General features: G+C 39.0%; 1 protein-coding gene across 5 annotated transcripts; it reads left to right on the forward strand.

The window, feature by feature from the left end:
• The first annotated feature begins 5,873 nt into the window (after positions 1-5,873).
• On the forward strand, positions 5,874-107,787 carry LOC148846338 (Haloacid dehalogenase-like hydrolase (HAD) superfamily protein). Of its 5 annotated transcripts, XR_016102131.1 has the most exons (13): positions 5,874-6,247; positions 6,331-7,217; positions 12,257-12,306; positions 12,489-12,552; positions 12,861-12,909; positions 13,623-13,691; positions 38,435-38,496; positions 57,188-57,268; positions 66,714-66,868; positions 67,013-67,097; positions 71,101-71,244; positions 86,598-86,680; positions 107,394-107,787. XR_016102131.1 is itself a non-coding variant. In XM_088954255.1 (12 exons), exons 2-12 carry the CDS (start codon positions 6,988-6,990, stop codon positions 107,482-107,484), a joined length of 1,092 nt encoding a protein of 363 aa, XP_088810381.1. In that variant the 5' UTR covers positions 5,874-6,247; positions 6,331-6,987; the 3' UTR covers positions 107,485-107,787. The 5 variants fall into 5 exon arrangements, 3 of the variants coding, with proteins under 3 accessions (XP_088810381.1, XP_088810380.1, XP_088810382.1); XM_088954255.1 differs by lacking the exon at positions 86,598-86,680 and having other exon boundaries at positions 107,382-107,787; XR_016102130.1 differs by having other exon boundaries at positions 5,969-7,217; positions 107,382-107,787.
• Positions 107,788-144,179: the final 36,392 nt, after the last annotated feature.

Genomic DNA, 144,179 nt, shown 5'->3' on the forward strand with positions numbered 1-144,179 from the left:
GAAGCTCCTCTTCTTCTATTGTATTCATTGTTTTAAAAGGCTCATGATTCTTGAGGCAAGGGTAGGACAAAAGGCATGGCCTCAATAGTCTTAGACCCCACCAACAAGGCGTAGGCCTTGAGTTGTTTGAGGCTTACAACCTTTGGGCCTTTGGCCTCAAAATGTCCAATGCTTAGGCCTCAACTATTCAGCATGCTAATGTGAAATATGAAGGTTTACATAGGGGAAAACATAAATTTAAGAAAATAAAAACCTTGTTTTGTATATATTGTTGTAATGAGAAAATAAATAAAAATACAAATAACAAAAAAATATATATGAAATGTGAAAGAAAATAGCTTGATTTAATGTTCATGCTTTATTCTTACCCATTTGTCCATTTGTCTCATACTTGATAATCTATTTCTTCTATAGCACATGCATCATATAGATGGTCACTCTTCATTAATGCATACTAGTGCAAGAAACGAAATAGGAATGCCTTGTTCTTAAACAATGCTAGCTCATATTTCTAAATTGAAAAGTTTGACTTCTAAGGTTTTGTTCTTCTAGGAAAATATAAAAATTAGGGAAAAAAGTAAAAAAAAAAAACTACATTGGTATGATTCTAACCCTAATTGTATTATATCTCTGGGGTATTGATACCCCTTTTTTATGGTATTTAAAAAAAAACTCTTTTTAATAATTAAAAAAATATAAAACTAACCTTGTACAATTAAAAAAACTGAAAAAAAAATATGCATGGTTAAAAGTGCCGCTACTCAATACAACCCTTTCAATATATTGGGGTCAATGGGGGTGTATGGATACTTTGAAACATGAATCCATGCCTAATATATCATACAAGCCATATAAGATCCTAATTTTATATTTTGATGTCTTTATTGTTTATGGATTATTTGTTTTTCTTTTTTCTTTTATTTTTGCTCAAGGCTTACACCTCTAAATGCCTTAAGGCTTATGCTTCACTCCTAATGAGAGACAACCACTTCGGCTTTGCCTTTATCCTTTTAAAACCTTGGTTGTACCGGTCGCGGATCGGTAGTGGGGGATAATGCCAAGCCAATGAGTTATGACCTAGGGGTCAATCCCCCGCATGTCTACTATGGACCAAGCAACAATGTTAACATTAGCTTTCAGAAACTAGATGATGTTATCTTAGAGATCGTCCTCAAGTAAGGAGCCCACCGAGACGGTTTTCTCCGAGTTATCATTGAAGAGAGGTAACTGAGTTAAACCCTCAATGGGTTGACTGTGTTGTATGCGAAGCTCATCTTGGAGGTCTAGGATGTAGGTGGAAAGAGCTTCTTTGGAAATGGCTTTTTCCTTTGCAAGCTTCTACGTAGCAGTGTTGTGTAATGCGCTGATCTTCTTGAGCCATGCTAGTGCGGTAGTGCCGCAGTGGGCGGGGAACTTCACTACCAGATGGTAAGAGGAAACTAAGGTGCGGAGTGCATTCAACATGATCAACCAAGGATGGTGTTGTATGCTGACCAAAATTTTACCCCTAGGAAATCTACCATGAGCGTGCTCCTCTAGGGAACGTCTCCTAGTGTCACCGAAAGGGTAATCTTCCCCTCTAGTATTAGTGAGTCACCAGAGAATTTGACTAGGGGTGTTCATCGATTGTAGCCAGTCACATCCAATCTTTATTTTCAAGAAGGCATCTTCAAAGATGATGTCGGTTGAGCTTTCTATGTCCATGAGTACTCGACACACTTCAAAGTTGGCAATGTTCACCATTATCACTAGGGCGTCTGAGTTCTTTTGAGATCATCCTTGGTGAACATGATAAGTGTGTCGACCTTGGGCTTCTTCTCTATCCAATCTTCTACTTGATTGATGTGAGCATAGGCCTTCTAGGCCGAGGAGCTTTATCCCCTTGAAGCTTTTCTACTATAGATGACAGAAAAGTCTTTGGATTAAGGAGGGTCCCAATTGTTAGGCACATCAATGCAGCTTGGGTTATCTCTACAGGGCACCCGAGGGTCGACTATGAACCCACCGAGGTATCCTCATCGGATGAGGTCTTCTATGTGATTGCATAGGTTTTTGTAGTTCTTTGTGTCATGGACATGGTCTCTATGGAATTCGCAATATTTGTTTCGGCTTCTGTTGTTGCCTTAGGACTTCATCTTCTCTAGCCATTGAACAAAGCGACGGTCACGGATTTGCATCAATACCTTGGTCCATATACTTTTGAGGGGTGTGAAGTTTCTGAAATTTGGAGGAGAGTCCTCAGCCTATTGTCTCTATAGCAGTTTGACCTCTTCTTGTCATGGTAGGCTCGGCTACCATCTCTGTCTGTGTTTTGGGTTGTGCCAGTCTTCCTCATCCTATCAGCGCTTTGTTTGCGCTTCTTCATTGTTGATGTACTTTTGTGCCTACACCAAGAGTTCGGTCATGTCAGCAGGGACCTTCTTCTACAGTGAGAAGTTGAAGCATGAGTGTAAACCATTCATTAGGGAAGCTATTACTACAGACTGATTTAGGTTTTGGACCTGAATCAACTCGGTGTTGAACTTCGCCAATTACTTCCTTAAATATTTATATTGATAGTTATTCTTAAAATGCCCTATATTTTATAGGAGAGTGATTGGTTTTTTCTTTTCTTTGATAATTAAGGAGAATGACTGGGTTCAAATTTCTAATAAAAAAGAAAGCAAAATGTGTTGTTGGTGAATGGTCTTAAGTTTAATACGCCCAATGATTTTTTATTTGTAAATAAAAACACAAAATTCTATGGGGTTTTGGGAAGCAATATGAGGAGGGAAAATAATTTAATGTGGGCAACTGCATTTGAAGTATGATATCCAAAGAACTTTGGCCAATTAACTCCCTTGTGAATTTTGATGAATACCATCTAATTGTTTACCACTTTTATATGATTTCAATTGATTGGTTATAAGTTTTTCTAGTGTCATAGTGGAACCCGTATGATAGCTCTTTTTTGGTACATGTGCAAGAGCATGGATATTCAATCCACCATAGACCTGGTTTAGCATGTCTTAAATCAAAATTGAGCTAACTTAGTCCAATAACAAACCCATGCCACAAAAGTAGTAATTAAGAGTAATTTATAGTGGTTGGCAGTTAGCCACCTTGGTTGATGTGGTATGGATGGTTTCGGAAAGCCTCTTTACTTAATAAATAGAAAAAATAAATAGTAAATATTCAAAAAAATAAGAAAGGGAGCTTCATCCCAATGACAATTTTCCACCCAAGTCTTCCCTCCATCCACATTTTCTCTGTAAGTCCCTCCCTTTCCTCTCAAATTTTCTCTCTCATGTCACAAGCTTCTCCCTCTTCTTTTCATATCATCTACTTACAAGGATGACTTGATCCCTCTCTTGAGGGTACATAATGCAACACCTTCAGAGGTCCAACAACTTTTCCAACTTTACTCCCAACATAATGCAGCACCTTCGGAGGTAATGTCCATATCATGCCCTAGATCTAGATTAGCCACAAGGTTAGCAAACTAGCCTATTGGCTTTTCTAAGGATGCATTTGGCATTCTTTATTTCAAGTATTTATCTCCTTTTTGTAGTTAAAATGCCCCTATGAACATTGAGTTTTAACTACAATGCAAAGAGATTATTATATCGATGCAATCAATATAAGAATTTGGGATCTACCAAAGGATAATATTGACATCAGAGTTTCAAAAGCCACCCAAACTTCAACAGTGTTAATTGAGAACCTTTCTACATTAGAGAAACTTTCCAAGGGAATCACGAACAAAGTCTGGATCTAGCCTTCCTATATTATTCATACTAAAGAATAGAAGCTTTCCAAGGGAATCACAACCGAGTCCTGATCTATTAGGCACACACAATGAGCATTCAATAAATATTTTGACAGCCATCTTAAAATCTTGCTTTTAATCATTTGAAGGAAAGGTTGGGAATATTTAGGATGTGTGATCTCCTGCCCACAAGAACTTTGTCCACATCTATTCACAACACACTATCCCCGTGAATTGGGAACATCTCCCCCTGCATAATACTATGTAGGAAGATGAGATATTCTCCATGTGTGACTGCGATGTTATGTGGGCAAATGTGGACAGGAGATTTGGACTTGATATTTAAGTGCTTATTTAGCTTGTGTGTCTAGTTGATCTGCATTGATCACGAACCACTCATAATATAGGTTTCATGGAGGGGGTTTCCAATGAACAAGATGAATCGGTGAAGTAGAAGAATGAGAGCTCTAAATATAAACTTGTAAAGAGAACCAGATGAATGCAGCTCAATAATCCCAACATTCCATAAATATAAGCTTAATCAATTCCTTCGCTATTGAACAAGTCATGCCATCTTTATCATAAATTTCATGGTTTAATGAGCTTTAACTTATTGTGTATGTTACGTTTTCTTTCATAAACAATGATGAAATGGATATTGATAGAACCAAATTCCAAAATAAGATTGGAATCGTGCTAGAGTAAGTGTGGGGTCATTTGGGAGGATTGAAGCTTTGATTGAATTGCTTTCACTGAACTACTTTGCAGAATCCAGTAGAAGAAGCTTCAGAGGAAACTCGGAAAAGCCATTATGGCTATGAAATAGTTTGTACCCATTTGGTAGGGCTTCTAGAACATTGCTTTTAGCATTTCTAGTTGGGGCTCACACAAAAACAATAGAAGTTGTAATAAAAAGCTACTCCGGGCAGCTTATTATCCAGAATATGAGTACCACCTACCACGACTCAATTAATGCAACACACCCTAAATCTATCTCGAATGTGAGATCAGATTAGCTGAAGGCAATAGATGTTCAATAGGTTGTGGAACCAATAATAACAATCCACACCAGTTAGAAAATACATAAATGCCACAACCATTCAATCTCTCACTATAGGCCCCCTGTATTTTATCATGGGCGTGGAGCATTATCATTAATTCAACAGCTTGCTATACAACTAAAGCGTTTAACTAATCTGATTTACCTAAATGGAAGATCAGATTAGCTGAAGGTAGGATGTAGAACCAATAATAACACTCCACGCTAGTTAGAAAGTACATAAACCCCATAACCATTCAATCTCTCACTATAGGCTCCTATATTTTATCATGGGCGTGGAGCATTATCATTAATTCAACAACTTGCTATACAACTAAAGTGTTTAAATAATCTGATTTTTACCCAAATGGGGCCTTTTACCTTGGGCATTTCGGAGTTTTCATCAAAAGAGTTGGGATTTATTGCCAATAAAACACATTCTAACATCCTATCAACATGTTCTAGTACATCTCACTCTGAAACTAGGACCATCATAAAAGTAGGACCTGTCTTGTATGTGATGTACGGTGTTAGATGATTTGGATGTAACTGAAAAACATGCTTGGTTTTACGGGTGGAGATCACATTAGAAAGGTAAAAACCACTAAATGAATGTCCTCACAAAGGGCATGACATGTCTCACAGCCACTCACAGTTTCCACACCCGGGGATGATACGTTTTTGCTTTAGGTAAATATAAATAAAAATAGGGGCATAAAAGTCATTAAACAAAGTTTACACGTATTTGTAGTTGAGGCTGAGCTTGGATGGAGTACAAATGCAAATATGTAGAGTGCAAAGTCTTATATTTTGTATTATTTTGTATGTATTTACGCTGTACATATTTGCATTTGTACTCTTTCCAAATTGAGCAAATTTCTTAAGGTACCTCTAAGGTTTAGGAAATTGACTATGCTCATACTATTTACATATTGTCTTAAAGTACCAAAGTGCTTCAAGTTTTTTGACAATTGACATTCTCATTAAGAACTAATGGAAAAAAATGAAATGTTGAATTTGCTCTCTACTATTCCTTAAATTTTCGAAATAAAATCCAATTGATGAAAATTTTCAAGAACTATTAGTTAGTTTGGATCCATTGGAAGGATGTAAAGTAACTACTTTCCTTTTCAATCACCATTGCCGCAAGGCAGATAAAGAGAGTAGAGAGGCTGCAAGTTGAAATACTAGAATCCCGGAACCCTGCAACCCCTCCTCTTCCCAGCAAAGGAAGATGTCGGTTTTGTTAGCGTACATCTGAAACCTATAAGGAGAATTATCGATCCTTTCTCCCATGAGGAGCTCAACTAGGTTCTCGACGCTGTCCTTAACACCCTTGAGAGGCTTTATAGAAGACTGTAATAACTAAGTGGCATCTCATTATCGATGGAAGTGCGAGAATTCACCTTCACTGACTACTGTCGCGCGACCTGGTGTTTGTGAGGGTAACTACTTAGAAGGTAAAACTCATCTCTAGATTGAAGAACCAAGAGCAAAAGCAAGACCCAAATTGCAAATTGATTGAAAATGTTAATTTTAACAGTTTTTGGCGAGTAACTCTTCTGCAAGGAACCCAGATCAGAAAATGGGTTATGGAAGCCAAAGCTTTGGGATCTTTCAAGTGGGCATTGGAAGGCAAATATATAAGTGAAATCTTAGAAGTTGCCTACAGATCTAATAGTTTCAATGACTAATGAGAGGCAAGTCTCCTGGGCTGGCAATAATAATAATAAAAATGCAAGAGATAAAGGGAGAAGAATCTCTCTGTGAGAGGTTTCTACAACAATGAAGGCTTTTGGGGTTTGGAATGGAGGGTAGAACCCTAGAAGCTGGATTTATTTCTTCGTCTAGCTTCGCGAGTAAACCATTGTACACACCCTGACTTGTTACAAAATGACCACAAATGTGCGATGAAGCTCGTTGTTATAGCTCTTGGTCTCTCAAATCGAAAGGTATTTTTGAGCGTTAAAGGATATTTTTGGAATTTTTGAAAAATATATCAATTCCGTGATATCATATGTAAATGGTGTGGGATGAAAAATTAACGGCAGGAGATGTTTTAGACAATTGTCAGAAAAGTTACAATATATAAATAAAGAGTATAGTTGCTCAATTTCCTAAATCTTAGTGGTACATTAATAAATTTGCGAGTTTCATAACACGTAAGCTAAAGCTGTGGTGAGGAGATTCGTCGTCAGTCATGGAAACGGCTTCCTGCTCCCTTCTCTACACTCTTCGCGTCTCCACCAATGAAATTTCCAGGAGAGCCTTTCTTCATTCGATTCCCTCTGTTTCTCACGCTTCTGTCAGGAATTCTCGATTCCACGGTAGAAATCTGCAGTTCAGTCGGTGTATTGCTTCCAACTCAGTGTCCAGTCCCCGCGACGATACGCCATCTAAAGAACTTGCTGTTCTTCTTGAAGTGGAAGGGTCAGTTTGATTCAGTGTATTAGTAATAGATACTCATTTGGTTTTTTGGTTTACTTTTCCTTATTTTTTATTGTTTATCAATGTTTTTCTTTTCATTTTCTTGGTTATATCCGTTGGTATTCTAATGTTTATCTTCTAAGCAGAAACTCTTCTACAGCTATGCTTTTTTTTTTGTTTCTATCTCTTAATAAAATTATTTTGATCTGTTAATGATATTTAAAACTGGATATCAATTGCTATTGTCACTTCTGTCGAAATTTCCCATATTGTGCTTTTAAAAAAAAAAAAAATTCTATCTCTATTTGTTTGTTTTCTGTACGAATTAAGTTTTTGAAGTAAATGGGTTCTTTTCTTTTTGACTTTATTAGGATTGAGAAATATATTTGTTTGCTATAACAGAAATGTACATGATGAAATGGTACAGAATTATCTTATTCTATGCTACATTTGGTCCTTTAACCTGTTGTTCCGGAAAATTGAATTTGTGGGTGGCTAGTTATCAACTAGCTATCTAGACCAGAAAATTATGGCAATTCGGCAGTCCTTAATGCCAAATCTATGTCTGAAGCTTGGACATGAACAAGAGAAAGAGGAACTACACTGACAATTGGGACACTGATTGTTACATTGGTCATTGCAATTCACTTTTAGTATATTTTTGGAGTATCTTAGTTATATAGACATACTGTGTGATCCATATTTTTTAGTTTTCGCAGCATTTCTTATCATGAATGTACGTTGCCCTTTGTTTATTCAGTTGGCTATGTTGTAAATTTACTCTTTCATAACAGAATTTTTACCCTTTTTACTCATCAAAAAAAGAAAGAATTCTTACCTTTTTTATTTAATTAATATGTAGCAATAAATTAGTATGTGAAAAATGTGAACCCATGGGTTTGACTTAGTAAATAAAGTGTGTAGCTTTATCACCACAACAGTTACTTCACCAATTCAAATCTAAAGTAGGCAATAAGTTTGATCAGTAAATTAAATGAGAAAAGGTAAAAAGGAAAAAAAATTGTCTATGAACATGTCAACATGTAGATTTTAGATTTAAAGGTGAATGGCTCTAGAATGTTCTAGTATTCTGCTTTAAGATGTGGAGTGGGTTAATGAGTTTAAAGGGGTGGCACTTGTGTTGTTCAGTTGCTAGAATTACCGATAGTGCTAAAAACAGTGTGATTTGGCAGGAGCAAGGTTTAAAATGTTGATGTCGGTGGAAACGTCGGTCATCCAAATATAAAAAACATGTTGGAAATGTCGGAAATATTGTAAAAGTTATAGACATGAGGGAAACATTGTAAAATATGCACAATATAGAATGATATATTATGAAATGATAAAAAAAGCATAGGCACACCTTTTTAAATTATTATCTTGTTCCAAATTATTAAACAAAGCTAAGAAACTAAGGTAATAGACAAAAGAATACGTTCTGAAGTAGCCCTATAAACCTTAAGACTCAGAGCTTCATGATAGAATTAACTACAAAAACAAAAACTATTATTTAACTTCATGTTTGAAATGATTGAGCTAGCTCAGGTGGACAATAACTTGTTACTTCACATATCAATAATATTGTCACCAACTTATGTGATAATACTATTTCTTGTACTCCACATAGTAATGGTAGTGTTCACTAGGGAATATGTTGATTCTAATAAAGTTTCATGTTGCTACCCATGGAAGAGGAAATGGAAATATGTTGTGGAAACTATCTCTTGTATTCCATGTAGGTTTGGTAGTGTTCATTGGGGAAATGTCGATTGCGGTAAAATTTCGTGTTGCTACCCATGGAAATGGAAATATGTCATGGAAGTGGGGACCAAAACATACTATCCAGGAATTTTGTAGAGTAGTGTTTTTATGTTTTTTATTGAAGATGTGAAACTATCCTTCAAATCTGATAATTAAATCTGATTACAACAGTAAAAGAAAAGAAGCAAGGTGATTACTCATTGGATAAGACTGTCTATAATGTTTCGCAAGTTCACATGACTCACAATGAAGATTTGAAAGAGATATTCCCTTAAACATTTTGGGAAACAAAAGAGGTCAAAAGAGATATGTCATGCAAGGGTATCTTCTCTCTACCAAAAAGGAGCTGATATGAACAAAAGAGGTCAAGTATATTGGTCATATGGTTTGATGCACCAAAATCAATAACCCAAGGGATTTTATGATTACCTGAAACAGTAGCATGATTTGCAAAAGCACGAATACCTAAGTGAGAAAATGCGGATGACGAGGTGATGCCTGAAGGGTTGGATGCTACAACAGTGGTCTCCAAGTGATTAAGTAACCTCCCATACCTTTCAAACTCTGCCTTTACTGATGCCAACTTCTCCATAGCCAATTTTTCTTCACTTTATCTATTTCCGCCTTCAGGTACTGTAGCAACATTTGCATTTTTAGGCTTCCCTATCTGACCACTCTTCTTGAAATTGCTGTTACTATTGTTCTGAAACTTGTCCGGGAGATGTTTTGGATGGAGTTTCCAACAAGTGTCCTTAGTATGCTTCAGTTTCTTGCAATATTCACATATCACTTCCTTCTTCCCAGTCGTCCCTTTCAGCTTTATCACAACATTTGCAAAGTGTGTTGAAGGTGGTCCCTATAACTATACTTGCCGCCTACTCTCTTCACTGCTCACCATAGTGTATGCTTGAGCAAGGGTGACTTCACCCTTGGCCAGAATATTCTACCTAGTAATGTTGAACTCAAGGTTAAGTCCTGTAAGAAACTCAAACACCCTGTTTCATTCTACAAATTTTCTAAATGTCTCTGCATCCATGGTTCTCTCTTATACAATTGTCTCCATAACATCAATCTCCTGCCACAATGATTTCAACATGGAGAAGTAAATTGCTACACTCTTCTCCCTTGTCTTAGATTGTTCACATCAGTCTTCAACTTATAGGCTCTCGCAACATTTAACTTCTGTGAATATGTTTTGGTGACACTGTCCCAAATCTCCTTGGCAGAAGTCATTCAAAGGTAATATTGCTTATGTGTGGCTGCAAAGAGTTGACTAACTATCCAATCACTGTGTAGTTCTCATGCATCCATTTTTCATATGTAGGGTCTGTCTCTGCAAGTTTCTCCTTACTGCCTGTGAGATACCCTCGTTTACCTCTACTACAAACATAAATCCGTATAGACTATGCCTAGGCTAGATAATTGGTTCCATCTAGTTTAATTGTAGTCACTCCACTCAAAAAGGAATCTATTGGACCCAACCCCGAACACTGGAATCCGCTTCATTTATCTTCCAGATTCCTCCATTAATCAAACAAAAATAAAAAAACTAGTTTTTCACTCTTTATGGACCTAACTGAGGTCCGCCCAGTACCAAAAAGTTCAAAAGCTAGGGTTTCATTGCACCCGACTCAATGGGAGAAAGAGAGAAGACGTAGCCGCTCCTATCAAAGCTGCCCAACCTTCTTTAAACCTTAACTGCCCCCTTCCGGGGATCAAAAGAAACCTCCCAAGCCCTAAGCGCCACACCCAATCCTTCTCCTTGTCCTGTAACATGAAATCTCTCTAGTTGGCTGGGGTTTTGAACAGAAAAATAACAGCTCCACTTCTTGGAACTCTTTGGCCAGACTCTAATTCTCCAAACCTTCTACCAACTAGGCAAACAGTCCTTTGAATGATCAGAAGCTTATCTCTCCATACACTCTTCTAATCGAAGGGTGTATGGGAAAAGAAAAGGAAAAAAGGAAGAGGGAAAAAACTGCTTTGATACCAAGATGTGAAACTGTTCTTCAAATCTGATAATTAAACCTGATTACCGCAGTAAAAGAAAAGAAAAAAAGTGATTACAGCAAAAGGAAGAAGAAGTAGAGAAAGGAGAAGAGAGATCAATAGTTTCCTCCTCTCTCTCTTAATCTTTTATTAAACTCACTTAACTTGGACTAATTACATCTCTGCCCTTAAGTGGGCAGCCAGCACATAAATAATTTAAAAAAAAAAACAAAACAAGTTAACAGGCCCATTAACACATAAAATGTAAACATGATGCTACTTAAAACATAAACAAGTACTAGGGCTCATTTGGCCCAATCTCTCTACAATTGAGTTTATTTTTTATTTTATTTTATTTTTGTATCAGCCACCCTATAAGGGCATAACAGTCATTGTACACATTTTTTTTATTTAAAATACTAATGGGATAGGGCGGCCAGATCAGTTTTGCCTTCTCTTCCTTTCTTCACTCTTTCTCTTCTTCTACTCTTCTCTCACAAAACCACTTCTAGACAGTTGAACTGTTGATTCACCGCAGGACAAGATGATTGAATTGCTAACATGGACCCAATCCTTTATTATATGCAATATGATTTTTTTTTTCTTGTACTAAAAAAGGGAGGGGAAAAAAATGGTTGTGAGAAAGCAACTCTACTTATTCCAGATGTTACAGGAAAGGGGGGAAGATGAGAGACAACACATACATAGTGCAACCATGTATATATTTTAAAAGTTATCAGTGCTTATAGATAGCCATTCTATTTGTCCAGAACAAATATAATGGATGATCCTTTACCGTTGTCTGATTTGTTCTGTTTTTGTACTTTGTTAGGACTTATAGAGTGGCATGTAGGATTAAGATGGAGCTTGGATGCCAGACTTTTAAGTATCTGGACCTACATGCTTCTAATCTGAAATAGATAGGCAATATTAGCAGTGATTCTTTCATCCTTGGGAAGTTTGGGGCTCAAATTTGTGTTTTGGATAATTTATATTGCTTTGCCTATGGGCAAATTGTAATGCGTTAGTTTGTTTGGAGGTGTTGCCTTAACACCTGGCTGGGTTGTATCTCTTTTTTTCCTTTTAATGAAAATTTCTTTTACAATAGAAAAAGTCTTTCATAACTTGTCTTTTTTTTTTTTTTTTAATAACTTGTTATTCTTGCACCTGTATTTCTTGGTTTTCTAGAGGTCGAATAGCATAGCATGTATATTTTGAGTTTGATATGACTTTAAATGTTACCTGCATTCTTCTGCTAGCAATTTTGCCTAAATGCCTTTTCTTTCTTTCAGAGTCCTAATGGATGTATATCGATCATGCAATCGCCAAGCCTTCAATGCAGGTGCACCGTGCAGTAATTTGATTTTTGTTACTTTATCATGCAGAAGGATCAATGGTTTCATACCCATCAAAATTAAAAGGGACCAAAGTTTTCATGTTCGTATAGGAATTACCACAAAAGTTACCAGTGATCTGTTTAATTTGCCACTTATACTGTCTCTTTTTCTGTTTTTCTGTTTCCAGCATTTAGAAAACTTGGCTTGGACTGTGCAAATTGGACACAACCAATTTATTTAGATCTTCTAAGGTGTGAACTTAAAACTAACTCAAGTTTATACTTCAATATTGGTAGGAGGTTTTATCCTTGTTTGGAGTGTAACTTTATGTACAACCATACCAAGTTTGCTTCTCATTCTAATGTGAATCATTCCAATTGCTTTCTATATCCAGAATTCCATCTCAGTGAATAGCATCATATATTCAAGTTTCACTTGGATCATCTTGGTTTGTTTAGCTCCATGATGTTCTAGTGTGGCTTTTTGACTTACCTAAGGATATTTTCAATTAGTTAGGATGTTAAAGGCATTTGTAGATTAATTTCCAATTACATTTCAGGAAGGCTGGTGGCGATGAGGAAAGAATGCTAGTCTTGTTTTTTAACAGGGCAAGTGGTCATCTCTCTCTCTCTGTCTCTCTCTCTCCCTCCCTCCCTCCCTGCCTCCCTCTTCCCCCAATGTTCTGAAGACTGTTATCACATTGTAACTCTGTAAATAGAGAAGGTTGAATAGAACCAAATCATGAATCATAAGTTTATTTCTGTTTTCAGTTTGTCAGAAAAATAACCATATTGGTACTAAAAACTAAAAAGCCTAGATATATAGTTTCAGTCCACATCCACTTCATAAACAATTGATACAAGATATTATAATTAATAATTAATAAGTACAAGATAATGCAATGAAGCTTGACTATGAAGTCAGATAGCAAAAATAATGGTTCTTTAACCTAAATATGATGGGAAATAGACTAAAAAGGCTCTTTCAAAAAGTTTTAAATAATCAAAGGGTTTTAGAACAGAATAATTCGAAACACATAATAGATAAATAAATGACAAAATACAAAATTAGATCTTTCTCAAATTAATCTTAATCATATAAATCAGATAAAATATAAGGTTCAAACAATAATTGTAAAAGTTTTCTAGAAAAGGATTCATTCATTATACTTGAGTCAAAAGTAATTGGGTTTCACGTGCACAATTTGTGATACAAATTGTAAGAGTTGAACAACCACCTTTCAACACATGAACAGAAGAAAAACTTATTCAGTGCTTCTTTAATAATACATTTTCTCTGTTTTTCTCAATTGTTTGTGCAGATTGGTTGGCCTACTTCATTGCCTACTAATGAGAAAGAAACATTTATGAAAAGTGTAATCCGTGAGAAGGTAATATTTTTCATCATGTATTATGCTCAACAACTTTCAAGAAATTCCTTGGGCATAGTTTTAGCATGTTTGGTGGCTTAATCATCTTTGATTTTTATACTCAAATAAAATAACAAGTGTGGAATGCAAAGGTTGAGTTCCAAATGGGTTTACAGTATGCCTGAGTTGTTCCCTGATTTTCCTGAATGTTCTCTTTCTTGTAGTCATTTATCTATTGTGATCATATGAAGAAACACTCCATCAAAAGATGCAAGAGGAATATAGAATATCCCAGAAAAACTGGGGATTCCAGAAAAGAAAGAGGAACTTGTGGGGCCTCTAGGAGCAAAAGTAACTCAGACAATACAAGAGAAGATCATCTATGATTGGAGAGATGATCTTTGGTACAACTCAATCCTTTGAATCCCATCCCTGGCTAGACAATTGACAACTGAGTTGGTGGATTAAGGAATCCATATGAATTAGATGTTTACTTTGGAAGCCAAGTCTCTTCTCTCCCTGGTAGAATGGTTCACACTCAACCTTGATAGACCAAATGATTCTGTTTGTGTGTCCAACAAATAATCACCTTAGTCACCCTCCAGTTCCACATTCCTGTATTTATTGAATATTGCGTGGTAACGCCTTTCTTTTTGTTGTGAGACCTAGCGTTGTGGGCTTGGGCTGTTATGTTGTACTTCTTCTATGTTTCTTTCTTAGCCTGAACGGGCCTGGGCCTCTAGTGTACTGATATGTTCTTTTCTTCCTGGTAATCAACGACAGCTTTGTCATTTTACTCCTTATCCTACTATAAATAATAAAGTTTTGGGGCTAGTTAGGGCAGTTGATGCCCCATTTTTCTCAACCTTATTCTTCTCTATTTTTTTGATCAATAGCTGAATGAATTTCATTAAAAATAATTGAAGAAACTAGAGAGTAGAGGGGAGATAAACTCTCTTACTTAGACAAAGCATCGGCCAGACAATTAGCATCTCTCATAATCCAATGCAGCTGAATTTTCATTCCTTGAGTCAGATGCCCAAACCTCCTTTTTTCATTTATGTAATCCCACCATCCCATCTGCTCCTTTTGAAGCCAGCCAATAACAAGCTTTGAGTTCTCTTCTATTACCAGTTTAGAGATATTTAATTCCTTGGCATTCTGAATTCCTCCCGTCACAACAAAGATTTCAGCTTTCAAAGAGTCAACCACACCAATAGGGCTAGAGAAAATAGCCCCAATTATGCCATCCTCATCTCTGAAAGTGCCTCCTTTGCCTGATGGTCTAGGATTACCCTCACTACTACCATCAAAATTCAGCTTGATAAATCCGTTGGTTGGAAGGGTCCAGGAAGGTCTAGTGACAGCTTTCAATGGAGCAAAGTCAGCCACTTCCATCCACTTTTTCATCAGATCAGCAGTAGATAATCCTTCAAAGATTTTCAGAGTTTTCACCCAATGGATCACCTTGGTTGTAATTGCTTCAATTAGGGCTTCCTTACCTTTCCTTTTCTGCAAACCGTCTTTGATTTTCCTTTTGCCCCTTCTTTTCTGCCAACTAACAAAGGTAGGATTGAACAAGGATTGTACACTTGGCAAGAGATTCCACCTTCAGCCAAATAAGGAAAGAAACCATTTCCAAATTGGAAAAACTGAAGGACAGGAGATTAATAACTGATGGGAAGACTCGCCATTAGCTACAGAGAAGACACCAATAAGGAGATGAGCACTAGTTAGGTTTTCAAATTACTAGTTTAAAATTTGATGAATACAAATTTAAGAAGTGGTCTATTTTTGCAAAACTCCATATTATAAACCGTGGTTTGCTGGGATACTATAGAGAAGATGGGATGAATGGGCCTTAGTTTCTTTCCTTTCTTTAGTTATGTTTATTTTTTAACATTTATGAGTAGTGGACCTGTTTTTCTTTTTTATCATTGTCTTTAGTGCTGGCCACCCTACCAAGGGTACACTTGTAATTTTGCTCATATTACAATTAAGAGAATAAAAGATAAGATTGGGAGACTTAAGAGGGGATCAGACTCTCTCTTCTTTCTTCTCTTTTCTTCCACTTTCTTCCTCCATTACTTCTTTCTTTTCCGTCTTCTTCTTTAATCTTCTTCTTCTCTTTTATTTTCTTCTTTTTATTTCATATTATTGCAGGTGGGATTTACAACTTGGTATTCGAGCGATGGTCCTACTTTTATTTTCTTCTCCTTAATCCCATGCATAGGTTGTATGGAGAGTTGATTTGTTGATTGGTTAGCAAGTATTCAGCCCTGTTAGAGGAGGTTTTTGGAGAAGTTTGAAGTGTTTGTTTGGAGCCCAAGGCAGGTTCTTGCCTTTTTGGAGAGTTTCACGAAAACCTTAGTTAATTGGAGAGTTTTTCGATTAAGGGATATAGGAGTGTGGATGTGGCGCTTGGGTCTAGAATAAAAATCTATTGACATTCTTTGAGATCGAAGTTGGATGGAACCAATTTTTTGGCATGGTCTCAGTTTATAAGGATTCATGTATGTAGTAGAGGGAAATGGGGGTACACCACTTGGACCAAGGAGAAACCTGTGGAGGATGACCCTACCTATGGGAGGTGGATGTAGGAGAACTATATTGTAGTAGGAGGTTGGTTAGTGAATTCCATGCAACCTCATATTAATCAGCATGACTTGTGGATGAAGATTACAAAAGAGGTGTAAGACAGTGTTACATAGACCTATTTTTTTTTTTTTATGAATGTGTTATTGAGATCTATTCCCAGAAGTTGAATGTTACTAGGGCCTACAAGTTGAAGAATGATGTCAATAATTTAAGATAGGGGGAGAAACTTTTTGTTGTATGATATTGTCAGGTAGAATATTTTAGCAAAAGATGAAGTGACGTTATCCCAAGCCTATGCCATGGTTAGCAGTGAGGAGAGTTAGAGACAGGTGTAGGTTACAGAAATCTCAATGGATCACTTTGCCAATGCTAGGGGTGAAGACAAGGGCTGGTACTGAGAAGAAAGATGTGGTATGTGAGTTTTGCAAGAAACCTAAGCACACAAAGGATACTTGTTGGAAGCTACATCCAAAGCTCATACCTCCTAGATTCAAGAACAACAATAATGGTAAGAAGAGTGGGACTAGTATGAGTGGGAATGCGAATGTAGCCACCTCTTTTGAAGTTGAAAAAGGTTTTAGTAATGAGAAATTAGTGGGGATAGCTTGTAGCTGCCAGAGTAGAGTATGAAGTATGGATGACTCATTAGCCACTTAAAGTTTACTATTGCAGCTAGTACCCCTTTAAGAAATGGTTCCTCTTCTGGATATGCCCATTCAGGTATTTGTGCGACTACAAACTGTGCTTCTATCTTAGGTAATCGTAGGATTCCTTAGATAATTGATTATGGTGCCTTGACCATATGACTAATGTGTCCCATTTATTTTCTACTTACTAGCTATTATCTGGCCGAGACAAAATCTCCCTAGATGATGGCTCCCTTCCTCCTATCTTTGGGAAGGGAAACATTAGATCTTTAGATACCCTCACCTTATCTTCAGTTCTTCATGTTCCTAAACCAAATACTAACTTGCTTTTAGTTAGTAATTTGACAAAATCTTTGAACTGCAGTCTAATCTTTATTCGTTCTTACTGTGTTTTTTAGGACATGAAATCTCAGAAGGTGATTGGGAGTGGTCATGAGGTGAATGGGGTATACTTGTTGGACATGCCTAGATTAGTCAAGTATCACTATAGAGGTCTCTAATAAATTGGAAAAGCTGATGGGGGATTTTTTGTGGGAGCTGGAAGAGGAAAAGTGGGACCATAGGGTGGGTTCGAAGGTGGTAACTAGAAGTAAGAAGCAAGGAGGTCTTGGGATTGGGAAGTGGCTATGGAGGTTTCCTCTAGAAAAGTACAAGTTGTGGGCTAAGATAGTGGCTAACACTCATGTGGAGGACAATGGATGTGATCCTGGAATTTTGGAAGGACTACAAGTGCTTCTCCATGGAAAGCAATCCATGACCTTCTACCAGCTTTCTCCCCTTGGATCATGTATGATTTGAATTCAGGTAACCTCATAAAATTTTGGGAATAAACTTGGGTTTGGGATTCTTCATTGATGAACAAGTTCCCTTCCTTGCATGCTCTCTTTGACCTGAAAAGTAAGCCTATTTCTTCTTTCTTAGTTCCTTCAGATTCAACCTCTAGCTTTGGGTGGAATTTGAGCGCGAGAATGGCTGTTAGGGATACAGAATTAGGTAGCACCCTGACCCTCTTGGCCACCCTCGAATGTGATTTTTTGGACCCTTCAAAGGATGGCAAACAGATTTTGGACCCCCTCTCCCTCGGGTTCCTTCTCTTGTACATTGTTTTTTTAAAACCTTAACTCAACAACCTTCTACTCCCATTCCTCCTTGGGTTGGGAGTTTTTGTTGGGAAGCTTTCCTGGAAAGAATCAACACAAGTGATCTGCTCCAAAGAAAGAGACCCAAGACTTGTTTATCCCTGCATATGTGCACTCTCTACAAAGCTGATGGGGAAACTGGGTACCACCTTTTGGTGTCTTGCCTTTTTGCTAAAACTATTTGGGAATGAGTTTTCTCACTTTTTGAGTGTAGTTGGAACTCCCAAATGAATGTACAAAGCCTGTTTTCTCGCTCCTTCAGTTGGCCAATTAAAAGAGGTAGGATAATGTGGAGGTGAATTAGGGATGCTCTATGCTGGACCTTGTGTGAGGAAATTAATTCAAGAATTTTCTCAGAAAAGGAAAGAAACTTTGAGAACTTAACAGAGTTGATATATAAGGGTGGCATAACGGCTGAAATCCTTGGACTTGTTCACGGATTTTTCACTGGATGACTTGTTGACAAACTATAAAGAGATAGCTAGTTCTTCCCAGATTAAGAGGATTCCAAGTCCCTCATGGATATCACCTCCCTTTGGCTTCATAAAACTGAATTTTGATGGCCCTAGCATAGAGAATCCAGGGCTGTCAGGTATTGGGTGAGTTTTCAGGAATGAGGAAAGGAATGTTCTAGCTATTTTCTTAGGTCCAATTAGAGAGGGCGACTCTCTTAGGGCTGAGATCTCTGTGGCATTGGAAGGAACCCAAAGAGCAAAAGGATAGAACATTAGGAGGCTGGTAATAGAAGGTGATTCGGAGGTGGTTATAAGATGGTTAAAGGAATACAAGACTGGCATGTGGAACTTTAGTAATGAAAGGAAAAAATTCAAATGGCTAGCTAAGGACATTGAGATAAAGTACAACTAGGTGAAGAGAGCTACTAACTCATTTGGTAATGGGCTAGCTAAACAAGGGGTGAATAGGATTTGTTGTTTTGGGATCATTTCCAATCTTGTATCTTGTTTTGTTTTGTGTTTGTAGGGAGTTAGGACAGCTTACCTCACTCTGCTTGTATTTTCCCTTATTTTCCCATAATTTTAATGAAGTTGCATGTTATTGATAAAAAAGTCAAGTATCACTTCAGAAACTGATTTTGGTTCTAAAGTGTCAGAGTTGGTCAGTTATATTCTGTTATGTCATTATCGTTTGGGTCTATTTCTTTTTCTTCGTTAAGTCTTTCGTTTTCAGCTTTAAGAAACTAAATTGTCAAGTCTACATTGTGAGTCATACGTGTTCGTTGAGTTGCCAAAGCATTGTAGAAACTCTTATTTTGCAAGTAATGAAAGATCTACAATTCCTTTTCATATTATTCACTCTGATGTGTGAGGGCCATACATTTACCTTGCATAGGTAGTTATAAATACTTTGTTCTGTTTATTGATGACTTTTTTCATTATACCTAGCTTTATGTTATGCGTTCTCGTGCTAAAGTACCCAAACTTCTGATGCAATTTCACGAATTTGTGCTTACCCAATTTGATACCTACACTAAGATATTCCGATCAAATGATGCTGAATATTTTGAGAAGGATCTTGTTTCATATTTTGAGAGGTTTGGGGTTATATATTAGAGTTCTTTTCATCGGTACTCCAAAATAGAATGGAGTGGCAAAGGGAAAGAATTGACATGTTGTTTATGTAGCCAGGAGCATTCTTTTTTCCTCCCTTGTTCTAGTGAGATTTTGGAGTGATGCAATTATGATAGCTACCTATTTTATTAATTGCATGCCTTCTCGATGTTGGGGTTCAAATTTCCTTATGCTGTCTTGTTTCCTAAGGGTGAAGTGTTTCCTATTCCTTTGTGTCATTGGTTGCACATGTTATGTTCATATTCCTAGCTCTTAGGGACATAAACTTGAACCCAAGGCTCGGAAGTGCATTTTTTTTGTGTATGCCTCCACACAAAAGGGTTATTGCTATTTTGATCCCACTAGTGGCACTCGTTTAATCTCCATGGATGTCACCTTTGTAGAGTTACTTAATTTTTATGGTAATTCTTCTAAGGGAAGCATTCCATCGAGTTGTTTGCTTCACCATTTCCTTTTCCTTCTCTTATTGACTTTGGGGTTGAATCCCCTATGGTTCCTCCTATCCTAGTGGTAGAGTCTTCGTCTCCTAGTTCTTCCATTCTTGCTCCTTCTCCACTTGCTAGTCCTCTAGTTTTCATTACTCATCCTATTGTTTGAAGGTAGTACCAAAGACAAAGGCTATGGCATGAACAGGTTGTTCCCCCATCAATAGTTGAGCCTCAGACACTCCCAACTCTTGAAGGAGAGGACAAGTCATTCACCACTTGCTCAAGAACCTCCCTTCCTAGACTTGGACCTACATATAGCTGTGAGAAAAGGTAAGAGGAAATGTACAACACACTATATTTCCAAATACCTATCTTATAGCCTATTGTCCCCATCTTAATATTCTTTCTCAGCCTCTAGTTCTTCTCACCCTATACCCAAGTTAGTTATAGAGGCCTTGTCTAAGCCAGAATGGAGGGAGGCTATGAAAGCTAAAACAGAAGCATTACGCAAAAATAATACCTGGGATATTGTGGATTTGCCTCATGGGAAGGAACTGGTGGGGATGTAAGTGGGTATTCACCATCAAGGATCATGCTGATGGCACCGAAGAGAGTTATAAAGCTTGGCTAGTAGCTAAGGGGTATACTCAAATATATGGAGTTGATTATATGGAGACCTTCTCACCAGTTGCAAAAATGCCCACAGTGAGAGTTCTATTGTCCTTGGCAATGAATTATGACTGGCCATTACATTGGTTTGATGTTAAGAATGCTTTCCTAAATGGAGATTTGATGGAAGATGTTTACATGTCTCTTCTCCCAGGTATGTATGGTAAGGAAGTTGTTTTGATCTTAATTCACAAAAAAAGAACTCGAGTAGAAATAGGGTTTCCCTATTTAGGGTGTATAAGTATGCACTATATCTGCTAAAACCCCTTAATTATATTTCTTATAGGAAATACCCTTTGATTTTGTTTTTATGTGAAAGAGTTACTTTGTAAGGATTAAACCCAATAATAGGTATAAGCAAGCCCAACGACTTGGACTCATAGTGGGACCCACATGCTATTGGATACTTATGTATTTTAAACTTAAACATCATAACAATGGGTCCCATTAATTAGTAAAAAGTGGGACCCACTATGCTGATTTAGTGGTGGGCATGGCCTACTTAAATATTTAACAGTGAGCCCTACTGACAATGAGACCCACTATACTAATTTGGTTGTGGGCATGGCCCACTTTAATGTTTTAACAGTGGGCCTTGCTAATAAATGGGACCCACTATACTAAAATGACTCAATTTGATATTTAATTATTAAATAGTGGGCCTTGCTAATGGGTGGGACCCACTATGATGATTTGATAGTGGGTGTGGCCTCCTTAATGTTTTAAACTTGAATATTTTAATAGTGGGTCCTGTTGGCAAGTGGGACCCACTATGTTGATTTGAAAGTGGGCATGGCCCACTTTGATATTTTAAATTTAATTATTTTAACAGTGGGCTCCATTGATGGGTGGGACCCACTATGATGACTTGATAGTTGAATGCTTTAAACTTGAATATTTTAACAGTGGGCATCGCTGGCATGTGGGACCCACTATGTTGATTTGAAAGTGGGCATGACCTACTTTGACATTTTAAACTTGAATATTTTAACAGTGGGCCCTGTTGATAAGTGGGACCCACTATGCTGATTTGATAGTGGACATGGCCCACTTTGATATCTTAAACTTGAATATTTTAATAGTGGGCCCTGTTGACAAGTGGGACCCACTATGTTGATTTTATAGGGGGCATGGCCCACTTTAATATTTTAAACTTAAAAATTTTAACTGTGGGCCCTACTGATAAGTAGGACCTGCTATGTTGGTTTGATAGTGGGCGTGGCCCATTGTAGCATTTTGATAATTTAAATTTAATTATTTTAACTGTGGGACCCACTGATAAGTGGAACCCATTATGATGATTTGGCAGTGGGCATGGCCCACTTTGGTCTCTTAAATTTAATTATGTTAACAGTGGGTCCATTGATAAGTGGGATCCACTATGTTGATTTCCTAGTGGGCATGGTCCATTTAATTAATTGGTGAAACTCCACCAAATCATTACTACTCACAGCTGTCACAACAGTTGATGATGACCCACCAATCAATTTATATTTGGCTTTGAATGTGGTGGACAGGATCCACGATTGCAACACTATGATCTGCTGTTGCAAGGTGATGGGGACCCACCAGCTCATGATAGTTCACAGTTGTCAATGGTGGGGTCAGATTATATATATATATATATATATGTATATGTATGTATATATATTATAACTGAGGTGGATAGGATCTACCGAGTGAGTCTTAACTTGTATATTTTAGTTTTTGTTTATAGGTGGTGGTATAATTTTATCCTTTCAAGGTGGATAAGATCCACATCATATGATAGCGGGTCCCTCTATAACACTTTGCAACAAATTGAAAACAGTGGGTCCCAAGAGTTTGTCAGTAACAGGTGATGATATGTACTGTTACAGGTAACAGGTGATGATATGTACTGTTACAGGTGGCAAACCAGCACATCTGTCCCCCTTCTTAGGTGGGTAACATTTCTGTAACAGGTGGCAAATGTGCTGTTAGAGGTGGTAAACCAGCACAGTGTAACAATGGATAAGACCAGCAACAGTGCTGTGACAGGTGGCAAATGTGCATGATGAACCAACACATCTTAACAGTGCTGTAACAGGTGGCAAATGTGCTGTTACAGGTGGTAAACCAGCACATTTGTCTCATTTTCAGGTGTACTAGCAGTAGGTCCCAAAGGTTCACCAGCTGTTTGTTTGTTTGTTTTTTTTTTTTTTATAATTTATTGTAACACTGGGTTAGCCTATTGAAAGTTCTTTGGGGTAGGTAGAATCCACCGATCATAACAGAGGCTCCCCAGTATTAATCCTTTTTTTATCTATTTTATATATTCTTTTTGTGGTGGATAGAATCCGCCAGATATATAAGAAACAATTGAGATGAGTTGGAGTTCAACAGAACTCTAGAGAGAGAGTAAGAGAGATAAGGATTGAGATTAGATAACGTTTAAAGGGATAGAAGATAAGAGATAAAAAAATAAAATAAAATCTGTACCTGTGTATTTATCCTCTTCAATCAGCAGAACTACAACTTCCCTCTTCTTTTTTCTCTCTTCTTTTCTCTTCTCTTTTCTCTTTTCTGTATCTACCCCCTCTTTTTTTCTCTCTCTCCCTTACATAGAGGATGCAGTTACGGGCACGGAAATTAGAGAAACCTCCCTACTCTTCATACGTGGGGTGGTTGCTTAACTCCCTCCATAACCAGAATAATTTAAAAATTAAATTTATGTCAAGTGGGCCAGATGTCAAATCTGGCCCCTCAAGCCTCATGGGGATTGAGTTTGGTTTTACAGATTCTGAGCAACACTTGTTGAGTTTGGCCATAACAGACACAATTTGACCATACCTTGTTTGTTAAGAGGAGGAGTAGTACTCGGGTTACCTTTCTTATTGTTTATGTTGATAATATTGTGGTTATAGGGAGTGATACAGAGGAAGTTCAGGCACTCAAAACTTTTCTTAACTCATAATTTGAAATTTAGGATTTAGGGGAGTTGAGATATTTCTGGGAGGCAAAGTTTCCAGGTCTAAAGATGGTATCTTCATCTCCCAACAGAAGTATGTGTTACATCTTCTCACATAGATTGGGAAGCTTGGTGCCAAACCTACTTCTACACCTATGAATGCCAACCATAATCTTTTAGCTAATGATGGTGAGCTCTTGGTAGACAGGGAAGTGTTCTAGAGACTTTTAGGGAAGTTACTATACCTTTGCATGACGTGGCCAGAGACACAAATATGGCTGCTGCAGAACAGGTTCTATGTCAATGTGATTAGTCAATTTTGCCCCTTTTTTGTCAACTAATAAAGGTTCGACCAGACAAGCTTTGTACGCTTGGCGAGAGATTTCACATGCACTAAATAAGGAAAGAAACCATTCCCAAATTGGAAAAACTGGACCAAAGATTAATAAGTGATGGGGTGAGACACCATTAGCCATTCAGAGAAGATACCAATTAGGTCTTTTCCTTTAGTGAAGATCACATGTATTAACCTTACCAAGAATCAATTCCCAGCAAAAGCCACTGATCCTAGGTGTAATAGGTTTACTCCAAACCTCATTAATTGAAAATATTGGTCCCAACTATCATTAGACTGGGTTAGGGATACAAAGGAGGCACGGGTGAAGGTACTTGATGGGGAGAGAGTCTAGATTCTACAATCACTTCTTAAGGGGTCCAAATACACTCTCAAGATGTCATCCTCAAATTCAAGTGAAGTAATCTCAAAATAAAATAGGTTAAGTGAGGGTTTCATGAACATGGAAAACTCTTGTTTCTTTAGTCTTCAAATTAACAATTTAAAATTTGATGAATACAAATTTAAGGAGTGGTCTGTTTTTCTAGGATACTGTAGAGAAGTAGGAATGGCAATGGGGTGGGCCGGGCTTAGGTTTTGCCTGCCCCGTACCCGACCACTTAATGAAATTCCCCACCCCGTCCCCTCCCCAAACCCCAATGGGGCTAAAAATCTTAACCCCACCCCCATCCCTGTTGGGAACGGGGATCCTCATCTTTGCCCAGCCCCGCCCCGATCATTCTTACATGTATACTTATAAATTTATTTTTTTATTTTTTTGAAATCTACCTAGAACTACTTTATATTATGTAATATAATATAGTATAATATAATATATAATAATGTAATATGATATAGTATACATTAGCATATATTAACAATTTTATATGTATTATGTTATATAATATAGTCGGGGTGGGGTCGGGGAGGGGTGGACAAATACCACCCCCGCCCCCCAGAGTTTCAAGTTTTCCCTGAACCCACCCCGAACCCTGACCAGTGGTAAAAAAACTCTCCCTGACCGGGGCGGGGCAGGGCCCCACGGGGATGGGTCAAGTTGCCATCTCTATAGAGAAGATGGGCCGAATGGGCCTTAGTTTCTTTCCTTTCTTTAGTTATGTTTATTTTTGCTAGGATACTGTAGAGAAGATGGGCTGAATGGGCCTTAGTTTCTTTCCATTCTTTAGTTATGCTTATTTTTTAATGTTTATGAGTAGTGGGCCTGTTTTTCTTTTTATTATTGTCTTTAGTGCTGGCCACCCTACTAAGGGTACACTTGTAGGGTACACTTCTTTCTATTCCATCTTCTTCTTCTCTTTTATTTTCTTCTTTTTATTTCAGATTATTGTAGGTGGGATTTACAATTGATACATCAATTGATAGGTCAAGGAGCCAAAGATGGAGGGCCCTACCATATTGGACTTGGACAGAGAAAAATGCCTTGGTTATGTCATGGCTATTGTCTTCCATGACACTGGAGATTTCTAGGAGAATTTAGCACTATCATACAACCCATAAAATTTGGGAGAAGTTATCTAGCACTAATGGACAATAGATAAGAAATGCAAGGGTTTATAGGTTGACACAAGATATTACAGTTTTGAATCAAGGAAACATGTTAATTGCAACTTACTTTGCTACCCTTGAAGGGCTCTGGGAAGAACTTGATCATCACCTCATTATTCATTGGAAAAATTCTAATAGCAAGGAAATGTTTCAAAAACAAATTGAAGGAAGAGTGTTCAAATTTCTTATTGGACTAGACTCTTCATTTGATACCATTTGGTCTCAAATTTTGGAAGAGATGAGCTGCCTAGTCTGCAACATGTATTCTACATAATAAAAAATGAGGAAATTAGGAGGAAAGAGATGAGTGTGGAGGTTCGGGTTCCCACACAACAGGTTGAGTACTTGTCTCTTGCTTCAGCTACTCAAAAGTGTTCTGTTTGTGGTGGGGAGAAACACACCAGTGAAACATGCTGGATTCTGCACCCTCATCTAAAATCAACAACTTTAAGAAAGGATAAGAAGCCAAGTAAAGGTCTGGGAACCGGGACCCCATGGGCACGTAGCAAGTTCAAATATGGTTGATGGAATGCATAAAATTGAAACCACTAGCGCTTCTTCTGGTATGGGACAGACCACTACTCCGTCAAATATCTTCCCCAAGTTCGTAGGTAAAGGGGTAGGCATCCTCAATTAAACTATGGGTTGATTGAAACAATCCTCTACTACTCTTTTGCTAAGACAGATATTGCTTCTGCACTTAGTGCTATTTAGTCTTGTCCACCTAGCTCCTGGGTCATTGGGTCAAGAGCTTTTGAGCACACGACCGACAATTCTTCTTTATTTTCATCTTATCATCTAGTTTTCAAACAAGACTAAGTGAGGGATTCTAATGGTTCTCTCTCTATTATTCATGGGAAAGGAGATATCTAAATTAGTAAAGCTCTTTCCCCTAACTCTACCTTTCATGTTCCTAATTTTACTGCTAACTTACTTTCAGTTTCTAAAATAACAAAAATTTTGGATTGCATTGTACCTTTTCCCCACTCATTGTGTTTTCCTGGACTGGTTGACGAAGCAAATGATTGGGAGTAGTAATGAGTCTAGAGGTCTCTATTATCTCAATGAAGACATTGGTTCAGATCTTGTGGCATCATCTAGTCATAACAATGAATGCAAGGATTCTAGTACTTTGGTTTATCTTTGGCATGCTAGATTGGGTTATTTGTCTTTTTTGTTGTTAAGAATCTTATTTCCAAAGTTTGAAAAAGTGTCTTTTGAAAGTCTCTTTTGTGATGTGTGTCAAATGTCTAAGCAATGTAAAACAAACTATCCAAGTTCTAGTAATGAAGTCAATGCTATCGGTACTTCACTAGTTTTATTGATCATTTTATGAGATGTACATGGATTTACCTAATGAAAGAATGGATGGATGGAAGTACCTAGAATCACAATTATTTTTGGATTCTAGTACTTTGGTCTATCTTTGGCATGCTAGATTGGGTTATTTGTCTTTTTCGTTGGTAAGAATCTTATTTTCAAAGTTGTTTGGAAAAGTGTATTTTGAAAGTCTCTTTTGTGATGTGTGTCAAATTTCTAAGCATTGTAAAGCAAACTATCCAAGTTCTAGTAATGAAGTCAATGCTATTGGTACTTTATTAGTTTTATTGATCATTTTATGAGATGTACTTGGACTTACCTAATGAAAGAATGGAAGGAATTACCTAGAATCGCTATGATTTTCTGCAAGATGATTGAGACACAGTTTGGAAAGAAGATTAAATAGTTTTGGTCATATAATGTAGCTGAATATTTCAAGAGTTCTCCAAATGTGTTCTTTGAAGATGAAGGGACCTTATATTAGTTATCTTGTACTTACACACCACAATGCAATGGAGTTGTTGAAAGGAAGAAAAAAACATTTACTTGAAACCACACGTGAGCAAGGTTCCAAAGAGGTTTTGGTCTCATGTAATACTCACAATTCTTATCTCGTTAAGCGAATGCCATCTAGAATTTTGGGGGATGAAAACTCCTTTCTCTATTCCCTATTCATTGCAACCTATGTTCTCTTTGCCTTCAAACGTCTTTGGTTGTGTGTGTTTCGTCCGTGTTAAGGATCCTAAAAGGACAAAGTTGGATCCCTAAGGCAATCTGTGGGGTGTTCTTGGGTTACTCTCCTACATAAAAGGGATACAAGTGTCTTGATTCAGCTACTAGAATGAAGTTCATCACAAAAGATGTGACCTTTTACGAGTCACAATCTTTCTTTGAGCCTTCCTGAATCCTCTTTAGGGGGAGACTAAAAGGGTGGAAGAGGCTTCCTCTGAGGCTAATCCTTTTGTCTCAGTTCCTGCTTCTTCTCTCCCAACTTCTCCCTCTGTTTCTCCCTCCCTAGATTCTCCTATGTTGAGTCTACTTGTCTGGTTGAGACTACTAGTGATGAAAATCCACTTAGTACTACTCCTTGCACTTAGGCAATTGCTCTTGACCTTGATGATGAAAGGCAACTAATGACTGAAACCAATTTGGAGCTTCAGATTTCGGTGAAGCTATTGTTCCTCTTATTGCCTTCACTAGACTTGACTTAAATCATCTTATTGTCTGGAAAAACTTGCTTATTCATGCACTGTTCATCCTATAAGTAAATTTCATATTGTCATTTGTTTCCTACCTAGAATTCTTTTCTTTTTACCTTGTCCTTTGTTTCTTCTCCTTCTAGGTACTCAAGGTATATTTTTGATCCTAAATGGGGGGAAGCTATGGATGAGGAAATTGTTGTGAAGCTTATTTTGGTTTGCTGTTAGTATGCTGTCAGCCTAGTCAATCTAGGTGCTGTCAGCTAGTTCCTTTTTTATTTTTTTGTTATTTGTTCGTTATTATGAATTGCCACCAAGGGCATTCTTGTAATTACTGGTCTTATTATGTTAAGAGAATATAAATAAGAAGCTGGTAGCCGGCCAGCCCTTAAGTCTTTGGTTCTCAATCGAACCTCTCTTCTCTCTTTCTCTCTCTCCCTCTCTCTTCTCTCTCTCTTTTATTCTCTTCTCAATTGAATACATGGTATCAGAGCAATAATTCTGGGGCTCGAAATTTTTTTTTCTCATCTGAATCTCAGTCCCCTTTTTCCTCTCTTTCTCTTGATCTCTTGGACGTGGAAGACCAAGAACTCTAATCGCATTGATCAAAGTTCTTGCGGCTGCTTTTCTTTGGGTTCCTCCTTGGTCGTAACAGCAAGGAAACCTTAATAGAAGAGGGGCGATGCTGGAATGACCCTCCTCTCTTAGTTCTCTGCTGTGGAAAGCATTTTCTGGGTTCGATGCTGTGGAAAGTTTTTCTGGGTTCTTTTCTTGCTCTCTTGCACCTTTGTACAAGTGTTGGACAGGGGTATGCGCCCCCTTTATTCTCTGTGGTCTATGCTGTGAAGAGCTGTGAATGTTGTGGTTTTGAGGTTTACATCTCCATGCTGGACAGGGGTATGTGTTTCATTTTTTTATCATGTGCTGTTGTTGAACTGTTGGTAGGCCTTGTTAATGACTCCTTGTCGTCGAACCATTGTTGCTAATGTTCTGTTTTCACTAGCCTGTTAGTAGACTAGTTGTTGGACTGATTACTGGGCTACTCTAAGGGCCGACCTATTGCTGGACTGTTTCAGCAGTATTTTTTTCTCTTTCCGGAAGTGGAAATTCTTGGGAGTTTAGCATTTTGTTTGCGTGGGATCTGGTCTGGTATATTTGCGTCCCTTTTTTTCTCAATGGCAAATTATGATTCAGCATCTTCTGGAGTTACACCAATTCGTAGTACAGCTGGTATGGGGGGTGAAAACGTGATGTTTCCCATGTCAATTACCCCTTTAAATGGCCTGAATTACCTGGAGTGGGCTAAAAGTGTGAAACTTTATGTAACAAGGGGAAAAGCTGGTTACATAAATGGCAGAGTGAACATGATAGGTGGGACCAAGAAAACAATATGGTGATGTCTTGTCTCCTTGCAGCCATGGAACCCGAGGTGAAGAAGAATTTTATGTGGGCAGACACCGCTAGTGAGATTTGGGAACAGGCCAAAACCACCTATTCTGAGCAAAGGCATTATGCCAAAATTTACCAGTTGCAAGCTGAATCCTCAACCTGTAAGTAGGTAAATCGTTTGGTTTCATTCGGGTTTTGAATTAGAGACATTAAAAATGATGAATCAACGTCGACTATAACCCCTAGCCTTCCAAGCTAACGATGCGGGTTCGATTCCTGCTATCCGCTCCCTATTATATTAATTTAATTATGATACATGCATCTTTGATTTGAATACGCATCTTTATTCCCTAAATTCTATCCCATTACATCCAATCTGATTTTTTTTTTTGACCAGGAGATAAGATAGTAAAGGAAAAATGCGACAGAACAAAATCGGAATGAAAAGCGTCCATTGTCTAATGGATAGGCTCCCATTTCGAGTCAAGAGATAATTGATTGCAGCCTTATCCAGACCTCCGGGAAAAGCATGAAAAAAGGCTCGAATGGTACGATCCCTCCGTCACCCCAGAATGAAAGGGGTGATCTCGTAGTTCTTGGTCTGTGAAGATGCGTTGTTAGGTGCTCCATTTTCCCATTGTGGCCGAGCCAATTCCAATAAACTTATTGAACGTTCCCATTGGCGTGCATCTAGCAGGAATTGAACCTACGAATTTGCCAATTATGAGTTGGGCGCTTTAACCATTCAGCCATGGATGCTTAACAGGGATCATCGTACATCGTGAATAACCAAATAAATCTATGGAATTCCCAAAGTAATTGATTTATCTTATTATTATTATTAATCAACGATTTCTTATATAGCTAGAACGACCCTCACAAATTGCAGAGATTAATTTTGTCTGCCTATTATTCAGCCCTTACTTTCATATGGAAAGAATTGGATCACTATCAGGCTATAGAGTGGAAACATGATGATGATGCTAAGGCCTATAAGAAGCTAGTTTCTTAGTAGCGGGTGTTTGCTTTCTTGTTGGGATTGAACCCTGCTTATGAACCCTTGAGAGTTCAGATCTTAGGAAGCAAAGAGTTGCCTTTGGTTCAAGAGGTATATGCCCTTGTTCAATTTGAAGAAAGTAGGCGGAGTGTGATGGTTACAACTGAGGGGCAGAAAAGTGATTCCAAGAAGGCAGATGATAAAGACAAATTGTTGTGTACCCACTGTCGGTGCTCATGACATACACATGATGCATGTTAGGAGATTCACGGGAAGCCCAAGTGGGTAGTGAAGAACTAGGAACAGGGTAAAGTGCAAGGTCAGAAGAAGCCGAATACAATACATAATGTAGCACATGTGGCAACCCATGATACTCAAGTTGTTGGTACTACTCGGGACCACTTTACTAGTTTTGACCCCAAGGAAGATATCATGAATTCCTTCAGAGATCACTTGGAGTCTTATGGTAGGACTTTGCGACAGATGGATAGTTCAGTTACTGGTACTCCTACTTCATTTGCATCTACATCAAGTAATGCGGCTTCTGCATTCCATGTCACCACTACTACTGATCATTGACTCAGGGGCCTCTAACTACATGACCGGTAAGCCAAATTTATTTCAGACTTATAGCCTTTTGTCAGGAAGGGATAAAATGAGGCTTGTAGATGGATCATTCTCCTCCATTGCGGGCCAAGGATCAATATCCCTTCCCCATGGCCTTAACCTAAATAGTGTGTTGCATGTTCCCCAACTTCCTATAAATTTGCTTTCAATCAATATCATCACAAACTCTTTAAACTGTAGTGTAACCTTTTTTCTTGGTTCATGTGTTTTTCAGGATCTAACTTCTAGGAGGATGATTGGTAGAGGAAGCCTAGTGGATGGTCTCTATATTCTCGGCAACAAAGCTGGTCTCTCGATGTCGTCCTAGGAGTCATATAGTCAGTCAAATAAGAGTCAATTTTTTTATTTTTTTTGTGGCATAATTGGTTAGGTCATGTTTCTTTTGAAATAGTGAAGTCTTTGTTTCCATTTTCATTTAAGTCATGTTCAGTGTCTGATTTCCAGTGTCAAACATGTCAGTTGAGCAAACAATGTAGAACAACCTTACATTCAATTAATAAAAGATTCAATTTTACTTTTCATTGTGTATTCTGATGTACGAGGGCCTACTACTACAATCTCTGAGGGCGGGTATAAGTACTTTATCACCTTGATCGATGATTTCTCTTGCTATACATGGGTATTCCCGATGCATAGGAGAGATGAAGTTCCAAAGATCGTGCAAGACTTCCAACGTGTGGTGCTTGTTGACATACAAATCTTTCAATCAGATAATGCCAATGAATACTTCCATGGTGAGCTTAATGAGTTATTTGCCTCCCATGGATCTATTCATAGGAGCTCATGCGCAAGAACTCCGCAACAAAATGGTGTTGCCAAAAGAAGAAACAAACACCTTCTTGAGGTAGCTCAAGGGATGATGTTACACATGAATGTTCCAAAAAGGTTTTGAATGGATGCTATACTTGCAACCACTTTGGTTGTTGTGCTTTTGTCCATGATTTGTCTCTGTCTCGGGGAAAGTTAGAGCCTCGGTCCATTCCTTGTATCTTTCTGGGGTATCCCTCCTCTCAAAAGGGGTATCGGTGCTTTGATCCCGTTAGTCATAAATTTTTTTGTCTTTATGGATGTGTCCTTCTTTGAGTCTGAACCGTTCTTCCTTACTTCTCCTCAGGGGGAGAGTACTGTGGAAGAGGAGAAGTAGGTTCAAGTCTGCCAAGTATCTCTTCCTTCTATTCCGGACCTGGCCCCCTTTCATGTCTTCCAACATACATGCCGTAGAGATCAGCAATGTGATAGAGATGTGGAACTACCAAACATTGAGCATCTGACACCGTCAAACTCCCAGGAGGTAACTCCAAACCCTGCTATACCTATTGACACCCTTGCTCCTACTGTGGATGACCTTGACATTCCTATTGCTTAAAGAAAGGGAGTCAGGTCATGCACTACCAAACACCTCATCACCTAGTATGTCTCCTATGATCACATTTCCCCCTCATACCGAGCCTTCCTATCTGTAGTTGATTGCATCCCTGTACCCAAAAATGTTGCAGAAGCCTTAAAATACCTTGAATGGACAGATGTTATGAAGGAGGAGATTAATGCCCTCCATAAAAAATTAAACTTGGGAATTAGTGGATCTTCTAAGTGGGAAAGACCCAGTGGGGTGTAAGTGGGTGTTTACAGTTAAGCATAAGGCGGATGGGACAGTTGAAAGGTATAAAGCAAGATTAGTAGCCAAAGGGTACACTCAAATGTACGGAGTTGACTACGATGAGACGTTTGCTCCAATAGCTAAGATGAACTCAATTCGTGTTCTTCTATCATTAGCTGCTAATCTTGATTGGGAATTGCATCAACTAGACATTAAGAATGCCTTTTTAAATGGTGACCTAGAAGAGGAGGTGTACATGGTTCAACCCCTGGGATTCTGTGCCAAGGGAAGTGAGAGTAAGGTGTGTAAGCTAAGAAAGTCTCTCTATGGTTTGAAACAATCTACCAGGGCTTGGTTCAATAAGTTTCATATGGTAGTTCAGCAAGTAGGGTTCAAGCAATGTCAGTTCGATCACACTCTTTGTGAAGAGATGTCAGGAACAGGTTGTTGCTTAGATAGTGTATGTGGATGATATCATCATCACAAGAAATTGGAGTTCAGAAATACAACAGTTGAAACAATTCCTTGCATCTAAATTTGAAGCGAAAGATCTAGGTCCTTTGCAGTATTTTCTTGGAATTGAAGTTGCTCGCTCTAAAAGTGGTATCTTCATTTCTCAAAGGAAGTACACTCTTGATCTGTTACAAGACATAGACAAGTTAGGTGAAAGACCACCAGATATTCCTATGGATGTTGATCATAAATTGGGTAACTGTGATGGTGAACCTCTGAAAGATGTAAAACAGTTCCAAAGGTTAGTGGGAAAGTTAATTTATTTGTCCATGACTCGTCCAGATATTGCTTATTCAGTTGGTGTCCTGAGCCAATTCATGCACTCTCCTAGGAAACCTTATTTGGAGGCAGCAGAGAGAGTTCTTAGATACTTAAAAAAGTATCTAGGAATAGGTCTACTATTTAGTAAGCATAATCATCTAAAGGTGGAAGTCTTTACAGATGCTGATTGGGCAGGTGTTGTGGATGATAGATAAGTCCACAAGGGGGTATTGCACATTTGTGGGAGGAAACCTAGTGACTTGGAAATGCAAGAAACAAAGTGTGGTAGCAAGGTCAAGTGTTGAAGCGGAGTATAGAGCTATGACACATGGGGTGGCTGAAGTTCTTTGGCTAAAAAATCATCTAGGGGAGCTTGGAGTTTCTATTCATAATCCTATGTCTCTTTACTGTGACAACAAGGCAGCCATTAACATCGCCAACAATCCTGTCCTACATGAGAGGACCAAGCACATTGAAGTGGACAAACACTTCATAAGGGAAAAATTAGACAAAAGGGAAATTTGCATCCTTTATGTCAACTCCAAGGAACAACTTGCTGATGGCCTCACAAAAGGACTTCCATACTCGCGACACAATGAGTTGTGTGACATGTTGGGCATGATAGACATATACAACCCAACTTGAGGGGGAGTGTTGTGAAACTTATTTTGGTTTGCTATGCTGTTAGTATGCTGTCATCCTAGGTGCTGTCAGCTAGTTCCTTTTTTCTTTTTTGTTATTTGTTCATTATTTTGAATTGCCACCAAGGGCATTCTTGTAATTACTGGTCTTATTATGTTAAAGAGAATATAAATAAGAAGTGGTAGCCGACTAGCCCTTAAGTCTTTGGTTCTCTCTCTCTCTCTTTCTCTTCTCTCTCTATCTCTTTCTCTTCTCTCTTTCTTTTCTTCTCTTCTCAATCGAACACAGAAATGAAAGCCTTCTCAAAGGAAAACACTTGGAAAGTAGTGGATCTATCAGTTGTGAAGGGCATTCTGGGGTGCAAGTGGGTGTATACAATTAAACACAAGGTTGATGGTTCTATCGAGAGGTACAAAGCTAGATAAGTTGTAATGGGATTCGACTAAAAGAAGGTATTGATTACAAGAAGACCTTTGCTCTAGTTGCCAAATTGAATACTATACTGGTGTTACCCTCTCTAGTAGCTAGCTTTTCTTGGAAACTACATTAAATGGGTATCAAGAATGCCTTCTTAAATGATAATCTACTAGAAGAAGTCTACATGGATCCTCCTCTAGGGTATGGCATGAGAGGAAAGGTGTGCAAGCTAAGGAGAACCTTATACAACCTTTAACAATCCCTAAGGGTTTGGTTCAAGAGATTATGCAAAGAAATGAAGGTTGTTGGGTATAAGCAAAGTAGTGTTGATCAACTTGTTCTATAAAAGAATGGAGGAAAACTAACAAACATTGATTATTTGCATTGATGATATGGTGGCTACTAGAATTGATTTAGATGAGATTCAGGAGTTGAAAGACTTCTTAGCTTTAGAGTTTGAAATTAAGGATTTAGGACCTCTATGATATTTCTTGGGAATAGAGGTAGCTTGATCTAGTGAGGGGATCTATATCTGCCAAAGTATACCTTTTGAAGGAGACTGGAAAATTAGGAATTAGACCAGCAGATACTCCTATAGAGTAGGATCATGGGTTATAGGAAGATGATGGGGAATTGTAACTTGACAAAAAGAGATATCAGGGATTAGTTGATAAGTTGCTTTATTTATCCTTCTCTAGACTAGACATTGTATATGCAGTGCATGTGGTCTGTCAATTTATGCATGCTCCATAAGTCCCACATATGAAGGCAGTGGAAAGGATCTTGAGATACTTGAAGACATGTCTTGGAAAGGGATTACTGTTTACGAATCCTAACAAAAATAGAAGTGGAATCTTATATTGATGCCGATTGGGTAGGTTCTCTTGGAAATAGGTCTAATATGGACATTGTACTTTTGTAGGTGGTAACCTTGTCACTTGGAGGAGCAAAAAACTAACTGTTGTGGCAGGATCAAGTATGGCTCATGGAGTTGCTGAGTTGCTTTGGATCAGCATTTTTCTAAGGGAGTTGGGATTGATGTGACCAAGCCTCTAATGCTGTATTGTGATAATCAAGTTGCAATTAACATTGCTAACAACCTAGTCCTGTTATACAAGCTGGGCATGAAAGATATCTATGTTTAACGTGAGTGTTGTGAGACCTAGCATTGTGGGATTGGGTTTTGTTTTGTTTATGTTCTTCTATGTTTATTTCTTAGGCTGAATGGGCCTAGGCCTCTACTGTACTAATTTGTTCTTTTCGGTCTGCTAATCAGGGGCAGATTTATCGTTGCACTCCTTTTCTTAAACCCTGCTATAAATAATAAGTTTTGGGGATAGTTAGTGAAAGAATGGAAGGATCCATCTAATGGACGCCAAGAAAGGTGCGGAATGGGGGGCGAATTTCAAAAAAAATTTCCTACCTTCTTCCAACTGGGAATCATATTCCCTAAATTTAGAATACATTATTCAAGGATCCTACTTGAACCATAAACAAACTGGATCTGAACCAGAAGGAAACAGGAAGGATTATACCTGATCCAGAGAAATAATATCTCCCAAAGTTGGTGTTCACCCCCAAAGAAGTAACCAAGATCCGCTCCTGCTGAAGATGACATAGCTGTGGATGGAACGGAACCAGCAGGGTGCGTCCTACACACTGGATTCTTCACAAGAACCCTCTGGAAACCTTGAACACCAAATCCTAGTGTCTTTCTTGCAAGACTATTGTCAAGAACTGCTTTCTTGACTTCCTGTTGCTGCAAAGATCCAATCTTCCAACAGGTAGTGGCGGCGGCTGAAGGAGGAGAAGTCCAGGGACGAAGAGGGCAGAATTGTCTCTTCTCTCTGGAGTCTGTGAGAGATCAAATCTCAGATTGCAGGATGTGTTTCTTGCTTACTCCAACCCCTTAGTTCAAAATCTGATATTTCTACTAGGGTTTCTCCTCTTTCTTCTTGATTAAGAAACCTCCCAATATTTGGGGAGTTATCCCAATCCAAATCAGTATTTGGATAGAGGTTAATCTTAATCCTATCTGCAGATTAAGTTAGTTAACTCCTGATCTTATCAGGAGGTTACCAGATTCAAATCTAATTTGAATTTGGTCTCTTAGAGTGAATAAGGTCAAAGACCCAATCCTTTTACTAACACTAATCTCAGATTCGCCCTATGAACTGGTGATCATATCAGCCCAGTTCAAAATGGGCTTTTGGCCCATTAAGTGTTCAGTGTTTAACTAGTTTCCAACCTGCTGCCCAGTTGGGCTTCTTTGTATGGCATGGGACCCAAGCATTGATCTACACACCAGCCACATGGGTTCGGCCCAACCTTTATTACAAGGCCCAGCCGAATTCACTGAAAGACTCAGTGACCCCTTGAGCCCATCACATGGATCCTATGGGCCCAACACTTACATTAAGTGGTCCTTGGGCCAAGCCATCTTATAAAAACCCAGGGACTGTAGGCAGGTGCAAGATTAGCCCATCAGGTATTATCCTAAATGGTCTTACACTTAACCTCTCAGCCCTTAATGATCAAGCACTGCCCGACAAGAGAAGACCTCTCTCTCGGCTGCAAGGAACAGTGCCGCACTCTCTACTCACATGGATCCCGGGAATTAAAACCTTTTGCAAATCTTTTTGAATCCGTACATATACATACATATATATATATATATATATATATATATCTTATTTTGCAAAACAAAATTCCAACGATTGAAATCAACTGCCGGCAGTTTGGTTTCCATCAGAGAGTGCATTCCCGATCATTACCATTATCCGACAAAGGGGCTGATCCTGTCACTGTGACCACTCACTCAGATGAATTCTCAGACTGCTCCAACATGTCCAGGTTTTGACCCCCACTAAGGATCTCACTGATTGACACATCAAAGACAACCCGATCCGACACCTAGTGATGTGTCATAATCGAGTCTAGGGGTCAGGTGTAACTTTCCAGTTTTGCCCATCTGTCTCTAAGGTCTAGGGCAATACTGGAAATCTGGTCCGGTTCAAGGGTTCAAGCAATCCCATACTGCATGTGCCTTGGGTCTTACCCTGATGGCCGAAACAAGCCATCCCAACACTTGGTGGCACACCAGTATCAGCCTTGGCAGGATAAATCTCCCCAGACTTATCCAATGGCTGTGAACATTTAAAACTAACACAAGTTTCTATAAGTGTCCTGTTTTAGGGTCTTACACAGAATTATACCAAACAACATGAATCAAACATGCACTTTAATTTATTTCCACTAAATAACAAAAGTACATCAAATCCGATTGAAGCTAAGGGCATACAAGACTGTCTAACAGTTAGGGCTGCTGTCACATCATTTCTCTCAACCTAAATACAACATTTTTCTTCACCCTTTCTTTTCCAATGTTGAGTTGGTGGAGAATAATGAAATATCTGGTAGAACCCTACAGCCATCTAGTATAAAATGGAACTTTTATGATCTTTGGTGCTGCCTGCAACAGTTTTTACTAATCCTATTTCAATTCTCAAATTCTCAATAGCGTAAAAACTCTAGCTGGCCTCGACAAATTTTCATCACAAATGAGCCATATAAATCAAAGATCATGTTGTAAGAAGGGGAAATAGAAGAGTTATCTTTACAATGCTTCTTGCATATTTGGTCAATTACTTGAGGGAAGAAAGAGATCTTTACTTTGATGAATTGATTTCTGTGGTCTAAGTTATTTTTATTCTTCATCGAATATTTTCTTTCTCAAATTTGAGATCAATTATTACTGTGCTAATTCTAGATTTGTTGGATTGCTTATTTTGCTTCTTTCAGTTTTATCTTTTTCCTACTTGGGTAGTCACAGAGCATAGGGATGCAAACAATAAAATGATTTCATAGGACAAACTATTGAATTATTGGTTAGTTCGTTGGCAGAGAAATGCATTGGGAGAGGTGGTGATGGAAAAAACTTCACCTTTACGACCTGGAGTTGAAAAGTAAGCCTGTTGTTTTGTTATTTAAAATATGTACTCTCTTTAGACATATACCATGGGACATGCTTCTTGCTTATTCTTAGATCAATAGTGTGTGTAACTTGTACCTACTTGGATAATTTTATGAAACTTATTAAACTTTATTTATAAGTTTAGTTTTTAACAATAAAAACATTGGCTGTCAGTTATTTAAATAAAATTTTAAATAAAAACTTTATTTAAAAGTTTCTTGTGTGTAAATATTTTATAATTTGAATATCCCTATATGTATGCTTCTTTACTCTTTCAGCTATTATTTACATCTGAATTATGTAATTGCCATTTGACTTGGTTTTGAGATTTTACATGGCATACCATCACTAAAGTTACTGAACTTACATGGTTTACCCTGTCTCTCCTTTCCTCTTCAAGCTCATTGCAGATGTCTTTAGTAGACCATGTTCTATAATGGACAGGCTTAACCTTGCAAGGGTTTGGGGATTGGGAGAGACGATGCCATCATGTCTCATTTACAATTTGCAGATGACATTGTTGTCTTCTGTGAAGACTTAGGTGAGGAAAGAGCTCAGAACTTGTAATACTTAGCCAAATTCTTTAAAGAATTATTATTTGGAAGGTAAAGTTAAGAAAGAGCTGCATTGCAGGCATTAATTTGAGTGACTCTTATCCAAGGTGCTATGAAGACTTAATTTGTTTTGTGAGTGAGTGGCCTCTAAACCACTTGGGTCTGCCTTTAGGAGGAAACCCTAGAGTTGCAGTTATTCATCATTTCTCAAACAACTTGGTTACTTGAAGAACTATATCTCACTCAATGGGAGGATGATTAATTCCACCTTTGCCAATTTACCTGTCTACTACCTCCCTCCACCCAAATAATAATAATAAACAAAAAAAAAAAAAGATTGGTCAATGTGGGAGGAGAGGAATGCTAGAATTATTAAGGAATAGAGTAGGACTAAGGAGGCTATAATTGAAAGTTTGAGTGTGAAAGTTGCTTATTGGGTCAAGAATGGATATCTTAAAAGAATATATAGTGAAAGACATAAACAATTTGGGGGTGTAGCAGCTTCTTCTTCCTCTAGAAATTTGGTCCATGAAGAGTGGAAAACTCCTATTAATAACAGGGTAAAGCTGAATTTTGATGGGAGCTCTCAAGGTCATATAGGACCTTCAGGTATTGAGGGTGCAATTAGAGATGGCAATGGCTTGGTTTAGGCTATGTTCTAAGGTCTGATAGGTCTTGGAGATTCATTAGATTCAGAACTTTTGGTGCTGCTACATGGTCTCAGACTAGTTAAGCAATTGGGTTTCAGAAGGTAGAAGTGGAAGGGGACTTGAAATTGGTACTATTCTGGCTGAATATTGAAAATTAAGGACTCACAACCAAACTCATAAGAGAGATTGGGAATATTTTCAAAGAAATAGAGGCAATATTTCTGGCTTTCTGCTAATGGGTTGGTAGGTAGTTTGACTGAACAAGGTCTATCCAGGGATCAAATGTTTTGGACTGTGATGTAATTTTCTTTTTTAGGTTAGGATTACTAGCCTGGTTTTATAGTTTGAAACCTTATGGTGAAGAAAGAATAGGCGTGGTTGGGCTTCTGCTTAGAAATCTTTTCTTTTTAGGTAAATGGTTGTGGCATCTCCCCTCAGAGCCTTTTAGTTGTGGCATGCTATGATCAAGAGTATTCATGGTCTCTCAACTAATAGTTAGGATACAAATAAGAGTGCAACTTGGGCGGATTGAGGGCCAACCCAGGCTCAACCTGAGTTCAAGTCAGAGTTTACCAACCTAGCCCTAACCCGAGCTTAACCCAACACAACTTGAGTAGGGCACGGGCTTGGGTGGGTTTGAAAGGACTTTTGAATATGTTTTGCACATCCACCTATTATTGCACGCTTTGTAACCCAATTTAAGAGTGAGGCCTAATTACTTTACCTTTTTCAAAAAAAAAAAAAGAAAAAAAGAGAAAATGAAAAAAAAGAAAAAAAAAGAAAGCACCAATTCCATTACTAAATGCATCTATAAATACTTAGAAAAAGATGGTTTTATATAAGTTTGTTTTGAAAGGTAAAGTATGACTTATATTAACTGGAAATATGTCAAATAGATGCATGTTAACTTCTGTACACCAAGGCACTTTACAAAGGAATGGGAAATCAAAAAGCATAGTTGCTACAAAAAATCGTACTGATAGTCATTGATGTAAATGTAGAATCAAGGAAAGAATTCATGAGGAAGCAAACCAATTTTCCAATTCCTATGCTAGAACTTTTGGGTTAATAGGATATTGGTACTGTTTCAGTTTTTCTATTTATTCTTCATTTATAGGTTTCTTAAGATTAGGTTCTGTTTCTTAGTTTTTTATTACTATTCAAAATTACTATTTTTGGTAATTCTTGGAATTTAATAGTATTTGCAATTACTATTTTTAGAAAAATCATGGATTACTGTTTTTAGTATTTTCTGGTATCTTGAAATTAAATTAGTCTTAGTAGGATTGAGTAAGTGTTTTTAGAGTTGTTTTAGTAATTAAAGTCCTCATTGGAGTGTCTTCATGGGCCATCAATTGATTTTTCTTAGTTCTAAAACAATTAGAATTTTTGGGTCAGTTTCCTAGTCTGAATTGGAGTTTGTAAAGGGCCATCTGAGCTAATGTATCGAGTCTATAAAAAAGTCATTGTAATTGAAAAATAAATAAATAAACAAATAAAAGAGTTATTTGATGAAATAAAGATTGGTTTAGTGAACTCAATTTTGGTTGTTAAAATTTTCTCTTTTCTCCCCTCTCTGTCCTTATTTCTGTTAGACAGTTTTGTATGCCCTTAGCTCTAATAAGTTCTGATGTACTTTTGATATTTAATGTAAATAAATAAAGTACATGTTTGATTCATGTTATGAGGTATGCTTCTGTGTAAGACCCTAAAACTGGACACTTAATGAGGCTCGTGTTAGTTTTAAATGTTCACAGGCGTTGGATAAGTCTAGGGAGATTTATCTTGCCAAGGCTGACACTGGTGTGCTGCCAAATGTTGGGGTGGCTTGTCTCAGCCGCTAGGGTGAAACCCAAGGCACACGCAGTGTAGGATTACTTGAACCCTTGAGCTGGACCAGATTTCCAGTATTGCCCTGGACCTTGGAGACTGATGGGCAAAACTAGAAAGTTACACCTGACCCCTAGACCCGATTATGGTACTGCACTAGGTGTCGGATTGGGCTGTCTTTGATATGCCAATCAGTGAGATCCTTAGCGAGGGTCAAAACCTGGGTATGTTGGGACAATCTGAGAATTCATCTTAGTGGGTGATCATAGTGACGGGATCAGCCCCTTTGTCGGACAAAGGTAATGATCGGGACGCACTCTCTTTGATGGAAACCAAACTGCCGGCAGTTGATTTCAATCATTGGAATTTTGTTTTGCAAAATTTATATGTATGATATATACTTATATATGGTTTCAAATTGTTTGCAAATGGTTTTAATTCCTGGGATCCATGTGAGAAGAGAGTGCAACACTGTTCCTTGCAGTCGAGGGAGATATCCTCTCTTGTCGGGCAGTGCTTGATCATTATGGGCTGAGAGGTTAAGTGTAAGGCCATTTACGGTAATACCTGATGGGCTAATCTTGCATCTGCCCACAGTCCCTGGGTTTTTATAAGATGCTTTGGCACAGGGACCACTTATTGTAAGTGTTGGGCTTTTAGGGTCCATGTGATAGGCTCAAGGGGTTCACTGGGCTTTCTAGTGAATTCGGCTAGGCCTTGTAACAATGGCTGGGCCGAATCCATGTGGTTTATGTGGAGATCAATGCTTGGGTCCCATGCCATACAAAGAAGCCCAACTGGGCAGTAGTTTGGAACTTATTGAGCACTAATTACTTATTGGGCCTGAAAGCCCATTTCGAACTGGGCTGATATGATCACCCACTTAAGGAGGCGAATCTGCAGATAGGATTAACCTCCAAATGAGATCAGGAATGGGTTGATCTAATATGCAGATAGGATTAAGATTATCCCCTATCCAAATACAGATTTGGATTGGGATAACTCCTAATAGGATTTGGAGGTTTCTTAATCACTAAGAAAGGAAGAAACCCTATTCAAGAATTACAAGAATTCGACCTAGGGTTTTAGCAGATACATTCTCTACAAACTGAGATAGGATCTCATCATCCCTAAGCTGAAAACTGCATTCACACCACCTTCAGCCTTAGGGATCTCCTCCAGCCGCCGCCAGCTTGTTGCATAGTTCAAACTCCATTGAAGGGAAGATCAAGAAATCAGTAATTGATATCAGTCTTTGTTGAAAGGCTGATCTGTTTCGGTGCTCTAAGCCTCCAACGAGTTCTTGTGATAAGTTCGGTGTGTAGGATGCACACTACTGGTTCTGCTCCACCATTGCTGTGTCATCTTCCGCAGGAGCGGATCCTGGACCTCTCTTTGGGCATGAACACTGACATTGGGAGATTTTCATTCTCTGTATCAGGTATAACCCTTCCTTTGTTTTTTGGTTCAGATCTGGTCTGGTTTGGTTCTAGTAGGATCCTTGAATTTTGATTATAAAATTAGGGAATACGATTCCTAGTTGGAAGAAAGGTAGGAAATTTTTGAAATTCGCCCACCAATTCCTTAACCTTTTTGGTGTCCATACGATGGATCCTACCATTCTTTCAGTGGTATCAGAGCCATAGGTTCGAATATTGAACCAAGAGGTCAGATCTGAACCTGCGCAATTCAGTAGAAGTTGTTCTATCCGGGTATTGCACAGATTGCAGTTTTGTTTCAAGAAATTGTTTCTTGTATGGGTGATTGATCTGAAATTAATTTTTGTTAAATCTGAAATTTAATTTAGAATAGTTCTTATTTTATTTCTGATTTAATGGATTGTTCGTACATGGGGTTCGAAGATCAGTTTTGGCGCAGAAGGTCTGCGCACCTGTTATTTGCAGTTCCTATTCATTTTGGTCTGTAAAATATTTATTTTTTTTTTATTTTTCTAGACTGAATTTATAGGATTCAATCAAGAATGTAATTATTTAATAGAAATAGGATTTCTGTTTTTTTATTTTCTTGATTGAGAAGGCGGCAGTGCTGGAGATTCGCAGATGAAGAGTTCGCTATCTGCGTTTTTGTAGTTTGGGAAACTGCAACCCTAATTACTAACCTCTGTTTTGCAGGTTGTACGAACAGTCAGATCTGTTTTTGATTGTCAAAATTCAGAATTTTAATTTTAGATCTTTCAGTGAATTGTTTCTTGAATTAAAAGTTGTTTGTGGACCCATTTGGACTAGATTGGACCAAAACTGTTTGGACCGAATTTAGGGTTCGAAAGGGGCTGTATTCAGTCCTGTTATTTCCCACTCTCAAGTTTGAAATCAATTTTTAATTGGAAGAACCAATTCTGCCCAACTTGTAATGTCCAGTTTTAAGAGGTTAAAACTGCAGAAGCCCATGTTGTGTTTTTTTTTTTGTTTTCTTATGGCCTGTTTAATGGGCTTTACAGTGAGTAATTGATTGGATCAATTCTTCCATATCATGCGATATGTGGATGTTTGATGTGCTGCGACCATGGGCCTTAAGCACTTGGCCCACGATGATTTGGTAGTGGCTCTTGCGCACACCATGGCTGAATGCACATCATTGCCATGGTGTCCCTTAAGGTCATTGGATGACCCCTTCCTTTCATGGTGGGCCCCACAACTCTGAAAAAGGGTCGCGTGCAGAAACCCTAGTCGTTATGGGCCACCATAAATCTGACTTTATGAAAGTCAGTAGGAGCCACTCTAGTTTGACCTAGATTAACTAGGGCGTAATTTTGTTCCCTCTGGCTAATATGAGTGCATGTGATATGGAGATCCATATGATGGACTCTCTAAAGGCCTTCTATCATTAGCACGATGATGAGTCCTTCAGTAATGAGGAAACACACCATAAAATTGGGCTATCCATTTGCTGTTGGGTCTGTCAGAGTATTTCATATGATGATAGGGGCGTCATAGACCGATGTGGGTGGGGCTTCACCAGAAAATGGGAAATCTCTCACGGTACCTTGGCATAACCTGGATATGATGAGTGAGCACTCATTGGACAAAAATGTTTACTTGAAAACGGCTCTGAACCTTGTTTGACAGAGACCAAAGGGAAACTCATGTGATGAGTGAATGTGATCTATCACAGAAAGGTGGTGTGGTTATGTAGCTGAAACAATTGGCTCCACGCCCCCTATGTGATTTCCCACATTTCCAGAGACATTTTGCCGTCTCCATCACTGAGATAGGAGGGAAATCTCAGAGATGAACAAATGGAAATGGAGCATAGATTAAAAGCCTTATCTATATAGGTAACTTGAATCAAACTAAGGTTGTGGACTAACGTTTTGCTGTTTTATCAGAAAATGGCAAACGGACAATTTGCTAAGTTGCTTGACGATTACAAGCTTAAGGGCCCAAACTATGCCGATTGGTACAAAAACCTCATGCTGGTCCTGACTTCAGAAAAACTAGATAAGGTGTCTAAGAATCCTGCACCGGACGGTCCGGGAGACATGGCTTCAGAAGCCCGTAGGAGGGAATACCAAGAATGGGAGGAGAAAAACTCCTTAGCCTGCTGCTATATCATAGCCTCTTTGGATAATCCGATATAGAGGCAGTTCGATCATATTGAACTAGCCAAGGACATATTGGATAGTCTGAAGACTGTATGAAGAGAAGAGTCGTTCTACTCGACAAAAGGTCCTGAAATAGTTCATGACCGCGCAGATGACCAAGGGGCAGCGAGTTCATGACCATTGTCTCTGGATGATGGGTTACATTAACGAGTTGGAGGCCCTTGGGTCCGGGCTAGATCTGGTCACACAGATAGATGTCATTCTTAACTCCTTGCCTCCGACCTTCAATCCGTTCATAATGAATTACAATATGAACAAGCTGAATGTCAGCGTTCAAGAGCTCAGCAACATGTTGCAACGGGCCAAGGAACTGATTAGAAAGGATGAGCCGATAGCCATGCTTGTTGAAGCTGGCAAATCTGGCAAGAAGAGGAGGGCAAAGAGGAAACCCCAGAAAAAGGCCACTAAGTCTAAGAAACCAAAGAAAGACAAGGCATCCGATGCATGTCACTTCTGCAAGCAGGCCGGCCACTGGAAAATGAACTATCCTGCCTACCTGGAGTCTAAGAAAGGTACTTTCGAAACTTGTGTCATTGAGACTAATTTGTTAGTCACTTCTGTGTCCTGGTGTGTTGACTCCGGGGCTTTAACTCATGCGTGTTGTGTGACAACAATGGGGCAATCGCCCAGGCTAAAGGGCCTCGGGTCCACTCGAAGTCTAAGCACATCGAGAGGAAGTACCATGTACTGCGGGAGATAGTTGGTAGAGGGGACGTCCTGATTCAGAAGGTAGCATCAGTGGATAATGTGGCAGACCCATTAACTAAGCCACTCACACAGAAGGTGTTTGAGAAACACATGGAAAGTATGGGACTCCGGCTTGTACCAGATTGGACCTAAGTGCAAGTGGGAGCTGTTAGACAGTTTTGTATACCCTTAGCTCCAATCAGTTTTGATGTACTTTTGATATTTAATGTAAATAAATAAAGTACATGTTTGATTCATGTTATGAGGTATGCTTCTGTGTAAGACCCTAAAACTGGACACTTAATGAGGCTTGTGTTAGTTTTAAATGTTCACAGCCGTTGGATAAGTTTGGGGAGATTTATCTTGCCAAGGCTGACACTGGTTTGCTGCCAAATGTTGGGGTGGCTTGTCTCAGCCGCCAGGGTGAGACCCAAGGCACATGCAGTGTAGGATTACTTGAACCCTTGAACCGGACCAGATTTTCAGTATTGCCCTAGACCTTGGAGATTGATGGGCAAAACTGGAAAGTTAAACCTGACCCTTAGACTCGATTATGGTATTGCACTAGGTGTCGGATTGGGCTGTCTTTGATATGCCAATCAGTGAGATCCTTAGCGAGGGTCAAAACCTGGGTATGTTGGGATAGTTTGAGAATTCATCTGAGTGGGTGATCATAGTGACGAGATCAGCCCCTTTGTCGGACAAAGGTAATGATCGAGATGCACTCTCTCTGATGGAAACCAAACTGCCGGCAATTGATTTCAATCGTTGGAATTTTGTTTTGCAATATTTATATGTATGATATATACTTATATATGGTTTCAAATTGTTTGCAAATGATTTTAATTCCCGGGATCCACGTGAGAAGAGAGTGCAACACTGTTCCTTGTAGTCGAGGGAGAGGTCCTCTCTTGTCGGGCAGTGCTTGATCATTATGGGTTGAGAGGTTAAGTGTAAGGCCATTTAGGGTAATACCCGATGGGCTAATCTTGCATCTACCCATAGTCCCTGGGTTTTTATAAGATGGCTTGGCCTAGGGACCACTTAGTGTAAGTGTTGGGCCCATAGGGTCCATGTGATGAGCTCAAGGGGTTCATTAGGATTTCCAGTGAATTCGGCTAGGCCTTGTAACAAAGGCTGGGCCGAACCCATGTGGCTGATGTGGAGATCAATGCTTGGGTCCCACGCCATACAAAGAAGCCCAACTGGGCAGCACTAATTACTTATTGGGCCTAAAAGCCCATTTCGAACTGGGCTGATATGATCACCCACTTAAGGGGGCGAATCTGCAGATAGGATTAACCTCCTAATGAGATCAAGAATGGGTTGATCTAATCTGCAGATAGGATTAAGATTATCCCTTATCCAAATACAAATATGGATTGGGATAACTCCTAATAGGATTAAGAGGTTTCTTAATCACTAAGAAAGAAGGAAACCCTATTCAAGAATTACAAGAATTCGACCTAGGGTTTTAGCAGATATGTTCTCTGCAAACTGAGATAGGATCTCATCATCCCTAAGCTGAAAACTGCATTCACTCCACCTTCAGCCTTAGGGATCTCCTCCATTTGCCGCCACCTTGCTGCATAGTTCGAACTCCATTGAAGGGAAGATCAAGAAATCAGTTCTTGATATCAGTCTTTGCTGAAAGGCTGATTTGTTTCGATGCTCTAAGCCTCCAACGAGTTCTTGTGAAGAGTTCGGTGCGTAGGACGCACACTGCTGTTTCTGCTCCACCATTGCTGTGTCATCTTCAGCAGGAGCGGATCTTGGACCTCTCTTTGGTCGTGAACACCGACATTGGGAGATTTTCATTCTCCGTATCAGGTATAACCCTTCCTTTGTTTCTTGGCTCAGATCTGGTCTGGTTTGGTTCAAGTAGGATCCTTGAATTTTGATTATAAAATTAGGGAATACGATTCCTAGTTGGAAGAAAGTAGGAAATTTTTGAAATTCGCCCACCAATTCCGTAACCTTTTTGGCGTCTATACGATGGATCCTACCATTCTTTCAATTTCTTCTAGGGGATCTATAACTTTTCCGTTTATGCCAACAACAAATATTCTACATGCTTTTCCATCCATATTCTTCTACTTTGATCATCCACAGGCCACAACCATCATTCACCCCACAAAATTCACCACTAGATCCTAATTTTGTAGAATCTCTACCCATCCTACACCAGTCATCCATTTACATCATCAACAAAAAGAATTCTTTCCCACTTTTTTGTAATCTTCTGCTGGTTCATTCTTTAAACTCTTCTAGCCCTTTGGCCCATTCAATCAAGCTTCTCTCCACTCTCCCAATCAATCCTTATATCTTTCTGATCGATTGGGAAAAGTTTCTGCTGTTCTACTCCAACCAAATAACCCATCACAAAGCACTAAGAGATAAGTAACTAAATATGTATGTATATACATGTTTGTGCATGGGTGTGATTTTAGTGTAGTCATACATATTGTAAATATCTAAATATACTCTAGGCTGTATGTGAAACTATAATTGTATAAATATGTAACTAACATTCATATGAACATATTATAGTACAAATATACACATCTTCATATGTGTGTGTGTCATACATACAATGTTTGGCAGGCTTTGATTGGGCCAGGCTACCTGAAGCCTCAACCCAAGCCCAACACAAGTTTAGGTCAGGCCTATGCCCATCTTGGATCCCATAAACTCAAGCCCAACCTGTCAAAGCTTGGCCCTGCATGTGGGTGTGCTTGCTAGAGCTACCCATGCTTCACTTTGAAGAGCTATAATTCCCATTTCTCAATCTTTTATAGAGTACATATGTTATGAAGTATTTTTTGGTGATAAGTTGAAATTCTTATTGGATTCTCAGTGGGGTAATGAGCCATTAAAGGATTGTTTCCATGGTCTATTTCTTTGTCAAGCAATAAAATGTTTTTTGTTTCTCACTGCTTATTTGCATTTGATCATGGTCTTGTATGGAATTTTAATTTCGGAAGGGGGTTAAGAGAAAATGAAAATATTTCTGCATAGTTTTCAAGGTGCCAAGGTGAAACTACTTGACTAGGCAATTAGTCTTTTAAATAAAAATTAGAAATCCTATGGTAGTTCCCTAGGTTTCATAGTAATAAGCAGTAATCTTTTAGGACTTTAAACTAATAATTACTATAATCCTCATGAAATAAGTATAAATCCCAAACCAATTGTCAAAAATAAAAGTATAAACCCCATAACAATACATAGAAAATCAACATATTTATGAGAAGAAAAAGAAGATAAGAAAACATAAAAAAAATAGGGGCTGAGCCCTTGTTTTGGTCCTAGGGTAAGGAGTCTAGTTGGATGATCTTGTGTTTCAATTGGATAAATTCTTCAAATTCTTTCTTATCAGTTCACACTTTAAAGTCTTAAAGTGTTCAAAATATGTCGCTGACTTGTGTGTTGATTGAACCCAAACAAATAAGAAAATAATAAAAAGAAACTAGTAGAAGAATAATACTGATACCATAAACCCACAAAATGAATAATATAGTGTATTAATATCTATTGTAATACTACTAATAACATAAAACTCAACATAATGTGCTGTCTTATATATTAATATGTAGGTGTTTGGACATGGTGGCCCTCCAAGGGTGCCATGTCATCTAGGTGTCACCTTGACAACTATGTATTGCTTCCATTGAGCCCACTGTAGCTTTCCTTTGGATCATGCACCCAGTGACAAGAATTTGGACCCTATGCAAATTAGGTCATTTCTCTAGTGCTCTTTTGTATTATTCTCTTACCCTAATTCCCCTCCATCTTTTCCAATTGAGGCTGTATGGAGTGAACCAGTCCCACGCAAGATTGGAGATTTTTGTTCCACTTTTAGAATACTGGTCAAGATTGCAAAGAATTTGGAAAAAATAATGAGAGATTTTTTGTGGGAACCAGGGGATGAAAGAAGAGTTCATCTTATAAAATGGGAAGAAGTATGCAAACCTAAAGAACTGGGAGGACTTGGAATTGGGAATCTAACAAAGAGAAATACAGATCTACTAGGAAAATGGCGCTGGAGATTTCCTTTAGAAAGAGATAGATTGTGGCACAAGGTCATTGGAAACATTCATGGTATGGCAGAAAATGGACATAGTTTTCAAGGTACCAAGGCGAGGCTAGGTGACAGGGGGGTGCCTTGTCGCCTAGTTGCCTAGGAATCGCCTAGGCGATGGACTTTTTTAAGTAAAAAATGTATCCTAGGGTAGTTCCCTAGGTTCCATAATCATATTTCCTTAATAAATAATTAAATATCCATAATTTTCATAAGAAAAGAATTAACTTCATATTAAAGTATATAAAATCAACATATTCCAGCATATTCGTGAAGAGAAAAAGAAGAAAGAAAAGAAAATTCAAAAGCTATAGGGGCTGAACCCCTATTTCTGTTATAGGAAAAGAAGAAAAGAAAAGGTGGAAGAAAAAGAATTTAGTATATAAATACACAAATAGTAAAGAAAAAGAAGAAAATGTGTTGATTGGACAACATTTTATATTCTTCCTTACTTATTGGTTCAGGTTTTGAAGTCTTTGAGGGTTCAATACAGCATTTAGCAATGCTTGTGTTGATTAAACCCTAACAAATAAGAAAATAATAAAAATAAATTAGTATATAAACACAAAATTAATATTTTAGTTTAAAAATGTCTATTTTATAGTTATAACCTCAAAAAATTAAGAATATAAAAGTTTTTTATAACACGCTATTGAAAACTGCTTGGCGATTAGGCGAGGCGAGCCTCCAAGGGCGCTTTGTCACCTATGCGCCACCTAGGCATCGCCTTGACAACTATGAAAATGGATGGGATGCAACTTTGGCAACTCATACTTCTTCAAGATCCCACTGAAAAGCAATAATAGAGGTGTTGCCAACTTTTCTCAGTTTAACTCGGTTCAACGTGGGCAATGGGGAGAGGGTCCTTTTTTGGGAAGATCTTTGGGTTGGGGAGTACCACTGAAACAACATTTTCCCTTACTCTTTTTTATCCAATCACAAGGCTGAACCCATCTCAAAATTTAGTTCACCATCGGAACTTGGTATAAATTGGGATTTTGGGTTTAGGAGAGGTCTGAGAGGTTTTGAGCTTAATTCCCTTGTCCTCTTATTATCAAAGTTGGAAAATGTTTTCTTGGACCCTAACTCCCCAGATAGAAGAATTTGGTTCCCTTCACCTGATGGCCTTTTTTCTTGTGCTTCCTTCTTTAACTTTCTTGTATTGTCAGAACCTTTGGGGGAAATTTTCCCGATTAAAGAAATATGGTGTAAACCTATCCCTCCTAAAGTATAAGCTTTGTGTTGGGAAGTGCTCCTTGGAAAGGTCAACACCTGTGACCTGCTACAAAAATGATGTCCAAATAAATGCCTTTCTCTTCATGTGTGTATCCTTTGCAATGAAAGTGGTGAGATCCTTCTGAAGGGTTGAGAGATCCATCACATGGATGCCCAAAGATTGCGGAATGAGGGGCGAATTTCAAAAATTTTTCTCTCCCTTCAACTGGGAATCACATTCCCTATTTAGAAAATCACATTTTCAAGGATAAATCTTGAACCTTAAACTGAACCAGATCTGAACCAAAAGGAATGGGAGAGAATGATACCTGATACGGAGAAGCAATATCTCCCAACGAAGGTGTTCACACCCAAGGAAGGATCCAAAGACTGCTCCCACTGAAAATGGCGCAGTGCAGGATGGAGCAGAATCAGCAGTGTTCTTCCCCAAGAACTCTATCATTCGCAAGAAACAGCAGGATGGAACGTGAGCACAGCTTCCTTTTCAATCCTTTCTCAAAGAATTGATGTCAAGATCCAATCTTGACTTCTCCCACAGTTGGAGATCGAACTGGCAAACAGGGCGGCAAGAGTAGGGAGGCGGCAAGAGAGTATTCGCAGGGTGCAGAATTCTCTCTTCTCGATTTCAGCACTAAAGAGGATCTGATGTGTTTCTTGGTCTCTCTCTCTAGGCTGCCGCCCCCTCCTTCCTTTTGTTAACTTGAAAAGATTAGCTCCTAATCCCATTAGGAGGTGCTTATCCAAATCATATTTGGATCAGCCTTCTCTTCTAATGATAAGGATAAACCCTTATCTTATCTGCAGATTAGATTAGCTTTATCCTAATCTTATTAGGAGGTTTCTAGATTTGAATCACATTCAGATCTGGACTCTCTGAGTGGATAGGATTAAGACCCTATCCTAACTGCTAATCCATCTCAGAATTCGCCCCTTTAGTTAACTAAATTAATAGCCCAGTTCGAAATGGGCTTTAGGCCCATTAAGCTTATGTGCTCACTTAACCTTCCTAACTGCTGCCAAGTTGGGCTTCTTTGTATGGCGTGGGACCCTAGCATTGATCTACACATCAGCCACATGGGTTCAGCCCAGCCTTTGTTACAAGGCCTGGTCGAATACACTGTTAAAGACAGTGCACCCCCTGAAACCCATCAAATGGGCTCTATGGGCCCAACACTTACCCTAAGTGGTCCCTGGGCCAAGCCACCTTGTAACACCCAGGGACTGTGGGCAGATGCAAGATTAGCCCATCAGGTATTATCCTCAATGGTCTTACACTTAACCTCTCAGCCCATAATGATCATACACTGCCCGACAAGAGAGGACCTCTCCCTTGGCTGCAAGGAACAGTGTTGCACTCTCCACTTATATGGATCCCGGGAATTAAAACCTTTTGCAAACATTTTAGAAACCATAATATATATACTTTTATATCTCATATAAAATATATTTTGCAAAACAAATTTCAACGGTTGAAATCGGCTGCCGGTAGTCTTGGTTTCCAATAGTAAGAGTGCATCCCCGATCATTACCTTTGTCCGACAAAGGGGCTGATCCTGTCACTATGATCACCCACTCAGATGAATTCTCAGATTGTCCCAACATACCCAGGTTTTGACCCCCGCTAAGGATCTCACTGATTGGTACATCAAAGATAGCCCGATCCGACACCTAGTGCAGTATCATAATCGAGTCTAGGGGTCGGGTGTAACTTTCTAGTTTTGCCCATCAATCTCCAAGGTCCAGGGCAATACTGGAAATCTGGTCCAGTTCAAAGATTCAATTAATCCCACACTGTATGTGCCTAGGGTCTCACCCTGGTAGCTGAGACAAGCCACCCCAACTGACTTGGTGGCACCACAGTGTCAGCCTTGTCAGGATAAGTCTCCCCAGACCGACCCACTGGCTGTGAACATTCAAAACTAACACGAGTCTCAATAAGTGTCCAGTTTAAGGGTAATACACAGAAACATACCAAGGGAACATGAATCAAATATGTACTTTTATTCATTTACAATAAACTCATAAAGTACATCAATTTTGATTGAAGCTAAGGGCATACAAAACTGTTTAACACCTTCCTCATTTACTTGTTACCTGCCCTTTTGTGTCTTGTATATGGAAATACGTTTGTTCTCTCTTTGGTTCAGATGGGATCCTCCACAGGATGCGGTAGGCCTATTCAATTCTAGTTTCTTAAGTCAATAGAAGAAGAGAAGAAGAGTTATGTGGAGGACAACAAGAGCAGCGCTGATCTGGACCTTATTAATGAGAAGAGCAAATGAAAGGAGGAACTGTTTGAAGCCGTAACAGTAAGAACAACACATTGGGTAAAAACTTTGGATCTCTTTTGAGAATTCTCAACAAATGACATAATAAGATCCTGGACAGAAGTGGCACAAACAGTTAGGCCTACAGAAAGTGTAATAATGGCTTGGAAACCTCCATCTTCTGACAAGCTGAAGCTTAACTTTGATGGTAGTTCATTGGGTAATCCAGAAATGTTTTTAGAAACCATGAAGGAGCAGTGGTGGCATCATTTTCAGGACCAATTGGCTTTGGAGATTCAGTACAAGCTGAAGTGATGGCTCTCTTACATGGATTAAGGCTGGCTATACAACTTGGAGTAAGGGATTTGGAAGTGGAAGGAGATTCAGTTAGTCACATCTTGGTCCAAGAATATCAGATCAGCTCCATGGAAATACAAACATGCTTTTAGGGAGATTGACACCTTGGCAAAGAGATTCAATTCCACTCTTGGGTGGGTAAGAGGTCTGCAAATGGAATGGCAGATGTATTGGCAAAGAAAGGAACTAATAGAGTTGGCTTGTTTTGGGCTAAATTGTAATATGGTGTATTTTGCGATGCTGGGAACCTATTAACTTTTTTGGGGTTTCCTTTGTAATTTGATAAGCTCTTTGGGATGGCATCCTTTCATCATATTGTACTGCTACTGCTTTCTTTTTATCTAATAAAATAACTTCTGCTGATCAAACAAAAAAAAAAGATTGGAGCTTTTTGTTGGGAGAAGTTTTATGTGAAACAGTGAAAATTAATACATGTGAGCATTTTTAGACAAGAAGGCATAATTGGTGTCTCTCCCAACTAGTTTCTAGCATTTGCAAATTTTTATTCTCACTTTTTGGATGTAGGTGGAGTCTTCCAGTAGACTTGAGTAGTTTATTGATTTATTCATGCAATCTTTCTTCTCACTGCCAAAAACAGGGGCAAGATTTTATGGAGATGAGCAACGGTAGGAATACTTTTGGTCAGTTCGGGAAAGAATGAAATGCAAGAATTTTTATGCATTAATTTTTAAGGTGTTCACGCCCAAGAATCCGATCTCCTTTCTCTAGCAATTCAATCCAGTTGAAGATGGTGCAACCCTTGATATTGAATCACATGATCCCTTGAGAATACAGCTGCTTCGTCCCAAGAATCCGATCTCCTCTCTCAAGCACATCAACACTCCTCTTCTGCTTCGTTCCAGGCCTCTTCTCCTTCCCCCACGAAGACTTTATTCAAGCTTTTCTCCCTCCTTTTCCTCTTGAACTCTCCTATGGGTCTTCTATCAAATGCCTCTCCTCTCCTAAAGAATAAACCAAGTTTTTTTCCAAGTTCAATATTTTTGTCAGCAATTTTTTTTGATATCTAATCCTCCTTCATTCTTCAATTTTTCTACAGAATTTGTACCTGTTGTCTCCAAACCTACTTCTATCCCTTCCCTAAAATTCTTGATTTTCTGTTGAGCAACCATCTGCGAATCCAAGGTCGGAGGACAACTCAGAATTCCACCACTAGGATCAACTATGTCCAATGATTTCATCTTCACACCCATTCTTTAATGGTTATTTGAAGACTTCTATTAGATCACTAATTTAGTCTTAGTTTGACTAGTCAAGACTAGTCATGTTTCTAGTCAAACTAGAAGTTTTGCAACATTGGTTGAACCATCTCCATTATGTCTCTAACTTCTCAAAGGATATGAGAGAAGACATTCTTGTATGGTATGGGATCCACATGCCAATTAGATCGAACTATTATTGGGTCCTCTCACTCACTTGAAGTGAATTGGGACCACTAGGCCCAGTTCATATTAATTAAAGAGTGAATCACTTAATAGGTTATGGGCTTGATTAGTGTCTAATATTTGCTTCTTGGGCCTCAGCCATCCTATGAGTCCATGTCTTAATGGTCCATATGTATCGAAATTTTGAACCTTGTCCATGGTTACTAGCACAAAATGTTTTTCAACTTGACACATTCTCTGGGGAAAACCGTCAACACTATGTGGAGTACACAAGATGGTATTATAAATTAAGTTGGCAAAAATGTGGACATATGGAGTAATAATATTATTGTCCACCTAATGGACATTATTATCACTTTGAGTCAGATTGAAACTTTTTTAGGCTTGAAGTTAAATCTTAGCGTTTGTTTGAGTAATAGATATTCTGGTTGACTAATTAGAACCACTTGCACTTTTTATGAGTTTAAATTTTGCTCAAATTTACTCTATTATGTAGTTTTGATTCTTAAAGTTCATAGGACAATTTAATAGTATATTATTTGGTATGGAAGGATTAATGTTGCATGCTTACAACAAACTAAACATAAGGGGGAGGGGGGGGGGACTAAAGATTTGTTTTCTTTTGATCAGCAACAGTCAAATTTTATTAGAATATAAACATTATATGCAAGTTTACAATAGGAACCTTGAAGATTGGCATTTTCTGTCTACTGAAATATTTACATCGGATCCCCCCTGGAACCTCACCCTGAAACATTTCTGTTCAATTTACTCCCTTGCCTTGCTAAACCATTTTCCATACTATTAGCACTTCTAGGAACCTGCGGAAAGGTAAAATCCAATTCTTCTACTAATGATCTGATTCCCCTTAAGGTGTATCTGTATTTCCAAGTTGCTTGTGCTTGATTTCTTAGTCATTCCATTACAACCTTTGAGTCTCCTTCCACAATGATCCCTTTAATCCTTAATTCCTTCTCCGACCTTAGTCATTCTAGAACAGCCCAAAATTCTGCCCTTGTTGAGTCCCCATGTCCTATATGTTTCAGAAATATAGCCATGACAGAACCATCAGCCCATTTGACCTTCTTGGATTCCCCATACTACTTGCATTGAATTTGAGCTTGACATATGCATTAGGAGGTATCCAAAGGGAAGACGATGCCATGGTTTGCAATATCGACAATGTTTTGCGAAATTTCCCGGGAATATCCCCATTTAGCTAGGTTGTGATGGAAATCTTTCTAGGACATTTTTTACAAATATCTCCAATATTTTCCAATATGTTGGTGATATTTTTTCTTTCATTGATAGACTATATTGAAGGTGTAAAATTTTAGAATATTATTAATTCCGGTATTTCATTAAAATCATCATAATTTTATTAAAAATATTTTCCTAAAACAACCAACGGGGAATTGGTGATTGGATAATTGGCTTACTATTTTTATATGATTCACTTAATAAGTCACTATAATTCAAAAGAAAACGAAAAATGCATATAACTACAAAAGAGTATTATCAAACTAATCAAAACATATAATGACACAAAAAAAAGTCAAAATGGCAAGCAATTGACATATCTAATAGAGTAGATGACTAAAAGACTAAAAGGGAGACAAAGAAAAAGATACCCATTAAAGTCTCTTAATTTTCTCCTGTTTGCTTTATAGAATTATTTTCTATAGATTTTTTAGTCTTAAATGTGCAATTATATTTCTTCTAATGATTCCCTAAAGGTTTATTAACTAATTTCTTGTTTCTAGAAAACTTTCTTTTTGTTTTTAGTGAAAAATCTCCAGAAGTTATCCATCTCTATGTTGTGAAATGTTCATTGGTATTGAAATTGTGAACCATGGATGAGGCTGACCTTGATGCAGTAAAATTTGCAATACAGCACCATTCCCTTTCAATATCTTTTATAGTTATTGATGTTCATTTAGTTTTCTTTTTTCTTAGCATCCAACATTTATATCGATACTTAACCATATTTCATATGCAGTTTTATTGATGACGCACTGAATGAAGGTATACCTGTGGTTATATTAACAACTTACAGTGAAAATGGTGATAAGATATCCAGGTATGTTATTGCAATCTCCAGTTTACTGTTTGGATTATGTAAACCTTTTATAGTTTTAACTCTCTCTCTCTCTCTCTCTCTCTCTCTCCTTTCTTTCTAATTTCCTAATTGGGCCAAGTGGGGAAATGCCCTTCTTCTACATTGAGAACCCTTTAGCTTCTCTCAACCATCCTTCAGATGGGGTAACCTCTGGATTGGCCATTTATTGATTTGTGCATCCACATCAGCCATATATCTCACTTGTATTGATTCTTTGCCTAATTAATTACAGTCCTGAAACAAAGTGATGGAGGAATCAAATGATCAATTTTTTTTTTTTTATGAGTAATGAATGATTTTATTAAAAGATTAGGAGCATACTAGATACACAGAGAAAGTTCCCAAAATGGCGCACGAGATGCAGCCTCAGATTAAAACAAAGAATTACAATTTAGCCCAAAACATCTGATTCCTATGGATCCCTTGTTTAGCTAGTGAGTTTGCTATCCCATTTGCAGATCTTTTTTCTCATTGGAACTAGACTGACATGCTTGTAGTTAGCCATTTGAATGTTTGTAAAGCCCCATTATAGGACCAGGCTGCTGTTTCTGGTTCTTTTAACCACTGGATCACTAGCATGGAATAGCCCAAAACATCTGATTCCTATGGACCCCTTGTTTAGCTAGTGAGTTTGCTATCCCATTTGCAGATCTTTTTTCTCATTGAAACTAGACTGACATGCTTGTAGTTAGCCATTTGAATGTTTGTAAAGCCCCCTTATAGGACCAGGCTGCTGTTTCTGGTTCTTTTAACCACTGGATCACTAGCATGGAATCACCTTCGATTAAAAGCTGTTCAGAATTCAGATCTTCGGAAAATTCAGCTCCTTGAAACATTGCTTGTTTCTGGATTAACTGTATCCCCTACTCCTATAGGAGAATATAAAGTGATAATTAGCCCCTCTGCATTTCTAAACATACCTCCAACACTGGATGGTCCCGGATTGCCTAAGCTGTTACCATCAAAGTTGAGTTTAACAATACTCTCTTGAGGAGGTTTCCATTCTACTGACAGTTTAGTTCTCACACTAGAATTTTTGGCAACTGCTTCCCAATTTCTCCATATATCATCAAAAGAGAATGGAGAATATAGTTCCAAAGTCTTCACCCAAATGATGGCTCTATTAATTAAACATTCCCAAACAATGACCTCATTCCTTTCCTTCTCATCAAGACTCTGGAATTTCTTTCCTCCCAGACAGTCCAAACCAATGCAGCCCTAGCACACCCCCACAGGATTCTACCTCTTTTCTTAAGACACCTGAAAGTTGAAGATTCAAATAGATTGCTAATCTGCATCGGCATTATTCACCTGCATCCAAAAAGACTAAAAAGCTTTTCCTAGAGAGCTACAACTAAAGGATAGGATAGTAGTAAATGGAACAACTTTCTTTATTTCCTTTGCAGAGAACACACCAATTGGGGGTGATACTATGATAAGGTCTTCTTTACAGGTTGTCCAAGGTGATACTATGATAAGGTCTCCAATCTCACAAAAGTGGATAGTGTCATTTGAAAACTGTAGGTGTGTAACAATAACACCCTCTCTTCCAACCCTCCATCCTTTAATCAAATTCAGCCTGCCCGCTCTCGAGATAAGTCTACTGAAAACATCAGCTATCAAGGTAAAGAGGAAGGGAGAGAGGGGATCCCCTTGTCTCAGTCCTCTAGTAGTTGGAAAGAATCTCTAACCACTCCATTAACCAGCACAGAATAATGAGCAGTTGGTCATTCTTGATGGAAACCTTGAGGAATCAAATGTTTTCTTCATGGAATTTTTTATACTTTTTGGGAACCATCCGTCATTTTTGTTTTTTGGTTTTGATGTTGGAGGATTAGGATTCACTATTATTATTTCTCAACTTACATAGCCATAGGATTGGTAAGCTTTCAAGTCATAGTTTCTCTTTTCTTTTCCTTTTTTTTTTTTTTTACACATTTGCATTCAATTCTGTTTTTGTAAGTGTGGTGAGCATTATTCTGCCCTACACATATTTACCTATAAAATTTTCTTTTTCCTTTTTTTGAAACTAATGAATGAAATTTCGCATGTTATGTTGTTTCTATTAATTGGTGAGTTATTCCCATAAACACTAGACTGAATCCTTTTCTTTGATCCAAAACATAACCAATTTTATAATGATGAAGCATGACTTACAAGCATCGTCCAATGTCAAGAGTTGGAGGATCTAGCCACAGGCTAAAATGGATCAGTTTGTTTTTTCTTTTTTATTTTTTTCCTGATCATGTAAAGTGAAAGTAGACAGGTAAATAAATTATACCTAGTCAATATTCATAGCCAAATTATTGATCAAGTGGATAGAAAACTGGCAGGGTGGAAAACTATGTACCTATCAAAAGGATGAAATGTAATCTTGATAATAAATCTGCTAACCTGCTTGCAGATAAACATGCTATCCCTTTTTCCAATCCCAGCTTATATAACAAAAACAATTGAAAAGAAGATGCAGAATTTCTTGTGGAAGGAGTGGAGGGAGGAGTTTAAATTCCACTTAGTTAAGTGGAGAAAAAATTGCATTTCACTTGTCAAAAAAAAGTTTGCACTCCAAGGAAGGATTGGTATGTTGTAGTAAGGAGCCTACAGGAAGCCAATATGGCTCCGGGGGTATTGGGAGGAACATAACAGTCTGTGGAGAAGGGTGATCGAAGCTAAGTATGGATCCAGGAATAGGGATTGGGGATCCAAGGTGGGGAAACAATTCTTTTGGCTATTCATTATGGAAAGGAATTGGTATGTTGTAGTAAGGAGCCTACAGGAAGCCAATATGGCTCCGGGTTTATTGGGAGGAACATAACAGTCTGTGGAGAAGGGTGATTGAAGCTAAGTATGGATCCAAGAATAGGGATTGGGGATCCAAGGTGGGGAAACAATTCTTTTGGCTATTCATTATGGAAAGGAATTGACAAAACCTATAAAACATTTAGTGAAGGTATCAACTATGAGGCAGGTGTTGGACAATTTTTGTATGCCCTTAGCTTCAATCGATTTTGATGTACTTTTGATATTTAATGTAAATAAATAAAGTACATGTTTGATTCGTGTTGTGTGGTGTGCTTCTGTGTAAGACCCTAAAACTGGACACTTAATGAGACTTGTGCTAGTTTTAAATGTTCACAGCCGTTGGATAAGTCTGGGGAGATTTATCCTGCCAAGGCTGACACTAGTGTGCTGCCAACTGTTGGGGTGGCTTGTCTCAGCCGCCAGGGTGAGACCCAAGGCACATGTAGTGTATGATTACTTGAACCCTTGAACCGGACCAGATTTCCGGTATTGCCCTGGACCTTGGAGATTGATGGGCAAAACTGGAAAGTTACACCTAACCCTAGACCCGATTATGGTACTGCACTAGGTGTCGGATCGGGCTGTCTTTGATATGCCAATCAGTGAGATCCTTAGTGGGGGTCAAAACCTGGGTATATTGGGCCAGTCTGAGAATTCATCTGAGTGGGTGATCATAGTGACGGGATCAGCCCTTTTGTCGGACAAAGGTAATGATCGGGGATGCACTCTCTCTGATGGAAACCAAACTGCCGGCAGTTGATTTTAATCGTTGAAATTTTGTTTTGCAAAATTTATATATATGATATGTAGATATGTATGGTTTCAAAATGTTTGCAAATGGTTTTAATTCTTGGGATCCATATGAGTAGAGAGTGCAGTACTGTTCCTTGCAGCCGAGGGAGAGGTCATCTCTTGTCGGGCAGTGCTTGATCATTATGGGCTGAGAGGTTAAGTGTAAGGCTATTTGGGATAATACTTGGTGGGCTAATCTTGCATCTTCCCACAGTCCCTGGGTTTTTATAAGATAGCTTGGCCCAGGGACCACTTAGTGTAAGTGTTGGGCCCATAGGGTCCATGTGATGGGTTCAAGGGGGTTCATTGGGCTTCCCAGTGAATTCGACTAGGCCTTGTAACAGAGGCTGGGCCGAACCCATGTGGCTAGTGTGTAGATCAATGCTTCGGTTCCACGCCATACAAAGAAGCCCAACTGGGCAGTAGTTTGAAAGACTTTTGAGCACAAATTACTTAATGGGTCTACAGGCTATTTCAATCTGGGCTGATTTGATTAGTCAATTAAGGGGGTGGGTCTGAGATTAAGATGAGCCCTAAAGCTAATTTAATCTGCAGATAAAATTAAGAAGAGTCCTAATCCAAATACTGATTTGGATAAGGGCAACTCTGTTAGACAGTTTTGTATGCCCTTAGCTTCAATCAAAATGATGTACTTTATGAATTTATTGTAAATAAATAAAAGTGCATATTTCATTCATGTTCCCTTGGTATGTTTCTGTGTAGTACCCTTAAACTGGACACTTAATGAGACTCGTGTTAGTTTAGAATGTTCACAGCCAGTGGGTTGGTCTGGGGAGACCTATCCTGACAAGGCTGACACTGTGGTGCCACCAAGTCGGTTGGGGTGGCTTGTCTCAGTTACCAGGGTGAGACCCTAGGCACACACAGTGTGGGATTAATTGAATCTTTGAACTGGACCAGAATTCCAGTATTGCCCTGGACCTTGGAGATTGATGGGCAAAACTGGAAAGTTACACCCGACCCCTAGACTCGATTATAATACTGCACTAGGTGTCGGATTGGGCTGTCTTTGATGTACCAATCAGTGAGATCCTTAGCGGGGGTAAAAAACCTGGGTATGTTGGGACAGTCTGAGAATTCATCTGAGTGGGTGATCATAGTGACAGGATCAGCCCCTTTGTCGGACAAAGGTAATGATCAAGGATGCACTCTCACTAATGGAAACCAAGACTACCGGTAGCCGATTTCAATCGTTGAAATTTGTTTTGCAAAATATATTTTATATGAGATAAAAGTATATATATATATATATATATATATATATATATATATATATTATGGTTTCGAAATGTTTGCAAAAAGGTTTTAATTCCCGGGATCCATATTTGAGAGAGTGCAACACTGTTCCTTGCAGTCGAGGGAGAGGTCCTCTCTTGTCGAGCAGTGTATGATCATTATGGGCTGAGAGGTTAAGTGTAAGGCCATTGAGGATAATACTTGATGGGCTAATCTTGCATCTGCCCACAGTCCCTAGGTGTTACAAGGTTGCTTGGCCCAGGGACCACTTAGGGTAACTTGATTAGTCTTTAAGGGGCGAATTCTGAGATAAGATCAGCTGATAGGATTGGGCCCACACCCTATCCACTCAGAGAGTCCAAGATATAAATAAGATTTAGATTTGGAAACTTCCTAATTAGATTAGGAACTGGCTGATCTAATCTACAGATAAGATAAGGATTATCCCTTATCTTAAAGGGACTTCTAATCCATATATGATTTGGGTTAGCAACTCCTAATGGGATTAGGAGCTGATCCCTTTAAGTCTATAAAAGGAAGAGGGGGCGGTAGCCTTTAGACACAACACCCAACAGACACAAGTCTAGTCTTCAGAGCTGAGATCACAGAGGAGAGAATTCTGCACCCTACAAGTTCTCTCTAGCTGCCTCCTTCCTGCAGCCGCCGCCTATAGCAGTTCGATCTCCATTGCTTGGGAGAAGTCAAGATTGGATCTTGATTCTAATCTTTTGTAGAAAAGATTGGTAGGAGTTGTATTCACTAGCCGTCCAGGTGATTCTTGGGAAGAATCATGTTCTTAGGAAGGACACTGTTGATTCTGCTCCACCTTGCACTGCGCCATCTTCAGTGGGAGCAGATTTTGGTTTCTACCTTGGGCGTGAACACCTCCATTGAGAGATATTGTTTCTCTGTATCAGGTATTATCTCTCTCTCCTCCTTTTGGTTCAGATCTGGTTCAGTTTATGGTTCAAGAATGATCCTTGAAAATATGATTTTCTAAATAGGGAATTCGATTCCCAGTTGAAGGGAAAGAAAAATTTTTGAAATTCGCCCCCTTCATTCCGCAATCTTGGGCGTCCATGTGATGGATTTCCTATTCCTTCAAACTCTTGATATGATTAGGAGGATTTCTAAATCATTAAGAGAAAAGGAGGAAAACCCTAATTCGAATTACAAGAATTCGAACCCAAGGGGATTTCGCAGAGAACACACCTGCACTCTGAAGATTAGATCTTAGAAACCCTAGAGGAGAAAAGTAGTTCTGCACTCTCTTCTCTAGTTTTCCTCCTCCATCAGCCGCCGCCAACCACCACCAGTTCGATTTCTCTAAGAGGGAAAGATCAAGAAAGAGTTCTTGATATCAACTTTTTCTGAAAGGCTGATTCAGTTCGGTGCTCATTGTTTCCAGAGGATTCTTGTGAAGGATTCAGTGCGTAGGACGCACTCTGCTGGTTCCATTCCACAGTTGCTGTGTCAACTTCAGTAGGAGTGGATCTTGGTGTCTTCTTTGGGCGTGAACACCAACTTTGGGAGATATTACTTCTCTGGATCAGGTATAATTCCTCCTTTGTCTTTTGGTTCAGATCTGGTTCGGTTCTGGTTCAAGTGGGATCCTTGAATTTTAATTCTAAAATCAGGGAATATGATTCCTAGTTGGAAGGGAGGTAGGAAATTTTTGAAATTCGCTCACCCATTCTGCAACAGTTCTGGCGTCCATACGATGGATCCTACCATTCCTTTCAGCAGGGGATAGCAAATATTAGTTTTTTTGAAGATAATAGTGCTTTGGAAGATCATCGAAGGAAGCATTTCCATTCATATTTGATCTATCCCTGAATAAAGAAGCTTTGTGAAAGAGACCTATGAAGAGGTGAATGATTTGATTGTGTCACTGTGTTTTGAAGAAACCCAAATAATTGATAGATGGATTCAGTTCTGGAGCTAATGCAAGTCCTAAATGATGCAAAATTAAACAGGAATCAGGATGACAAGGATATGGGGTTGGAATCACTCAAGTTTTGGTGCTCAACAGTGCCTTCCAAGATCTTTGTTTTTTTTTCCCTTCTTTCAGTGGTAGAAAAGTATAACTGTATCCTTTGTAATAGTCAGTTTGGAATCTGCAAATCATATATTAATTGCAAATTTGCTTTTCACATTTGGACAAGGATGCTTGACTGTTTGTGGTTCAATTATGCCATCCAGGGTCTGTTAACTGTTATGAGCTTATGGATATATGGCAAGTGAGGCGTTTTAATAGGAGTGGGAGGATCATATGGAAAATGCTCCCACTTGCAGTTGTGTCGGCCATTTGAGGAGAGAGGAATGCACATATTTTTGAAATTTAGACTATGGAGGATGGTTTGTCTCTAAGAATGTCGTAGGGATTCTACTGTCTAGGCATGATGCATTTAAAGGAAGATCATAAAACACCTTTTTTGATTTCCGATTTTCTCATGAATAGAATGTGATACATGAGTAGCCCAATGTACAGTCTCTGTGCCGTCTCTAGCAAGGGTATTTGATAATGACTTAGATGATCTTGGAATGCATTTGAACAGTAAATCGATTCTAGGATATGCTAGAATGATCCTATTGGTTCTCTTTTCATCTCTCTCTCTTCCCCCCTCCCCCCCCCCCCCCCCCCCTTTTCCTTCCCCCTCTGTTTACCAATTAATAAAACAGCAATTGGTTGAAAATGCCATACTATGACATTTTGGGTAATTTATTTAAATTGTCAGAGAAGATGACTGTTGGAGCATAGTATTTGGGTTCTGATTGGAGTTTGGTTTATTTGTTCTCAGGTGGGTTGCTAATATGTTTTTTTGTTTGTGTTGGGTGGAACCATGGAAGCATAGTTTTCAAGGCGATGATTTCTAGGCGACATGGCACCCATGGAGGGTTCCTTGCTCAATTGCCAAGCTAATTTGTTCATGGCTCTATGAAATACTTTTATATTCTTATTTTTTGAGATTATAATAATAAATTAAACATTATTAAACTAAAGCATTCATTTTGTGCGTTTATATTACTAGTCTTTTTGTATTATTTTCATATTTATTAGGGTACAATACAATTAACCGACATTTTTCTATATGTTGTACTTTAGAACCTGAATGAATAAGTACAATTTTGTCCAAACAATGGCTTTGACCTTATATTTTTTGGATTTTCTTTTCTTCTTTCTTCTCCTTAATACAAAGTTTATACTTTGTTATGAAATTAAGGAAAGATAGTTGCTAGTTGCTATTGAACCTAGGAAACTACCCTAGAATTCATGGTTTTTATTTAAGAAATTCATCGCGTAGTTACTAATTGCCCTCCTGTCTCCTAGCCTTGCCTTGGCACCTTGAATACTATGTGTACAAGTTGAAAAATGTTTGGAGTTTTCTGGTTAATTGTTTGGGTTTCAATGTCACATCCTAGGACACCAGCGCACACCACTCTATCATCAAGCTCAAGATTGATTCCTGCAAAATCCATTTCAAATGAGGCTGGTTCTTGGCACAATGGCTGGGCTGCTCCATTGTGACCCCGGCGACCAGGGTTCAAATCTTGGAAACAGACTGTGTATATACAGGGATAAGGCTGCATATATCTGTCCTTCCCCAGACTCCACATTGGTAGGAACCTTGTGTACTGGGCTTCCCTTTTAGATTTCTAATCTCCCCCAAACCCCTAAACTCACCTAAAATGATGGTTTCATCTACCAACTATAAATGGCATACCGACTTTCCACTTTTCCCTTTATGAAGCCTCTTATGGACCCTCTTTCATTAGCTCTCTGCAGTAGGCTACTCAAGATTTGTGCCACAAGAATAAATAGTAAAAGAGAGAGATAGAGAAAGGATCTCCTTGTATAATACCTCTAGTGGCTTTAAAAATATTGAGAGTGTGCCATTTGACAAAATGGAAAAATGAGCTGAAGATAAACAACTCCACATCACTTGATTCGATTAGACGTAGAACCTCTTTTCATTCTATTGAGAAGTACTATAATTTTATGAATATGAATAAATGAATAGTATAAGTACAATAATGCATCTAGCATCCCCAGATATTGGCCTAGCCCACTGTAACCACCCCTGTTATTTTCTGGCAACCCATTAGCAGATCATGAAATGCAGTTACAATTTGTTCTCAGCTCTGCAGCCAATCTCTCAACTTCCCTCATTACAAATTTGTATCTCCAATAACCTGTACTGCTCTTTTTTAACTGGCTTGCATATCGAGATCTTGTGGTAAAACCCAACTTTTCATCTCTTTTCTCTTTCCTCTATAATTTCTCTCACTATGACTGCTGTTTTATTGTTATTAGTTTTCATTAAAGTTTATTCAGCTGATTAATTTATAAATGCCTGGGAACTGTGAAGTTGAATTGATTGAAAACAAAAAATGCATACAATACAAGTGGTATAAACAAAAGAGGGACAATATTTTTGTGTGAGAGTGACTGCACAGCAATAACAGAGTGGGCATGATGAGATCCTTTCTCTTTTACTGTTTTTTGATTGTGGACATGATGAAGCTAACATTTACTTCTATTGAATACTCCAAGGTCCATAATTGAAAAGCTTGGAGATGAAAGAATCTCAAATATAAAGATCATTGGAAAGGAGGAGGTTGAGCAAAGTCTGTATGGTCAACTTGTTTTTGGCAAAGGTGTATCTTCTAGTTTGGATGAGCAACTAGCCAAGGAAGCTAGGAAAGCAGGTAGATTAGTGATCTTGAGTTGTTTCTTTATGACTTCAATGGGAGGCATTCTCATTTGTTCATAAGTTTTTGTTTTTTTTTTTTTGGTATTCATTCAGAAGATTTTTATTATTAAAGGCATCATATTTTTTTGTTCCGGAGCAGCTTCTGCTGAGAAACTAAGGATAGCAGAGGAGGTTGCATCCATGCTAAAGCTCAGAGTTGAGATTGGTACAGGCACACCTGAAAGGTCTGTTCGTTTTAAATGTTACATGCACATCTCATATGCATCTTACATCATGAGGGTGGAAAAGAGAACAGAAAAATAGAATTAGTGTAGCATAAAGCAAATGTATTCATTAGTAAAATCTTAAATGTTAAATTTATAAAATATTCGCATTCAAAACTTATACCATCTCAACTGAGTGTCTTTTACTACCAGCCAATGTAATGATTGTGTCCCATTGTCAAAATTAACATTGGTCTTCTGTTTCCAGGTGAATACATGACAGATTGTAATCTTTGGATTTGGATTGTCTTTTTTCTTTTTGTTTTGACAAGTAATTGAGATTTTATTAAAGAATAATCGAAAGATAGAGTGCAGCCTTCTAAATGAATAGAGTACTCCCCACAAGGAGGTGCAACATGCAGCCTCAAAACATCCCAAAATTATCACAATTGAGCCCAAAATAGCTGATTCCTATGTACCCCTTGTTTGGCTAGATACTCTGCCAACCATCTGCTGATCTTCTTTTCCATTGAAAACTCCTGCCCTGTTTTGAGTCACCTTCAATTAGCAAATGTTCAAAACTCTATTCTTTAGCAATGTTGCTTCCTATAACACTGTTTGAACTTATGCATTAACTGAATCTCCCACTCCAATAGGACTAGAAAATAAGCAACAATCTGGCCCTCAGCATTTCTGAAGACTCCCCCAACTCCGGATGGCCTTGGGTTGCCTAGATTACTACCATCAAAGTTTAACATAATAATACTTTCTTCAGGGGGCCTTCACTCCACCACAGGCTTATCTCTAGCAACGGAACTTTTGGCAACCAGCTCCCAATTCCTCCAGATATCATCGAAGGAGAAGGGTAAGAAGTGGTCCAAAGATTTCACCCAATTTATACCCCTGCTTATTTTACAGTCCCATACATTAGTCTCATCCCTCTCCATAGCATTGAAGATTCTGGCATTTGTTTCCTCCCAAACAGTCTACACCAAAGCAACCCTAGCACACCTCCACAAGACTCTACCTCTTTTCTTTGGCCATAGGTTGTAGGGTTAAATAGACTAGTAGTCTGCATCAGCACTATCCACCTGCAACCAAAATAACCAAAAAGTTTCTCCGAAGATCTACAACAAAAGGGCAGTAGCTTAGTAAATGGTAGCGACTTTCTCCATTTGCTTTGCAGAGGATACACCAGTTAAAGGAGATAACGAGACCAGGTCTTTTTTTTTTTTTTTGCAAGTTGTCCAAAGTATTTATTTTTCCAAGAAACACTTCCCAGCAAGGAGCTTCCACTTTAGGAGGAATAGGTTTGGACCAAATATCCTTGATATGAAAAGGCTGAAGATTAGGGACTGAGCCCAAGCAAGAAAAAAAAGAATCACAAGAAAATAAACTCAGAGGATTGGATTGTCAGCTATTGATGTTCCATGGATCTGGAAAAAAAAAAAAGAGAAACGACTAGAATCTTGCCATAAAGGCTCTTTCAACATAAAATCACAAACATCTGATTTCTGGGTAAAGAGTAGACTGATTTCAACAGCACAGAACTATATTTAATTCAAAGATATAAGTGAAATAAGAAGAAAACAAGAAAGAGGGAAGGAAGAGAAGAGGAAGAGAAAAGAAGAAGAGAAATAGATGGGAGAAAGAGCAATCAGATTGTGGGGGTCATTGAACTCCCCACTATCTTTTATGCTTTAGTGCAATGAATGATTAATTATTAAATTTTTAGTTATACACTTAATAGGGAAGTAACAACTAAGAACTAACATGTGGAGGCCCATAGGCTCAATGGTAAACAAACTGGAAAAGCCCATTATACAAAAACAAAACAAGAACTAGAAGATAGGCCCAATAAATAGTGATGCAGAGATGGAGAAGTTTGTGCAAGCAGGTTGATGGAAAAGAACCTTCAAGGTTGGAGGAAAGGAATTTTTGTTTGAAGAAATGAGAATCAGGGGAATGCCAAGCCTGAAGATAAGGGAAGCAAAGAAGGGTATGATTTTTCTGGAAAGGCTAGAAGTAGTTGAATGGCTATGGGACTTCATAATTGGAGCTTGTCAAAAGGCAAGCAAACAAACTGGCAGGAATCTGGTAGTGAAGAAGGCAAGATATATGTGGTTGAATGTAAAGGAATATCAAAGGATTCTACAGAGTATTGGTTGAGCATTTCGGTAGGGGAAGAAAGCAGCTACAGTGTTTCCCAGAAGGAAGACAGAGCCATGACTGGGGGGAAATTAACAGATTACTCAATGAGTTTCTGTGTTAGTAGGTTGACCAGAGTGTTAGTAAGGCGGAATCCATGGAACAGGAGCTTGTTGTTCATGGTTATATGGAGTTGACTAATCTCAAGAAAGATACACTATCAGTAGTTTAACATATGCATAAATTTGATGAACTATCTTTTAGATGTGACACTACAGAAAGTAAAATGCACAAATTAGATAGTTTCAAGAATGGATCAAGCGCTGACAGCAAGAAGTTGTCAATGGTTCAAATTTATGACTTAGATCATGTATTTGAATTGGCTCCCAAGGTAGAGAAGCATCTATTTACAACAAAGAATTTGAAGCCAATGAGAAGAAGGTACTAAGTTGGAGATAAAGCAGATGATTCCTTGCATGTTAATGCCTATCCTAGAGCTAAAGTTGAAAATGAAGCTAGACAACCAAAATTCTAACCTAGAGAAGTTGTAGAAATTGCAGATCAAGAGGGTATGGACCAAGAACAGAAGGAATTATTGGAGTTTCCAACACCCATGATCAGCTTGGGTTTAATGATCAAGAATATACAGAAGTGGAGCAAATTGAAGAAATTCTGGTGCAAGATACAAATTTTCTGGTTGTAGTAGATCTTAGCAAGGAAGTAAGTCATGACTTTACCCTACAAGTTCAATTGCAACCAATTCAGGAGTTACAAGCTGACATAGCACAAGTTCTACCAACATCAATATGGAAGAAGTCTTAGAGTTTACCAAGGAACCAATGGTAGCTAAATACATAGATATGGTGGTTCCTAAACTAGATATTGAAGGAAAGCTCCAAATGTTGCAGTTGAGATTTTGGATATGAAAGTTTGTAGTGATGAAGAAGGGGAAGATTCACCACAAGATAGGCATATTGCTCATTTATGTGTTCAAGAAGCTAATGTTATTGATGATTTAACAAAGAAGGTTATGGAAGGTGGTGTTTCAGATACACAATTCATTGCTTTCTTTTCTATCCATATGTTACATCTATTCTACAGTACAAGTGTATTGAAGAAGCAATGGGAACTCCTCCTTTTGTCATAGTGGCATGCCAACTTTTCATCCTCAAGTTCTTCAAAACTTGAGGGCAGGTTTTTTCAAACCAGGGAGAATGATGCAAGAGCTAAAAAATTGGAATTTTCTGAAATTTTATTTACTTCTGTATTTTTGGACAGTATGGCTGTTTTCATTTTTTTAAGAGTAAAGTCTTCTTTGAATTGAAATGGTATAATGGCAATTCGGTTTGAGTCTTCCTAGGTTTGTCATGAGTCTACAGTTTTGAGTCCTAAGATTCTTATGAGTCTACAGTGTATAAATATGGACGTTTTACACAAGGCTCACTGAAGTTTATTGAGTTTTTATGAGCTTATGCTAATTACAATGAGTGATTCCCATACCCTACAGTGATTCTTTCTTTTTCATTAGAGAAGCCATTATACCCATAAACAGCCATAAATTTCTGATCAAGCCATTCAACATTCTCGAAAGGATTTGAACTTGTCCTACATAAAAAGTATTGCATATGAATGCTATACTTGTACCCGTTTTGAGGCATCTGTATGGTTTAACGTCCAAATAAATGATATGGAACCACTTCTTTATAATTATTATTATTATTATTATTAAAGGATAAAAGTTGCATGTCATAGAAACTACCAAGTTTATGAACATCTTAAACCTTTTATCATCTATAACTGATGTTTTGCCATTTCTTTGTTATTTAATTAGTGTTTGTTCACAATGACGGAAATCTAAAAATTGTGGTTTATACAGTCTTCAAAACATTGTGGCATCATTGCGTGCTGGAGCAGAATATGCAAAAGTACCAGTACAGAACTGTGTGCTTATTGCTGGAAGCCATTCTGGAGTGGTGGGAGCTAAGCAAATTGGCATGCCATATGTGATTCTCCGGAGTAGGTAAGTGTTTTCTCCTTCAAGTTAACTATGTATCAGTGACCAATGTTGAGATATTATTTCAGCATTATGAATGTCTTGATTTGAAATTTTAATGCAGCTTGCACTAGCATCTTTTTAACAATAACAATGTTGGAGTTTTCTTGAAAACATTTGGATGAAGGAGACTTAATATCAATAAATTTTCATCGTTGTCAGATCAACTTAGCTGGTGAGCCTGGTGAAGCAAAAGGCTACATATTTTGATATATCACCTTCTTATGTGGCAACTTCAGGCCACTATCCTCCTTGAATTTGGTGAAATAGCATTCTTTTGTATAAGAATTTTTGGTTTAGAAAACTAAAATCCAATTAATTGGCTTCACCAAGGAAGTCTAATATATGGTATTATATAGGGTTTATCTGAACTGGACAATGAACAATGGTTAATATGCAAATTATATTCATCAGATGGAAGCCTGATGGGCCAGGTCATGCTTTTTACACATGGTTTATGATACATATGTATTCTGTGGAAAAATAAAGAGGAAGAGAAGAAGAAATGAAGAGGGAGAGAAGAAGAAATACTTCTGTATTGATAATGTGTTGATAAAACATGTTGAGCATACAACTTAAATAAGAAAAGATAGGAGAGACAAACTCCTAGGATCTCTCTCAATTACTCCTAGAATCTCTCTCAATTAGGGATGCATTAAATCTTTCCCTTAGTCCTAGGATATGGCTTTCCTAATTTTATTCAAATCTAGTCTTTCCTAAATTTATTTAAATCTGTAATCAACTCAAATCTGTAATCAATCAAATCAAATCATTTTAAATTTGCTGCAAATCATATCTTTCTTAATTTGCCACAAATCATATCTTGCCGACACTCCCCCTCAAGTTGGTGCAAAGATATCTATCATGCCCAACTTGCTAACTTGAAGTTCAAATGGCTGTCTCAACAAGCCCTTAGTCAAAACATCTGCAACTTGTTGCATGGTTGGTACAAACGGAGTGCAAATTATTCCTTCTTCGAGTTTCTCCTTTATAAAGTGTCTGTCAATCTCAACATGTTTAGTCCTGTCATGTAGAATCGGATTATGAGCAATGCTGATAGTTGCCTTGTTATCACAATACAATTTCATAGGAAAACTCACTGGTCTCTTAAGATCTGCTAACACCCTCTTTAGCCAAAGAACCTCATACACTCCTTGAGCCATTGATCTGAATTCCGCCTCAGCACTACTTCTAGCAACTACACATTGCTTCTTGCTTCTCCAAGTAACTAAATTGCCCCAAAGAAATGTGCAGTACCCCGAAGTTGACCTTCTATCAGTGATTGAGCCTGCTCAATCCGCATCTGTATACACTTCAACCCCTCTGTTCTCATTTTTCATGAAGAAGAGTCCTTTTCCTAGTGTGCCTTTTAGATACTTAAGAATTCGATACACAGCTTCAAGATGTTCTTCATACGAGGAGTGCATAAATTGACTCACCATGCTCACAACGAAGGCAATGTCAGGACGTGTATGTGACCAGTAAATCAATCTTCCTACCAGCCTTTGGTATCTACCTACATCTATTGGAATCCCATCTTTAACTTCTCTGATTTTAGCCTTAACTTCTATTGAAGTGTCTGAAGGTTTGCATCCACTCATTCCAGTTTCATTCAAGAGGTCTAGAATATATTTTCGTTGCGAAACCACAATGCCCTTCTTTGATCTAGCCACTTCCATTCCCAGAAAGTACCTTAGTTGGCCTAAGTCTTTAATCTCGAATTCCTTAGCTAAGCTTTGCTTTAGTCTGTTCATCTCTTCAATATCTTCTCCAGTCAAGATTATGTTATCAACATAAACAATCAGAACCGATACCTTGTCTTCGGTGGATCTTTTTGTGAAAAGAGTATGATCAGATTATCCTTGACTATATCCTTGACTTTTAACGAACCTTGTGAATCTTTCAAACCAGGCTCTGGGAGACTGTTTAAGTCCATATAGAGACTTTTTTAGCTTGCATACCTTAGTTCCAAACATCTCAGTGAAACTAGGTGGAGGTTCCATATATACTTCTTCTTCCAAGTCTCCATTCAAAAAGGCATTCTTCACATCCAACTGATTCAGTGGCCAGTCAAGGTTAGTTGCAACAAATAAGAGTACTCGAACTGTATTTAGTTTCACCACTGGAGAAAAGGTCTCAGAGTAGTCCACTCCATACGTCTGATTAAAGCCTTTAGCTACTAGGCGAGCCTTATATCTCTTCAAGGATCCATCTGAGTTGTACTTCAGAGTGAACACCCATTTACAACCAACAACTGTCTTTCCATTCGACAGATCCACTTTCTCCCAAGTAGCATTGTTTTCCAAAGATCTCATCTTCTCAAAAACAGCTTCTTTCTACTCAGGAACATTTAGAGCCTCCTGGATACTGTTAGGAATGGATACACTAGACACGTGAAATAAAGGCACAATATGAAGGTGAAATATTTTTGTAAGATACAAAATTTCACAGAGGATGTTTTGTACAAGACCTAACACCTTTCCTAAGAGCAATGGGAAGATCAAGCTGACTGGAAGAATTATAATTACCTGGAGGAATATTTTCAGGTATTTTTGGAGAATTATCATGAATTTCATTATCCACCTTTAGATCAGATTCTTGTTGATGTTGCGGAATAGTGCCTCTCCTTTTCAGTGCTAGATGTTCCCTTGAATATACAAGGCCTTTATATTGTTTTGCACGCATCTCTGTTGTTTCAGCTTTTTTATTTTGAGATGGCATCACCGAAGGTTGTTCATTTTCAATATTTAATTCATTTGTTTCCACTGATTTTGTATTTTTTGCCTCACTTTCTTTTGATGACTGGTTGTGAGGAACATCATTATGGACAAATTCAAACATTAAATCAGAACCATCTAAAAGACCATCTTCACTAGTGTTGCTCTCCCCTTGAAGATGGGAGTGTCTGTAGTATGAGGTTCCTTCAAAGAATGCGACATCCATAGTCACAAACATCCTTTTCAAAATTGGATTAAAGCATTTGTAACCTCTCTGATTAGTGGGAGAGCCTATAAAAGTACATTTATGTGCTTTTGGATCAAGTTTTGAACATTTAGGATCATGGTTATGAACAAAGGCCACACTTCCAAAAATTTTTAAGGGAATGTTTGTCACTAGCCGAGAGTTTGGAAAACAGTCAATGAAAACCTGTATGGGTGTTTTAAAATCCAAAATTCGTGTAGGCAGTCTGTTAATCAAATAAGTGGCTGTTAAAACGGCTTCTCCCCAAAGATACTTAGGAACCCTAGTTTGAAAACTTAGGGCTCTAGAAACTTCAAGGAGATGTTTTTTTTTCCTTTCAGCCACCCCATTTTGTTGAAGTGTATTATTACACGAACTTTGGTGTATAATTCCTTTCTCAGCAAAAAAATTCCCTAACACATTGTTAAAAAATTCCTTTCCATTATCACTTCAAAAAATTTTAATCTGAGTCTGAAATTGTGTTTGAACAATGTTATAGAAAGTTTTAAACACAGTTTCAACATCTGATTTCTCTTTTAAAAGGAAAACCTAAGTGACCCTTGTATGATCATCAATAAAAGTAATGAACCAACGCTTTCTAGAAAGAGTTGTTACTCTAGAAGGACCCTAAACATCACTGTGAATCATGGTAAATGGTTTTGATTTTTATATGGTTGAGACGGAAAAACAACACAATGATGTTTTGCTAATTCACAAGATTCACACTTAAAACACGAATGATTTTTATTCATGAATAACTTGGGAAATAGATGCTTTAAATATTGAAAGCTAGGATGTCCTAACCGATAATGCCATAACAAAACTTCACTGTCACTAGAAACAAGGATAGAGCTGAAACAAGTCTATCGGTCTTGCCTTTCGAAGGTTGATCCTTTATTAAAGAGGTAGAGGCCACCATCCAGTTTAGCACCCCTAATCATCTTCCTTGAGGTTAAATCCTGAAATTCACAACAAGAAGACAAAAAATTAACCCGACAATTATGATCAAGGGTTAGTTTGTTGACAGATAAGAGATTGTATGATAGGTTAGGAACATGTAGAACATCTTTAAGGTTTAGAGAAGGAGAAATAGATACAGTTCATTTCCCAGCAACAGTAGCAAAGGAACCATCTGCAATTTTAACCTTTTGATTCCCTGCACGGGGTGTATAAGAAGAGAAGAATTGTGAAGTGCCGGTCATATGATCAGTGGCACCTGAATTTAATATCCAGGAGTCATTAGATTTGGTACAAGCAATGGTTGCAATGAAAAAATTACCTGATTGGGCTAGAGAGCAGGATGGGTTAGAGTTTCTAAACGATTGAGATTGAAACATTTTATATAATTGCTCTATTTGTTCCTTTGTGAAAGGAAGAGACTCTAAGGATGATTGATGCCCTGGATCCGAATTGCTTACTTGAAGCGCGCGGACATCTTCCCCTGACTTGTTGTCACTGTCTGAGTTTTTCTTCCACATTCGGGTATTCAGTTCGAACAGTTGTGAATGATTGTCAAGATCTGAATAGGTTTCCCTAACAGCTTCGCACACATCACGAGCAGTCGACAGGAACATGAATGGTTTTCCAACCACAAGATCCATAGAGTTGATCAGCCAGGCAGTAACCCTAGAATTTTCAAAACGCCACTGCCTGTACTTTGGATCATCAGTGGCTGGTGGTTTTACTTCACCGTTCAAATAGCCGAGTTTCCCTTTGCCATCGATCACCAACCGCACGAACTGAGACCACTCAAGATAATTCTTTCCATTAAATTTGTGAATGATAATTTGAAGAGAATTCTCATAAAGAGCGATGGCCGCTGACTGAATACCTCCCTCCAAAGATGTCACACCACTAGTAGCATCCGAAGAGGCTGAACCAGAGCAAACCATGGCGGCCTTAACATTCATGATCAGACTCTAAAGCTCTGATACCATGTGGAAAAATAAAGAGGAAGAGAAGAAGAAATACTTCTATATTGATAATGTGTTGATAAAACATGTTGAGCATACAACTTAAATAAGAAAAGATAGGAGAGACAAACTCCTAGGATCTCTCTCAATTACTCCTAGAATCTCTCTCAATTAGGGATAGATTAAATCTTTCCCTTAATCCTAGGATATGACTTTCCTAATTTTATTCAATTCTAATCTTTCCTAAATTTATTCAAATCTGTAATCAAATCAAATTTGTAATCAATCAAATCAAATCTTTCTAAATTTGCAGCAAATCATATCTTTCTTAATTTGCCGCAAATCATATCTTGCGGACATATTCTTTCTAGGAATCTTTAAAGAGATATTTACAGATAGGTATATTGTACAATTGTACTTTGGGGGTAATGACACAAGTACCCAAACTTTAAAGTGCAACAACCAAGTACTCTGAACTTTTAGAAATATACACTCAGTTTAGCTGTTAGCATTCCGTCAATTCTCTTCAACTTCTCGTTCAAGCTTCAATTCTCTCTCTCTCTCTCTCTCCCCCTCCCTCCATTTTTGTCCTCCAACTCCTCTTCCTTCTTCATTGATTGAACCCATGGAATTTGAAGCCCAAAAATCTCTTCCTCAACATCAAAAGGAATTTGAAGGTTATAGATTTTGGAGTCAATGCATTATTCTCCAAGCACTTGAAATAGGATGGTCAGTTGCATATGATGTGCGGAACTTAAAAATGCTCCTTGAAGTTCCAAATCATTTTTTAAGAAGAGAAGTGGAACTATATGTAAACTCACTAAAGAGCTTTAAATAGCTATTTTAGTTAATGGCTTTCTAGTGGGCTTCTGACAACTAGTTTGTTAGTGGGTTTGTAACAACTAGTTTTCCATTGAATTCCTCGATAGTTATATTTTTCTCTATATCAAGCAATGTAACTTCAAGCAAGGAGAGTTCCAAAATTTTACCTTTATTTTTCGAAGCTAGAAGCTTTCTTTTGAGGGTTAAAAGAGTCCTCTCTTGGTGAGTAAACCCTTTCTTCATTGGATGAGTCTCCAAACATTAATGTAATCTATCATTTATTAATGAAATTCCATCCAAATTCCCTCTTCTCCTTTCTTTTTTGAATTATTTTCTATTTTCTTTCTTATTACATAAGCAACATCAAGTGGTTCAATTTGAATTGTCTAGGTAGTCACTTAGTGTTGGGATGATCCATCCATTACCAAACATCAAAACTGAGACAAATGACCTATTATTCACCACCCTGTCAAGATGCTCATAAATACCAATTAATTGCTTAGATGTAATAGACTGTGATAGGGTCAATATTGCTTGCCTCTTGTATAATTTTTCTTTTGGAAATTTGCATTTCCTTTTTTCAATTTTGTGCTATTAGTTCTGATTTCTTTAAGGGTTCTTGGGGAAGTACCACTAGAGCATCGACTTAACATGTCAACATCTTCAATCTCCAGCAATGTTACATATAGTAGAGCTTTAGAGGAGGAAACTAAGGTGACATGTATAATTTTTCTTTTGGAAATTTGCATTTCCTTTTTTCAATTTTGTGCTATTAGTTCTGATTTCTTTAAGGGTTCTTGGGGAAGTACCACTAGAGCATCAACTTAACATGTCAACATCTTCAACCTCCAGCAATGTTACATATAGTAGAGCTTTAGAGGAGGAAACTAAGGTGACATTCTGTTGCTCTGGAGTCTGTCTAAAAAGCAAAAAAAAAAAAGCTTTGAAATAAAAGTATTTTGAAAATTATGCTTTTTGTTTTTTCTGATGTCTAATGTAGGAAGGACATTTTGGGGAAAAAAGAAATTTGAAAATAAGAGGTACTAAAAGAATAGTATGAAGTCTATAAACATTTCCTTTTGAAAATTATGTATATTGTCAAGGACTTGAGGCATAAGTGAAGTTTGCATTTTTATTCCTACATATAGCATGTCAATCAATACGGGCATGATCAAGCATGTAGTGTTTTAAAAGCGCAAGGTGCAAAAAAAGATAAAGGGGAAATTTGCACTTGAGGCGCAAGGTGCAAGGCATTGCACCTTAAAAAAAATATTAATAAAAAATATAAACTTAAATTTTAAAATAAATGTTTTAAAAACCTATTATCCAAAATTAAAATACATAATCATAACATGTAAAGTGTATTCTAATGAAAATTTAAAAATAAAATCAAACATATAAAATTTTTCAAGCATATAAAACCCACAATCTCTTTTTTATCCCTAATTGTATTACTTCAAGTAACTAATATGATGTATTGCCTTCCTGATTATTCTACGCACCGCCTTTGTACCATGCCCTTGAAACAAGCCCAAACACGTCTATGTTAGGGTCTTAAATTCTTAATTCTCACACAAAAAAAATAACGATTTTATAATTTTAATTGCCTTTTAAGAATATATTTTATTAGGACGAACGAATGAACAACATTAGCAAATAGGGGGTTCTCAGAGCTTTGGTGAGTAAGCGAAATAAGTGAAATATTTTAAAAGGGCACACAATTGGGCTGAGTTACAAAGCACATCAAGTGCACACCTAGGTGCACCAGGCATGCGCCTTTTGAAAATGCTGCGCCTAGGACCTAGGCAAGGCACATTCCCTAAAATGCATTTTTTTTTATCAATAATTGTGAAATGTATTAATTAATATTAAGAAGAATTACAAAGCAAGGGGCCTAAACAATCTTAGCTCCCAAGTACAATCAATGAGCAGCAAATACAATTACAATAAAGCCCAAAACAAAAAGCTCCTATTAACCCCTTGCCTAGCTAAACCATCTGTCAGTGAGTTTGCACTTCTCTTAACCCAATTGTACTGAATTTCAACATCCTTAGTCAGCCACTTAAATTTTCTTTTTTCATTGCTGTACTTCCATATCCTTGAGTTATCCTCTTTTAACCAGTTCACCACAACTTCAGAGTCTCCTTCAATGATCAGCTTACTAAATTGCAGCTGCTTGGCTCTTCGTACCCCTTCAAGAGCTGCAAGAATCTCAGCCCTCAAAGAGTCTCCTTCCCCAATTGGTCTTGAAAACATAGCTAACAGATTCCCATGTTCATCTCTTATTGCTCCCCCTATTCCAGATGGTCCTGGATTGCCAATACTACTGCCATCAAAATTCAGTTTAATAAAGTTGTTAGGTGGAGGACTCCAGTAAGAAAGTAATGCCTTCTTATCTGAAGCTAATTCTGCAATTTCCTTCCAGTTTTTTACCATCTCATCTATTGAGAAATCTGCAAAAAATGCCTAAGTTTTCAGCCAATGCATCACCCTAATATGGATTACCTCCAAAAGTACTTCCAAGGTTCTCTCCTTTTCTGAGAATATCCGTGAGTTCCTCTCCTCCCAGACAGTCCAACATACTGCAGCCCTTATATGTCTCCACATAACCTTGGCCCTTTTTGTTGGCCCACTCGACATGTAACTGAATAAACTCTACACATTCAAAGGGGGGATCCACCTGCACCCAAACAAAGAAGTACACCACTCCCAAATGCCTTTAGTAAACCGACAGGAAATCAGTAAATGGTATTCAGACTCACCATCAGCTATATAGAGAGCACACTAATGAGGACACAAACAACTGTTGGGTCTTTTTCTTTGAAGTAGATCACATGTATTAACTCTTTCCATAAAGGCTTCCCAACAGAAACTCCTAACCTTAGGGGGTATAGGAAGACACCACACCTCTTGAACAGGGAATGATAAACCCAAAGAAGGTTGTGTTAGATCTTTAAAGAAAGAAGCACATGTGAAAGAACCAGAGGGGGTGAGAGACCAAATTCTACTGTCTATCTTTGTTGGCTTTAATAAAACCCCTTCAAGAATGGATGGCAAGGATAAGATACAATCAAACTCTGTGTCCCTGATTTCCCTTCTAAAGCCCAAGTTCAAGCTGAACCCAGAAGTTGAGTTAGAAGGAACAAGGAAGGAGGAAACTGATTCATTTTTAAGAGTGGAAAGAGTGAAAAGACTCAGGAATTGATCTTTTAAAGGGGAATCCCCAATCCAGATATGTTCCAAAAAATTGATGAGATTACCTGAGTGCAAGTCATACCTGATCCATGGAGAGAACAAAGGCAAAATAGCTTGAATAGCTTTCCAAGGTGCTTCTCTTGTAGTCCTTGCCAAAATCCCAGAATCTCATCCATTGTTTGCTACCCCATGAATGCTGCCCACTATCTTCACCCACAGCTTATCCTTCTCCAAAGAGAATCTCCACAACCATTTCTCTAGTAGTGCCAAATTCCTATTCCTTATATTCCCAATACCCAAACCTCCCTCCCTCTTGCTACTACAAACCATCTCCCACCTAACCTTATGGTCCTTCTCCTCCCCTGGCTCCCGAAGAAACTCTCTCATTTGTTTTTCTAACCTGTTAGCCACCTTAGCTGGAATCTTAAAGACTGATAAGAAGTAGACAGGAAAGTTAGCTAATGTAGATCTAATTAAAGTGATTCTCCCACCAAGAGACAAATAATTATTCTTCCAAGTTGCAAGTCTCTTTTCAAACCTCTCCACAACCAGAATCCAAAACTCATCTTTCTAAGGGTTGTCTCCTAATAGCAAACCGAGGTAATTTAAAGGCCAATTAGAAACTACGCACTCCAGGATGTCTGCACCTCCGATGTCTCCCCCTCCCTCATATTGACCCCCACTAGACAACTCTTCTCAAATTTCACCTTAAGGTTTGACATTTGCTCAAAGAGTTGTATAGTGAGCTTCGGGTTTCTTATCCTATTAAGGTCCCCTCCTTCACAAAAGAGTATTGTGTCATCTACAAATTGCAAATGTGAGAGTGGCACGCTCTCCCTTCCAACTCTCCATCCTCCTATTAAGTCCCTGGAGTTTGCTCTAGAAATTAATCTCCCCAAAACCTCTACGACCATCGTGAATAAGAAGGGGGAAAGAGGATCTCCTTGTCTTATTCGTCTCAAAGCTGGAAAGAAATCTACCACTGTCCCATTTATCAAAATGGAATAATGGCATTTCCTGATACATTCCATCACCCACTTACACTACCTGTCTCCGAACCCAATTAGACCATAACCTCCAACAAGAAGGACCATTCCACCATGTCATAAGCCTTTTCCAAATCCAATTTGCATACCACCCCTTTTTTCTTGGATCTCTTGAACTCCTCCAAATTCTCATTTGCTATCAGTATTTGATATGTTATTTGCCTACCTTTCACAAAAGCTCCTTTGTTGTCTGTTATAAATGTTGGGAGCACTTTTCTAATTCTAATGGACAACACCTTAATGATGATCTTATATAGGCTATTAACCAGGCTGGTCGGCCTATAGTCTCTCAGGTGATTTGCATTCCTTTTCTTGGGAACCAAGAATAAAATTCATCAAACACTAGCCTTAGGTCCTCTTTTAATATCTCCCAACAATCCTGATAAAAAGTCGTCGTAAAACCATCAAGGCTTGGTGCCTTTGATCTGCCCATAGAGAACACTGCTTCCCTTATCTCTTCCACACTTTCCAGCCATTCTCATTCCTCCAGTTTTAGTGTGGGCCATTCCAATCCTTCAAGCCATACCCTATTGTTTAGGGGACTTCTAAAAATAGACCTAAAATGATTTGCGAAGGCCCCTGCAATTTCTCTTTGATTGGAAATTATTGCCCCTTCAATCTCCAAACTTGAGATATAATTCCTTCTCCTTCTTCCATTTGCCATTGCATGAAAAAACTTCGTATTTCTATCCCCCTCTTTCAACCACTTACACCTTGACTTTTGTCTCCAACTTATTTCCTCCTACAGAAGACAATCCTCTAATTGTTTGTGTAGTTTCCATCCTTGCTCTTTATCCTCTTCTATAAAACAACCCCCCCCTTCCTTACTATCCAAGGCCTCAATTTGAGCAGTCACCAGTTGTTTCCATTCCTCTAGTCTTCCAAAATCTAATAGATTCCACTCGTTAATTCTACTTTTCAGATATTGAAGTTTTTTATGAAACCTCATTCTACTCCATTTCAGTCTTGGATTACTCTCCATTTCCCTTCCCGTGTGCCATTTTTATGTAAAGCATTAATCTCTTCCTTCATAGCATCTGTCTATTCAGGCACCAAAAGAGCTTCTTCCACATTCTTAGGAATAGGAACGCTGTCAATGGAAGAGAGAAAGGCCCAAAAGGAAGGTTAAATGTTCTCATAGGAAACAAAGTGGGAAATGGAGTGTTTAGTGGTGCAAGACTTATCACCTTTCCGATGAGCAATAGAAAGGTCAAGGTCATCAGCAATAGAGGTATCAATGGCAATAGGGTCAAGAACATCAATGGGAACCAAGGTACCTGGTTGGGTAGAATCCACCCCCGGAGAATTTGATGCCATTGGTGGTATAGCTTCTAGATGTTCCACAGCTCTTGAACTTGGCTGGCCTTTGTGACGTCGAAAGAAAACATGAAAGGGAGGAGGATCAAGAAGAAGAGGGAGTTGAACTAGTTTCTCCTCATTCCTACACTCCCCCTGAGGAGAAACAGGGAAGAAAGGCTCATTTTCAAAGAAAGAGAGATCCATAGAAACATAATATCTCTGAGAGACAGGATCAAAGCATCGGTATCCCTTTTGAGTAAAGGAGTACCCCAAGAAGATGCAAGGAATAGCATGAGGATCCAATTTTCCACGGGTGGGCGCTAGATTTGAACAAAGCAACGGCAACCAAACAAACGAGGAAGAATAGAAAGAAGATGAGCCTTAGGAAAAAAGAAGCTGATGTGGGGCTTTGCACCGTAACCAACGAGAGGGTGTACGGTTAATGAGAAAGGTAGCACAAAGGACAGCCTCAAGCCAAACGTTCCGGGACATTCATATGAATGATTAAACCCCTAGCCACTTCAAGAAGGTGTCGGTTCTTTCTTTTAGCAACACCATTTTGTTGTGGTGTTAGGGCACATGAGCTACGGTTAAATGATCCACGCAAAGCAAAGAATTCCATGAGATCATTATGAAAATACTCTTTGGCATTATCGGATTGGAAAATTTGGATCTCAGTTTGAAATTGGGTGAAGATCATTCAATGGAGTAATCATCAATTGTAGCCACTCTCAGATGGGATATATCCATGTGTATCTAGAGTAATCATCAATTGTAGCCACTCTCAGATGGTAATGTAATAGGGCCCCAAACATCAAAATGAATAATATGGAAAGGAAATTCAGATTTATTATTCTATGTATATCTCTATATAAATATATTTTGCAAAAATAAATTTCAATAGTTGAAATCAACTATCGACAGTTTAGGTTTCCATCAGAGAGAGTGCATCCCTGATTATTCACTTTATTCGACGAAGGGGCTGACATTGTCACTATACCACCCACTCAGATGAATTCTCAGACTGTCCCAACATACTCAGGTTTTGACCCCCCTCTAAGGATCTCACTGATTGGCATATGAAGGATAGCACAATCCAACACGTAGTGTAGTATCATAATCGAGTCTAGTGGTCAGGTGTAATATTCTAGTTTTATCCATCTATCTCCAAGGTCCATGGCAATACTGGAATTTTGGTCCGGTTCAAGGTTTCAAAAAAAACCCACACTACATGTACCTCAGGTCTCAATCTGGCAGTTGAGACAAACCACCCCTACCAACTTGGCCATACATCAGTGTCAGCCTTGGCCAGATAAATCTCATCAGATTTATCCAATGGCTGTGAAGATTCTATACTAATACGAATCTCATATGTATCCAATTTAAGGGTATTATACAGAAACACAGCATAATAAGCTGAATCAAATCTGTACTTTATTCATTTACAATAAATGTCATAATGTACATCATGCTGATTGGAGCTAAGGGCATACATTGTCTAACAACTCCTACTTGCACTTAGGTTCAATCGGGTATAAGCCGGAGTCCCATACTTTCCATGTGTTTCTCAAACACTTTCTGTGTTAGTGGCTTAGTCAGTGGGTTTGCTACATTTTCCACTGATGCTACCTTCTGAATCAGGATGTCCTCTCTTCCAACTATCTTCCGTAGTACATGGTACTTCCTCTCGATGTGCTTTGACTTCAAGTGGGCTCACAGTTCCATAGCATGAGCAATGACTCCAGTGTTGTCACACAATAGTGGAATGGGTGATGTGCTGGATGAAACTTCTCCTAATTAATGAAAGAACTTCTTCATTCACACGGCTTCCTTGGCAGCTTCACTTGCAGCAATGTACTCGGCCTCGGTTGTGGAATCTGTAGTGGACCATTGTTTGCTGCTTTTCCAGTTAACTGCACAAGACCCCACCATAAAGATGTATCTAGATGTAGGCAATGAGTTCTACAATGCTTAATCAATTGACAAGTTTGACATGTAAACTCTGACGCTAACACTGACTTAAATAACTTTGGAAACACCAATTTTAAAGACTCAAAAGACAAATGACCAAGACGATTGTGCCATAAATAGACCTGACTTGTACTAGACTGACTTTTAGACTCTGTGACTGTAAGACCAGCCTTATTCTCCAGCATGTAGAGTCCATCTACCATACATCCTCTACCAATCGTCTTCTCTGAGGCCAAATCTTAGAGCACACAATAAGAAGGGAAAAAGGTCACTAAGGAGTTTAAAGAATTAGTGATACTACTAACAGAGAACAAATTAATAGGGAATTTTGGAACATGTAAAACATTAGTTAGGATGAGGCTAAAGGGAAGAGAAATGGTTCCTTGACCAACTATGGTAGAGTATGAACCATCAGCTAGTCTCACCTTGTCTCTTCTAGAGAGGAGGTGGTAGGTCTGGAAATAAGTGAACTTACCAATCATATGTTTTGACACTCTAGAATCAATTATCCAAGGAGAGTCAGGGGAAAGAGACAATACATGGAAAGTTGTGGTAGCGTTACCTGATGTAGACACAAATGAAGTTGAAGGAGGAGAATCCATCTGACGAATTGTTCTACCATAGAGGTCTAAATGGTCACGGAAGGAATTAATAATATCCTCCCTCGGTCAAAACCAGAAATGTGTCTCTGAGTCATAGTAGTAGTGGGGGCCTGATTCTCCTGAGAAGCCATATTTGCTGTGATGAACTTTCTTGGACCTTGCTGTCCTAACTTCTTATTCATATCTGAACCTTGCTTCTTGTTGACAAGATATGATTTGCAGTAAATTAAGAAAGGTATGATTTGCTGCAAATTTAGAAAGATTTGATTTGATTGATTACAGATTTGAATAAATTTAGGAAAGATTAGATTTGAATAAAATTAGGAAAGTCATATCCTAGGATTAAGGGAAAGATTTAATCAATCCCAATTTGAGAGAGATTCTAGGAGTAATTGAGAGAGATCTTAGGAGTTTGTCTCTCCTATCTTTTCTTATTTAAGTTGTATGCTCAACATGTTTCATCAACACGTTATCAATACAAAAGTATTTCTTTTTCTCTCCCTCTTCATTTCTTCTTCTCTTCCTATTTTTTTTTCGACATGGTATCAGAGCTTTAGGGTCCGATCATGAATTTTAAGGCCGCCATGGTTGGCTCTGGTTCAGCCTCTTCAGATGCTACCAGTGGTGTGACATCTTTCGAGGGAGGTATTCAATCAACGGCCATCTCTCTCTGAGAATTCTCTTCAGATTACCATTCACAAATAGAATGGAAAGAATTATCTTGAGTGGTCTCAGTTCGTGCAGTTGGTGATCGACGACAAAGGGAAACTCGGCTATTTGAATGGCGAAGTAAAACCGCCAGCCACTGATGATCCAAAGTACAGGCAGTTGCGTTCTGAAAAATCTATGGTTACCGCCTGGCTGATCAACTCTATGGATCCTGTGGTTGGAAAACCATTCATGTTCCTGTCGACTGCTCGTGATGTGTGGGAAGCTGTTAGGGAAACCTATTCAGACCTGGACAATCATTCACAATTGTTCGAACTGAATACTCGAATGTGGAAGAAAAAATCAAACAGTGACATCAGGGGGAGATGTCCGCGCGCTTCAAGTAAGCAATTCGGATCCAGGGAAGCAATCATCCTCGGAGTCTCTTCCTTTCACAAAAGAACAAATAGAGCACTTATATAAAATGTTTCAATCCCAATCGTTAAGAAACTCTAACCCATCCTGCTCTCTAGCCCAATTAGGTAATTTTTTCATTGTAGCCATTGCTTGTACCAAATCTAATGGCTCCTGGATATTAGATTCAGGTGCCACTGATCATATGACCGACACTTCACAGTTCTTCTCTTCATATACACCCTGTGCAAGGAATCAGAAGGTTAAAATTGCAGATGGTTCATTTTGCTACTGTTACTAGAAAAGGAACTATGTCTATTTCTCATTCTCTAAATCTTAAAGATGTTCTACATGTTCCTAACCTATCATACAATCTCTTATCTGTTAGCAAACTAACCCTTGATCATAATTGTCGGGTTAATTTTTGGTATTCTTGTTGTGAACTACAGGATTTAACCTCGGGGAAGATGATTGGGGGTGCTAAACTGGATGGTGGCATCTACTTCTTTAATAAATGATCAACCTTTGGAAGGCAAGATCGACAGACTTGTTTTAGCTCTATGTCGGTTTCTAGTGATAGTGAGGTTTTGTTATGGCATTATCGGTTAGGACATCCTAGCTTTCAATATTTAAAGCATCTATTTCCCAAGTTATTCATGAATAAAAATCATTCGTGTTTTAAGTGTGAATCTTGTGAATTGGCAAAACATCATCGTGCTGATTTTCCGTCCCAACCATATAAAAAATCAAAACCATTTACTATGATTCACAGTGATGTTTGGGGTCCTTCTAGAGTAACAACTCTTTCTGGAAAGCGTTGGTTCATTACTTTTATTAATGATCATACTTGGATCACTTAGGTTTTCCTTTTAAAAGATAAATCAGATACTGAAACTATGTTTGAAACTTTCTATAATATGGTTCAAACACAATTTCAGACTCAGATTAAAATTTTTCAAAGTGATAATGGAAAGGAATTTTTTAACAATGTGTTAGGGAATTTTTTTGCTGAGAAAGGAATTGTACACCAAAGTTCGTGTAATAATACACCTCAACAAAATGGGGTGGCTGAAAGGAAAGTCAAACATCTCCTTGAAGTTGCTAGAGCCCTGAGTTTTTAGACTAAGGTTCCTATGTATATTTGGGGAAAAGCCGTTTTAACAGCCACTTATTTGATTAACAGACTGCCTACACGAATTTTGGATTTTAAAACACCCATACAGGTTTTCACTAACTGTTTTCCAAACTCTCGGCTATTGACAAACATTCCCTTAAAAATTTTTGGAAGTGTGGCCTTTGTTCATGACCATTATCCTAAACGTTCAAAACATGATCAAAAAGCACATAAACGTATTTTTGTAGGCTATCCCACTAATTAAAGAGGTTACAAATGCTTTGATCTAGTTTTGAAAAGGATATTTGTGACTATGGATGTCACATTCTTTGAAGGAACCTCCTACTACAGACACTCCCATCTTCAGTGGGAGAGCAACACTAGTGAAGATGGTCTTTTAGTTGGTTCTGATTTAATGTTTGAATTTGTTCATAATGATGTTCCTCACAACCAGTCACCGAAAGAAAGTAAGGTAGAAAATACAAAATCAGTGGAAACAAATGAATTAAATATTGAAAATGAACAACCTTCGGTGATGCCATTTCAAAATAAAAAAGCTAAAACAACAAAGATGTGTGCAAAACAGTATAAAGGCCTTGTATATTCAAGGGAACATCTAGCACTGAAAAGGAAATGCACTATTCCGCAGCATCAACAAGAATCTGATCTGAGGGTGGATTATGAAATTCATGATAATTCTCCAAAAATACCTGAAAATATTCCTCCAGGTAATTCTAATTCTTGCAGTCAGCTTGATCTTCCCATTGCTCTTAGGAAAGGTGTTAGGTCTTGTACAAAACATCCTCTGTGAAATTTTGTATCCTACAAAAATATTTCACCTTCATATTGTGCCTTTATTTCACAAGTGTCTAGTGTTTCCATTCCTAACAGTATCTAGGAGGCTCTAAATGTTCCTAACTGGAAAGTTGTTTTTGAGGAGATGAGATCTTTGGAAAAGAATGCTACTTGGGAGAAAGTGGATCTGTCGGATGGAAAGACAGTTGTTGGTTGTAAATGGGTGTTCACTTTGAACTACAACTCAGATGGATCCTTGGAGAGATATAGGCCTCGCCTAGTAGCTAAAGGCTTTACTCAGATATATGGAGTGGACTACTCTGAGACCTTTTCTCCAGTGGCGAAACTAAATACAGTTCGAGTACTCTTATCTATTGCAGCTAACCTTGATTGGCCAGTGAATCAACTAGATGTGAAGAATGCCTGTTTGGGTACTTGTGTCACTACCCCCAAAGTACAACTGTACAAGTTACCTATCTGTAATTATCTCTTTAAAGATTCCTAGAATCAATATGTCGGCAAGATATGATTTGCGACAAATTAAGAAATATATGATTTGCTCCAAATTTAGAAAGATTTGATTTGATTGATTACAAATTTGAATAAATTTAGGAAAGATTAGATTTGAATAAAATTAGGAAAGTCATATCCTAGGATTAAGGGAAAGATTTAATCAATCCCTAATTGAAAGAGATTCTAGGAGTAATTGAGAGAGATCCTAGGAGTTTATCTCTCATATCTTTTCTTACTTAAGTTGTATGCTCAATATGTTTCATCAACACATTATCAATACAGAAGTATTTCTTTTCTCTCCCTCTTCATTTCTTCTTCTTTTCCTCTTTATTTTTCCACACTTCTTTCTCAATTCCTGGGCCCATTTTGGTTTCCCATGAAGATCCTAGCATGTTTCATGGATGTGTCAGGGTTTCTGGCAATGGGTGCACTATAGTTTGTCTTTGTCCTCCACCCTTTTATGAAGGTCGCCCTTCTTAAAAAAATTTCCCCCACTTGTAGTAACATTTCCTTTCGCTGCCAACACAACTGCATCCCCTCCAGAGTTGTTCATTAAATTTCTTCTACTTTCTTCTGACTGTACTAATGCATAAACCTCCTGGACAGATGGAAGATCGTTGTTTCCTAGGATTTGGACTCTAATGGATTCATACAGTGGGTTCAAGCCATGGAGAAATGCAAACACTCTTTGTTGGGAAACAAGTTTCTTGTATGCTTTTGCATTTTCATCACACTTCCAGTCTACACTCTGGTAGTTCCAGACGGAGGTCAAGTCTGAATAGTACGTAAAAAGGTTCCTCTCCCCCTGTTTACAAGTGGATGATTCTGCTTGTAACTGATAGATTTTTGCATAGTGACACAGTTCAGAATAGGTCGATTTTGCTTGTCCCCAAATCTCATAAGCCATTTCAGCCCACATAAAGTTCTGTCTCACCTGGGGTTGCATAGACACTTGAAGCCAAGACATAACCATGTTGTTTTCCTGGTTCCATCTATCATACTCAGCATTCCCGAAATTTGGTTCTTTAATTCTCCCATTTATATACCGTATCTTCCCCCTTGCAGTAATATATAACTTGATCCCCCTCGACCACTCTAAATAATTTAAGCCATCCAGGGGTACAACAGCCATAGGGAAGGATAAATCCATACACCCACTTATTCCGTTCTGCATTGAGGAGACACCACTCCCCTCCTTTTCTCTTTCTTAAAGCTCAGTTCTTCAAACAAAATTAGTTTCTGTTACAGAACTAACAGGTCATCACTGGCCTACCATAAATCAAGTATGGCTGCTGTCGCAGCATGTGCAGGTCCTCTCTTGACCTACAAATCAAGTATGGCTGTTGTCACAGCATATACAGGTCATCCCCTGACCTATAAATCCATCAGAAGGCTGCTGTTGCAGCATATAAAGGTCATCACCGACCTATCGTCTATTACAGGGATCAGCTGATCCCACAGAAAAGGAAAGAAGGAGGTGCTGCTCACCTCACATCAAATAACTGAACCTATTACAGGTTTTGTTCTGGCACACGACCAGAAAAAAGAATAAAAAGGAGAAAAGGAGAGAGAGTACTTCAGTCTGATGCAGAAAAGAATACTGGATCTGGATCTTCAACAAATCCCACTGTAGCTGGTGAAGGAAGAAGACAGAAAAGAGGTTTGCTCGATCTCTTCTTTCAAATCTGATAGTCCCACTCTGATACCATGTTGTTCAGAAGAGAAGAAGGAAGAAAAGAGAAGAGAGAGGAGAGGAGAAAAGAGATTTGGAGTCTCAAAGAGCTGCTGGTGGCGCAAGCTTTTTATTATTTATACTAGGGTGACACAACATAAAATAAAAGATGATGAAAGTACCAAAGTACCTTTGCGGTACTAAACTTACAGAATAACAACCTTTTAATGCTTTCCATTGATATACTCTATTTTCCCCTTGCAGTGATATATAGTTTGTTGAGTAGTCCGGTTTGTTTTTATTTAGTTAGGAAGTTGTTGGGCCTTAGGCCCATTAGTTTATGTTTTTTTTTAAGTTGACTGTTCAGCTTTTAGTAGCCGCCCTACTAAGGGCATCCTTGTAATATCTCATCTTTAAGTTAAATATAAATATAATGAGAGGTAGGCGGCTAGGGTTTGTTAACTTTCACAATCCTGGCTGACCTCCTACTCTTTTCTTCTCCTTCTCTACTGCTGAAATCTTCATCTTCCCCCCCTTTCCTTTCGCAAGAAACTTGACTGAATCAGCAAATAGTGATTTCTACTTGGTATCAGAGTAGGCCGAAGCTTCTTGAAGTTGTTCTCTCATGCAGCCCTAGATCGGCCGACTGCATGGTGATTTAAGAGGCTGATCGAAGTGAAAGAATGGTAGGATCCATCTAATGGACGCCATAAAAGGTGCGGAATGGATGGGCGAATTTCAAAAATTTTCCTACCTTCTCCCAACTGGGAATCATATTCCCTAAATTTAGAATACAATATTCAAGGATTCTACTTGAACCATAATGAAACCAGATCTGAACCAAAAGGAAATAGGGAGGATTATACCTGATCCGGAGAAACAGTATCTCCCAAAGTTGGTGTTCATGCCCAAAGAAGACACCAAGATTCGCTCCCGCTGAAGATGACACAGCTGTGGATGGAACGGAACCAGCAGGGTGCGTCCTACACACTGGATCCTTCACAAGAACCCACTAGAAACTCTGAACACCGAATCCTTTTCAGTCTTTTTTGCAAGACTGATGTCAAGAACTGATTTCTTGACTTCTTTCTCCTACAAAGATCGAATCTTGCAATAGGGGTTGGCGGCGGCTGGAGGAGAACTCCCAGGACGAAGATGGCTGAACAGCTTTTCTTCTCTCTGGAGTTTTGAGATCTAATCTCTATATGCAGAAGACTTTCTTCTCTCTTGGAAAACTTGGTTCAAAATCTGATATTTTCGAATCTTATTTTCTCCTCCTTTCTTCTTGATTAAGAAATCCTCCTAATTAGGAGTCATCCCAATCCAAATCAATATTTGGATAGGGGATAATCTTAATCCTATCTGCAGATTAAGTTAATTTACTCCTAATCTTATCAGGAGGTTACCAGATTCAAATCTGATTTGAATTTGGTCTCCCAAAGTGGATAAGGTCAAAAGCCCAATCCTTTTAACTAACATTAATCTCAGATTCGCCCCATAAATGGGTGATCATATCAGCCCAACTCGTAATGGGCTTTTGGCCCATTAGGTGTTCAGTGTTTAACTAGTTTCCAATCTGCTGCCCAGTTGGGCTTCTTTGTATGGCGTGGGACCCAAGCATTGATCTACACACCAGCCACATGGGTTCGGCCCAGCCTTTATTACAAGGCCCAACCGAATTCACTGAAAAACTCAGTGACCCCCTTGAGCCCATCACATGGACCTTATGGGCCCAACACTTACATTAAGTGGTCCCTGGGCCAAGCCATCTTATAAAAACCCAGGGACTGTGGGCAAGTGCAAGATTAGCCCATCAGGCATTATCCTAAATGGTCTTACACTTAACCTCTCAGCCCTTAATGATCAAGCACTGCCCGACAAGAGAAAACCTCTCCCTCGGTTGCAAGGAACAGTGCCGCACTCTCTACTCACAAGGATCCCGGGAATTAAAACCTTTTTGCAAATCTTTTGAAACCGTACATATACATTTATATATATATATATATATATATATTAATTTTGCAAAACAAAATTCCAACGATTGCAATCAACTGCTGGCAGTTTGGTTTCCATCAAAGAGAGTGCATTCCCGATCATTACCATTGTTCGACAAAGGGGCTGATTCTGTCACTATGATCACTCACTCAGATGAATTCTCAGACTGCCCCAACATGTCCAGGTTTTGAGCCCCACTGCATATGCCTTGGGTCCTGGTGGCCGAGACAAGCCATCCCAACACTTGGTGGCACATCAGTATTAGCCTTGGCAAGATAAATCTCCCCAGACTTATCCAATGGCTGTGAACATTTAAAACTAACACGAGTCTCTATAAGTGTCTAGTTTTAGGGTCTTACACAGAAATATACCAAACAACATGAATCAAACATGTGCTTTGTTTATTTACACTAAATGTCAAAAGTACATCAAATTGGATTGAAGCTAAGGGCATACAAAACTGTCTAACACGAAGCTCTCAAGTAAGCCCAGTTTTTGGATTTTTTTGATGGATATGTGTGCCCTGTAGCTGGTCTAGGGATTTTCATCAAAATCAGGAAAAAGTGGAGAAAGGGGAAGAGTCTTGTTTTTGTTGAACTCTTCATTTTTTACCTAAGAAGTGGCACCCTGATTTTTTAGGGTTCCTTCGAGTTTTTTGTAAGGGGCGATTCAAGTCCTGCTTGGTTTGGAGGCTTCTAGAGAGGGCGGCTGCCTCTTCCTCTCTTCTCCCATCCCATATAAAATGAATATTTTGTGGGAAGAAAGTCTAGGACACTAGGAAGGTGTTGTTGGTTCCAAAAGGTGTTTTGTTTGATCTTGCTACAGATTTTAGTTATTTCCTTTACCTTTTTTTAGAAGCATGGAGGGCCACGGAGTTGAAAATAAGCCCGAGAGTGAAATGGGACCAGTGGGAGGATGTGCTGGAGACCCCTTCGGGGCTGGGACCATTACTACAGTTAGGTTGGATGGTGCAAATTACTTGGAATGGTCACAATTTGCAAAGATGGCCATTGGTGCTTGTGGGAAATTAGGGTATATCACTGGTAAAGAGGTGAAACCCGAAACTAGCAACTCCCGGTGGGTACAGGAGAATTATTTGGTGATGACTTGGTTGTGTAATTCCATGCTGCCACATATAAGTAAATTCTTTTATGGGCAAATACAACTAAGGAGATATGGGATGGGGTTGCAGAAACCTATTCACAGAGGGAGAATGTTGCTAGGGCTTATCAATTGAGAAATCAGATTATTGCTACAAGGCAGGGAGATAGATCTGTTGCAGCCTATTTTTCAGTCCTTAAAACCCTATGGCAGGAGATTGACTATTTAGAGACATTTGCTTGGGAAACCACTAAGGATGCAACTACCTATCAGAAACATCTAGAGAAGTATAGGGTGTTTGAATTCCTTGCTGGCCTTAATCCTGAGTATGATATTGCACGACAGCATCTTCTTTCTAGGGACAGTGTCACTCTCTCCCAAGCATATGCCTTTGTGTCAGGGGGGAGTGTAGGAGGGATGTGATTATGAAAATCCTTATTTCTAATCAGTTTGCCATGGTAAGTGTTGTGAAATCTAAACAAAGTGGCAGTGAAATCAAGAAAGAAGATAAAAGAGATTTGATCTATGAAATCAGTCTGCCATGCGCACATGGCAGTTACTAGTGATACTCCGGCCCCTCCAACTACAACTGCTCTGTAGTCTGTTGCAGATTTTGCAGTAAGGGCCGAACTTGAGAGGTATGGGCTACTTCTGAACTAGCGGGATACAGCCAGTTCCAGTTCAGCCACAAGCGGACAGCAAGGTACAGGTGGCTCTAGTGGAGTCCACTCTACCTCCTTTGCTCACACAGGTAGTTCACACATCATTGCAAATTATGTTTCCACTTTAGGTAAGGAGGAACCTCCTTGGATTATAGATTTTGGAGCCTCGAAGCACATCACCCATAGCTACACTATTTTTTCTTCTTACCAACTTTGTTCTGGCAGAGATAGGGTCTTGGATCCCATGTTCCTATTGCTAGGAAGGGATCTGTCAAGATTAGTGATTCTATTTGTCTACCCTTTGTCCTTCATGTTCCTAGATTGAGCACTAATTTGTTATTTGTTAGCAGTTTGACTAAGAACCTGAACTGCTCAGTAATTTTTTCTCCTGGTCGTTGTATTTTGCAGGATCTGGATTCAAAGAGGACGATTGGGAGTGGTCGTGAAGCGAATGGAATCTACCTCTTGGATGTACTTCCTCCTCATCAGAATCATCATGTCATTAGGGATAGTGAGTCAGGATCTGAGTCAAATTATGCTTTGGCATAATCGTTTGGGTATTTACCTTTTTCTTCTTTGAGTTTTTTGTTTCCAAAACTTATTGAGTCTGTTAGTCTGTCAAATCTGGAGTGTGATGGTTATCAACTTGGAAAGCATTGTAGACATTCTTTTAAACCTAGTAATAAAAGATGTTCTTCTTCTTTTGATATAATTCATTTGGATGTGTGGGGCCCTTACCATGTTCCTTCTATGGGAGGCTATCGCTATTTTCTCTTATTTTTGGATGATTTCTCACGATACTCTTGGATTTACCTAATGAAATCCCGCGATGAGGTACCATCCTTGGTGAGGCAATTTCATCAGATGGTACTAACACAGTTTGGAACAAGAATAAAGGTGTTCAAATCTGACAATGCCAGGGAATATTTTGAAAGACACCTTGCCTCATATCTGTTAAAATATGGTGTTGTCCATCAGAGCAATTGCCCCTACAGTCCACAGCAAAATGGTGTTGCAAAAAGGAAGAACAGACACATTGTTGAGACTGCAAGAAGCATGATGATCACATCTACAGTTCTGGTTCAGTTTTGGGGTGATGCAGTTCTCACAGCAGTATATCTGATTAACAAGGTATCCTCTTGTATACTTGGATTCAGCACCCCATTCAGTCTCCTTTTTCCTCAGGGGGAGATGTTTCATATTCCTCTCAGGGTGTTTGGGTGTGTCTGCTTTGCACATATCCTTGGTCCTCACCGCTCAAAGCTTGATCCCAAGGCAAAGAAGTGTGCCTTCTTTGGATATGCAGAGAATCAGAAAGGGAACTACTGCTATGGTCCAGTCTCTGGGAGCCGATATGTTACCATGGATGTCACCTTTTTTGAATCCATGTACTTCTTCTCAAAGAATCCTTCTCAGGGAGAGTGTTTTGGGGAAGTGAGTCAGCAATCTATTCCTCTCCCAGTTCCAATTACTGTGTCTACTCTTGTGCTTGACCATCACTCTGTGGCACCTACCTTGCCACCTCCTTTGCGTTATGTTTCTCAGCATTACTCACGACAGAGACTTTATAAGGTGGTTGATTCCACTATAGCAGAACTCACACCACTTCCTATCGATTCCTTGGAGACTCTAGATTCGGCTAACATGGATTCAGGTATTCCTCTTGGTCCTGCTACTGTTTTAGTTCCCATTGATCCTACTAACTCTGTTATAGATAACCTTGATCTCCCTATTGCTCTCAGAAAAGGGAAGAGAAAGTGTACTGCTCATTGTATTTCACAGTACTTATCTTACGGTGAACTTTCTCCTTCATACCATGCTTTTCTCTCCTCTCTTGATTCAGTGTCTATACCCAAGGGTGTTAGTGAGGCTCTCTCCAAACCTGAGTGGAAGACAGCTATGCAAGAAGAGATGGAGGCTTTGATTAAGAATCAGACATGAGACATTGTGGACCAATCAGAAGGCAAGGAAACAGTTGGATGCAGATGGGTTTACATAGTAAAATATAGGGCATATGGAAGTATAGAAAGGTACAAGGCAAGACTTGTTGCAAAAGGGTACACACAGACCTATGGCATTGATTACTTAGAGACCTTTGCGCTAGTTGCAAAGATGACCTCCGTTCGGATACTTCTTTCTCTTCCTGCCTCATATTCTTGGCCCTTGTTTCAAATTGATGTGAAGAACGCTTTCCTAAATGGGGGTCTGCAAGAAGAAGTGTATATGGATCTTCCTACTAGTTTTTACAATGATATTGAAAAGGGAAAGGTATGCAGGCTTAAGAAGTCACTCTATGGCTTGAAACAATCTCCCAGAGCATGGTTTGATAGATTCAGTAAGGCCTTGATTGCTTTTGGCTACAATCAGACTCAATTCGATCATACTTTGTTTGTGAAGCGTAGGGGATCTTTGTTGTCAGTCCTAATTGTTTATGTGGATGATATTGTTGTCATCAGGAATGATCTGAGTGAGATTGATAGTCTGAAAAGGAACCTACATAAAGAATTTGAATTTAAGGATCTTTGAGAACTGAGATACTTCTTAGGCATTGAAGTTGCAAGATCGAAACATGGAATTTTTATCTCTCAAAGGAAATATGTCTTGGACCTTCTTCAAGAGACAGGGAAGCTTGGAACAAAGGCAATCAGCACCCCTATTGATCAGAACCATAAAATCAATGCATCAGAAGGTGAACCAGTAAAGGACATTGGGAGATATCAGAGACTTGTGGGTTGGCTGCTATACTTGTGTATGACAAGAACAGACATCTCCAATGCAGTGAGTGTAGTAAGTCAATACATGCATGCTCCACGAGTCCAGCATTGGGAGGCAGTTGACAGGATTCTTGCTTATCTGAAGGGACACCCTGGCAGAGGCATATTGTTTACTGATCATGGACAGTTGAAACTAGAGGCTTATACAGATGCAGATTGGGGCAGGATGCCTTGATGACAGGAGATCAACTTCAAGAGTGTGCACCCTAGTTGGGGGTAACCTAGTCTCATGGAAGAGTAAGAAACAAACAGTGGTGGCAAGGTCAAGTGCTGAAGCCGAATACAGGGCCATGGCACATGGAGTTTCAAAACTTCTCTAGATCCGTTCTCTGTTAGAAGAAATTGGTGTACAAGCAGAAGAACCCATGATGCTATACTGTGATAACCAGGCAGCAATTAACATTGACCATTACCCAGTCAAACATCACCAAACTAAGCACATTGAAGTGGATAGACATTTTATCAGAAAAAGGGTAATTTCTGGAGAAGTTTGTCTTCCATACATTGCTTCTGATCTACAGCTCGCTGATGTTCTTACAAAAGGTGTTGCAAAGAACAAGCTGGAGCATGATCTACGCAAGTTGGGAATGTGTGACATTTACTCCCAACTTGAGAGGGAGTGTTGAGTGGTCCGGTTTGTTTTTATTTAGTTAGGAAGTTGTTGGGCCTTAGGCCCATTAGTTTTTTTTTTTTTTTAAGTTGTGACTGTTCAGCTTTTAGTAGCCGCCCTACTAAGGGCATCCTTGTAATATCTCATCTTTAAGTTAAATATAAATATAATGAGAGGTAGGCGGCTAGGGTTAACTTTCACAATCCTGGTTGACCTCCTACTCTTTTCTTCTCCTTCCTTCTCTATTGCTGAAATCTTCATCTTCCCCCTCTTTCCTTTCACAAGAAACTTGACTGAATCAGCAAATAGTGATTTCTACTTAGTCGATCCCCTTCGACCATTCTAGGTAATTAAGCCCATCTAGGGGAATACAGCCATAGGGAAGTTCAAATCCATCCCCTCACTCAGCCCATTTTGACTGAAAAGATTAATTTTTTCCAGACCACACAGTCCAGCACTAAATTAGGGTAATTTCTCCAGTTCACAGAGTACAGCTGCTGGAAATGCATATACAGCATCAAATAAAAGTGGAACAATCACCACCCAGGACAGATCTGGACCTACACTCACCAAACATTTACTTTACTGCTGTTACAGCAAGTACAGGTCATCCCCTGACCTACAAACACACCATAAGGATCACAGGATCCGCAAAAAAGATTGAAAGCAGGTTCTAAACCCTTCACATCAAACACACTAACCTGTTACAGAAGTTTTTTCTTGGTACACGACTAAGAAAGGAAGAGAAAAATGCCTGAAAATCTTCCTCAGACCAGTCCGATTTGTATTCTCTAGCTTCTCCAAGAAAAATAGAGCAAAAAAGAAAGAAACACTTGATCTATCTTGTTTTCTGGCCTAACAAACCTGCTCTGATACCATATTAACCTGAAAAAAATAAGTAGAAAGCAGCAAGAGAAAAGAAAAAGGAGTGGAGAGGAGAGAAGAGAAGAGAGGATTGAAAGCCAAAAAGTTGTACTGGCATCGCCAGCATTGGTATTTACATTAGGGTGATAAAAAAATAAAGTAAAATTACAAAAGTGCCATTGCGGCACTAAAGGCGAACCGATGACAGCCTTTTAACAGAGATTATGAGCCAAGACAATCAAATAACTGTTTTTCCCCACTTTTCATGAGCTGAACTAGCCTCTGTGGGTTGAGGAACTCACCAGACAAATATCCAAGCTTTCCTCTTTATCCCACATACAGTTTAGCACTTTTCGACCACTCCAAATAATTTAATCCATCAAGAACAGTAATAGCTACAGAGAAACCCCAACTTTGAGCCCCTGGACTGACCATATTCTGACTTCCAGTGAATTTGGATATGGCTGAATCATCTCTAGACATTTCCCAAACACAACAAATGTAACAACCACACTTAATACTTGTATGAAAAGATAAAAACAGCACCAACTCAATAGAAAAGCTGCAAACAGATCTGTTTGTCTGCTAACAGCACACTTTCTAGCAGGAGGAAGACACAGAATTCCTTCCACAAAGATAAAATCAGAAGGTTGGAACTTGGTGGTTGATCCATAAAACAAGGCACCCCACACAGCCGAATGGATCTCATACCACAACCAGCAAAAAACTGAGAGCTACCTCTCCACAAACTCAAAACCACATCACAGGATAAGAGAGAAACACCCAAACAATCAGCCTTTGGGTCTTACAACCAAAAAGAAAAACTCCTTAGTCCTTACCCGATCAGATCCTTTTCAGATCTTGAAAGTTTTAGTCTTTTCCAGTGAAAACAGAGAAGAGAAGAAATATCCACTTGAGCCTCAAACTCCTGTCAAACTTGCTCTGATACCATCTAAAATGTAGAAGGAAGAAGAGAGGAGAGACAGCAGAGGAAAAGAGAAGAATATTTGCCAAAAGATGTCAGTGGCGACACCCTCACTGACTTATTTACTAGGGTGTTAAAAATAAGAGGAAAATTACAGGGGTACCCCTGATTACAACTTAACAGAGAAAAGACACTAATAACAGCCTAAACATACGGAAGTTAACTGCCATTTTGTGAGAGAGAAGGTGGCAAGTGGTGATATTGCTACCTCGTACGTCAAGTCAGAAGATCAACTTGCTAACCTATTCACTAAAAGTATAGGTCAGTCTAGGATGGATCATATTTGTAACAAGCTGGATCTTTTTGATACTGTCCAAAGCAACTAACCAAGCAAAAGCGTCTTTCCTTGGAGGGATGGGATTACCCGAAACCCCCTTTAATCTCAGATCTTTTTATTTCATTCCTTAGCATATCCTTGTAGAATGATTTGACTGAAAACAAATCATTTATGGATTCTTTCCATCTTCTTGAGTCTTTCCTTTCCAATCGCACTTCAACTGATTGTAATTTTGAGAGTAATTCCACACATTTCCATATTTCCCAATCTAAAAGAGATCTTCTGAATTTTGGGCACCAACTTCAAAGTTCTCTACTACCAAACTGTTTTTCTTACCCATCCTGAACAAATATGGACAATGATCACATAACTTTCCAAACCCCAACCAAGCATATTCCAAAAATTTTATTGCTGAGCCATCTCCAACTCAAAAGATACAATTAAGGAAAGCTGTTTGAAAGCACATAATACTCCAAAGGGGGACTTAAACTTCCCTGGAATCCCACCCGAACCCAATCACTCCTTGCTTGAGATCACCACCCTTTCCCACAAATCCTTCCTCTCATTCCCAAACCTCCACAACCATTTCCTCCAAAACACCTTATTGAAAAGCTTCATCTTTCTAATTCCCAAACCCCATCATTCTTATCCCTACATAACTTGTCCCATTTAACCAAATAAAATTTCTTTTCAATCCCTTCAATTACCCACAAAAACTCTCTTTGCATCTTTTCTATTGAGCTTGCCATAGAAGAAGAAACTTTTAACAATGACAAATAATACATCTTTGATCTATTCTATCCAGCATCAATTGCCACGTTAGTGAAATAGAAGCCTTTGCACCAATTGGGAGTCCCAAATACATAAACGGGAACTCCCCCAATTTCTTGGAGATTCTGTGAAATGTAGCCCACTCCAATCATCAAACATTTCATTAATTTGAAGATGAGTGATGATGAGTGACAGAAACTCCATCTCTAGCTGCTTTGAAACCCTCGAAACATGATCATAATGCCTTTTCAATGTCAAGTTTGCAAAATCAGCCGCTACCTGCCACTTTTTATACTTGTGTCCATACATTCACTTGCTATCATCACTCCATCTAGAATTGGTTGCCTTCCACAAAAGCCATTTGAGTAAGTCCCATAATCTCAAGCAGCACTATTCTTAATTTTCTAGACAAAACCTTTGGAATAATCTTGTAAGGGCTTGAAGTCAAACTAATTGGTCTGAAGTCTTTCATTTACAAGTTCCCTCCACTTGGGAACGAGGGAAATAAATATTGCATTTGCACTCTTCTCAATCAACTTTTCCTGCCAATTTTCCTCCAACATTGCCATTATACCCCTTTTAGAATTTTCCAACGGCTTTTAGAGAATGAGAGATTAAACCGATCTGGATCCAGAGCCTTGTCATCTTTGTGACCCTTCATTATATCCCCTTTCAGAATATTCTCTGTCCAGCCAATCCTTTATCCCCTCCCCCATCTCCCACCCTTCCTCAATTTCCTTTAGATCATCAATGACTTTACCTTCTTCCTCCACCCTGAAGATGAAATTTCTTCTCCTGTTTCTAGTCAATGAATGGAGGAAAGGTGCATTCTTATCTCCGTCCTTTAGCCATAATGCCCTTGATTTCTTCCTCCACATTACTTCCTATGAATTACATCTTTTAATTCCCTCCTTAATAGTTCCTTCTCTTGATAAGATATCACCCTCCTTCGATCTCTCCAATTCAACTATATTTCTAAGAATTTCTGATTTTTGAGCTGAGGTATTCCTGAAAACCTCCTTATTCCAAACTTTTTAAGTCCTCTCTTAAATACATTAACTTCCTCATTATGATATATCCTGCCCTTCAAAATAATAATTTCTCCACTTTTCTTTCACTATTCCCCAGCTACAACCTACATGTTCTCAAACCTGAAAGGCTTAGGGCCATCCAACTTGTTAAAGTTTCTCAGAATAATGGGTTTGTGATCTAAAATGGAGTGTTAGAGCTAGCCGAATAAGGGTAGATTAGTCATTTTATTTCTGTTAAGTTATGTGCTTCTGTGGCAGTTTTAATAGAGATTTTCTATTCCATACTTAAGTGGGGGGCAGTTTAGTCTTTGTACAACTAATTAGAGGCTAATTCATATTAGGGTCGACTGATAGGGTTTCTGCTATCAGATTCGACTGCTCCTTTTCTTCTTCTTCTTCTTTTTCTTCTTCTTCTTCTTCTTCTTCTTCCTCTAGCTCGAACTGCTAAAGCCATTGAGATAACATGGTATCAGAGCAGGACGTTGCTCTTTAAATCTCTGCTCGTGACTGTTGCTCCTTTTTGTTCGTGACTTCTTTTTCTTCTCTCTGGACTGCAAATGGAGAACACAGACTCGACCTAGGTCTAAGAACACTTCGGCCTCTCTTTCTCTGCTCAGAACGTGATTGTCTTTCAAGAGAATAACTCCAGAAATAAGTGGATTGTCAACTGAAGCTCTCCATCAAGATTGGTTATCCTTTTCTTTTGTGTTGTTGGTGTTTCTGTGTTGGAAAACCCTCAAAAATCTGCTCGGACTGATCATAACTTAAAGAACTAGGTTATTTGTAGCCTTGGTTCTTGGCAAAAGGCCCATGAACAGGCTTTGTTTAAAGTGACCAAATGGTGTAAGGGTTACTGTAGTGGTGATTTATGGCTATGTGTAATCAGTAGTGGTGTGAGCAAGAACAAAAGTTGTTTTTTTTTTGGGTTGGAAGGAATTGCCGAATCGCCTACATCAATTTTTAGCTTTGTCGGTGTTGTCTGAATGTTGTTTACCTTTTGTTCTTAATCTGAATGGTAGTTTGTGCACAATGGTGACTTGTTGTGAACCTATCACCTGAGTTTAGAGACTGTTGTAGTGTTGCCTTGGCTGCTGTATTATTTGGTTGGTGACTGAGAGTTCAGCATTAGAGATAGCAGTGGGGGAGACATAATGGCAACAACGAGAGATAGTTCTAGTGATCAGAAACCGAGTGTGATGATCCCCTCCGATTATTTGGGTGTGCAGATGACCTCCATTAAACTTAATGGTGATAATTATGTGCCATGGGCCAAGTCAGTGGAAGTTTTCCTCAAGGCAAAGAGGAAAGTGAAACACGTGAAGGAAGATAAACCATCAGTTGACTCTCCAAGGTTTGATGACTGGGAACAGGAAGATGCCCAAATCATGACATGGTTATGGAATAGTAAGGAACCCAAAATAAGTACCAACTTTATGTTTTTAGATACAACTAAGGACATATGGGAAGATGCCAAGAAGCTTTATTCTGGGCAAGATAATACTACAAGGATATATCAGCTCTATCAGGAGTATTTCGATCTGTAGCAAGGGAATAAAATCCTAGAAGAGTACTATGCTAGTATGAATAACCTCATAAATGAACTCAATGACTAGCATCCCCTCACTCCAGATTTTAAGGTTCAACAACAATAGAGGGAACAACTAGATGTCACTGGGTTCTCAGTGGGGTTGAAATCAGAATATGAACTAGTTAGGGCCCAAATATTGGGAGGCTCTAATCTTCCTACACTTGGGGAATTTTTTACACAACTTCGTAGGATTTCTTTGGGATCTACAGAGAATCCCACACAGTCTGATAGATCAGCATTTATGATAGCCAAAGGAGGTGGATGTGGTACTAGAGGGGGAGGACATGCCTCCCGAGGAGGTCATGGTGGTTTCGTATTTGGCTGTGGTGATGGTCGTAACTCAGGGGGACGTCGTAGTAAAGGAAAAAGTAACTCTACAAGGAAGTGTACCCATTGTGGCAAAGACGGACATTCGGTGAATTTCTGTTATGATCTCCATGGCCCTCTTTCTACATGGGCTAATCATGTAGTAGCTGGTGGGGTTAATGTCAGTGATAACCAACAGGCAGATCTAACACCTTCCACATCTACATCTATTTCCGGGAAGGAGATGGTAAGTGTACCACGCGATGAGTATGAGAGGTTCCTCCAGGCTACTTCACAACATACTATAGCCACCCTTGCCCACTCAGGTATAGCTTGTCTGGCATCCAAACCCTCTCCTTGGATTATTGACTCTGGAGCCTCTGATCACATGACCAGGACTCCAAGTGTGTTCTCTTCCCTCTCTGAAATTTTCACATCTCAAACTGTTACTCTTGCCAACGGTTCCTCTTCTCCCATCTATGGTGTTGGTAATGTTGACACGACTTCTCTTTCTTTATCATCTGTTCTATATGTCCCTAAGTTTCCATTCAATCTTATGTCTGTTAGTAAATTAACTAAGATTCTTAATTGCTATATTATATTTTTCCCTTCATTTTGTATTTTTCAAGATCTCAAGACGGGGAAGAAGATTGGGGGGGGCATGAGGCTGGTGGATTGTATTACCTTGACGGTGGTGGATCGTCAGTTGCACTTCAGACTTCACTCACTCCTCTACACTGGAATTGTCGAATGGGATATCCATCTCTCAAGGCACTCAAGATACTACTTCCGTCTTTGAGTCATTTGTTGTTTTTACAGTGTGAGTCGTGTCAGTATGGGAAACATTTTTGGGTTCCCTTCAATCCTAGAGTTGATAGTCGTATGTTGAGTCATTTTGCTTTGGTTCATTCAGATGTTTGGGGTCCAATTAAAATAGTCTTATAATGGTTACAAGTATTTTGTCACTTTTGTTGATTATTGTTTAAGGATGACATGGATTTATTTAACGAAAGAAATAAGTGAATTATTTTCCATTTTTCAAAAATTCCATACTGATATACGAACACAATTTGGTATTCCAATCAAAGTTCCTCATTCAGATAACGGTCGTGAATAATTTCTTACTTCCTTTCAACAGTATTTAAAACAGCATGGCATCATTCATCAAACTTCATGTGCATCCATTCCTCAACAAAATGGAGTGGCTGAACGAAAAAACCGTCATCTCCTTGAAATTGCTCGGTCTATTCTTCATCATATGAGTGTTCCTAAACGATTTTGGAGTGATGTTATACTTACTACGTGTTTCCTTATTAATTGGGTGCCCTCCTTCATTCTTCATGGTCGGTCTCCCTTTCCTATTTTGTTCCCCACATTGTCTCCCTTTCCATTAACACCCCGCATCTTTGGCTGTATGTGCTTTGTTCACAATCTGAGTCTTGGGATAGACAAGCTGGATGCACGCTCTATTAAGTGTGTCTTTCTTGGCTACTCTTGAACTCAAAAAGGTTATAAGTGTTACAATCCCATTACTCGGAAGTGTTATGTCTGTCCTAATGTCACATTTTTTTAGTCTGTCCCCTTCTTCTCAAGACCTGAAGCATCATATGTCCACCTTTGCTTCCTCTTCCTCTTCTAGTCCGTGATTTTGTTTCAGTTGTTCCAGTTGGGGTTGACCCTTCACCTCCTCTAGTGCAGATCCCTACTGAACGACCACCGATCCGGCACGTGTATACTCATCGACAGACACTGGCTCCTCCTCCAGCTTCTACCTTGTTTGTGGATCTTATTGCTGCTCCTGTCCTTGAAACTTCAGGACTTGATCTTCCCATTGCTTTACGAAAAGGTAAACGTAGTTGTACCCTCCATCCCATTTTCAATTTTGTTTCAGTCTTTCGTCTTTTCGCTTCACATCGACAATTTGTTTCACTATTGTCATCTATTTTTATACCTAAGAATGCCCAATAGGCTCTTAGCTCACCTGGGTGGTGGCAAGCAATGGAGGAGGAACTCTCTGCCCTTCAGCATACTCAAACGTGGGAGCTCACTACTCTTCCTCCTGGTAAGTATGTTGTGGGTTATAAATGGGTGTATACTGTTAAATACTTGTCAGATGGTAGTGTGAAGCGTTTGAAGGCCAGACTTGTTGCCAAAGGTTATTCATAGTTGTATGGGGTGGATTATATGGAGACATTCTCTCTAGTGGCTAAGATTGGCTCTGTCCGTGTCTTAATTTCCCTAGCAGTTATGTATGATTAGCCCTTGTTTCAACTTGACATTAAAAATGCCTTTCTTCATGGTGACCTTATGGAGGAGGTATATATGGAGCAACCACCTGGGTTTGTTGCTCAAGGGGAGGATGGTAAGGTGTGCAGATTGAAAAAGGCAATTTATGGGTTGAAACAATCGCCTCGTGCTTGGTTTGGGAAGTTTAGTGAAGTGGTGAAGAATTTTGGAATGAAACAATGTCAGGTTGACCACTCGGTGTTTAGTTATGATTCAGAAGCTAGAAAGATTTTATTAGTGGTCTATGTCGATGATATTGTCATAACTGGTAGTGACAAATTGAGGATCGATAAACTAAAGGTCTTTCTGCAAAACCATTTTCAAACAAAAGACTTTGGGACATTGAAGTATTTCTTGGGTATAGAAGTTGCTAGATCAAAAAAAGGTGTAAACCTGTGCCAAAGAAACTATGTTCTTGATCTGTTGGATGAAACAGGACTGTTAGGTGCAAAACCGTCTGAAACTCCCATGGAGCCAAATGCGAAGTTGAGCAGTGATACAGGGGAATAGACGGTTAGTGGGGAAGCTGAACTATTTGACTATCACGAGACCAGACATCTCCTTTGCAGTCAGTGTGGTGAGCCAATTTATGCAAAACCCTCAGATACCTCATTGGGATGCAGTTCTCAGAATTGTAAGGTACCTGAAGGGAGCTCCAAACTGTGGATTATTGTACAAACCAGGAGGAAGACTTGAAGTAATTGGGTATACAGATGGAGATTGGGCAGGCTCTGTGTTTGATAGAAAATCTACTACAGGTTACTGCACATTTCTTGAAGGAAATCTTGTGACATGGAAGAGTAAGAAGTAGACGGTTGTGACAAGGAGCAGTGCGAAGCCGAATACAGAGCCATGGCACACATTACATGTGAATTAGTATGGCTGAGAAATCTCCTACAAGAAATCGGATTCTCCATGGATAGACCTATGAAATTGTACTGTGACAATCAAGCTACACTCCACATCTCATCTAACCATGTTTTTCATGAGAGAACAAAGCACATAGAGATTGATTGCCACTTTGTGAGGGAGAAGGTCTTTACTGGAGAGATAAGCATAGAGCATGTGGGCTCAGGTGATCAATGGGTAGATTTGTTTACAAAAGGCTTAAGCTCCGGGAGAGTGAATTATATATGTAACAAACTGGGATTATATGACATATGTTCTCCAGCTTGAGGGGGAGTGTTAGAGCTAGCCGAATAAGGGTAGATTAGTCATTTGATTTCTGTTAAGTTATGTGCTTATGTGATAGTTTTAATAGAGACTTTCTGTCCCATACTTAAGTGTGGGGCAATTTAGTCTTTGTACAACTAATTAGAGGCTAATTCATATTAGGGTCGGCTGATAGGGTTTATGCTATCAGGGTCAACTGTTTCTTTTCTTCTTCTTCTTCTTATTCCTCTGGTTCGAACTACTAAAGCCACCGAGATAACATGGAGAGTGATAACATTTTCTGCACCATATCTGAGCAGAGCTCCTCCTATTCACCATTAAAAAGAAATCTGTCTAGCCTTCTTAGAATAGGTGAATCTTGCCCATTTGACCAAATGATGAGATTTGACCCCAATATTCTACAATCAATCTACCCATTTTTTCTAATAAAACTCCCTAAAATCCTCATTGCATTAGGGGTCTCCACTTTGAGAATCATGGTCTTGGTAAGTTGGTGTCTTCTCTATTTGTTTTGAGTGATCAGTTTTATTGTCAACAAAAAGAAAGGTCATCTTTTTGCCTTCTTTTGTTGGAATCATTCTTTTGTAAACATGTGGTGTTGTATGTATCCCAGTGGAATCTGTTATCTATGAATATGGTAGATGCTTTTCAAATGGGAATTTATTATTTCTTTTCTTATAAATATTTGTTTACTAATTTAATTACATTCATCATAGTTCGACATCTAGGGCTGAATTCCCTTCAGCAAGTTCTGTCATGGATGGGTTTGGAGGGGCAGACCTTACAATCTCCAAACTGCGCCAGAAGAGATGGCTGTAAGTCTCAAGAAATACTTGTACATTGCGAATGCATGCCCAGTGTTCTTGTTAGTTTTGAAGCTGCGAGATAATGATCTTATAGGTGGCGGATCATGAAGATAGGCTACATATTTCTTTTGTATTGTTAAACCCAAAAAAAAAAGAAAAAAAAAATTACTGTACTATGGTTTTTCTTAATATTTGATGAAACACATTGTAGACTTTATTGTTTTGGACATTTCTGTTACATTTGTTATACTACTTAGACAATCCATTTCATGTTTCCCAAAAAATATTTAAAACGAAAGGACAATTCATATCTAAATTTTCCTGTTTGGTTTCGGTGTTCTCTTTGCAAGTTTGCATTGATATCAGCATGTGCCATTCTCAATAATTTTAGAGTCGGTCCATTTTCTTTATGGGCAGTTCTTGTTAGACTTGCAACTACAGGCAACCATTTAATATTTAGGTAAATTTTTTGAACTACCTGGTTTAGCTAATTGAATAGGTATATTCTTATTGTTTGAAAATTAATTAACACTATTTTTACTGTTTTGACAATTGACTAACTCTATATCCATTAACTTTTCATTATATATTTATTAAAAAATCATAAAACTTCCACCATCCTTGGTCTCCTCTCAGTCTCGTCTGGAAGCTTTCTTCATTTCCGACATTCTGAAACTCAAAGGCTTCCGACGTAGCTAGCGTGCAGAATAGATCTCAGTTCCGGTGAAGCTCAGTTCCAACATCCTCAAAGGCTTTCTTCATTACTTCTTTTTAAAAGATCTAATCAGTTCCGGTTAATTGTTGAGAGGTACAATCTGCCCAATATTAGTCTTTTAATGGGTTTTAAAAATCTAATGGGAGAACCTCCTTGGCTTCGGCGGAACCGCCAAGAACAGCCAAGATCTAATCGAGTGAACAGATGAATGATAAACGGAGAAATCCGAAACGGGAGATCATCTTTTAATGGGTTTTAAAAGAAATCTGAAACGGAGTGAACAGATGAATTGATAACAGAGAAATCTGAAACGGAGCTTGAGGTTTCTATAGATCAAAATAGGAGAAGCTTGAGTTTTTATAGATCAAACAGCCAAGATTTCTCCGTCACTGGTTTCATCGAAGATCGTCCTTGGCTTCGGACAACCATTATTTCTTCATCCTGGCTTCGTTCGGAACCGCCAACAACAGCCAAGATTTCTCGGTCACTAGCTTCACTGGAACCGCCAAGAACAACTAATATTTTTCCGTCACTGACTTCGTCAGAACTGCTAAGAACAACCAATATTTCTTCGCCACTGGCTTTGTCGGAGATCGTCTCTAGCTTCGTTGGAACCAAGAAGAGGGCTGGTAGATCTACAGATTCGGCAGTTCTTGTGGTTCCAAGAAGAGAATGATAGGGAGATGGAGAGATTTGAAGAATCTACATTTCTAGCGGTTCTAACGGTTCCAGAGAAGAAAACGAGAGGAAGAGAGAGAGATCTGCAGTTTTGGCGGTTTTGGTAGTTCCGAAGAAGAGAACGGACGGGAAAGGGAGAGATACACTTTTTGAAAATTTAAAGAAAAGTGTAGGGTAAAATAGTCTTTTTAATATTTTGGTTGAAAGTAAGAGTAGTGACAGTCAATTTTCAAACAGTAAGGCACTTAGTCAATGAATTAAACCATTTTCAAACAGTAAGGATGCACTTATTCAATGAGTTAAATCATAATAATAATTTAGAAGATATTCATCATTTTCATGTTGCATATAGGATCTCTAAACAAATGTGTCATACAACCAACCCCCAGTCCGGTAGTCCCAACCAATACCAGTAACGAATGAATAAATAAACAGAAATTGGTGAAGGAAAGAGAATGAAAAAGTTCTTTTGCCAGTTATATATAAAAGGGTAAAGAAGAGGAAGCCTTTTTTTTCAATTCTTGTGCCGGTCCAACTGTTCAATTGTTTAAGCTATTAAGAATTGAACGGTGCTTGCTATCATACCAACCCTAAGATATTTTGGATGCTGAGATGGAAGTTATATCTCCAGCTTATGATATTACGAAACAGTTCTCAGTAATGAAAAAATGAAGCTTTTTCTTCTTATTTTTGTTTAGGAGATTGGGCTGTTTGAATCAACCTGTCTTGAGACTTTCTCTAGACAATTTAGAGCAAGGTTTGTATCAGTAAGCTTGAATACGGTACATAAGATGTACACTTTGGATATGCATTGATACAGTGGAAAGGTATGGACAAGGTTTAAAGTATCGCGAGTTTTGTATTGTATCGTATCGGTACTTAGAAACGGCCGAAACTTTTTTTTTTGAGTTTTTTTTTTCACATTTTGGTTTTGTGGAAAGCTTTTAACATGCTTTTTATTATTAAAAAAATTGGGGTTCTAAAACACCTGGAACAGGCGTTTCGGACCATATCTTTTTCAAAAGATACGGTATGATACACCCCGTATCGGGCATATCGTATCGATACCTGGAACCATGGGTATGGATACACTTACATATGATAGGACTCTTAAAACTTTAATAGCGCTTAATCTGAGGTTGAAATAACTATGAAAAAGGTGTAAATATTAAGAAATGCACACTTCTTTTTGAACATACAAAAAGGGATAAATTACAGATAGGTACCTTGTACTTTGCGGGTAGTGACAGATAGGTACCCTGAACTTTCAATTGCAATACTTGAGTACCTTAAACTCTCAAAAATAGATACTTCAATTCATCCATTAGTATTTCGTCAATTAAACATTACATAATATCAAAAATACCTTTCTCATGTATTTCTGGTACCATATCTTTTCCAGGGGCCGTCGTGGCGCTCGGTTGCACTTGCTTGGTTGTCTCTGACTGAAGCCTCTTCGGCCGCGATGTATTTCTGGGCCTTCTTGAGGAATTCAAGTTTGGTCTTCGGTAGGGTCTTGGCAACTGAGCACTTGAGAGCTGAGTTGGGGGGGAGTCTATTGATGTAAGACCGCAAGCTTTCGCCTGACTCCTATTTGAGCGACATCAGAGGGACTACACTCTTCTAGCATCACCTATTACTGATGAAGCAGGCGAGGAACAAGGTTGTAAATTGCTCCCATGAGTTGACTGATCGAGGAGGAAGATTGGAGAACCAACAGCGAGTGGCTCCCCTGAAGGTAGCCTAGAAGGTTCGACATGTCAAGGCGTCAGAATAGCCGTATAGTATCATGAGCGCTCTGAAACCCTCTAGGTGGTCATCGGGGTCAGTGCTTCTATCGTACATCTCTAGTGTGGGAGACTTGAAGTGTGGGGTAGATGCTCCGAGATGATTTCCTTGGTGAATGAACCCATGCGACCAGTGGAGTTGTCGTAACTAGTTGAGGCATCGGCTCGGCTCTCCTTAACCTAGTGGAGCTCATCCTTGATGGCCCCAATCTCGGCTCGCAACTCGGCGATCCCTGGGTCGGCACGGGTATGGGCCCTGCTCTTGTCTTCGCAGACCCGATGGGCGTCGGTTCGAATTCCCGAATACTCCGGGGCAGGATCACGTTTTCCTCTGCGGGCGTGATGGTCATTCAAAATGTCCCTGAGGTCTGAGATGGGAGGTGGAGTGGGATGGCGTCGGCTCTCACCTTGGGAGCGAACTCCAAGGCGGTCGAACTGCCTGCCATCATCCTGGGGGACCTCCTTATGACGACGGTGGTGCTACTTCGAAGATTACTATCTTCGGATTGAGCGAGTGCACTCTCCCTTCGGCTCGGAGGACAAACATTCCTTCAAGGTGAGTCTAGGAGGCGGTTATTGCCTGATTCTGATGGTTCGGCCAGCGAATTATCGTGGCCGAGGGCCGGTATCTCGATGTTCTCACATTGACCCTAATCTTCTGACAACCCAACGGGGTGGTCGCCTTGAGAGGGACCTCCTGCTCGGGGGCTGACTTCTTCCATTCATTGGGTGAGACGGTCCAAACGATCAAGAACGACCTGAAACTATTCGTAAGTAACTAGGTTTGGGGTGTTCCTGGCTCTCCTCACCATGGCTTCCGAGTTTATAGGGATTTTGGATGATCTTAGAGTGTTATTATTGTTTATCCTAAAGTGAGGGTCGTCTTAGCAACAGATTCCCACAAATGGCGCCAATTTTTGTCACGCGGTTTGGCTGAGGGCAACGAGGTATTATATTCTTCAAGTTTTGAGAGTTATCCGAGGAACCTAAGGCTTCGGAAGAGGTTGATCGAAGCCGAGGACAGCAAACCGAGGCAAGGACTATGGTAACCGAAGACTATAGTAGCTGAGGACTACTGGCCATGGCGAGGTCCCTGGTGACCTGAGGCACTGCAAGACAAAGAGTGTCAGAGGCCTCGGGGTAGATACCCGAGGCGGAGGCTCCGACGCTCAAGTTAGCACGAAGCATGAAGCTGGGGAGAATGCAAGAGTGCTCCTGGAGAAAGTCCTCGGATGCACCAGATCTCCTAAAACTAATGCTTGGCAGGTAATGTGCGTGCAAGAAGTGAATGAGTGAGTAAATGTTGGAGTTACTATGTTCTGGCTGAAACGATGAGAGATCCATCCCATGGACGCCCAAAGATTGCGGAATAAGGGGCGAATTTCAAAAAATTTTCTCTCCCTTCAACTGGATATCACATTCCCTATTTAGAAAATCATATTTTCAAGGATCAATCTTGAACCTTAAACTGAACCAGATCTGAACCAAAAGGAATGGGAGAGAATAATACCTGATACGGAGAAGTAATATCTCCCAACGAAGGTGTTCACGCCCAAGGAAGGATCCAAAGACAACTCCCACTGAATATGGCGCAGTGCAGGATGGAGCAGAATCAGTAGTGTTCTTCCCCAAGAACTCTGTCCTTCGCAAGAAACAGTAGGATGGAACGTGAGCACAGCTTTCTTTTCAATACTTTCTCAAAGAACTGATGTCAGGATCCAATCTTGACTTCTCCCACAGCTGGAGATCGAATTGGCGAACAGGGCGGCAAGAGCAGGGAGGCGGCAAGAGAGTATTCGTAGGGTGCAGAATTCTCTCTTCTTGATTTCAGTACTAAAGAGGATCTTATGTGTTTTTTCTTCTCTCTCAAGGCTGCCGCCCCCTCCTTCTTTTTGTTAACTTGAAAAGATCAGCTCCTAATCCCATTAGGAGGTGCTTATCCAAATCATATTTGGATCAGCCTTTTCTTCTAGTGATAAGGATAAACCCTTATCTTATCTACAGATTAGATTAGTTTTATCATAATCCCATTATGAGGTTTTTAGATCTGAATCACATTCAGATCTAGACTCTCTGAGTGGATAGGGTTAAGACCCTATCCTATCTGCTAATCTATCTCAAAATTCGCCCCTTTAATTAACTAAATAAATAACCCAGTTTGAAATGGGCTTTAGGCCCATCAAGCTTATGTGCTCACTTAACCTTCCTATTTGCTGCCCAGTTGGGCTTCCTTGTATGGCGTGGGACCCAAACATTGATCTACACATCAGCCACATGGGTTCGGCCCAGCCTTTGTTACAAGGCCCGGTCGAATACACTGTTAAAGACAGTGCACCCCCTAAAACCCATCAAATGGGCTCTATGGGCCCAACACTTACCCTAAGTGGTCCCTAGGCCAAGCCACCTTGAAATACCCAGAGACTGTGGGCAGATGCAATATTAGCCCATCAGGTATTATCCTCAATGGTATTACACTTAACCTCTCAGCCCATAATGATCTTACACTGCCCGACAAGAGAGGACCTCTCCCTCGGCTGCAAGGAACAGTGTTGCACTCTCCACTTATATGGATCCCGGGAATTAAAACCTTTTTTGCAAACATTTTAGAAACCATAATGTATATACTTTCTATCATCTGGGCCTGACTGAAAATCGGCATCTGTATACCCTTGGATCTGTAGTGAGCTACCGTCGAATACTAGACAAAACTCTTTTGTCTTTCGAAGGTATTTAAGTATGTTTTTCACAGCAGTCCAATGCTCCTGCCCTGGGTTGGCCTGAAATCTGCTTACTACACTCACTGCCTGAGCTATGTCAGGACGAGTGCACAGCATGGCATACATGATGCTCCCTACGGCAGAGGCATAGGGAACGTCTTTCATGCCATCAATCTCCTCAGAAGTCTTGGGAGACATCTTCTTGGAGAGAGTGACTCCGTGCCTGAAAGGAACATTTCCTTTCTTGGAGTTTTCCATGTTGTATTTCTTGACTATTTTGTCAATACAAGTAGATTGGGATAATCCTATTATCCGCTTCGATCTATCTCTATAGAGTCGAAGACCTAGTATATAAGAGGCTTCTCCAAGTTCTTTCATGGAGAATTGCTGTGATAACCATACTTTCACCGTAGTTAACATACCTACATCATTCCCAATGAGTAGAATGTCATCTACATACAGAACCATGAAGGTAACCTCATCTCCACTGTACTTCCTGTAGACACAGGGTTCATCCGGATTCTGCTCAAAGTCAAACGATTTCGTGTCCTAACACTCAGGGGACCACATACATCAGTATGTATTAGGTCAAGTGTGCCCATACATATTTCAGGCTTACCGTTAAATGGCCGTTTCGTCATCTTGCCTTGTAGGCAAGGCTCACAAGTGGGAAGATCTTCTACAGTTAGAAAATCCAAAGGACCATCATTTACCAACCTTGTGATTCGGTCAACACCGATGTCGCCAAGTCAATAATGTCACAGACACGTGGGATTAACTGTATCACGAGCTCTCTTCTTAGGGATTTCAGCCGACGTAATTTCGGTTATGTTAGTTTCTAGAGAAGGATGTAGAACATAGAGACCGTTCTCCAGTTCCCCGTATGCGATGAATCTGTTGTTTCTTTTAATAGTAATCGTATTACTAAAGAAGACAGAATAACCATTTGCACACAGTTTTGAGACAGAAATCAAATTTCTCCTTAAATTTTGCACATAAAGACAGTCTTTCGGTACAATTATTCCTTCTCTAAAAATTAATTCCACGGTTCCTATGGCCGCGGCTGCAACAGTTGCAGTAGTCCCCAAGAAGAGTGTGACTTCTCCTTCACTCAGCCTTCTGCTTACCTTGAACCCCTGCAGTGAGTTACAAGCATGAGTTGAAGCCCCGGAGTCAATAAACCAGGATGCAGAAGCTACCAACAAATTGGTTTCTATAACACAAGTTTCGAAATTACCTTTCTTGGATTCCAGGTAGGCAGGACAGTTCCTTTTCCAGTGGTCGGTCTTCTTGCAGAAGTGACAGGCATCCGATGCTTTGTCTTTCTTCTACTTCTTGCTCTTAGTGGCTTTCTTCTGAGGCTTCTTTGCCTTCCTCTTTCTCTTGCCAATCTTGCCAGCTTCAACAAGCATGGCTACAGGCTCATCCTTTCTAATCAGTTCTTCAGCTCTTTGCAACATATTGCTGAGCTCTTGTAAACTGACATTCAACTTGTTCATGTTATAGTTCATGATGAACGGATTAAAGGAAGGAGGCAAAGAATTAAGGATAGCATCTATCTGGGTTGCAAGGTCCAGCCCGGATTCAAGAGCCTCCAGTTCGTTGATGTACCCCATCATCCGAAAACAATGGTCGTGAACTTGTTGACCCTTGGACATTTGTGCAGTCATGAACTGTTTCAAGACCTTTTATCGAGTAGAACGATTCTGCTCTTCATACATTGTCCTGAGACTGTCCAATATGTCTTTGGCAAGTTCGATCTGATCGAATTGCCTCTGTATCGGGTTGTCTAAGGAGGCAATGATGTAACACCGGGCAAGGGAGTTTTTCTCCTCCCATTCGGGCCTCAGAAGCCCTATCACCCGGGCGCTCCGGGGCAGGATTCTTTGCCACTTTGTCCAGCTTTTCAGAAGCTAGGACCAGCATAAGGTTCCTGTACCAGTCAACATAGTTTGGGCCCTTCAACTTGTTGTCATCAAGTAGTTTTGCAAAAGATCCGTTTGCCATTTTCTGATAAAAGAGCAAACATCAATCCACAACCTAATTTGATTCATGTTCATTTCATAGATATGGATTTTAATCTACGATCCATTTCCATTTATTCGTCTCTGAGATTTCCCTCCTCTCTCAGTGACAGAGACTACGAGTTGTTTCTGAAAATGTGGGAAATCACATAGAGTGCATGGAGCCTACTGTTTCAGCTGCATAACCCCACCACCTTTCTGTGAAGGATCACATCCACTCATCATATGAGTTTTCCCTTTGGCCTCTGTCAGACAAGGTTCAGAGCCATTTTCAGGTAAACCTTTCTGTCCAGTGAGTGCTTACCCATCATATTCGTGAACGCCAAGGTACCGTGAGAGAGTTCCCATTTTCTAGTGAATCCCCTCCCACATCGGTCTATGACGTCCCTATCATCTTATGAAACACTCAGACAAGCCCAACAGCAAATGGATAGCCCATTTTCTGGTGCGTTTCCTCATTACTGAAGGACCCATCCTCATGCTAATGATGGAAGGCCTTTAGAGAGTTCATCATATGAATCTCCCTATCACATGCACTCATATTAGTTGGAGGGAACAAAATTATGCCCTAGTTTGATTTAGGTCAAACCAAAGTGGCTCCCACTGACTTTCATAAAGCCAGATTTCGGTGGGCCTTGAATCGGCTAGGGTTCCGCACGTAACCTCTTTATGAGGTGTGGGGCCCACCACTGAGGGAAGTCATCCAATGACCAAAAAGGACACCATGGCAATGATGTGCATTCAGCCATGGTGTGCATAAGAGCCACTGTCGAATGAGCATGGGCCAAGTACTTATGGCCCATGTACGCAACACATCACACATCCATACATCACATGCAGGGATAAATTGATCCAATCAATTAATTATCTGTAAGGCCCATTGGAAGCCCGTTAAAATTCCATAATATTAACCATTAATATTATCTAGGTATATGGGCTGAATTAGGGTTACCCAGTTCGGCCCATATAGCTTTATCCTTTAAAATGGGCTTTTGCAGTTTTAACTATTTAAAACTGGGCCTTTACAGGTTGGGCCGAATTAACTATTTAATTAAATATCAATCCTTATGCCCATTAGTGGGAAATTAGGGCTAACATTCCCTAGAATTGGTCCAAACAGTTTTGAACTAATCTTGGTTCGAATGGGTCTAGTGTTTGATTTTTAATTAAATCCTTAATTCAAAAAAATAATCTGAAATTAAATACTGATAAAAGGAAAAACAAGAATCAGTCAAACAGGGTTGTTTGCACAATCCTTCTTGCAAAACAGAGGTTAGATCACAGAATACAGTTTCACAAACTGCAAATCACAGATAGCATTTCTCTCATCTGCGAAATCTCCTTCTCTACGAAATCTCCTTTTCTATGCCGCCAACTTCGATCCAAAATAAAAATAAATAGAAATCCTATTTCTATTAATAATTACATCAAATCGAATACCTATACATTGAGTCTAGAAAAAAAAATATTTACAGACCAAAAAAAAAAATCAAGAACTGCAAAATCGCAGGTTCCCTGCGCAAACCAAGAAATCGATCTCCTCTTGTACAAACAGCCCATAAATCAAGAAAATTATAAAGAACAATTCTAAATAATAATAATATTTATTTAAAATTAATTTCAGATTATTTTCCCATCTGTTTTGGGAACAAATTTCCCAAAAACCAAATCTGCGCAAATTGGGTAGAACGCCTTCTCCCTAATTGCGCAGGTTCAGATCTGAAACAGAATGGTTCAAGATTTGAACCTGGCTCTGATACCACTAAAAGGATGAGAGATCCATCCCATGGACGCCCAAAGATTGCGGAATAAGGGGCGAATTTCAAAAAATTTTCTCTCCCTTCAACTGGATATCACATTCCCTATTTAGAAAATCATATTTTCAATGATCAATCTTGAACCTTAAACTGAACCAGATCTGAACCAAAAGGAATGGGAGAGAATAATACCTGATACGGAGAAGTAATATCTCCCAACGAAGGTGTTCACGCCCAAGGAAGGATCCAAAGACAACTCCCACTGAAGATGGCGCAGTGCAGGATGGAGCAGAATCAGCAGTGTTCTTCCCCAAGAACTCTGTCCTTCGCAAGAAACAGTAGAATGGAACGTGAGCACAGCTTTCTTTTCAATACTTTCTCAAAGAACTGATGTCAGGATCCAATCTTGACTTCTCCCACAGCTGGAGATCGAATTGGCGAACAGGGCGGCAAGAGCAGGGAGGCGGCAAGAGAGTATTCGTAGGGTGCAGAATTCTCTCTTCTTGATTTCAGTACTAAAGAGGATCTTATGTGTTTTTTCTTCTCTCTCAAGGCTGCCGCCCCCTCCTTTTTGTTAACTTGAAAAGATCAGCTCCTAATCCCATTAGGAGGTGCTTTTCCAAATCATATTTGGATCAGCCTTCTCCTCTAATGATAAGGATAAACCCTTATCTTATTTGCAGATTAGATTAGCTTTATCCTAATCCTATTAGGAGGTTTCTAGATCTGAATCACATTCAGATCTAGACTCTCTGAGTGGTTAGGGTTAAGACCCTATCCTATCTGCTAATTTGTCTCAGAATTTGCCCCTTTAATTAACTAAATAAATAGCCCAGTTCGAAATGGGCTTTAGGCCCATCAAGCTTATGTGCTCACTTAACCTTCCTATCTGCTGCCCAGTTGGGCTTCCCTATATGGCATGGGACCCAAGCATTGATTTACACATCAGCCACATGGGTTCGGCCCAGCCTTTATTACAAGGCCTGGTCGAATACACTATTAAAGACAGTGCACCCCCTGAAACCCATCAAATGGGCTCTATGGGCCCAACACTTACCCTAAGTGGTCCCTGGGCCAAGCCACCTTGTAACACCCAGGGACTGTGGGCAGATGCAAGATTAGCCCATCATGTATTATCCTCAATGGTCTTACACTTAACCTCTTAGCCCATAATGATCTTACACTGCCCGACAAGAGAGAACCTCTCCCTCGGCTGCAAGGAACAGTGTTGCACTCTCCACTTATATGGATTCCGAGAATTAAAACCTTTTTTGCAAATATTTTAGAAACCATAATGTATATACTTTTATATCTCATATAAAATATAATTTGCAAAACAAATTTCAATGGTTGAAATCGGCTGCCGGCAGTCTTGGTTTCCAACAATGAGAGCGCATCCCCGATCGTTACCTTTTTCCAACAAAGGGGCTGATCCTGTCACTATGATCAGCCACACAGATGAATTCTTGGATTGTCCCAACATACCCAGGTTTTGACCCCCGCTAAGGATCTCACGGATTGGTACATCAAAGACAGACCGATCCGACACCTAGTGCAGTATCATAATCGAGTCTAGGGGTCGGGTGTCACTTTCCAGTTTTTCCCATCAATCTCCAAGGTCCAAGGCAATACTAGAAATCTGGTCCAGTTCAGAGATTCAATTAATCCCACACTGTATGTGCCTAGGGTCTCACCCCGGTAGCTGAGACAAGCCACCCCAACCGACTTGGTGGCACCACAGTGTCAGTCTTGTCAGGATAGGTCTCCCCAGACCGACCCACTGGCTGTGAACTTTCTAAACTAACACGAGTCTCAATAAGTGTCCAGTTTAAGGGTATTACACAGAAACATACCAAGGGAACATGAATCAAATATGCATTTTTATTCATTTACAATAAACTCATAAAGTACATCAATTTTGATTGAAGCTAAGGGCATACAAAACTGTCTAACACTGGCCCCTTTTCAAGAGCAGTTACCTCTTATTTATACTTGAGCGTGCTGGTGGTAATTAGAGATGAACACCTCGGATGAGAGCCGTACGAAGTCAGACTACATACCTTGACGGTACGCCAGATAGTTATGTGATTGACTCTATACAAAGGCAGTAGGGCTTTTGCCTATTGTGGCTGACGTTAATAGGCATTAGTGGGCTGGGCCCTCTAGCCCTATGTGGGCTGGGCCAATCTAACCCACATCAGGTTCAATTACCAAAAACTGAACCAAAATTTCCAAAATTATTGCCCTTCCAACTGATCTCACATTTGTTTATCAGAGATAAAACTTGTTTGGAGGTAATTCAACCTCTAAAAATTTAATCAAACAAGCACCCAACCACACTAAAAAGTAACAATTGCAAAGTTTAGAGGTCATTGCTTAAATCTAAGGTTAAAATAACTATGAATGAGGTACAAAAAGTAAGAAAATATCCTTTTAATTGTTTATATAAAGAAGTCATTACAATAAACATATCAGGACATATAAATATCATACAATAACTTTATTAGTAATGCATCGATCAAAAGTTTAAGATACAAATCTTACAAACTATATGCATCAATCAAAAGTTCAACTATTTTGTTCAAAAGAACAAAATAGTTTCATAAAATAAATGAGGATAGTTTGGAGTTTCATAAATGTTTAAATTTTGTAAATCATAAATATGTTGTTGTATATTATACATTACAATATTATTTAATAATTTACACAAACACATATCCTATGCAATTCAAAAAAATTAATTACTAAAATAATTTTTTATTTTTTGTCACTTAGTTTTATCAATTACCAAAAATAAAAAAATGACATTAAGGGCCTATTTGTTTTGAATTCTAAATTCTGAGTTCTGAATTTTGAAAATTATCAAATATCCATTTTGACCCCATATATGAGAAATTTTGTTTGTCTTTTTTTGAGATATCATTGAAAAACAAAAATTTGTATGATTACTTTAAGAGATAAGAGATAAGAGGAAACGAACAACCATTTTTCTCTTAAAGTTAAAAGATTCCTCTTAAGAAATAAGAGTTAAGAGGAAACGAATAGACCCAAATTGTTGATGGATCAATAGATGAAGATGAAAAACTTGTAAGCGAGAAAATTAGTTGGAAAGGTTAAACAACCAAAGTAAATCATTCCATCAACATTTTGTCCATATCCATCCATATCTACTTGTATGGATACATATCAACCAATACCACTTGGATATGATGTTACATGAATGATAATGACAAGCATGTATGGGAGGAGTTGGGATTTCTTACCAACAAAGCATGTTCCAACCCCTTACCAACATGATCTTACACCACCCATCTCACCATGAAACTGGGACCTACCATAAAAGTGTGACCTTCCATGTATGAGATGTGTGGTGTGAGATTGTGTCGGTAGAGTGTTGGAAAATATTTTGTTGGCAGGTGATCAGGACTCTATATGGAAGTCCGTTGTTCACATCTGTGCCCCACATGCACATCTCAGCATGCATTAGGAACATTTCCTGTAGGAATGTCAATGGGTCTTCTTGGACCTGAATTGATCAACTCGGTTCTGGTTATAGCAATTGGAACTGGTTCTGGTTCTTGATAAATTGTCTCAATTTTTATTGGGTCGGAACCAGTTCCACCTAGTCCCGAACTGATTTAGACCCAACCCGAGCTATATATATATATATATATATATATATATATATTAAATGTAAAATATATTTAATAAATTCATATTATATATATAATATTTTCAATAGGTTTAATATAATAGGATCCATTAGGTCAAACCCAATTGTCCCAAGAGCGGATCGGTTCAGTTCTGGGTCTTAAACTGTAGACCCTATCAGGTTTGGTTCTATTCTAGGTCCTTAGTAATTCTTGTCAGATCAGTTCTAGTTTTACCTGGACCTGACCCAGACCCGGCCCATTGACAGCCCTAATCTCTCATAATTGTCATTAGGAGATGTTCCAAATACACAGTTGGGTCAATGAGTCAGGTCCAACCCAATGGGCTCGAACTGATTGGTTTGGTTTTGATTTTATGAACTGGAACCAATGGGTTGGTTCTGGTTCATGATGTATTGTCCCAATTGTTATTGGTTCAGAATTGGATCTACACAGTCCCGAATTGATTTAATCAATTTTAGACCCTAAAGAACTAAAAGGGTCATTTTTGCCCCCAAATATATATATATATATATATAATAGGTCTATTATAATCAAGTACATTGGGTCAGCCCCGATTGTCCCAAGAACTGAGTTGGATTTGAAATTAGGGACCCTATCGTGTCTGGTTTGGTTCCAGGTCTTTACTATTTATTGTCAAATCAGGTCCAGTTCAACCTGGACACAACCTAGACCTGACCCATTGACAACCCTAACAGGCATAAATGATTTAGGTCAAGGTAGGATAAAAATGGTGTGTTTAAAAATGCATTAGACTCGAACCTCCATTTCATCTATAGGAAATGCAATCTTTTGGTTAATCAACAAGTAAACATGGGTTATAATTTTTAATTTTTTTTACATCTAAGAATATTGGATGTTTGGTTCTTGCAACCCTTGAACTGTGCAAAAAGCTATTTTAGACCTTAAAGAATTGAAAGGGTCATTTTTGCCCTCAAACTATAATGGAAAGGCCGCTTTAAGACAAAAATACACAACGTTAAAGATGCCATTGATCGATACTTTAGACAATGAATAAAATAATAAAAATATGCTTAGGCACTGCTCTTAAGTTTGAAAAGGCCAATTTAGACCTTCAAGTCTGAAAATACCACTTTAGATATTTGAAAATCTAATAATTAAAAAATAAATTTTATTAACCTTGAAATAAATAATTAGCAATAATTAATTTTTAAGTTAATTATTTCAAGGATGTTACGAAAGTAGAGTCATTAGATTAACAATTATTAATTTATTAAATAAAAAATTAGCAGTAATTAAGAGTAAATTATTACATATATATAAACACTAATTACTTAATTAGCTTAACTAATAGTAAATTAACGGTCACTTAATTCACTTAGTTAACTTAATAACTCAATTTGCTTAATTACAATTATTTACTTAGTTTCTTTAATTGTTTTATTTACTTAATTAATACTAACTTAAGTAGTTAATTGAGTTAATCAAATAGTTTATTCACTTAATTGACTTAATTTACTTATGCTCTATTTACTTTGTTTAATTTACTTATATCCATTTATACTTGGTCTGGAATTTTCCAAAGAAAAAAGAATGTTCACATAGTGAGCAAATCACTGACTTATGCATGGTTTTCAGGGCCAAAATGTCCCTTCTGAATTCTTTAGGATCTAAAATGTTTTTTTTTTGGCAAAATTCACGGGTTGTTAGAGCAAAAGAAACCCTTCCATTTATAACACACTTCTACCCAACCAAACTTATATACATACTAGTAGAATGTCCTATGTGATGCATGGGATATTTGAATCGGGATTCAATTAAGTTAAGAAAATCTCAACATATGATACAGTTCTGAGCTTAACTTTAATTCAAAATTCAGTTTTCATGTTATTTTAGTTCATACTAATTTAAAGGATACAAAAACGGTTCTAACATGTTATAACTAAAAATGCAAAATAAGAAGAAAGCTATGAACCATTACTCATGCAGAGGCAATATCTTAATGTAGAAAATTAAGAAGTGCTGACCAGCACAACTTTGTGTGAACATTTTTTGTTCAGTCCACCCCAATAAATTTCAGCTCCATCGTACAGTTGGGTAAGTGCCAGCTCGGAATTGATGCTAATTCAAGGGCGGGTATTTGGTGTTATAGGTGGAGATATTTGAAAATTTGAATTGTTATAGGTCTACAGTGAAATTTAGAATTCTGACATGAAGTGTAGTGTAGTTATCCCTTGAAAAGTTGGTGAGTTCAATGGCTATAAATCTTCTCCTTGCTATCCAAGGCAACTTTCCTAGTAGACAAATTTGGAAATGTCTAATGCCCTCTAGAATCATTTTTCTACTTTGGTCTACTGCTCTTTGGAAAGATCTAACTAAGGATTGCCTTATCAGAAGAGGCGCTCTAATTCAAAACCTTGCCTACTCAATGTGTCCAGAAAGCTGAGTTTATATTATTTGTTTATTGATTAATCGGTGGTTTATGACATCTGACTTCAGTGGGTAAACAAATTTAGACTCTACTTGCTGCTCTGTGGTGTGAACAGTTTGGACTAAAAGAAACAAGAGAGATTTCGAAGGGATCCATTATCAGATTGATGAATTGATTAAAGTTGTTATTGGGAAATTAAGCTCTTGGGTTGTGGCCTTCAAGGAGAAATATTAATTGGAAGCCACTTCAAATGTTTTAAATCCAATTTTCATGGTTGCTTTCTAAGTAATCCTAGGATTGATTCCATAAATTAAGTTCTATGGAGTAGTTGAAGTCACTAATTCATTGAGAGTTGAATAATTGTTTTATGTTGTTATTTACTAAAAAAATACTTTACCTAAATTCCTAAATAATGCTATTCCCTCCTTGATTACCCATCCTTGATATTTTTGCACAAATTCAAAAATATGTATCAGCCTAGAACAGGGGTAGTTAATAAACATATAAATGAATAAAATCGTCATGCATACAATGCTATATAAGGAATTAATTGTCTGGAAGAATTAAGGTTAACAAACGAAAAATAATAGTGAGCAACATATTTCTGTTTTCTTAACTGTAATCAATAATCCTGTTTGAGATGTGGAGAGATCTCTAGCTATATTGAAGTTGGGGCTGCAATTCTCATATACCATCGAACTCAAACCAGAGGAACACTTTTGCACTTCATCTCTGCCAAGTGTCAAAAAATGAAAAGATTTTTCTGTTGGTCCGTTCAGTTCTTCTGCTGTTCAGCTATACTTGAAAGAATGATCTGGGGAAATAACAAAGGCCAGAGAGGGAATGCTCAAAAGGAACCACCGCTGTGAGGGGCATGTTAAAAAAGAGCAATCCTGGAAATATAAAATCAGGATATCTTGACCATTTCAGGCATTTTAAAAGGGTAAGATTGGAAATATGAAATCAGGGTGTGTTGGACGATTCATCCATTTTCTCATTCATCCTCACTCAAGCCTAACCCATCCGACCTAACTTGATAGGGTCGAGTCACTGCATGTTTACCATTTAACTTGACCCACTGACATCCTTTTAACTTTATAACCTCCATTGTCTTCCTTACAAAATGCAGTTGAATTTGAACAAGAGCTGAATGGGTCAGGACATATAGAAGGATGAATTTGGACGGGAAATGGATTAAATTCTTATAAACGGCCAACTGTAAAGAAGGGTTGAGATGAGTTGAAGCAGCAGTACAAATTAGTTTGAATAATTAACTAGACAATGCTGGATGAAGTAATTTTACATCCAATGAAAAAAAAAGTACCTAATTGAACGGATTTTGAGAGAATGAAACTGATAGTTGTACTTTTTCATTCAACTCGATCCTATAGCGTATATGCAATGTATAGAGTATAGTATTTTATTTTACTTTTGTATAAGTCATTTAAACTTGGGAGAATAACCATTCAGCCCACCTCCAGAATTTTTAGTCCCATACAAGTGGGATGAATCTTGACCGTGGATTAAGGATGCAGTTTATAAGAGAACGGGATCTGTTCCTCACACAGGGGCGCTTCACAGGCACATCCACCATGCATTGGGAATATCTCCCGTGAATAATAACTTATAAATATGGGAGATGTTCCCAATGCATGGTAGGATGTGCGTGTAAGATCGGTGTGAGGCGCCCTGTGTGAGGAGCAGATCCGGTCTCATTTATAAGGGAGGGGAGAGGAGGGGCTATTAATAGGCTATGGGGGGCTGTAATTTCAGAATTATGCAGTGGACTGTAGTGTACTTCTCCCTTTAAAATTTGAATACAAATTTATCTGCAACATGTATAGAGACAACCACTAGGTTATCTCTTCACATAGTGCTTAGTGATGTGGAGAAGCACTCCTGGAATTAATAGTAGTCTTGGGTGCATATCGTGATTTAGGATCTTCCGCCAACAAACTACCAACATTCACAATTCACTATGAGATTGGGGCCCACCATAAAAGTAGGACTCCCCATAAATGAGATGTGTGTTGAATCATGTTGGTAGGGGGTTGGAACATGTTTTGTTGGCAGGTGATCACACAAGACAAGGAATCTGATCAGGCTTGGCCAGCATTCACCATGTGTCTCATCTCATCCAGATCTTGTAGCTTGCTCTTGCACTGATTTATGGTGATATGGACGGATCCCACATAATCGCTCAGCTCCTCCAAGCCCTCGTCTACAACTCTACATGGTGATCATAGGCTCGGCCAATTGTGATTTTTCCACTGGTCCACGTGGCAGCCTAACCCTGGCCCGATTTACAACCACATCAATACTGTTTTTTGTTGTGGAATGAACACAAGTTCACATCTCCTCCCCACGAGGGGCTGCCCCACAACGCTCCACAGCACATCCCCACCATGTATTGAAAACATCTCCTGATGATGACATCATTGGTTCTGGTACTATCATCGGGAATTGTTCCTAATACATGGCGGGGATGCACTGTGGGGTGGCACCTTGTGGGAATCTCAATGAACACTACCCACTTTTGGAAGCAATAAAATAACAGAACATGGATAATGTGATGGAGGCCCATCACAAGGCCCATCTCACCCCTAGGGGCGGCAGCTCCTAGGATAAGGTTAAGATAAGAAGAACTTCCAAGATTAGCAAGACTCTTCCAAGATTAGCAAGATAAAGCAAGACTCTTCCAAGATTATCAAGAAAGACTCCAAGAAGCATCAAGATTAGCAAAATAATCCAAGAATCATGCATCTAGGGAGATCGGACGGTGGAGATCAAACCAAGAAGAGTTCGATCCTATCAGATTAGATATTTGGATCTATCCTAGTTATTATTTCCTAGTTCTTTTACAATTTTCAAATGTATTATAAATACTGCTATTTTCCCAGAATTATTCATCAATTCATACTTCATAATTTTAGAGTTTCTTCAAATTCTCTTCTTCCAATTTTCGCCACCTTTTCTCTCTCCTAGAGAATTCGGTGTTCTTCGCTAGAAGCTAGCGATTGCCCGGTGCTTGCATAGCCAGCCTGATTTTTCATTGCTTCCATGCTGCGTCAAGTGGTATCAGAGTAGGGAATTCACCCAGTCATGTCCAACCCAGACGGTAGTAGTCGCAACCCACCCCGTGACGGAAATCAGGGGTTTCCAGCTATTTGGAGAGCAATCGAAGAATAGCGTACAGCCACACATAACATCGAGCAGCAGTTGGCAGAGATGGCTAAACAACTGCGAGCCTTGTTACGGGAGGTTGCTCCATGGAACCGGGAACATCCACAGCAAATCGAGGGAGACAACCACGACAAACCACCCGTCCATATTGCGTTCCGACGACCAGTCTTGGACGACAACAGTGATGATGATCTAGAATTTGGTGGTGCTCCAGTTCTTCCCGGCAACGACAAAAATGGTAGAAATTGGCATAACCAAGATAATTTCAACCCCCATAGGAATAATGATGAATTCAAACTTAAAGTAGACATTCCTACCTTTAGTGGAGATCTTGGCATAGAGGGACTTTTGGATTGGATCACAGAAGTCGACAGATTCTTTGATTACATGGAAATACCAGAGGAACGAAGGATAAAACTGGTAGCTTTCCGATTAAAGGGAGGCACATCTGTTTGGTGGGAACGGATGAGAGAGACCCAGATCAGAGAAGGAAGGGGTCATATTCGAACCTGGAGGCGCATGAAGCAATTAATTAGAAATAGATTTTTACCTCCTGACTATGAACAATATATGTTTGAATCTTATCAGAGGTGTGTGCAGGGTTCATGTAGTGTTAATGAGTACACATCAGAATTTTTTAGATTAGCAGAAAGAAACCAGTTGTCTAAAAGTGATAACTAGCAGGCAGCCCGTTATCTGAGCAGGTTGAGACCGTCCATCAGGGACAAAATTGGTGTACAAATGGTTCTCAGTGTGCAGGAAGCAAGGAACCTAGCCTTGAACGCAGAATTAATGTTCCAAGACAAGGCACGTAGTGATAATTACCGCTGGTACAGCGGGAGTGACAACAGACCAGCAACTGTCGACAGGAACAAATCAGCCCCAGTAGTACAACCCCCTCACCCGGTAAGCACAAGTAACGCCGGTAAGGCTACTACAGGAGGACATACTCGAGGTAATCCTTCCAACTCTCCTAAACCCAGTAACCCTTATGCAAGGCCTGCTCCTATTAAATGTTTTAAATGTAATGAGGTGGGACATAGATCCAGTGACTGTTCCAAGAGGAAGGCAGTTAATATGGTAGAAAGGGAGGAGGAAGAAGATATTGAGGAGGAGGTATCCTGTGGACCTGATGGGGAGGATGAAGAGGGTCCATATGAGCATGAGGAGTATACTTGTGTGGTAAGAAAATTAATATTGTCCCAGAAAAATAGGGATACTTCTCAAAGGCATAGATTATTTCGTATCAGATATACTGTCAAGGGAAAATTATTTAATTTAATTATTGATAGTGGCAATCAAGAAAATATTATTTGTAGGGATGTCATCCAACAATTACAGCTAATTCCTGAAAAAACATCCCAACCCATACACAATTGGGTGGATCAAGGAAGGAGGCGGCGTACGAGTGGAAGAACGCTGCAAGGTACCTTTTTCGATTAGTAAGTACCATGATAAAGTATATTGTGATATTGTTGATATGGATGCTTGCCATATTTTGTTAGGAAGGCCTTGGCAGTTTGATACAGATGCAAGGCACATGGGTAGAAAGAATACCTATCAACTTGAAAAAGAAGGTACATGTTATACTTTGTTACCCATAGCTGAAAAGAATAATACAAATGTTCCAAAAACACATGAGAATAATTTCCTTACCATCACCCATCATCATGCTGAATTTGTTAAAGAATGTAAGGATACTCATGAAATACATTTTCTAGTAGTAAAAGGAGAAGATGTTAATGATGAAAATAAAATTCCAGTTGAAGTACAGGGACTACTGTATGAATTCAATGATGTAGTTCTAGAGGAGTTACCAAATGAACTCCCTCCCATGAGAGACATACAGCACCATATTGATTTTCTTCCAGGTGCCAATCTACCTAACCTCCCACATTACAGGATGAGTCCTAAGGATAATGAAATTTTATGGGAAAATGTAGAAGAATTATTGAAAAAGGGGCACATTCAAATCAGCATGAGTCCTTGTGCAATACCTGCCTTACTTACACCTAAGAAGGATGGCAGTTGGAAAACGTGTGTCGACAGCAGGGCCATTAACAAGATTACTATTGGGTACAAATTTTCCATTCCTAGGCTAGACAACATGCTGGACCAATTGAGCAGAGCTGTAGTTTTCTCAAAAATAGATCTCAAGAGTGGATATCATCAAATCAGGATCCATCCCGAAGATGAATGAAAAACAACCTTCAAGACTAGAGATGGCTTGTTCGAGTGGTTAGTCATGCCCTTTGGACTAACCAACGCACCCAGCACATTCATGAGGCTGATGAACCAGGTATTGCACCCCTTCATTGGTAAATTTGTGGTAGTCTATTTTGATGATATTTTGATATATAGCAAATCTATCACTGAGCATGTGGGACATATTAGGGAGGTCCTGAAAACATTGAGGGAAAATAAATTATATGATAATTTGAAGAAATGCATCTTTATGAATGATAATTTATTATTCCTGGGATTTATTATAAGGATGGTGTGAAAGTAGATGAAGAAAAAGTGAAAGCCATTAGGGAGTGGCCAACCCCAACCACTATCATAGATGTTAGGCACTTTCATGGGTTGGCAACCTTTTATAGGCGTTTTATTTAGAATTTTAGTAGTAACATGGCTCCCATTACTGAATGTTTGAAAAAGGGTAAGTTTCAATGGGGAGAAGAACAAGAGCAAAGTTTTGCTCTCATAAAAGAAAAATATGTACTGCTCCTATTCTTGCCTTGCTAGATTTTTAATAAATTATTTGTTTGAATGTAACGCCAGTGAAGTTGGCATAGGGGGCTGTATTGTCCCAAGAGAAGAGACCCATTGCTTTCTTCAGTGAAAATTTATGTAAAGCCAGGAGAAAGTGGTCTACTTATGACAAGGAGTTTTATGCTGTGGTTAGAACCCTGAAGACAAGGGAACACTACTTAATTGCAAAAGAATTTATTCTCTACATTGACCACCAGGCCCTAAAATATCTTAGTGGGCAAAAGCAATTAAGAAGTGATTTGCATGCTAGATGGTTTGCTTTCCTAGACAAGTTCCAATATAAAATTGTGTATAAGACAGAACAGCAAAATAAAGTGGCTGATGCACTTAGCAAGCGTGTAGCTCTCATCAAGACCCTCAGTGTTGAGATTGTGGGTTTTGAGTGCCTAAAATAATTATATGCCCAGGATGAAGACTTCCAATAGGTATGGGAGAAATGCGTGAATAAGCAGCCAATAGAGGACTTCTTTATTTATGATGAGTTCCTTATGAAAGGGGAATAGTTGTATATCCCTTGCACTTCCCTCTGCGAAAAGATCATTAGGGATTTGCATGGGGGTGGATTAGCAGGACACTTGGAAAGGGATAAAACAATAGAAGTAGATAAGGGGCGAAATTACTGGCCGAAATTAAGAAGTGACATGTCTACCATTGTAAGCAGGTGCTATGTTTGTCAGACAGGTAAGGGACAAACCCAGAACACATGTCTCTACATGCCCCTACCCATTCCTACTGCTATATGGGAAGACTTGTCCATGGATTTTGTGCTAGGCTTGCCAAAGACCCAGAGGAACATGGACTTCATTTTCGTGGTGGTTGATAGATTCTCAAAAATGGCTCACTTCCTCCCATGCAAGAAAATAGCAGATGCATCGGCTACAACCAAATTGTTTTTCAGGGAGATTGTCCGCTTGCATGGGGTACCCAAGACCATCACATCAGATCGTGACACACGATTCCTTAGTCACTTTTGGATGACCCTGTGGAGGTTGTTTGATTCATCACTTAATTTCAGCAGTACAGCCCATCCGTAGACAGATGAACAGACAGAAGTGGTAAACCGGACTTTAGGGAATTTAATTCGCAGCATATGTCAAGAGAGGCCAAAACAGTGGGACTTCGCCATAGCCCAGGCCGAATTCGCCTATAACAATGCAGTGCACAGTTCTACAGGCAGATCCCCATTCTCCATCGTATACATGAAGATCCCTAACCATGCACTGGATTTAGTGAAGCTACCCTGAGTACCCAGCGCCAGTATCTCAACAAAATAGATGGCAGAACAAATCCAGTCCGTCCAAGAGGCTATGAAACAGAAACTAGAGCAAGCTAACGCCAAGTACAAGATGGCGGCAGACAAGCACCGCCGACCTCAAGTGTTTGATGTAGATGATGAGGTTATGGTTTTCTTAAGGAAGGAAAGAATTCCCGTAGGTACTTACAACAAGTTGAAGCCTCGGAAATATGGTCCATACAAGATCGCGAAGAAGATTAATGACAAAGCCTATGTAGTGGACTTACCAAATCATATGAATATATCCAAGACCTTCAACATGGCTGACCTTCACCGGTACCTGCCAGAGATAACACTTGCCTATCCTAGTCACGACTCGGGGTCAAGTTCTCTCCAAGTGGGGGAGAATAACGGAGGCCCATCACAAGGCCCATCTCACCCCTAGGGGCGGCAGCTCCTAGGATAAGGTTAAGATAAGAAGAACTTCCAAGATTAGCAAGACTCTTCCAAGACTAGCAAGGCTCTTCCAAGATTAGCAAGACTCTTCCAAGATTAGCAAGATTAGCAAGACTCTTCCGAGATAAGCAAGATAAAGCAAGACTCTTCCAAGATTATCAAGAAAGACTCCAAGAAGCATCAAGATTAGCAATATAATCCATGATTCATGCATCTAGGGAGATCGGGCGATGGAGATCAAACCAAGAAGAGTTTGATCCTATCAGATTAGATATTTGGATCTATCCTAGTTATTATTTCCTAGTTCTTTTACAATTTCCAAATGTATTATAAATACTACTATTTTTCCAAAATTATTCTTCAATTCATACTTCATAATTTCAGAGTTTCTTCAAGTTCTCTTCTTCCAATTTTCACACCCTTTTCTCTCTCCTAGAGAATTCGGTGTTCTTCGCTAGAAGCTAGCGATCGCCCGGTGCTTGCATAGCTAACCCGGTTTTTCATTGCTTGCACGTTGCATCATAATGGGAATCCATTTCGCTCCTACCATTTTTTTTTATTTCCAACGTAATCCAAACACAGCCTAGAAGTCTATGTATAAATTAATCAAAAGGACAGCTTAGAAACATAGCTGCGATCTAAGCAAAAAAATAATAAATAAATAAAATGACAAAGATATGTTTAGCATCAGTTCATAGAAAAAGAAAAGGAGGAAACACTATGAAATCATATTCTGTAGACAATTTTTTGAAAAAAGAAAAAGTCTCAATGTTTGTGGTTTAAATGCTTTCTGAGTTGAAGTTCAGTCGGTAACCGGTTCACGTGGTCCAAGGTGCCTTAGTGGAAGAGCGGTTGGACCGAGCTTATGCAAATGAGAGTTGGATTAGCCTGAATGGGAATGCGACAGTAAGCCATCTTTCAAAAGCTAGATCGGATCATAGCCCGATTCTAGTAGATACTATACCCACTAAAAAGTGGTACCCCAGACCCATCCGTTTCGATGAAGCTTGGTTTACCCATGGGGGGTGCAAGGGTATAATCTCGGATCATCATTGGGGTGGGGTGAGGGACTTCACTCCCCATCCCTAATTCGATAGGGTCATCAGGTCAAAGAGGTCAGGTACCCAGTGGGAATAGGAAAAATTGCCATCTATAATATCAATCATTTGAAGTACAATATCCTTTAAATTATTCAAATAGCTTATCCTAATTTCCTCATGAGCACTCCTTCAATATAGAGTTCACATCTCTGCCCCACAAGGGGCCACCCCATAATGCTCCACAGCACATCCCCGTCGTGCATTGGGAACATCTCCCCATGATAATATCAGAATCGATGATATGAATTTTTATCACATAACCTAAAAGTTCCATTGGAGAAAAAATTATATAAAGTGAATTTTTATCTTTTCTAATTTCTATTCATATCATGTAGGGTCTAACCATCTTTTTGTTTATCTATAAAAGAAACTAGTTGTTTAAATCATATTGTAGCAAATTAAGGGTGTTAATGAGCCGATCGTGGGCCAGGCTGGGCTTTGGACTTATGGCACCTAGTATGTTGAATTCCACACATCTTGCTTGCCTAGTTGCCTTCCAGATAAATAGGTTGTTGGGCTCCATAATAGGCTATACCTGCCCTATTTTCTCAAGTATTAAGCTCCACCATTTTCATTTTCTACCTCTTAGGGCTCGTTTGTTATTATTATTTTTTTTTGAGAGGGGGAAAGTTGGTCAATGGAATTTTGATTCCCATTGACCAAGAAACCTATGTTCTTTTTTCAGACTTCTATAGAGTTCATGAAAAATTTATTTTCCCTAGGTATTATTTACCCAAATAAGTGATGCCTATCTCCCAAGTGGATAAATAACAATCCCACCTAGGGGGAAGTTGTTAATACTTGGAGGGTACAAAATTGCTCCTTTTAATAATGGTTTTTTATAGATAAAATAGTTATTGTCTTATTTACCTAGGAAATAAAAGAATATGGGTAAATGCATTTACTCGGATAACTAACTTACCAAAAAGTGAATGGGTTCTTAGTTGATTTATTGAATAAAAAATCAGCATAGTTTGGATCTTAGAAAATGTATGAGATCTAGTTACATAAGTTTCTTTTTTCTTTTTCTATCTCCAAAATTTACTTTAAGTGGAGGGGTACCCGCCCCCCTTAATTTTGTTAACCAATGTCCAAAGGAAGAAAAAAATAAATCTCTAATGAGTAATGAGTCCTCCAGTTGCTGCTGTTCTTGGTTGACCTTTAAGGCACTATCTGTGTTGATTAAATTCATCAGTGTGAAATATAACCCATCTTTTCATTTGATTTATATTATATGATTTATTATAACATATTGTATCATTTCGAATTTGCCAAATCAGCAAAGTAATATACCAAAATAAAATCTGCCTAGTTCTATTTATTCGGCTTAAAGTTTGCCTCAATCCATGTATGGATAAAAAGTAGCCCCCTGTTAAGTAACACATAAGTACTTATTTTAAGTGGTGAGATCACACAATAAGGCTGCATTTGGCATTCCTTATTTTAAGGACATGTTTTCTTTTTGCAGTTAAAAAGTCTCTATGAACACTAAGCTTTTTGCTATTAAAATGCCCTTATGAACATTGAGCTTTTAACTACAAAAAGGAGATAAACCCTTAAAATAAGGAATTCCAAATGCAGCCTAAGTAGAAAATAAAAACTTATTCTGTTAGACAGTGTATGTCCTTAGCTCCAATCAGAATGATGTACCTTATGACATTTAATGTAAATGAATAAAGTACATATTTGATTCATGTTGTTATGGTGGGTTTCTATGTAATACCCTTAAACCGGACACATATGAGACTCATGTTAATTTAGAATCTTCACAGCCATTGGATAGATCTGGGGAGATTTATCCTACCAAGCCTGACAATGATGTACCACCAAGTTGGTTGGGGTGGCTTGTCTCAACTGCTAGGGTGAGACCTGAGGTACATGCAGTGTGGGTTTTCTTGAAACCCTGAACCAGACCAGAATTCCATTATTGCCCTGGACCTTGGAGATAGATGGGCAAAACTGGAATGTTACACCTGACCCCTAGACTCGATTATGATACTGCACTAGGTGTCAAATTGGGCTATCTTTGATATGCCAATCAGTAAGATCCTTAGAGGGGGTCAAAACCTAGGTATGTTGGGATAGTCTGAGAATTCATCTGAGTGGGTGATCATAGTGACAGGATCAACCCCTTTGTTGAACAAAGTGAATGATTGGGGATGCACTCTCTCTGATGGAAACCAAAGCTGCTGGTAGCCGATTTCAACCGTTGAAATTTGTTTTGCAAAATATATTTTTGTATATACATATATATTATGGTTTCAAAATGTTTGCAAAAGGTTTTAATTCCCGGGATCCATGTGAGTAGAGAGTGCAGCACTATTCCTTGTAGCTGAGGGAGATGTCCTCTCTTGTCGGGTAGTGTTTGATCATTATGGGCTGAGAGGTTAAGTGTAAGACCATTGAGGGTAATACCTGATGGGATAATCTTGCATCTGCCCACAGTCCATGGGTTTTTATAAGGTGGCTTGACCCAATGACCATTTAGTGTAAATGTTCAACCCATTAAGAGCCCATGGTGATGGACTTAAGGGTTCACTGTCTCCAACAGTGAATTCGGCTAGGCCTTGTAACAGAGGCTGGGCTGAACTCATGTGGCTAACGTGTAGAGCAATGTTTGGGTCCCACACCATACAAGGATACCCAACTGTGCAGTAGTTTGGAGAATAAGTGAGCACATGGACTTAATGGGCCTAAAGCCTAATTCGAACTGGTTTAATGTGATTAATTAAAGAGGGGCGGTTCTGGGATTTAGATCAGAAGATAGGATAAGGGATTGTCCCTATCCACTTAGAGAGTTCAGATCCAAATAGATATTTGCATCAGGAAACTCCTAATCAGATTAAGAGGGCTAATTTTTATCTATAGATAAGATAAGGTATCATCCTTATCTCTTAAAGAGAGTCCAAATCCAAATACATGATTTGGATTAGGAAACTCCTAATGGGATTAGAAGAACCTATCTTTAAGGCTATAAATAGAGGAGGAGGGCGAATCCCAATTCATCCTTCAAGATTATTGATTCAAGAGAGAAGACAGTTGTAGTTGGACTGACGCCATCTTCTGCTCTTGCCTTCTCCTGTTGCTACCGCCATTACCAGTTCGATCTCCACCTGTAAGAGCAACCAAGAAAGGTTCTTGATATCATTTTTTGGGAGAAAAACTTATCTGAAGTCATGCTCACTCGCCCTCCATTAGATTCATGGTGAAGAATCAGGTTCTTGCTGAAGAACCACTCTGCTGATTTTGCTCCACCCTACGCTGTGTCATATTCAGTGGGAGCAGTCTTTGGTGATCTCCTTGGGCGTGAAAACCTTCATTGGAAGATACTACTACTCCGTATCAGGTATATCCCTCTCCTACCTTTTGGTTTTAGATCTGGTCTGGTTTAGGGTTCAAGATTGATCCTTGAAAATGCAATTTTCTAAAATAGGGAATGTGATTCCCACATGGGAGAGAGAGAAATTTTTGAAATTTCGCCCAACTTACCTGTAGGGTTTGGCTATCCATATGATGGATCTCTCATCCCTTCAGTGGAATCAGAGCCAGGTTCAAATCTTGAACTAAAATTAGCTAGATCTGGAACTGCGCAAATGGGCAGAAGGCGTTCTACCCGATTTGCACAAATAAGAGATTTTTTGGGAAATCAGTTCCCAGATTAAGAGCCATTGATCTAAAACTAAATTTTATAAATCTGAATTATATTTAGATGGGTTCTTTATATTTTTCTTGATTTATGTGTTGTTCGTACGGTGGAGATCGTAATCTTGATTGGCATAGGAAATCTGCGCTTTGCAGTTCTTTCACATTCTTGTCTGTAATTAATTTTTTTTATTTTCAGATTGAATGTATAGGAATTCGATTTGATGTAATATTAATAGAAAATTAGGTTTTTTCTATTTTATTTCAATCAAGATCGAAGCAGATTGCACAGAAGGAAGGATTTTCACGAACAACCTTTATACTAATTCTTGAATGCCTTTTATTAGTAATTTAATTTCAAGTCATAATATTGAATTAATTCTTGAATTAAAAATCAAACCCTAAACCCGTTTGAACCAGATTGGACCAAACTGGTTGGACCAAATCTATGGTTCGATGGGGGCTGTTCTCAGCCCTAATTTTTCATTCTTGGGACCAAGAGTTGATGGTTAATTGCAAGATGTAATTCGACCCACACCTATAAAACCCAGTTTTAATGTGTTGAAACTGCTTTAGCCCATTAACTACATAAAAGCTATATGGTCCGAACTGTTCTTTGCAATTCAGCCCATATACCTAGATATGGGCTTTAATAATGGGTTTTACAGATATTAATTGATTGGATCAATTTTATTCCTGCATGTGATGTATGGATGTGTGATGTGTAACGTTCATGGGCCATAAGTACTTGGCCCATGATGATATGATAGTGGCTCTTATGCACACCATGGCTGAATGCACATCATTGCCATGGTGTCCTTAAGATCATTGGATGATCTCCCTTCATGGTGGGCCCCACACCGCCCCAAGAGGAACCATGCGGAACCCTAGCCATTTAGGGCCCATCTAAATCTAGCTTTATGAAAGTCAGTGGGAGTCACTTTGGTTTGACCTAAATTAAACTAGGGCGTAAGATTTTGTTCCCTCCTGAAATATGAGTGTATGTGATAGAGAGATTCATATGATGAACTCTCTAAAGGCCTTCCATCATTAGCATGAAAATGAGTCCTACAGTAATGAGGAAACGCACCATAAAATTGGGTTATCAATTTGTTGCTGGATCTGTTGGATTGTTTCATATGATTGGGGTGTCATAGACCAATGTGGGAGGGGCCTATCCTAAAATGAAAGACTCTCTCACGGTACCTTGGTGTTCACGAATATGATGGGTGAGCACTCAATGGATAGAAAGGTTTAACCTAAAATGGCAATGAACGTTGTTTGACAGAGGCCAAAGGGAAAGCTCATAAAATGAGTAGATATGATCCTTCATAGAAAGGTGGTGGGGTTATGTAGCTGAAACAGTTATCTCCATGCACCCTAAGTGATTTTCCACATTTTCAGAGACATAATTCGTAGTCTCCATCACTGAGATAGGAGGAAAATCTCAGAGATGAACAAAAGGGAATGTAACATAGATTAAAAGCCATATCTATGTAGATAACATGAATCAAATTAGGTTGTGGACTAATATTTGCTTTTTATCAATAATGGCAAACAGATAATTCGCTAAATTGTTGGACAACAACAAACTAAAGCGCCCAAACTATGCTGACCGGTACCGTAACCTTATGCTGGTCTTGACATCGGAAAAATTGGACAAAGTAGCTAGCCCCAAGCATCCGGGTTATAGGCCCGTAGGAGGGACTACTAGGAAGGGGAAGAGAAAAAATCCCTAGCCCGCTGCTACATCATAGCCTCCTTGGATAATCCAATACAACGACAGTTCGATCAGATTGAATTGTCCAAGGATATCTTGGAGAGTCTAAGGGCGATGTATGAAGAGCAGAATCGTTCTACTCGGCAGAAGGTCTTAAAGCAGTACATGATCGCACAGATGTCCAAGAACCAACAGGTTCATGACCATTGTCTCAAGATGATGGGTTATATTAATGAACTTGAGGCTCTTGGGTCCGGGATTGACCATGTCACAAAGGTGGACGTCATTCTAAATTATTTTCCACCTTACTTCAATTAGTTCATCATGAACTATAACATGAATAAGCTAAATGTTAACATTCAGGAACTTAGCAATATGTTGTAGAGGGCCGAAGAACTGATAAAGAATGATGAGCCCATTGCTTGTTAGACAGTTTTGTATGCCCTTAGCTTCAATCAAAATGATGTACTTTATGAATTTATTGTAAATGAATAAAAGTGCATATTTGATTCATGTTCCCTTGGTATGTTTCTGTGTAATACCTTTAAACTGGACACTTAATGAGACTCATGTTAGTTTAGAATGTTCACAGCCAGTGGGTCGGTCTAGGGAGACCTATCCTGACAAGGCTGACACTGTGGTGCCACCAAGTCGGTTGGGGTGGCTTGTCTCAGCTAACGGGGTGAGACCCTAGGCACATACAATGTAGGATTAATTGAATCTTTGAACTGGACCAGATTTCCAGTATTGCCTTCGACCTTGGAGATTGATGGGCAAAACTGGAAAGTTACACCCGACCCCTAGACTCGATTATGATACTGCACTAGGTGTCGGATTAGACTGTCTTTGATATACCAATCTTGAGTGCAAGACCATTGAGGATAATACCTGATGGGCTAATCTTGCATCTGCCCACAGTCCCTGGGTGTTACAAGGTGACTTGGCCCAGGGACCACTTAGGGTAAGTGTTGGGCCCATAGAGCCCATCTGATGGGTTTCAGGGGGTGCACTGTCCATAACAGTGTATTCGGCTAGGCCTTGTAACAAAGGCTGGGCTGAACCCATGTGGCTGATGTGTAGATCATTGTTTGGGTCCCACACTATACAAGGAAGCCCAACTGGGTAGCAGTTTGGAAGGCTTAATGAATACATAACCCTAAATGGGCCTTAAGCCCATTTCGAACTGGGCTAATTTGATTAGTCTTTAAGGGGCGATTTCTGAGATAAGATCAACTGATAGGATTGGGCCCACACCCTATCCACTCAGAGAGTCCATGATCTAAATGAGATTTAGATTTGGAAACTTTCTAATTAGATTAGAAACTGGCTGATCTAATCTGCAGATAAGATAAGGATTATCCCTTATCTTAAAGGGACTTCTAATCCAGATATGATTTGGGTTAGCAACTCCTAATGGGATTAGGAGCTGATCCCTTTAAGTCTATAAAAGGAAGAGGGGGTGGCATCCTTTAGACATCCAACACACAGACAACCAGCAGTCTTGTCTTCAGAGCTGAGATCACAGAAGAGAGAATTCTGCACCCTGCAAATTCTCTTTAGCCGCCTCCTTCCTGCAGCCGCCGCCTATAGCAGTTCGATCTCCATTCCTTGGGAGAAATCAAGATTGAATCTTGATTCCAATCTTTTAGAGAAAATATTGGTAGGAGTTGTATTCACAAGCCATACAGGTGATTCTTGGGAAGAATTAGGTTCTTAGGAAGGACACTGCTGATTCTGCTCCACCTTGCACTGCGCCATCTTCAGTGGGAGCAGATTTTGGTTTCTACCTTGGGCGTGAACACCTCCATTAAGAGATATTATTTCTCTATATCAGGTATTATCTCTCTCTCCTCCTTTTGGTTCAGATCTGGTTCAGTTTGTAGTTCAAGAATGATCATTAAAAATATGATTTTCTAAATAGGAAATTCGATTCCCAGTTGAAGGGAAAGAAAAATTTTTTGAAATTCGCCCCCTTTATTCTGCAATCTTGGGTGTCCATATGATGGATTTCCTATCCCTTCATTGCTATGCTTGTTAAAACTGGCAAATCGGGCAAGAAGAAGAGGAAGGCAAAGAGAAAGCCTCAGAAGAAAGCTACTAAGTCCAAAAGGCAGAAGAAAGACAGAGCATCAGATGCTTGTCAATTCTACAAGCAGACCAGCCACTGGAAGAGGAACTGTCCTCAATACCTAGAATCCAAGAGACAAGGTAATTTCTAATCCTTTGTCATAGAAACGAATTTGTTGGTAACTTCTGCTTCCTAGTGTATTAACTCCAGGGCTTCGACTCATGCGTGTAACTCACTGCAGGGGTTCAAGATAAGCAGAAGACTGAGTGATAGAGAAGTAACTCTTTACTTGGGGACTTCTACAAGTGTTGCAGCTACAGCTATAGGAACTATAGAGTTAATTTTCAAAGAATGAACTATTGTATTGAAAGATTGTCTTTATGTACAAAATTTGAGAAGAAATTTGATTTCTGTTTCAAAACTGTGTATGGATGGATATTCTATTTTCTTTAGTAATACGATTACTATTAAAAGAAATAACAAATTCCTCACATACGAATAACTTGAGAATGGTCTCTATGTTCTCCATCCTTCTCTGGAAACTAACATAACCAAAACTACATCGGGTGACAACCCCAAGAAAAGAACTCGTGATACAGTTAATCCCACGTGTCGGTGGCATTACTGACTTGGGCCATATTAACATAGATCATATCACAATGTTGGTAAAGGATGGTCCTTTGGATTTTCTAACTGAGAAGATCTTCCAACCTGTGAATCTTGCCTTCAGGGTAAGATGACAAAATGACCATTTAACAGTAAGCCTAAAAGATGTACAAGCACGCTTGACCTTATACATACAGATGTATGTGGTCCCATGAGTGTTAGGACACGTAACCAGCAAATTTGTTTTATAACATTCACTGATGATTATTCTCAGTATGGTTACGTGTACCTAATGAGACATAAGTCTGAATCCTTTGAAAAGTTCAGAGAATTCAGACAAGAGATCAAGAAATAGTTAGAGAGAGAAATTAAGACCCTTTGATTGGATCGAGGTGGAAAGTATCTCTTGGACGAATTCAGGAACTACTTAAAGGTCAATGGGATAATATCACAGCTAGCTCCTCTGGCTACACCACAATTAAACGGTGTATCAAAGAGGAGGAATTGGACTTTATTGGATATGGTCCGATCACTTCTTGTACAATTAGAGTTACCCACATCCTTTTGGGGTTATACATTAGAGACTGCAATATACGTGTTGAACTGGGTTCCAACCAAATCAGTTCCAAAGACTCCCTATGAGCTTTGGACCGATAAGAAACTAAGTGCGAGACACTTGAAGATTTGGGGTTGTTCGACACATGTTAAAAGAATGAGTGCAGATAAATTGGAGTCCAAGACCAATCGTTGCCTATTCGTAGGCTACCCCAAAGGCTCTGTGGGTTACCTATTCTATGACCCAGGAGAACAGAAGGTGTTCTATATCCGAAATGCCCATTTCTTGGAAGATGATTACATCCTGAACAATCATCGTTAGGAAGTTGTTCTTGATGAGGAGAGCTCAGGGGTAGTGGAAGATGTCCCACAAGTTCTAGGTAATGACCAACCTAGAAGATTTACCCGGGTTTCCAAGCCTCCAGTTCATTTCGGCTATGACCAGGATATTTACTTGGTGGAAGCCACAACTAGTGAGAAGGATCCCGTGACTTATACGGAAGATATGTTGGACATAGATTCCTTGAAGTTGGTAGATGCCATGAGAGCTAAGATGAACTCAATGGAGACTAATGGAGTTTGGCTCTGGTAGATCCGCCCCTTGGGGTAAAAGCAATTGGTTACAAATGAATCTATAAGAGGAAGAAGGACCTCGATGGTATGGTTGAGACCTACAAGGCTCGTCTTGTGGCGAAAGGGTATATTCAGAAAGAGGGAATCAATTATAAGGAAACCTTTTCGCCAGTAGCCATGCTTAAATCCATTAGGATCCTGCTAGACGTAGCAGCATACCATGATTACAAGATTTGGAAAATGAATGTCAAAACTGCATTCCTGAATGGAGATCTTAGTGAAGATATCTACATGCAACAACCGCAAGGTTTCATAGCTATAGGTCAGGAATACATGGTATATAAATTAAATAGATCCATATATGGACTTAAGAAAGCTTCTAGGAGTTGGAACATCTGGTTTGACTCTACTGTCAAAAGTTTTGACTTTGAGCAAAACCCAGATGAGCCCTGTGTTTACAAGATATCCAATGGAGATAAGGTTACGTTCTTGGTTCTATATGTGGATGACATTCTACTCATTGGGAATGATGTACGAATGTTGACTATGGTTAAAATATGGCTTTCATAGAAATTCTTCATGAAAGATCTTGGATAAACCTCCTATATACTGGGTCTTCAACTCTATAGAGATAGATCAAAAAGGATAATGTGATTATCTCAATCTGCTTATATTGACAAAATAATCAAAATATACAATATGGAAAACTCCAAGAAAGGAAATGTTCATTTCAGGAATGGAGTCACAACTCTCCAAGGGAATGTCTCCCAAGACTCCCGAGGAGATTGAGGGCATGAAAGACATTCCTTATGCCTTAGCTGTAGGGAGCATCATGTGTGCCATGCTATGCACTCGTCCTAACATCACTCTGGTAGTGAGTGTGGTAAGCAAATTCCAGGCCAACTTAGGAAAGGAGCATTGGACTGCTGTGAAAAACATATTCAAATACCTTCGAAGGACAAAAGAATTTTGTCTGGTATTCGATGATAGTTCACTACAGATCCAGGGGTATATTGATGTCGACTTCCAGTCAGATCTAGATGATAGAAAGTCTACATCTGGGTATGTTTTTACAATAAGATCGTGGGTTATTTGCTGGAAAAGCAGCAAACAGGGGTCTATGGTGGATTCCACAACTGAAGCCGAATACATTGCCGCAAGTGAAGCTGCCAAAGAAGTCGTATGGATGAAGAAGTTCATTCATGAATAGGGAGTAGTTCCATCCAGCACATCACCCATTCCACTATTGTGTGACAACACTGGAACTATCGCTCAGGCTAAGGAGCCACGAGCCCAATCGAAGTCGAAGCACATCGAGAGGAAATACCACGTACTGCGGGAGATAGTTGGAAGAAGGGACATCCTCATTTAGAAGGTAGCATCAGCAGAAAATGTAGCAGACCCATTGACTAAGCCACTAACACAGAAAGTGTTTGAGAAACACGTGAAAAGTCTGGGACTCCGGCGTATACCAGATTGGACCTAAGTGCAAGTGGGAGTTGTAAGCTAGTGTATTCCCTTAGCTCATCAGAGTGATGTACATTATGACATTTAATGTAAATGAATAAAGTACATATTTGATTCATATTATTATGGTGTGTTTCTGTGTAATACCCTTAAACTGGACACATATGAGACTCGTGTTAGTTTAGAATCTTCATAGTCGTTGGATAGATCTGGGGAGATTTATCCTGCCAAGACTGACACTGATGTGCCACCAAGTTGGTTGGGGTGGCTTGTCTCAACTACCAGGGTGAGACCTGAGGTACATGTAGTGTGGGTTTTCTTAAAACCCTGAACTGGACCAGAATTCCAGTATTGCCCTAGACCTTGGAGATAGATGGGCAAAACTGGAATGTTACACCTGACCCATAGACTCGATTATGATATTGCACTACGTGTCAGATTGGGCTGTCTTTGATATGCCAATCAGTGAGACCCTTAGAGGGGGTCAAAACTTGGGTATGTTGGGATAGTCCGAGAATTCATCTGAGTGGGTGATCATAGTGACAGGATCAGCCCCTTTGTCGGACAAAGTGAATGATCGGGGATGCACTCTCTCTGATGGAAACCAAAGCTATCGGTAACCGATTTCAACCGTTGAAAGTTGTTTTGCAATATATATATATATATATTATGGTTTCAAAATGTTTGCAAAAGGTTTTAATTTCCGGGATCCATGTGAGTAGAGAGTGCAACACTATTCCTTGCAGTCGATGGAGAGGTCCTATCTTGTCGGGCAATGTTTGATCATTATGGGCTGAGAGGTTAAGTGTAAGACCATTGAGGATAATACTTGATGGGCTAATCTTGCATCTGCCCACAGTCCTTGGGTTCTTATAAGGTGACTTGACCCAAGGACCATTTAGTGTAAATTTTGAGCCCATTAAGAGCCCATGGTGATGGACTCAGGGGTTCACTGTCTCTTACGGGTGAATTCGGCCAGGCCTTGTAACAAAAGCTGGGTTGAACCCATGTGGCTGATGTGTAGATCAATATTTGGGTCTCACGCCATACAAGGATACCCAACTGGGCAACAGTTTGGAGGATAAGTGAGCAAATGGACTTAATGGGCCTAAAGCCCAATTCGAACTGGTTTAATATGATTAATTAAAGATGGGTGGTTCTGGGATTTAGATCTGTAGATAGGATAAGGGATTGTCTCTATCCACTCAGAGAGTTCAGATCCAAATAGAGATTTGCATCAGGAAACTCCTAATCAGATTAGGAGGGTAGATCTTTATCTATAGATAAGATAAGGGATTATCCTTATCTCTTAAAGAGATTCCAGATCCAAATACAAGATTTGGTTTAGGAAACTCCTAATGGGATTAGGAAAACCTCTCTTTAAGGCCATAAATAGAGGAGGAGGGCGAACCCCAATTCATCCTTCAAAATTACTGATTCAAGAGAAAAGACAGTTGTAATTGAAATGACGCTATCTTCTGCTCTTACCTTCTCCTGTTGCTACCGCCATTACCAGTGTGATCTCCACCTGTAGGAGTGATCAAGAAAGGTTCTTGATGTCAGTTTTTGGGAGAAAAACTGATCTAAAGTC

This window comes from Nelumbo lutea, chromosome 7 (genome assembly GCF_056320005.1).
Source record: "Nelumbo lutea isolate HS-2025 chromosome 7, American lotus-T2T, whole genome shotgun sequence".
Lineage (NCBI taxonomy): Eukaryota > Viridiplantae > Streptophyta > Magnoliopsida > Proteales > Nelumbonaceae > Nelumbo > Nelumbo lutea.

Coding starts and splice junctions, on each gene's coding strand:
- LOC148846338 (XM_088954255.1), top strand. CDS start 6,988: ATGGAAACGGCTTCCTGCTCCCTTCTCTACACTCTTCGCGTCTCCACC. Junction 13,692..38,434: donor AAAGTGTAATCCGTGAGAAG/GTAATATTTTTC, acceptor GTTCGTTGGCAG/AGAAATGCATTGGGAGAGGT. Junction 71,245..107,381: donor TATGTGATTCTCCGGAGTAG/GTAAGTGTTTTC, acceptor CATTCATCATAG/TTCGACATCTAGGGCTGAAT.